At 34.5% G+C, this 144179-nt stretch overlaps 12 protein-coding genes and 8 pseudogenes across 13 annotated transcripts; 14 read left to right on the top strand and 6 right to left on the bottom strand.

Moving 5' to 3' along the window:
- Positions 1–3768: 3768 nt before the first annotated feature.
- LOC143622818 (nuatigenin 3-beta-glucosyltransferase-like) lies at positions 3769–5138 on the bottom strand (annotated as a pseudogene).
- Positions 5139–8513: 3375 nt separating this feature from the next.
- On the top strand, positions 8514–10023 carry LOC143622817 (solanidine UDP-glucose glucosyltransferase 1-like; annotated as a pseudogene).
- Positions 10024–13510: 3487 nt separating this feature from the next.
- Positions 13511–19464, top strand: LOC143622897 (nuatigenin 3-beta-glucosyltransferase-like; annotated as a pseudogene).
- Positions 19465–21148: 1684 nt separating this feature from the next.
- Positions 21149–26578, bottom strand: LOC143622816 (sulfite exporter TauE/SafE family protein 4-like; annotated as a pseudogene). The gene is made up of 12 exons (XR_013151785.1): positions 26294–26578; positions 26046–26205; positions 25527–25729; positions 23954–24015; positions 23802–23850; positions 23545–23597; positions 23363–23449; positions 22626–22676; positions 22304–22543; positions 21752–21845; positions 21438–21576; positions 21149–21355 (listed from the first exon to the last, which is right to left on the bottom strand). The product of XR_013151785.1 is annotated as a sulfite exporter TauE/SafE family protein 4-like (transcript).
- A 26277-nt stretch (positions 26579–52855) lies between these two features.
- LOC143622995 (coatomer subunit delta-2-like) lies at positions 52856–57924 on the top strand. The gene is made up of 12 exons (XM_077094001.1): positions 52856–52971; positions 53075–53134; positions 53243–53282; positions 53868–54091; positions 54192–54434; positions 54901–55078; positions 55753–56057; positions 56516–56708; positions 56798–56951; positions 57065–57127; positions 57498–57594; positions 57689–57924. Exons 2-12 carry the CDS (start codon positions 53132–53134, stop codon positions 57776–57778), a joined length of 1590 nt encoding a protein of 529 aa, XP_076950116.1. The 5' UTR covers positions 52856–52971; positions 53075–53131; the 3' UTR covers positions 57779–57924.
- Positions 57925–61619: 3695 nt separating this feature from the next.
- On the bottom strand, positions 61620–64573 carry LOC143622994 (putative glycosyltransferase At5g03795). Its single transcript, XM_077094000.1, has 4 exons — positions 64169–64573; positions 62995–63242; positions 62550–62901; positions 61620–62466 (listed from the first exon to the last, which is right to left on the bottom strand). Exons 1-4 carry the CDS (start codon positions 64490–64492, stop codon positions 61792–61794), a joined length of 1599 nt encoding a protein of 532 aa, XP_076950115.1. The 5' UTR covers positions 64493–64573; the 3' UTR covers positions 61620–61791.
- Positions 64574–73113: 8540 nt separating this feature from the next.
- LOC143622815 (uncharacterized protein ycf20-like) lies at positions 73114–73809 on the top strand (annotated as a pseudogene).
- Positions 73810–74379: 570 nt separating this feature from the next.
- LOC143622896 (threonine dehydratase 1 biosynthetic, chloroplastic-like) lies at positions 74380–75661 on the bottom strand. The gene is made up of 5 exons (XM_077093914.1): positions 75416–75661; positions 75161–75234; positions 74847–74964; positions 74658–74771; positions 74380–74520 (listed from the first exon to the last, which is right to left on the bottom strand). Exons 1-5 carry the CDS (start codon positions 75659–75661, stop codon positions 74380–74382), a joined length of 693 nt encoding a protein of 230 aa, XP_076950029.1.
- On the bottom strand, positions 75160–76639 carry LOC143622895 (threonine dehydratase 1 biosynthetic, chloroplastic pseudogene; annotated as a pseudogene).
- A 5363-nt stretch (positions 76640–82002) lies between these two features.
- On the top strand, positions 82003–82521 carry LOC143622894 (uncharacterized). Its single transcript, XM_077093913.1, has one exon. The coding sequence runs from the start codon at positions 82003–82005 to the stop codon at positions 82519–82521; it is 519 nt and encodes a 172-aa protein (XP_076950028.1).
- Positions 82522–91976: 9455 nt separating this feature from the next.
- On the top strand, positions 91977–95660 carry LOC143622993 (DEAD-box ATP-dependent RNA helicase 38-like). Its single transcript, XM_077093999.1, has 7 exons — positions 91977–92246; positions 92610–92903; positions 92990–93217; positions 93309–93374; positions 94114–94642; positions 94730–94815; positions 95391–95660. The coding sequence occupies exons 1-7, from the start codon at positions 92040–92042 to the stop codon at positions 95451–95453; spliced, it is 1473 nt and encodes a 490-aa protein (XP_076950114.1). The 5' UTR covers positions 91977–92039; the 3' UTR covers positions 95454–95660.
- Positions 95661–97891: 2231 nt separating this feature from the next.
- On the top strand, positions 97892–99279 carry LOC143622814 (RING-H2 finger protein ATL32-like). The gene has a single exon (XM_077093857.1). The coding sequence runs from the start codon at positions 98130–98132 to the stop codon at positions 98952–98954; it is 825 nt and encodes a 274-aa protein (XP_076949972.1). The 5' UTR covers positions 97892–98129; the 3' UTR covers positions 98955–99279.
- A 4082-nt stretch (positions 99280–103361) lies between these two features.
- LOC143622992 (uncharacterized) lies at positions 103362–106707 on the top strand. The gene is made up of 9 exons (XM_077093998.1): positions 103362–103694; positions 104165–104236; positions 104325–104523; positions 104604–104709; positions 104806–104885; positions 104984–105089; positions 105641–105727; positions 106302–106388; positions 106475–106707. Exons 1-9 carry the CDS (start codon positions 103365–103367, stop codon positions 106563–106565), a joined length of 1158 nt encoding a protein of 385 aa, XP_076950113.1. The 5' UTR covers positions 103362–103364; the 3' UTR covers positions 106566–106707.
- A 21-nt stretch (positions 106708–106728) lies between these two features.
- LOC143622991 (increased DNA methylation 1-like) lies at positions 106729–110543 on the top strand. Its single transcript, XM_077093997.1, has 11 exons — positions 106729–106827; positions 106910–107022; positions 107363–107535; positions 107615–107804; positions 108385–108499; positions 108572–108820; positions 108907–108971; positions 109065–109121; positions 109202–109295; positions 109435–109575; positions 110325–110543. The coding sequence occupies exons 1-11, from the start codon at positions 106741–106743 to the stop codon at positions 110409–110411; spliced, it is 1371 nt and encodes a 456-aa protein (XP_076950112.1). The 5' UTR covers positions 106729–106740; the 3' UTR covers positions 110412–110543.
- Positions 110544–112649: 2106 nt separating this feature from the next.
- LOC143622989 (UDP-glycosyltransferase 73E1 pseudogene) lies at positions 112650–114329 on the top strand (annotated as a pseudogene).
- A 4646-nt stretch (positions 114330–118975) lies between these two features.
- Positions 118976–120880, top strand: LOC143622893 (anthocyanidin 3-O-glucosyltransferase 4-like). Its single transcript, XM_077093912.1, has 3 exons — positions 118976–119065; positions 119631–119665; positions 119906–120880. Exons 1-3 carry the CDS (start codon positions 118979–118981, stop codon positions 120837–120839), a joined length of 1056 nt encoding a protein of 351 aa, XP_076950027.1. The 5' UTR covers positions 118976–118978; the 3' UTR covers positions 120840–120880.
- A 1980-nt stretch (positions 120881–122860) lies between these two features.
- Positions 122861–125306, top strand: LOC143622990 (ras-related protein RABC2a). Its single transcript, XM_077093996.1, has 6 exons — positions 122861–123023; positions 124046–124114; positions 124201–124266; positions 124394–124515; positions 124647–124775; positions 125175–125306. Exons 1-6 carry the CDS (start codon positions 122894–122896, stop codon positions 125283–125285), a joined length of 627 nt encoding a protein of 208 aa, XP_076950111.1. The 5' UTR covers positions 122861–122893; the 3' UTR covers positions 125286–125306.
- Positions 125307–128253: 2947 nt separating this feature from the next.
- Positions 128254–129353, bottom strand: LOC143622813 (zinc finger protein ZAT5-like). Its single transcript, XM_077093856.1, has one exon. The coding sequence runs from the start codon at positions 129265–129267 to the stop codon at positions 128428–128430; it is 840 nt and encodes a 279-aa protein (XP_076949971.1). The 5' UTR covers positions 129268–129353; the 3' UTR covers positions 128254–128427.
- A 7596-nt stretch (positions 129354–136949) lies between these two features.
- LOC143622811 (UDP-glycosyltransferase 73E1 pseudogene) lies at positions 136950–138672 on the top strand (annotated as a pseudogene).
- Positions 138673–140652: 1980 nt separating this feature from the next.
- On the top strand, positions 140653–143098 carry LOC143622987 (ras-related protein RABC2a). The gene is made up of 6 exons (XM_077093994.1): positions 140653–140815; positions 141838–141906; positions 141993–142058; positions 142186–142307; positions 142439–142567; positions 142967–143098. The coding sequence occupies exons 1-6, from the start codon at positions 140686–140688 to the stop codon at positions 143075–143077; spliced, it is 627 nt and encodes a 208-aa protein (XP_076950109.1). The 5' UTR covers positions 140653–140685; the 3' UTR covers positions 143078–143098.
- The last annotated feature ends 1081 nt before the right edge of the window (positions 143099–144179 follow it).

The raw sequence follows: 144179 nt of genomic DNA, 5'->3' as shown, positions 1-144179 counted from the left end.
CATTTTGGCCAATCATTTTATAGGCATATTTAGAATCTTAATCCTCATCATCATCATTTCAAGCGCTAATTATACATATATATATATAAAAGTATAACAACGTCGACTTTATTTCTATTCAATATATCTTTGTAGACATGATACAATATAATTTATTGAGAGCTCTTTGTTTTCAGGTACCTAAGGTTCTTCAAGAACCATCATATCTAATTTCTTTCAAGAGACCTTTTACTGCATCTCGACTTGACCATCTTTATTACTTGCTCCAATTTTCAAGGGAATTTTAACTTTGGAACCGATCAATCTACCAGGCTACAAGCGTGCATTAGAATTATTATCAATATGCATTTGTCCTTCAGGGACATTTATAAATTGGAGCATTAGCAGTTCGTATAGGTGTCTTAGCTAGACACTCTCTCTTGGTCAGTGAATCGTCTGGTAATTCATTCGCTAATCTTTATTTATGAATTATCCTTTGAACTTTTAGTTCATATAATTTTGTTTGAGGATAAATGATAATTCATTCCAATTAAATTTGTTTTCCAACTGCTTTAAATCTCCCCCTAATGTTGGGAATATTGATTCACTAAAGTGAAAACTAATGAGCCATAAGCAAATATCTCATTAGTGCCTCTACGTATATAATTATAAATAATATTTAATACCGACATAAATTCCCAACTTCCTTTGTGACCTCATCTTTGTGTTTTATGGTGGATTAATTTCAGTATATAACACACACGAAATATTAGATGAGAAATTCTTGGTTACTGACCAAAAACCAATTATAATGGGAAGGAAGTATCATAACTTGTTGGCTTGATGTGAATTAGTTTCTAAGACATGTAACATCATATGTACTCAAATTCAAACATGAACCTTTGTTCTTGTGATATTGCCTTTGCAACAATTTATAGACATTGAGTAATCGTCTTTAACAAAACAATTTATGTAAGAACATAATCTGTTATGAAGTTCAACACTTATTCCATATCGTTATTAACTTGGGAATCAAATTCATTATTATAACCGAATGTAAATATACCAATATGGAATAATATGCTTGCTATCTTATTAGCTAAGCCATAGATCATGCAAACATCAAGTTGCAGTCTTGATAACCATTTAGATGATGCATCGATTTTCAAAACACTAAATGGTATCATGTTAGGATATGTGTATCATTTTCTCAATTCCATAACATCTAGGGATTCACACCCTCCTTCAGTTGGTAAATAAATGATTTCACTTGAGAGCAATATTACATTACAATTATTATGAAGAATCTTTTGGTTCCTCAATAAATTTCACATCATTGACTCGGTGTGGTCGAACCGATCACGCCAAGATAATCATGATCCATAAACTTCAGGTTTATGATCATATATGCATTATGCTTCTTTAATGCAAATAGTTAAATATGAGAACATTGTATTACCTTTCTTAAGTGATCATGTGATTTCACTTTTATATTTCCACCTATATGATCAATCCCGTTGTCACTTCTGATGATTGATCGCATTATCAACATGAACATTATAAAAATTTGATGGTCGATCTCTTTATTAATATGACCATCTTCTCAATTTTGTCCATGATCACAATGATTAATATATATTCGCATTCATTTGGGGAATGGAGTAAAACCAAACCATTTTCATGGCTTTTAGTATTTTCTTGGACTAATGAATATGAACACATCTCAAACACTTCATACTTTTTTAATAATATTGATATATCTAGAGCATAAATGAGGCATGACAAACAAAAGTTGTGTCATCCAGTTTTTTCCTCATAAATAATATCCTCTTCACATTGTATCAATAAAGAAGTAATTACATGACACTTTGAGTGTAAGAAGTGTAGGTCTTAAATCTTACAACGTTTAATTAATACGAGACTTCGAGTGTCATATCAATACATACTTACTCTTTTATAAGAGTAGTGATTAATCAATCACAACTTTTGCTTAGTTGTTCTTATCAGTACAATCTATCTAAAAATAATAACGTATATAATAAAAGGTATACTTCAGCATTACACTTCATGACGTTATTACATGCCACCATATAAAACAAGTTATAATAAAACTTTATAAACTATTTTTTTCATCTCTTGCAAGTAAATAAATATATTCTATGCATAAATACTTGGTAGCATCTAAAAAACATACAACTGCAACAATAATAATATAGAACAACGTTAAGTTATTCACACCTTAATAATAAAGACAGTAGATGTGTGCTAAACTCAAAATCCATCTCAAAATAAAATTATGGTAAAGAAATAGACAATCACATATTAGCATGTACCAAATTATTAATCAAAATATATAAATCTGAAAACAATTTCTATATATTTTTTTTCTTTTTCAATCAAAGAATATGGTTACCAATTACAAAAAGAGATTTAGTTTGATATATATCGATCTATTTATTTCAAACATCATTTAATAAATTGGTATGTACCGTTGCTATTTAAAAATCTTACAACTTTTTGCTCAAAACAATCGTGACAACTAACGAATTAAATTTATTGACTACTAAAGTAGTGAAGGAATTACGAAAGCATATTTGCACCTTAATGCATTGAAATATGTTCTGTTCAACTAACACAAATACACAATTTATTATAAATCCTAATACAAGTCATGCATGAATATTAAATATACATGATATCATCAAATAAGCAAATAAATCATGTTGTAGCAAATAATAAATAATTTTACTTTAACAAGACCTTGAATTAAATGCACGTATAGCATGAAAACGAATTATAAGTCTTGTTATAAATCAACTTTGAATTTACTAATAATTTAGTAGAAAATATAAACAAGATGCAATTGCTATTCAATTATAAACAAACTATTATCTCGATTCTACTCATTTATTATAGTAGAAGTATAAACAAGATATTGCGATGAGGAATAACACATTCTGTTAAAAGTAAATGCACTCTCTCTTTTCTTTTAGATTCTAATAATTGATGACCCTAGCCGTCAATCAATATCTGTTGAATAATAATAAATATGTAAATTTCTTTTATAAGAAAACCGCCTGCCGAGTTAATTACAGATTTTGTAAAATTTATTGATTACCAAATAAATTTATCACAATGATTAAAATTTCAGTTTTCATCTACTTCACCTTTTATTGTAGGTGACGAAGGATAATTAAATAAAACTAAAATACAATAAAATAAAAGTGGCAAGGAAAATTGATCCCTTTTCATATGCGGTAAGCACCTACCACATATATATAAACGATCTATTAAATAAAGCTTGTAACAAAAACTTTTATTACCTTGTTTTGCAACTCACGACAGCCTATAAAAAGTATAGCCACTTCACTGGAATCTTGAATACGTCGCTATAAGATACCACGTTGTATTGAAGACTTCGAACAGTATGACCAGAGACCTCCTTCCCATCACGCTTATGCTTATTATATGTGATCAAACTCCAAAAGCTATTCGTGCTAATAACGTGTTGTGAAACAAGCCTAATAGCTATAACAATATGACAATGAGATGTAGGGAGAAGAAGAGAGATTTCATTAATAGGTGTATATTACAAGGAGATGCAATAGAGTATATATATGAGAGGAAAACTTGTAGAAGAAACTAAACTATTTTAGGTGTTGATAACCATAATAATAATATATATTTATAAGACAGATTTGTAAGAAAATACTAAACAACCTGAAGGAAGAAAAGTGGTACAAGTACCACAAAGTTATAAAATAATGTGACGTCATGCTGGTGGTTCACAAAATAAAATGAATCAGGGATTGGTGCCTAATTTAAGAGTTTTAAGTTCATCAATTAGAGTGTTCAAATTGTTTAGAGAAGAACCTCCTTCAACGGCATTCTTGGCTTTTATGGCCAACTCTTTTGAGTTTTTCTTGATGTTCTTAGCTGTGGCCGACCCGCTAGTTAAAATCTCAATGGCCTCTAAAATACCCTGCTTTCCGATAATTGGGCTAGTGATCATGTTAGTTGGATTCCAAACGTCCGCCCCAACTCCCACCCCTATTCCTAAAAGTTCCACCAACTTCTCGTTATAAAACTGCTCTACACACAACGGCCATGTCAATAACGGCACGCCAGCCGTCACAGCCTCAAGCATCGAGTTCCAACCACAGTGAGTCAGAAACCCGCCGATGGATAGGTGTCGCAAAATTTCAACCTGCGGGGCCCACCCTGTTATAATTAAACCTTTGTTTTCAGTCCTGATCCTCTCCGCAAATCCTTCTGGCAGCCCTACGTTATCATCCGTCTTCATCACCCAAAGGAACGGTTGCTTCGACTCTTCAAGCGCCAGCGCAATTTCAGTGATCTGAGCTTCAGGGAATCTAACCATACTTCCAAAACAAACGTACATCACTGATTGCGGTTTTTGATCATCAAGCCAAGTAAAGCAACTGTGTTATCCGACACACCCCGATCGTTAACAAATTGGAAAAGAGGACCTATATGCCAAATTTTCTTCCCAGTAATCTTCTTATAGTGATCTGCATAAGCCGGTTCAATCTCATAGAACGTGTTGTGCACTAATCCATAACTTCGTTTCTCCGATTCTCAAACCTTCTCCATCATATCACCCATGGGGGTTTTAGTCCAGAACTGGTGTGAGAGTTGAGATCTCTTCATGGTGATGTTATCCGGAAGACCGGGTACTATAAAACTCTCTGATTCTGATTTCACATTAGCGTAAGGAGCATAAACTTTCAAGCTATGGGAAATTGAGTGATAAATGAAATTGTTAGAGTAAAACAATAGTCTTGGAATATTAAGTTCCTCAGCAAGATCCACTGTCCATGTTGCCCACATATCTGAGAAGATGCAATCCGGAGCCAGGTCGCGAACTAATTGCTTCAAAGGTGTATGGAGCAGTTGCAGGCCGCGGAATAGTGCGGATATCATTTCTTCAGTAGTGCAAGCGTTATAACTTTCGATTCCAATGGGTAGTCCGACTTCTAATGCTGGGAAGTTTAGGGTGCGGACGGTGATAGGGTAACCAGCGTTGATGTCACGGTCAATGGAGGTTTGAAACGTGAGGGCGTTGTGTACGGTGGTGATGATGGTGGACCGAACGCTGCGAGAGGCGAACAGCCTAGCGGCTTGAACTAGTGGTATCATGTGGCAATTGGGAGGAAAGTGATCACTATATGATTATATATATATATATATATATATATATATATATATATATATATCTTGTTTTTGTAATTCACTATGTATAATTATACAATTAAATATTCTTAATGCCGGCTCACAATGATTATATTACTTCGACTATATACTTTTGTATGTATAGGACGGCTTTAAAGAAAGGTGTTCGATCGATCTCTTATATTAATTAAGTTAGCGGCAAATCTCTATTACATTACCTTTAATATTAAGCAAACTTATAATTAAGTAATTACCTCAAAGTTTAAGACGTCTAATTAGACAAAATTTATTACGTAGGGTACAACGTACAAGTGCATTATTGTCATTTGGTAAACAAAAAATGTAATAATTCAATCTACCTAAAGCTTTATGTTTTTCGAAACATTGCGTATTGAAGCTTAGGTGTCAAATTCATTTATTTAATTAATAAGCACTTTGTAATTTAAAATTATTTAAAGGAAGAGACGAAAGATACTCGCTACACATGAATCATGTTACATATATAATTTATGAGGTAACAAGAAAAGGCAAAAGCTACACGGCCTACACATGAATGATGTCACCCTCTAGAAATCTATATAATCTAGGAAGTAACAACAAAAGGCAAAAGATACCGGACATGAATTTTGTCACCCTCTTATAAACTATGAAATTTAGAAGGTGAGCCGTGTGCCGGCAATTTTGGTTTCTTGTTGTTTGTTTTTGGATACTCTCTTATTTTAATTTATGATTATGATTTTAATAAAATCAAACAAACTATAGCGGGTAGTTTTTTAAATAACAAAGTTAACATTTAATGTTTATAATAATGAACATACAGTGCCGTCTCCGAGGATTTAAATACATCGGCCAAGTCGAAATAATAAGACTGAGTAACAAAATATTGTCATACATACATGATATACATACATACTGTCATAAGTACATGGTATACTAGGGCTGAGCACGGTTCGGTTTTTAGGTGAAACCGAAACCAAAACCGAAAATTCGGTTTTTACATATATAAAAACCATTCGGTTTCAGTTTTTCGGTTTTTCGATTTTTCGGATTTTCGGTTTCGGTTCGGTTATATTCGGTTTTTTATTATTTTTTCTTGTTTTGTTTTTTTCGTTCTATTAATTGTTTTATGCAACTAGTTCCTATGTACAAAAATAAATTTTTACATTTACTATTTCTTTCACGAACTCTAATTTCTCATACAAATCTATTGAACCAACAAACTCCTAATTTGTTTCGGTTGTTGTCGCATATGGCTTAGTATAAATATATTTAATAATAATTTAAATTATTTATTTTAATATACCAAGTTAATCGGTTCGGTTCGGTTTTTTTCGGTATTTTTGAAATGGGTAACCGAACCGAAACCGAAATTTCGGTTTTCCAAAAAAACAAAAAAAAACCGTCGGTTAATGCTTCGGTTCGGTTTTTTCGGTTAATTCGGTTCGGTATTTTCGGTTTTCTGCTCACCCTATGGTATACGTACACACACATACATACGTACCATACATATACGTACATGGTATGCATACACACACAAACATATATATTATCATACATATATACATGTATACATACATACATATTGTCATACGTACATGGTATACATACACATACAACAAACATACATAAATAGATATTACACACGCGCGCACGTACATATTGTCATACATATACATGTGACCCTTATACATGCATGCATACATACATACACACATGTTATCATCTCATTGTGATCTAATTATCTATATATTGCATTTATCATCTCATAATCAGTGATCACGTCATGATCATCTCATTATACACACATAAAAATACATATATACATACCCCTGTCAAAAAAGACCATAGTACCCTTGTTATACCCTTATACATATAGAAAAACATACATATCATCTCATCATCATAATATGTTCATTATCATCAAATTATCATCTAATTAATTATACCCTTATACCCCTATCAAAAACACCATAATATGTTCATTATCATCTAATTATCTATTCATCGCATTTATCATCTCATGATCATACGCTGCATCTATACGTCGCATCTATAATCTCATCATCTCATAGTCATCTCATTATCATCTCAATCCATTATATACAGCCAAAAAACATTCATTACAACCTAAAAACAAACTAGATTGATATTATACAAACCATCTAATAGTTAACTTCATCATCCAACTTATTAAACCAACATAGTTAACTTAAAATGCATAATCCTACATAATCATACTCTAATCGTGGCAGTCCACGACCAAATAACCTGAGCAAGTCTTCAGCAGAAACTTGAAGTCCACAAAGAGGTGGGTTAACGGCTACAATATCAAAATTATGGTTAATCTATCAATCATGTAGTTAAAAACAAATAATCGATCAGTAGATCGTAAAATTCTCCAAACAGGCCGAATACTCAAATTTGACCAACGAAATTGAAATTCTTACCAATGAAGTATGGGCAGTTGATTATAGTTTCAAGATAAGTTTTACATCAGTCGAATCATATCATTCTTCTGATCAAAAGCCCTAAAACATTGGTTTGAAACTCGGAAAAAAACTTAACGACGTTAAGTGCTTTTTAACGAAGTTCCATTGAGACAATTATAGTCAGTGTTGCAAAAATCCCGACTAGGTACCGATTAATCCCCGATTAATCGCTAGTCCCCACTTCACAGATTAATTTTGGGCTAGTCGGCCAATTAATCGGTTAACGGTCAAATCCGGCCAAAATCAACTAATTTCGACGAGATTCCGACCAAAATCAGTGGTTTCCGGCGAGATTCTGACCCAAATCAACTATTTTCGGTGAGATTGTAGCAAAAACTAGCGGTTTCCAACGAGATGCCAGTCAATATCCGGCCAAAATATGTTTGTGTATGTATAAAACTGAAAATTACAAATAAAAATGTGTGTGTGTATGTATAAAAATGAAAAATATACATTAAAGTCCGATTCGATTAATCCCGATTAATCTCGACTAATCCCGTTTAATTGCTAGTCCCCATCCCACCGCCCGACCACTGACTAGCGATTTTTGCTACACTGATTATAGTTGAAAGGTTGTATCATTGATAGTGATTTTTAAATGTGGGATTATTATTGCTCAATACACTAAAGTTTTGATTATTTATTTTCAATTTTCCTTAAAGAAGTTATATAAACTATGAGTAAATGCAGTAATCCAGTCATTAACTGGGTTTGAATACTTTAAATTGGATTAGGTGCTAAATTTAATATAAGAGAACAACTTTAAGCCATCCTCTTCCTTTTACATAATTATATAGTCCAAGAAATATGATCATTGAGAACTGCATTAAGTATATAATAATAAGAGAACAAGTGTTCATCATTCCTATATATAAATCATATAGTCCACTCTCTCCCAAATACCAAACCCGTATTCTTTTTAATTCAAAGATATACATCCGTCGTCATGGTTACCGATCTTCACGTCGTCTTCATCCCTGTGCCGTCTCCAGGCCACATGATACCTCTAGTTCAAGCCGCTAGGCTGTTCCCCTCTCGCGTCGTTCGCTCCACCATCATCACCACCGTACACAACGCCTTCACGGTTCAAACCTCCATTGACCGTGACATCACCGCCGGTAACCCTATCACCGTCCGCACCGTCAACTTCCCAGCATCAGAAGTCGGGCTGCCCATTGGAATTGAAAACTTGAGCGCTTGCACTACTAAAGAAATGGAAACCGCATTTTTCCGTGCCGTGCATCTGCTCCAGACACCAATGAAACAACTGGTTCGTGATTTGGCTCCAGACTGCATCTTCTCCGACATGTTCTTGACATGGACCGTTGATCTGGCTGACGAACTTAATATTCCAAGACTATTGTTTTACTAACTTCATTTATCACTCGATGTCCCATAGCTTGAAAGTTCATGCTCCTTACGCGAGTGTAAAGTCAGAGTCCGAGAGCTTTATACTACCTGGGCTTCCAGATAACATCACCATAAAGAGATCTCAAGTCTCACACCATTTCTGGACCAAAACCCATATGGGTGATATGATGGAAGAGGTTAGAGAATCGGAGAAACGAAGTTACGGATTAGTGCACAACACCTTCTATGAGATTGAACCGGCTTATGCAGATTACTTTAAGAAGATTACAGGTACGAAAATTTGGCATATAGGTCCTCTTTTCCAATTTGTTAACGATGGGGGTGCGTCGGAGAAACATAGTTGCCTGACTTGGCTTGATGATCAAAAACCGAAATCAGTGATATACGTTTGTTTTGGAAGTATGGTGAGAATCCCAGAAGCTCAGATCACCGAAATCGCGTTGGCGCTTGAAGAATCGAAGCAGCCATTCCTTTGGGTGGCAAGGAAGGATGGTAACGTTGGGATCAATTCGCTTCCAGAAGGATTTGAGGAGAGGATCAGGACCGAAAACAAGGGTTTGATTATAAAAGGGCGGGGCCCACCGTGGAGATTCTACAACACCCATCGGTCGGTGGGTTTCTGAGTCACTCTGGTTGGAACTCGATGCTTGAGGTTGTGACGGCCGGTGTGCCGTTATTGACATGACCATTGTGTGCAGAGCAGTTTTATAACGAGAAGTTGGTGGAACTTTTAGGAATAGGGGTGGGAGTTGGGGCAGATGTTTGGAACCCAAGTTTCGATATTACTATCCCAATAATCGGAAAGCAGAGAATTTTAGAGGCTATTGAGCTTTTAAGTGGCAAATCCATTATAGCTGAAAACATCAAGCAAAACTCTGAAGAGTTAGCAATGAAAGCCAAGAAAGCTGTTGAGGAAGGTGGTTCATCTTTTAGCAGTTTGAACGCTTTAATCGATGATCTTAAAGCTGTTAAATTAAATGCTAAACCCTGATTCATTTTAGTTTATTAACTTAAGAAATGGCTTGGTTAATGTACTACTTTTCTTTTGAGAAATAAAATTATAAAAAAAATCGTTGTAGTTGTCCTACCCGCATGCTTCTTTACTTTGACTGATTCTTATGTTTATTTATTGTTTTATACGATCACCAACAGCCGCAATTTAGCATGAACCAAACATGTTCTCGATCATCTCTCGCTGGTTCTTTAATTGATCGCCTAACCCTTCTCCAATAATCTTTCACCGACTAAAGAGTGAGTCTTTTACGCCATCACACCATGCCCATTCTTCACAGGTATCGCACCGTACACCCCAAATCGCTCTGGTAACTCCACACCTCTCGCGGGTGATTGAAATTTCACTCAATGACTCGCTCCAGTTGATTTTTACCTGTGGTAACCTTCACAGCTCTACTAGTAGTATACTGATGATATTGTGTAATATAAAATGTTTGAGGAGGAGTGTTATAAATGCAAACCATTTTATAGCCCCAGTCTAATGTTTATGGGCATTATGGATTTTGTTGTATCTGACTATTTGTATATATATATATGACGTTTGTATTGTTGCTATTATAATCATAATGGATTAACGGTTTTCTCTCCAAGTTTCTCTCTAGTTCATTAGACGTTATTAGCTTGAATTGCTCTTACAGAGATTCATCAACATCCTGATAAATGATCCAACATTTACAAGAGGCATGCGGTTTATACCAAATTACGAAGAACCCAAAGACCATATATGAAGACAGTATAACTTTCATAGTTCCAACTGGATACGCCTACATCAAAATCAAGTCATGCATCAACGGTAGGAGATTAGCTTCTAAATATTTAAAGATTATGTTCAATTGAGGAGGAGAAATACATACGTTGTACTCTTTTTCCTTAAATATTTGTACCACTGGGTTTTCGATCGTAAGGTTTTAACTAACAAGGTGGCGTAACTAATCCAGCATTATTAGTTAATACCGTTTCAAAAGAACTGCGTCAATATTATCCGGCCGGTGGTATAATGTTGACAACGTGTAATATAAAATGTCTAAGGAGGAGTTATTAATGCATATCGTTTTATAGCCCGGCCCAATGTTTATGAGCTTTATGGGTTTAATTATATCTATATGTATATAATGTTTGTATTGTTACTACGATAATCATAATGGGTGAACAGTTTTGGTTAATAATATTAGTTAATCCAACAGTTGTAGTTAATATCTGTCAAAATAACTGAATCAATATTATCCAGTAGTATAATGTTGATAATGTACAATATAATATGTCTAAGGAGGAATGTTATGAATGCAGACTATTTTATAGTCCAACCTAATATTTATGGTCTTTATGGGTTTAGTCGTATGATAATCATAATGGATTAAAGGTTTTCTCTTCAAAGTTCTCTTTAGTTCATTACAATTTTAAATTTTTGTTTTGGGTTTTAATTTTGATTTTACATTTACATTCTTTATAATAACAAGAAAAGGAAAGGATACCTACTACACATGAATCATGTTACCCTCCAACTCTATAAGAAAACTATATAATGTAGGAAGTAACAAGAAAAGGCAAAAGATACATGCTACAAGTGAATCATGCCACCCTCTAAGACAACTATATAATTTAGAAAGGGAGCCGTGTGCCGGCAATTTTGGCATATTGTCGTTGGTTTTTAGATGCTCTCTTTAGTTTAATTTTTGATTAAGTCACAACTAATATTTTAAATCAAAACTACAATAATTATAATAATGGGCCTACATGACCTACGTAGAAAAGATATGGAGGATCGTAAGGGACGCGGCAATTTAGAAAATAACAATTGAAATTAAAAGTTTATAATAGCGACTTAGCACGCGCGGAAAAGAAAGGGGGGACAGTAAGAGACTTGATATCTTATTGCAACCGATGTGGATCGAGGAACGCCGCTCTTAGGACGAATGTATCCATAGGATGATCATATCCATAGACCATAGGAGACTATGAGAAAGAAGATTGGATAATTAAAATAACTAGATCAAAGCATTCCACTCAATTAAACAATTTTAAGTTCATCAATATCTAAATGTTTAATTCATTTTTAGAATGACCATCTTCTACAACTATCCTTTTGAGTTTGTTTTATTTATTAACTTAAACCTCCAGAGCTTTTGAAATACCACGTTTTCTAATTTGGGGACTAGTAATCTCGAAATTTGGGTTCCTAATACCCACCCAACTCCCACCCTAATATTATGTGTAGTGAAGGGTCTACAAAATGGGGCGATTTGCGTCATGTGGCGTCCATTCAGCAAATGATGGGTTTTGTTTTAGGAGTGTAATGTTGTTGTAGTCCATTATATATATATATATATATATATATATATATATATATATATATATATATATTAACGAAATCCAAAAATCATAAATGTCGCGATGTGGTCGCTCCCCACTTTTTTGGAGTTACCAGATTTGCTTGATTTTTAAATGAAGGTTTCTCATGCATTTGACCCGAATTCATGGGTATGGTCTTATCAAACCCATATATTTCTTAAACGGATTATAAAATCTCATTAAATTAAAAACTAATCTCACCAAAAATTAATATATGATTTATTTAAAAAAAGATATATATTATTTATAATTGAAAAACCAATTTGTAGTAAAAAAATAAACAGGTATTTGGTCTCATCAAACACATATAGCTTTTAAACCGGGTTATAAATCTCATTTATTTGTGAAAATAATTTATAATCAAACCATAAGTATATTATTAACTTTCATACAATAAAAAAATAGAAATTCAAAATAAATAAATATCAGAAACAAATAATATAAAACAACCCCCGTGATACGGGGGATAAAACTAGTATACACACACACACACATATATATGTATGTATGTATGTATGTATCTCACATACAACATATTATAATATTAATAAACACACACACTCCGGCGACTAATATTCCTCAACCCCCCCTCCCTCCCTCTCGCCCCAAAAATTGTCTGGGGGCGATGTTTGCGCCCGAAATCGCACATTCTCGTTCAAAAAAGACGTCCACTACACTTGGCCTAATAGCTAAAAGTTCCACAACTTCTCATTATAAAATTGTTCTAAATACAACGGTCATGTCATTCATGACACACCGGTTGCCACAACCTCAAGCATTGAGATCTAACCACAATGAGTCATAAACTCACCATTTAACTTGCGTTGTAAATTCTACATTAATTTATGGGGCAAAGGTTTTAATCATGATTTGGCTCAAATGTGAAATGGGTCTAACAAAGATTGAATGAGTTTGAAGATAAAGAGATTAGCTAGAGTTTGAATTTAAATGTTTAGTTTATTTGTTAGGGTCGTCAATTTGATTTAAACCAACCGTTTTAGCCCGAAACCCATTCTGACAATGGCCGGAACTCACCCAATCTATTCAATAGTCCTTACAAATAAAAATAATGATTCATATATATAATTATATGTAGTCCACTCCCTCCAAATTGCCTCTTCAAATATAAAATATACATCCGTACGTCATGGTTACCGACCTTCACGTAGTCTTTATCCCTTTCCCGTCTCCAGGCCACATGATACCTCTAGTTCAAGCCGCTAGGCTGTTCGCGTCTCGTGGCGTTCGCTCCACCAGCATCACCACCGTACGCAACGCCCTCATGTTTCAAACCTCCATCAACCGTGACATCAACACTGGTTACCCTATCGCCGTCCGCAACCTCAACTTTCCAGCATCAGAAGTCGGACTCTCCATTGGAGTTGAAAACTTAAGTGCTTGCACTACTGAAGAAATGAAATCCAAACTGGTACGTGGCCTGCAGATGCTCCAGACACCAATGGAACAACTATTCGTGATTCAGCTCCGGACTGCATCTTCTCCGACATGTTCTTGACATGGACGGTTGAATTGGCTGACGAACTTAATATTCCAAGACTCTTGTTTTACTCTAACAACTTCATTTATCACTCCATTTCCCATAGCTTAAAACTTCATGCTCCTTACGCGAATGTGAAATCAGATTCCGAGAGCTTTATAGTGACTGGTCTTCCGGATAACATCACCATGAAGAGATCTCAAGTCTCACACATGTAACATCCTAAAATATTCTAATAATAAATAAAGAAAGTTGCGTTAAATTGTCGTGTGTTAGATAATAGTAACTAGCATCTAATAAGGAAAAGATCATGGACTTGGACTAATTAAGATGGATTAAAGGGAATGGGCCTTAGGTCCATGGGCTTTAAGGGATATAAATATCCCCTTAAACCATCCTTAAACCCTAAACCCTCATTTCCTTCCATCTTATTCTCTACACACTCAAACACACACACCTACACCATATATATATACACGGCCGAGAGAGAGGGGTAAGATCCGAGCCAAACAAACGTTGATTCTTGATAGATCCTCGTTATACACAAGATATATACAAGATCTAAAGTCCATAACTAAGCCAAACAAACACGAAAAGGTATGTTTCGATCTTAAAGTTTACGTTTTTATAAACGTTTAGCCTTGAAACTTGAGTCTAGAATAGATCGGGTATAAACGAGACAAAAAGTTGCAAACTTGATAATAAAAATGAATGTAATGAACCCGAAAATGGAAACGGCTCGATGAAATGAACCCTTGAACCTAGTTGGAACGTTTTAGCTTGAAAAGATCAAACTTTACGATTCGTTCGGGTCAAACTTAGGCCGCAATCGAACTAGGGAACGATTGGGGCTAAGGCCGAACCATAATAAGGGAACACAGGTCGCAAAACGCGTGTTTTGGATTGACGAAACGAACTCCCACCAGTACATAGCCTCATCTTCAAATGACTGAGTGGCGTAACCCACTGCTTGGTCAGGACGGCAGTCGCTAATTCGGTTAATTTTGTCCATAGTGGTTATCCATTGGAGAGTCGCGATTGCGTCTCCTAGACCAGTCAGCTTCGGTGGGTCACATCCTTTGAAGGACTTGTAGTTACACCCACCTCGACCTCTCTTTCCATCATCAACTTTCACAGATCCAGCTTCACTCGAGTCACCCTTCACTCATTTGCCATCCTTCTTACCATTCTCTCCTGATCCTTCAGCAGTTCTTCCAGCAGATCTTTCGGGATTCCAATTCTTCATGGCAGTTGCCACAACTTGGTTAATGGCAGCTAGAACAGCAGGGTCGAGTTGATGTCCTTTGTTGTTGCTCGGATTTTCCGCACCAGCACTTTCTTCTCCCCCGGCGCTAGCAGCTGATTCAACAGAAGGTTCTCGGACCACCCGTGGCCTGCCACGACGTCCGGTGCGACCTCCAGTTCCAGCAATTTCTCCAGCTCCAGCCATTAGTATTCTAAAAGGGAAAACACAAACGTCATCACTCAAGGAATTATTTAGCACGTGATTCGTAAGGTAAGTAGTTAATGACGTTGATCAAGTGTAATTAACTATTTGCATTACTCCTCAGGTTCTACACACTTCCCTTCGTGATTTCATTTGTGCTAGTTTCTACTTTAAACAGTTAATCATTCAAACAATCAAGAAATCCTATCCCTAACATGCATAAATCCTTTATTTAACAATTAAGCGAACATCCTTATACATTATTTAACATACTTTACTGTTACTGAGCTCGCTTGAGTGACACATGGCTATCCTGAACTGGCATCTTCTTTCTTTTCTTACTTAAATCTCAATCTCTATTCGAGTCTAAGCATGTAGGATGCTTAAATCTCTCGAATTTTTGCTCTGATACCAACTTGTAAGGCCCCGTTCCCGGTAGCCCTACTTTAGCGTTGGATTTACTCATAAACACAGTTCTACAATTCAGAGTTTATTAAAACTTACGCGGAAACGTTAACTCAAATCATTCGTTACAAACATTAAACCTTTTTCTTTGATACCATAACACAAAACATTTTATTTAAAACATCTTTTCTTCCATCTTCAGATGCCAGCCGCTCAATCCATGCCATGTGCCATACTCATGCTAGCTCTTTCATCTACTCACCTGTGTGCATACTAAAAGTCAGCCACGCTGAGTGAGTTCTAGTTAATCAAGCAACTTTTCATACAACCTCTACATACAATATATACGTATCCGAAGACACATAGTCCATTGTCTAACCTGCTACTGCTTAACCACTTAATTACCCCTACACCTTAGCCTTTTAATTACCCCTACAGCTTAGCCACTTTATGCCACTTTAATAACGAATAACGTTATGCCACTTTAACGAAGTCACGTATAGGCTTACCCTACCACGTACTATCGTCATGCCACTAACACTCTTACTAGACCCTTGCAACTTCTATCACACCCTACTTCTACTTGTCTACAACACACTTTATATCATCACGTCATTTATATAGGAATCAAGTTACATCACAACATTTATATACACACTAATAACCACTTGGGGATCATTCCCGAATGACGGTACGCGCAATATCCGAAGATCGTTCGCACACCGACTAACCTTCCCTGTCTACGCGTGCAATATCCGAAGATCGTTCACGCACCGACTAACCTTCCCTGTCTACGCGTGCAATATCCGAAGATCGTTCACGCACCAACAGACATCCAATCATAACATATGTAAATATATCACATCAAACATTATAGCATACACTTACCACTTAAGGTAAGCGTATTCACACTTCACATCGAGTATGCACACAGCCCCGAAAACATAACACAGAAATGGGGCTAGAAACTCACCTGAACTTTGTTACTTCCTCTGCTATTGGTTATTCCTTCTCGAGCTGTGCGCGTCTAACTGTTTAATAATTGAATATCAAATACCACTCTAGCCATTCTCTTGCTACTTAATCAGTCTTACGCGACTAAGCCGGTTTTACTTAATTGAATCATTACCGGTTAGTTAATCGTTACTCGTTAACCTTTTAAAGGTATATTTCATAAGTTATCAAAGTCCAAGGGCTACTATGTAATTATCTAATTCCTTTCTAAGTACAGGAACCATTCTGTCATTATGCTAAACTTCTAGTTCGTTATTGGGTTCATAACGAATGACCCATTCGTTACTTTTATAATGAATCAAACCGGTCCATGTAGCGAACTGGACCCCATGGCGAACTAGTTCTTTGACGAATTGAACCCTGTAGCGAATGACCCCCCAGTAACGAATTGACCGTCTAGTTCGTTATCTTCCTTTAACGAATGAGTATAACGAATGAGGTTAATTCGCTGTCATTTCTATAACAAATCAGGATACGAACTAGGGCTAGTTCGCTAAGCTTTCATTAGCGAATTCACCTGACGAATCTCCCCTAGTTCGTTAGTCTCCTTTAACGAATTAGGGTTAGGGTTTGTCAGAGAATGTCGGAAACATTCTCTGACATCCTTAAATGCCCAGCCGTCGTGCCGGAAAACCGGGCGGTGGCCGGAAAAACGTGTTTCAGCACCGTTTTCTCTGTTTTTCGTCCCTTTTGATCCAGATCTGATCTAGGGTGATCCCTAGGCTCATATTTTGCTCGGTTAATACCCGATTCCACCCGGATCTCGTGACTTCAACGGTTTAACGGTGTCGGTTCATCGTTTCGCAACTAGATCTAACGGTTTTGGACCTCTACAATACCATACTATCATTACCTCGGGTCGGAAATCGGTTCTCCTTTATCTTTTTCTTGGTTTCGGCTTAGGGAGAGAGAGTAGGATGAGGGAGAGTTAAGTGTGTGTTTTGGTGGTGTATGGAATATGTGTGTAATGAATGGAAATGGGTAATTAAGGCTTATATAATTATGGATCATGGGCTTAAGCCCATGGTCCCATCCTTCTTTCCTTCATGATCCAAATCCATAACCCATATCCACTACCCAAAACTAGCCCGACCCATACCAACCCCTTCTCTATTTAATTATTTCCCGATAACCCGAGTAAACTTTCCCTCCATTATTAAATAATATAATTAATATTATTCTGAAATTTCGGGATGTTACAACGTTAATTCAAGGAAAGTATGTAAGAACATGTATGGTACAATTGCATGAAACAAAGAGACCAGACCCTAATAATATCTATGATGGTAGGGACCAAACCCTAATAATATCTGTGATGGTAGGGACCAGACCCTAATAATATCTGTGATGGTTGGGACCAGACCCTAATAATATCCGTGATGTTAGGGACAAGACCCTTATAATATCTGCGAGGTTATAGGGCGGAAGGCTCTTTAACTAGGATGGATAGTTATGAAAAGTAAGTATGAATGATGTACACCCCTTCGGGTATGTGTGCAAGTATGTGAACGGATTGTATGTTGTATGATTAACTAGAACTCACTCAGCGTAGCTGACTTTTAGTATGCACGCAGGTGAGTAGAATGAGACAGCTGGCTTGAAGGAAGGGACACATGGCAGATGAATAAAGAAGCTGGCATCTGAAGATTTAGTTGTTAATGTTTGAACTAAAGACATGTTTTAAGCTATGTTTTAAAGACAAGTTATGAATGTTTGTAATGACTGTTGATGTTTTATGTTATTCCGCGAAAGTTTTAATTAACTCTGATATTTAGAACTGCGTTTATTGAGTAAATCCAACGTTAAAGTGAGGTACCGGTAACGGGGCCTTACAACACATGTTCTGGAACAAAACCCCTATGGGTGATATGATGGAGAAGATTCGAGAATCAGAAAAATGAAGTTACGGATTAGTGCACAACACGTTCTATGAGATTGAATCGGCTTATGCAGATCACTTTAAGAAGACTACTAGTATGAAAATCTGGCATATAGGTCCTCTTTTCCGATTTGTTAACCACAGGGGTGCGTCGGAGAAAAACAGTTGCCTAACTTGGCTTGATGATCAAAAACCGAAATCAGTGATATACATTTGTTTTGGAAGTATGGTGAGATTCCCGGAAGCCCAGATCATCGAAATCGCATTGGCCCTTGAGGAATCGAAGCAACCGTTCCTTTGGGTGCCGAGAAAGGATGGTAACGTAGGGACCAGTTCGCTGCCGGAAGGATTTGAGGAGAGGATTAGGACCGAAAACAAGGGTATGATTATAAAAGGGTGGGCTCCGCAAGTGGAGATTCTACAACACCCATCGGTTGGTGGGTTTCTGACTCATTGTGGTTGGAACTCGATGCTTGAGGCCGTGATGGCCGGTGTGCCGTTATTGACATGGCCATTGTGTGCAGAGCAATTTTATAGTGACAAGTTGGTGGAACTTTTTGGAATAGGGGTAGGAGTTGGGGCGGATGTTTGGAACCCAAGTACCGAGATTACCAGCCCAATAATCAGAAAACAGAGAATTTTAGAGGCTATTAAGTTGTTAACCGGCGGGTCCAATATAGCCGAAAACATCAGGCGTAACTCTAAAGAGTTAGCATTAAAAGCCAAGATAGTTGTTGAGGAAGGTGGTTCTTCATTTAACAGTTTGAACGCTTTAATTGATGAACTTAAAGCTGTTAAATTAAACACAAACCCTTGTCCGGTTTAGTCTGTTACTCTCTTAACTTAAGGTTTAATAGGTTTTCTTTTAAGAAATAAAATAATTAGAAAATCGTTCCAAAAAGTCTTCTTCTTCTTCTTCTTCTTCTTCTTCTTCTTCTTCTTCTTCTTCTTCTTCTTCTTCTTCTTCTTCTTCTTCTTCTTCTTCTTCTCAGTTATCCTAATTGATTTCCTAACAGTCTTGCCCTTATTTTTTTCTATATAATAGTTATTATCTTTACAGATTATTTTTCATTTTGTTAGTTATGAATTTTAGCAAAAATCAAACTATTCATATATTAAAACTTAGGATGATATTATTACCCTATCTTATTAAACTCTAAAAAAATTAACTTGCATTCAAATTGTTAGTTAACCAGAAGAAGAGAAAAGTGAAACTGGATACCAAAATTAATTAAACACAAACACAATTATATGATCATAAGCTTGAGCATCAAAAATTTCATGAACTCGAAATAACTGGATGAATGACTATCACTCATATGCTCAGGTTTATTTAGAGATACAATATTTGAAAACCTAATATGATTCGTATTAGGAATCCCTAATACAATATTCGAATACCAATCGATATGGAAAAACAAATAACCGAAATAAAGCTTTCAGCCCAAGACATAGGCTCGTCCTCGGCCACCAATCCACCAACTACTCATAGGCTCGAGTAGGTTGGCCCATACCAAAGTTAAACGGGCTAACAAAAAGTAATCACACTACTAGAGAAGAATACAAATTTCATATAAGGCTAATGTTGTGTATATTCTAGCTAAAATGAATATATTCTGGCGGGGTTATTTGCGTGGAGAATCCCAGCTGAATTTGGTTTTCGGCAGCTTTTCATTTGAAGGTGCTGTGTTCTGCAGAGTTTCCTCCTTTCGCGGTGAAAAGAGTTCAACACGGTATAGCCTAAGTTGGTTATTGTAGAAGCAGTACTGAATAAGAAAACAATTTGTTTTTGTAGTTGATTTTAATTTTTGTCGCCATGTCAGAGGGTAAGGGACACCCCATGTCAAGCTTCAAACCCATGTGGTAATACTGCCACCACCTATGTACTCATGCATGGCTTCAAACCCGTGTGATAAACTTTTGCCAAAAACCCACACCATTTTCCTTTTAACCTCTAATAACCAATTAAAATAACAACAAATGTTTTACGGTACTTGTGGATAGGTAATTCTATTGATTTTGTGGTTTGTGGATAATAAGGTGATAGTACAGGATTGACCGATAAATAGATAGTAACCATGAATACCCCTCCCCCCTTATATAGTATGAAACATGTCTGAAAATTCATAGAACTTTGCTAATACTCAAACCAACGCGATTAGGTAAGAACACATATTTTGGTGGCCACTAGGTCTTCGAAGGGGTTAAAAGGCCGAACACTCTTAGAAAACTGAAAGATGGATTTGAACATGAGAATTTTGAGGGACTTAAACTCTCACCGCTTGTATATACTTCACGTGGTGTTTTAAATGAAAAATAACCCCGTCTTCTATAATTTATTTTTAACATTTTAGAAAGAATAAGGATGACATTAAGAAATTTAAACGCACCTACGACAAAACTGTTATTCCAACCTACGATGGTGACGATGATGTTAACGGGTGTAGCTAACATTCTCACTCCATCCTAAAGCCTTGTTCTACATATACCCAACACCATGTAACAATGAATTTAAACTCGAATAATAACGTGCATTAGCCTAAAGCACTTCCTTAGCAAATGGCTTTTGTAACTTTGTACAAAAATAAACGCCAATAACAACTAACATATTTAGTTTTATTCAATAAAACATATTTACTGACTGCTACAAAAATCAAGAAACCCCATGAATTCATGATTGTGGATCATCCTGATGCTTTGCTCAATACCAATAACCCCTGCGAAAGTAAGTACGACTTTGTAAGCGACTTCTGAAGTAAAATGTACAAGTTAATAGGATCTAGAAAGTTAATTAATTACCCATTGTAACAGCACTGGCAAAGATGACAATTGAAAGAATGAAGACAATGAGGGAAGCCCTCTTAAGAAATACAACTAGCTTTCTAATGGAACTGACCCCAGAAACCGGCTAAAACTGATACCGTCATTAGGTATAATGCTGCAAGAATAAAAACATATATATACATTATTTTGTAAGTTACGTGTTTCAAAAGTTAATTAATTTAATATGTGACATTTGGAAGTGACAGTTTTAACCCATTTTAATAAAAAAAACATGTTTTCACATGTTACCTAACCCAATCATTTTGTCACCTCTAGAGACGAGGATATACCATAAGGAATAGGGAATCTATTAAATAAATAAAACTCCACCACGGATAATGACGATGAAAACATCATCATGAATGTAGTTGTCGCGCTTGCCACCTACACAAAATAAACAAAGAAAAAAACATTAAAAAATGTCATTATCTAAGATGTGACAATCATTTGTGTAACCAACATCGGGCTCACATATTGAAGATGTGTTGTCATACTTGTTGTATTTTTACTTTTTTAGTAATAGTACATATACGATTTAACCCCGACCATCCTCATTTAAATTTTACTCCATTCAATGAATTAGTTAACTTGAATTAAATTATTTGATTTATTAATTGATTATTTGCTTGGATATTTTATATTTGAGTGTTATCTTGAAAACCGAAACTAGTTGATAGTTTAATTAGATCCTTAAAACTAGTTTGTAATTTATGACCAGACCCAACCCAAACCGGACCAAGAACTTTATAATATATATGCCCTTCAAAAATTTTCACCGCATAAAGAAATTGTATGGGTCCGTCAATGTGTGTAGCATTTATAAAACGTCACATTTTGTGTACCTGCGGTATAACACCGATCTCAAGTAAGAGGGGGCCGAGGATAAAGCCGCCACCGGAACCCAGAAGACTGCCAACAGTGCCACCTAAGATCCCGCAAAGAGCACAGAATATAAGGTTGGGCACTGTCCAATTAATGGTGGCTTCACAAACAGATTCCGTGTTCCCCAAGCTTTGTCTCTTTTTGCTTTCTTTGTACAACTTAATACATTCGAACCCGAACACTGCTAGTGTTGCTGGGAACTGAAAGAATTATGGTATTTGTGCATTAAGGGTTTGTATGGTACAACAAAGAGATGCAAGATGTTTTGAAAATACGATGTACCTGTGCAACTGTGAGTATCCAGTACCATGAACTGCAAACCACTAAACCGTTCTACAGATGATGCAAAAAGACTAAAGGGTTAGTTTAAGTGTTTATTTAAGGTTTCGAGATTGAGGAATGGATGAATGCTCATATACTGTTAGTGTCACATCGCTCATAATTACATTTGATATATAAATGTAGGTATAAGATCATATATAGGCTATAGCTCTAATATAGGGACGTATAGTTTTTAAATACCTGGTATATGGACACATACTCCTTGGTATATAAAAATCTACATATGTTATTATTATGTATATTAGAGTTATATATTGAGTTTCTATAATGCATGTATATATGAAATTAGAGATAAGCGTGTAAACGTCGGTTACTAGCATAGTTATTACATAGTCACGGGCTCAAGGCTATATATGCGAATATGTGATTCTGTATTAGTGTCAATGTTATGGATTGTTTGATGACGTGAAACAATGTCTCGTAATTTTAGTCCGTTTTAAATAAGTGTCAAAAAAAATTAGGCACATCACTATTTTTACATACTTGGAATGTAATTAATAATCTTGGCAAGAGATAAAAATAAATCTTGGATTTTTAATGTACCAAAATCTTGACAAGAGTTAAGAAAAATACAATCTTGTCCCTTTTATATTCCCAATTGTAAAATAAGGAAAAATATTGTTTTTATAACCTAAATTAATTCTAAAAAAAATATAATTAACACTTTCTCAGCATACCTTGATGACTTGAAGAACTAAAACGGCAGCCCATACTGCAACTAGAAGCATAAGTTTCTTCCACCTTAAATTAAACGTAAATATTTCCTGCAAATTAATTGGGAAAAATACTTATAAATTATAAAAACTTCTAAATAATAAGAAAGTATAAAACTCAAAAGGCTAAAACGGTCAATGCTCACCATTGCAGTTTTCTCTTCTATTGGAATCAAAGGGTCATAAGCGTCTATTAGAACTGTAAAAACGAGATAACAAATTATCAACGTGTATCACTACCACTAGAAAACAAATTTTTGCCGACAAAAAAATCGCCAATGTAGTATCCATCAGAGCTAGAAGCCCTCTATTTGGTATCTTCAGTGATGGATACATGATTAATCTTTCATCATAATAGCTTTCTAATTTATTGTCCGAATCAAGAATTTTTTTTGAAACTTACGTTCTCCCCGGGAATTGACAAACGTTTCTCGTGGTTTAGCCATTTCTTTCTGCATAATGATAATTGTAATAATAAGAAAAAAAAAAGATATAGTGAAAAAGCTTTAAATATTTTCTCAAGAAAATGTATATCATTTCAGCAAACAGTCATACCTTTAATATTGATTCTTCCTTCCACATTTCAATACCCTTAAAGAAAGACCTTGAAGAAGTCCCTGTGGAATTGTTTTGACATGTGTAAATAGCTATGTTTTATTATAAGTAACAAATCTGAGAAAACGTAAACCAGCGTTTTAAGAATAGAATACTTGAACCGCATAACATTTGTATATTTTATTTAAATGTGGCACGTCTAAAAATAACTGCTCATGATATGGTAAAAATCTAGGAATCAAATATTGTGGCATATTTTAAGTATAATACTGACAAAAAGATAACTTTAAAACTTTGTGGTACTACTTTAAAACTTGCAAAAATATATACTTTTCTAAATATTACATTTTTTTTAACGGCCAACTAAGTAACGCCGGGTAGCCCGAGCCAGCCACTAGTCCGGACGGACGGAGCCCCTAGCGGTCCACCTGTTGAGGGATTCACCGGATAAAACCCGACCCCTACGCCCGCCAAACGACACGACAGCGAGGAGCCGGTAAAACCGGGTGAGATCAGGACTCGAACCCTGACAAACCAGGGTCATCCCTCATATCTCCCATATAAGTTGGTGATAGTGAGGTTTGAACCCCCTTCCTCTCATTAGTAAAGTGAGTGCTCTACCATTGAGCCACATCCAACTTATTTTTTGAATATTACATGAATAAAAAGTATTATATGCTGAACATAATTCAGTTTTCGATTAATTGGGATTCAAATATAAAAAAGTGAGCAAACGAAGTATTTAGCATTATATTAATTATTAAAAAAAAACTAAATTACATCTTAATGAAAACTTAACTACACACTAACCTAGAAACTCATGTATTACATTTTTTGAATTAAAAAAAATACTAAATTAAATATTAAATGGTTGACGATAGAGATTTAGAAATTAAGAAAAAGAAGCAAAAACTAGAAACTAGACTTATTATTAGGTGAAGAAAAAGAAAATTGAAAACATAATAATAATAATAATAATAATAATAATAATAAAGATTTAAAAACTAAGAAACTGAAAACGAAAGACAACTGAGAAAATGCACATAGCTCACAAAATTGTGACAATACATTCAAACTAGTGGAGACAAACCGTGGGGTCAATTACTAGTTTACCATATGCTTTTGAATAAAAAAATTAGTATGCTTTTAAAGCCCACAATAGTTTTAAAATCAATTCACATCAAACAACAATATAGAAATCTTGGTTTCGTAATGAGTTCGTTACTTGACAATAAAATACATATAAATTTGTTGTGTTGTCAACTAAAAAATGCACATTACTAATTTACTATCAAATATAACTATTTTAATTATCATTCGGGAAGATAAGATTTAACACCTTTGCACCAAGATTTGTCGTTTTTGTAGGGTTGGCTAGATCATTCCGACCGGAAACATGGTTTCATATGTAATACACGACAATAAATGTTTTACCAACAATTGAGTGTTAAAACGGTTGGTTCTAAGTTTTAAATCATTAAGTTGTCGAATGAGGGACCCATTTGATTTGTTTTAATTTAGACGGTTCAATCAGTTTCAACGATGTTAATGACGAAGAAATTATTTTTGTTACCTATGAAAAGGATGATGATGAGAACAGTGATGAGCCAATAAGGAAAAACAACACTAAAAGAGCAACACCAAGTGTGATTCCAAGCATTAGCATAGGTTGAAACAAGAGTGCTAAATCATAATCCAAAATAGGTACTTCTCTACATGGATGTTGTACTCTCAAATTGTACCAAAATGATGATGCTGATGCTCCCATAATCATACCTACATCACAAATCACACATCAAGTCATCAATCACCAACATTCTAAAAGAATATCAAATCAATTTCACTTCTAATAAATTGTGCTAAAAGTAACTCATCCCACTTTTAACCATTTTTACACTTTCACTATAACTTATCATATCCGTAATATTCCTCTTCTTCAACTAATTATATAAGTAATATTTCTTTTTTAATTTATCACTTTAGTAATATTCCTTTCTTTTAACTTACCATATTAGTAATATTTCTTTATTAACTTATCATATCAGTAATATTCCTCTCTTTTCTTACTAAAAAACAAAGATTCGACGCGTACATTTGGAAAGAGCAGCAGCGGATTTAGTATCGAATCCAACGACTAACGTAAGCATAGGAACAAAAATGCCACCACCGCCAACGCCTCCCACCGTTCCACACGCGGAGCCTAGAAAACCGATTAATGTCGCCAACATGATTCTCCAATTGAACGCCAATTCCTATATTTAACCAACAAAAAAACATAAACCCTTTAAACCCATAATCAAATTGCACGACAAGAATTTAGTATTGAATTCGACAACTTACCGGCCATGTTTTGTCATCGGAATTAAGAATGCTGGAATTCGATGAAGAACGGAGGATTATGTGGTTGTTTTTGTGACTGTTGTGACCAGAGATTATGAACACCGATAACACGGCGGCTGAGGAAGCTGCTAAAAGGTATAATACAAAGCCTTTGGTGGCCATGAATGCTCAGAATGATACAAAGAAGAAGACAAGTTGCAGGCATGTTAGGCCTCACATGCCACCTGAATTTATAGAAGGTAGAAGCGTTAGGGAAGATATTTTTATTAGGAAAGTTTGTTTTATAACTGACTAGTTTTTTAACATAGCTTTTAATATATTTGGTTAGTTTTGTTATTTTCTTTAATAGTTAAATCTAAATCTTGATTTTTAATTTCATTTTTTGTTTACCACTTAAGTCATAGCTGTGTTACAGCTAAGACTTAGGTCAAATATGATCGAATCAAAATTTTAAATTTAGAAAACTCGTCTAAGTGATCATTTAAATTTTATACAAAAGAATTTATTGAAATGGTAATTTGATTTTTTTTATTTATATTTTTTTGACCTTTTAAAACATTACGTGCGGCTCTAAAAGTTGAAAAGAAAAAAGAATTACACTAGAAGGTTGCTTCGTTCCGGGACATGCGGTTTTGAGGGTGAAATCTAGGAGCGTTGCTAAGTATGAGTCAGCGTGTTTGGAGAATCAGCACGTGTTCATTCCATTTGCGGTCGACACATTTGGTTCCCTAGCTCCCGAGGCGGTTCGCTTTTTGGAGCGGGTGCAGAAGTTGGTTCACAATGACTCGCAGAGCCCGAGGAACCAATGATTGATATTTAGTAGAATAGTCTTTGCGATTCAAAAGAATATAGCGGCACACCTTGTTGCTCGCTTACCCATTATCCAGATGTAGCTCGGTTTATGTTTATATGCCAAAATTATATAATAATAAATATTAAGCACTAGAAGAATCAAGTCGATCTAAAAGGGTATTTGACCTATCGATACTAATGGATATTTTGTTATGGTGTTGGATAAAGTTTTGTCTTTTCAAAGTTGACGACTCAAATATCATTTTTTAAAAATGTAATAGTTAATGAGTAGAATTTATCTGTCATCGCTACAACAATCATCTCCAAAAACGAAAGTCCTGACTCTTGTATATGGCTAAAATAGTGAATCTCTCGGTATAAAGACTACTGGCCGGGGTGTGACCGCCACCATCCATCATTTCTTGTAAAGGAGTTACTTTTGTAATGTATATAAAAAAAAATCTTAGAAATGCCATTTATAATTTTGGAATGGACACATATTAATTTGTCTACAAGGTAAGGAGACAGTTTGCATTTAATGTTTTACGAATTCATCCACGTTACTGATTTACGTATGATTATATATTTGAATTTTAGTAAAATAATTAGAAAGCGAAAAAAATTATCATGTTAAGGTAAATTATTTGGGTTTTCTACATCTATCTCTTCTAATAAAAGACTATCTAATTATGTCACTTGTCATTCTCACAGCACTCCTCACATTTTTTTCACTTATTTCAATATATATGGTTCTTATATTTTAAGTCATACTAATATATGAATTCAAGTTTGTCTTTATTATATGTAAATCCTAGTCGATTCATTCATTAACATTAATAGTGAAATAAAAAAATAAGGAAATATTAAAATTGACGTTATATGTTTGTTAGAACATAAGTTTAAAGTCACAGGTAATTGCAAACTAACGCAAATAAAGGTGCATCATTGTCGAAGAATTTGGATTTGTATGGTAAACTACAAATTGTTTTTTAAACTGGGATTCGAGCAATTGTGCATCTTTTTTTTATATAAGATTGGTTTCAAAGTTGAATTTAAAATTTTCTCATATGCATTTGAACTTGGGAAAATGTGCATTTTCTTAATTTTTTTCTAAACGTTTTGTATAAATATTGCAAACATAGAGAATACATATTATATATATCTTGGTGTTTAGCATTAAATTATTGAAGTTGAATATTATAATTATAATCTATATGTATACCAATTTATCTATATGTACACCTATTATAAAAGGCTTTTATTAATAAGAAAATTAATATTTAGTTTTTAATATTTTCTTTTATGATTTATACGAAAATGCTTCAGAACATATATTTACACATTAATTTAAAAAAAAATAGTTAATTCGATTAAAAGTCATTTACCATGCTTCCAACTAATCCGAAATCTTTGTTTTTTTTATTCTATAAGTTTTTAAAATATATATCGATTAATTAAATATTCCAACAACTCCCGTAGTATTAACTAATATTAGGGGATTAATATTCAAAATTTAAACATTTCTTATCTAATACTTTCAACTATTATAAATAAGAATCACTATATTCACTTTATATACAACTTTAAATCTTCTATTATTCTGCTAACTCAGAATAATCACTTTTATATGAACATGGCTTTAAGGTTAGTATGTCTTTGTCATTTTCCATTAATATAATATGAAAAAAAAAATCATTTTGTTATATTTTAATTTCCGGTTTTATATGTTTCTTGATTATACAATTGTTAATTGTAAAATATAAAATCAAGTAAAGTAATATTATATACAACAATCTTTTTTACTAATTACCCGTGTAATATATGGGCCTCAAACTAGTGTATTAATATAATCATATACTTCACTAAAATTAGTTATTTTACCAAAAATAAAATTAGCTCTGAAACGTAATTTAATCCCTTAATATCATTAATATATATATTTCGTTGTGCTTGTAATACGTATCGTTATTCTGCTTTTTGTTGAACCTTTTATTTTACTTTTGCATTTGATATTTTTGGCTTTCTTGTATCTGAGGTTGTGAAGCTACTTAATCGTGTCAAAAGATCAAGAATCGTAATGTTATGACCCAAAAATCTATAAATGTTATTCTTAGTTTTGCTATTCAAAAGGGACTAGCAACGTGACTTGTTACCCGCTTGTATTTCATTTCGATGTAAACACTACTATTTAATGGATGCACATATGTGACAAATAATTAGATGATTTATAACTATTGTTTTTACATATTAATAAGTAAGAAAAGGTTTTACAGATGACATATTATTTTGAGACACGTTGACATAAACAAAATATTGGTAATTTGGTATACTAATGTTAACCATTTGTGAACATGATCTTTTATTATATTTTTAAATAAAGGTATATTGTTATGGTTATACCGATATAAATATAACTAAAATCATGTTTTTTTTCCTAGTCATCTCATGATAAACTCTTTTAAGTATTTTTTATCGTTTTCCATTCTAAAGAATAAATAAATTCATCTCGTGAAATATTATTGATGACGGGGTAGCCCAAGAAAATAATAAAATGGCTGGAACACATTAACGCTAAAAAGGTTAAAAGGTTAAAGGCTTCATTTCTCGCCCAAACTTACGTAAACAAGTACCCACGTGCTACAGTACGATGTCAACTCAAGACTCATATCACTGTTCCCTCTAAGAAAGGGACATGCTCAGATAAAGTATTATTATTTTAATCACGGACCAACGGTCCAAAGCTTCTCGCTCATAACGGTCAACCCTCTAAGCAAACTGGAGGTCAATTAGTTTGTACACTGGATAAAGGGCTTGGTCTCTCCTTCTATAAAAGGAGGACTTAAACCATAAACAAGGGATATATCATCATATCTGGAGTTAATACATACTCCTTGATCTTCTCTTCTTCCTTGAGAAATATGCTCTTAGCTTATTTCTTTCTTACTTCAAAAACATCATAGCTTCACCAAGAACATCATCCAAGAACCGATTCCAAACATCACGGTTCTTGATCCTCAGTGAACTATAACAACTAACAGCAAACTAGTGAACCTCCTTCTACGTTTTGCAAACGTAGAGGGACACCACGACCTGCGTTAGGTCAATCTGAACACTTGAAGCTTGTTAGCCTAACCAGTCCATTCACTATCAATGGTCTTATCTTTGTTGTAGCAACAAGTTGGCGCCCACCGTGGGGCTACGCCGCTTACTTTATCATAAAGAACAGTAGTGTAGCTCCATTCTCATCAGAATCTTCATGACAGAAGGTGAATCTCTCGATGAAGTCGACCAAGTGTCAAGAACACCGACGCCAAGTGCCGGCCAAGAAACTTCGGCAATAACCTCCATTTTTTCCACCCCGGGAAGTACTTCGACGGAACCTTTGTTCCTCGAGTTTTCACCTTTTCGAACTCCAACCCCTTCACGATCCGGAGTTCCCTCTCCTCATGCAGGAGTCATGAACACCCCGGAGCGTGTTGACTTGATGATGGAAGGAGTGTCACGGCATTTCTTGCAACTAAGACATCTCCTTAACCAACACGTGAGCCAAGAAAGAGAGAAGGGGATAAGATTAAGGCTGGAGTATGACGACCCAGAACCCTCACTGTCACTCGGACGTCCACCTTCCCCTCTAACTAGCTCACGGCCTGCCGCTTCTCATTTAGAAGCTGGTCCAAGTGTAACCTGCCAACCTTTTAACCCATCTCTTTATACCTATGCAAGACCAAGCCCAACGGCTTTCCCTTTGTTTACTTCACAACCCATTGGACATGAGACCACTCTCGACCAAATATGGCAGTCACCAGCTTCAAGTGTTCCTCCTACAGCCACTACATGGGAGCAGGCCATGTCGGTCTTGCCCTTGGCTCGAAGTGCAGCAATGAGCACTCCCATGGGGACAAACCCAACATCATCAACAGCCAAGCCTTCGAGGCTTGCCACATGAGATCTGTCGCTACCCCCAGATAAAGTTTCTTCACTATCACCAGAACGGGGGCGTTTCTTTGACAAGGACTCAAGCACCTCTTTAGCAACCTTCTCATCAAGGCCGGCTGGTTTCAAACCCTGCAACACAGAAAGGGGCTTACCAAAGCATGACGACACTTCACCCACATAAGGGTAAGTGAGCCGTTCCATTGAACGAACTGAATCCATGAAAAGCTTGTAAGCTTCATGGTTGAACAGGGGTGACTTCTCTATAGGCTGGCCAGACTCGTGATGACTAAAGCCTGCAACGAAGCCCAAATGCTTACCATGGGCCAACAACTTCGTATACACACCACCTAACACCGAGTTGAACTCATTAGAATGAAGCAAGTAAGTCACAACCTGTTGAAACCCGTCCTCAATCAACCACTTGTTGTCACTAGAGGTCTGGGTAACCGAAGCCTTCAAGCCTTCCTCTCCATCTCGAAGGCTCTCCTCTGCACCTCAAAGGCTTCCCGGTCAGCATCTATTTTAGCCCTGTCAGCTTCCATAGCTTTCTTCAAACCTTCCATCTCAATCTCATGTCCACGAGACAACTCTTCAATCCTCTTCACATACAACTTTTCCTTCTCCGAAAAACCTTCAACCTCCTTCTTCATGGCCGCCATAGAGGCCTTCATCTTTTCCTTCGTCTTCATAAATTCCTCATACTCCTTCATCCCTTTTCAAAACCGAGTGACACCCTCTGCCAAATAGGCAGAAACATTACAAGAGTTCAAGATTAACCTGGATAACAGGGAATCACCCTCCATCCAGGAAATAGCATCACTAACCCCTGGAGGAGCAAAATTGGCTAACGCATCATCACAAACTTCGGGATCTTTGAAGCTATCCCCAACCTTGACACTCCACTCTGGCACATAAACAGCATCCCCATCCAACCCTTGAACCATAGACATCGCAGCCTTCTTCCCAGCCGATTTCCTCTTCTTGGAAACCACCAAACCTTGCTCCTTCTCACTCTCCACAGTTGGACCTTGGTCTTCGGCAACCTGAATGTCATCACTAACCTCAACCGGTTTGTGAAAAGATGAGGGGCCAACCGACTTCAGTAAACGTCGCGTGGAACTACGAGTAGAAGACTTCGGAGCAGCGGTCTTGGTGAACCCTTTAACGTTTGCAACCCCAGCATACTCAGCATCCTCAAACCGACCATCCTTCCCCTGAGCCACCGAGTCATCCCCAACAACAGCCGCAACATCAGTAAAACTAACGTCAGATGTATCATCGCTCTTTAGGAAGTCCAAAGCCGACATGACTGCAAATACAAAAGAAACCTATTAACAAATATATTAACAAGATAAAGCAAATACGGGATAAACAAATGCATACCCTTATTATCCCTCATAAGCACGGGATCCCGATTAGGCTTATCCAAAAGTTTGCTAATTCCTAATAACACAAGAAGGTGTTCGGGAAAAGGACGAAGACGCGACGAATATTTCCTAATCGAGTTCAATAAAGCCTCATTCAACTCCGACTCGGTTGGTGATGGTCGGGTATTTTGTATATATATTAGTGTATTAATTATGTAGTTTTATTGAGTATATTGTTAGAACTTTGATACTTCATACGTGCTTTTGTATTTCAGGTAATTGATCATTAAAGATGCTAAATGCGAGACCTGTACGAGCATGGAATGATATCTCGGGAAGAACGAAGCATGATTTGATGTCTTGGAAAGTGTTAAAAGGATTCGGGAAGATTATGGATGAGAAATCATAAACCAGTGCTAAAACTGAACAAGATGGGTTGACAAAATGCGACCTTGAAGTAAAACGAGCATATTCTGAGCTAGAAAATGAGTTACGAGAGCCATAATATATGAATTTTGGGTTTCTCGACGAGAGGAATCCAAATATGAGGTTTTCTTAGGTCGCGGTACGTGACGGGTAGGGTCTATGGCCATCGCTATACGCGATGGTCTTAAAAAACGTGAAAAAACGGATTTTGACCTATATCTTCTATTTTCCGAACCCTAATCAGGAGGGACGACTTCCAGCATCTATTAGGCGATTTTGGGTGAATTCTAGGGCTACCAATAATCTCTTGATCAATCCTAATGGCCTTCCTCATCATAATTGAAGATCTATCGATTACGATGCTCGGCTAGTCTTCTCCGAATCATACCCGGGATGTATAGTTTGTAATTTTTACAGTTGTTCTCATGTGATTAAGAACACTATGTATAATTGTTTATGGTTGATATATGATTACTGATGTTTAGTATTTCTGTGTGTTCAGTCGGTTTAAGTTTACGTTGGTCTGAACGATTTGTTACCAGTTGCTAGATAATTGATCATATGATTGTTTGATTAGATTGAATACGATAAAACATATAATTACCCTTAACTGAGTCACACTGGCAAGGACCGTTTGATAACCAGTGCCGTGTGTAAAGCGATTATTGATGTCTAAGGTTTTGTCTGATTGATCAGTCTGTAGTTAACCAGTAATAATTAATCTGTTAGGTTGCATGAGATTACTATAGGTTGCTTACTTGAATTCTCGGGTGTGATTTGCTTTGTTAATTGATTGAAACTTGTTTACTCGTTTGCTTGTTTAACTCTAAATTTAAATCATTGCTTGTGTGATCAGCATTAAAATTCAGTTACTTCATAATTAGAAATCTGTTACACGAATACATTGACCACATGTAACACCCCGACCAAAGGCGGATTATACATCGGGGCGCCACATATTGTTTCATTACTCGTGACACTATTGGGTGTCAATATTTAATAAATATATTCATTCACGCATGCGCAACGTATACATAAGATATAAATAAACCAACTTAAATTAATATATTATAAATCAAAATATTCGAACAACAATAACTTGTCTCGATACATTTTAATCTAGGTCCAAAAGTAAAAACGTCCTATGTGTCCACAAGCTCCAAAACAGCTACTGCAAACCTGAACATGTGTTAAAATAAACGTCAAACACTTGCGTGTTGGTGAGAAATCAAGTTTAATACCATACATAGATAGCCATAAATCTGCGCGCAACACGTGTATGTCTGGTGTTTAACAAGGGTGCAATCAGATTGTGATCAAGCCTAGATAGATCATAGCTCATAGTTCATAGTTCAATCCGTGCTCCCAATTGAGCACAAAAACGAGAAAACATCTGTGCAAGTGTAAACAAAGAAAACCGTAAACGATAGGTCTCCCGTGTTCATCTAATGGATCCATGAAAACTTCGGAATAGGCCGAACAAAGCGGTTAATGATACACACATACAAATAAACAGCCAAGTAAACGTCCTCAACACATGGGATACTGCGCGACTAAAGTTCATAAACAAGTTTAAGACTCTAAGTTTGTACGAACACATGAACATCCCAAAACATTAAAAGCAAAAAGGGATTAGGTACGAGATTACTCACTTGATAAAGATGCGATGATAGATATGCAAGAATCAACTCTTAAACAAGCAAAGTTAACCTATAATTAAAGATTATTGTTTTAACGATCTGTTTTAAGTCTTGATTATAAGTTGGCATAATTAATAAGTAAACTATTATATATAATATATATTACCGGAAAAGCAGGAAGAACAAGGAGGAAGACGGAGGCAGAGAGGGAGGCGGCAGGAGGACAACGGCAGAGAGCAAAAAGGGAGGAAGAGATAATAAGTGTAGAGTGTTAAGAAAATACTACTATTATTTATAGGCAAACCCAAGGGGACATAAACCCTAGAAAAGATCTCCAAAAGTAAAGAAAAGATATCAACAGTAAAAGATTCCAAAAGCAAGATATCAAAAGATATGGCAGCAGGAAAAGAGGAAAAGCAAAAGGGAAAGCTGCCAGGGAACAGTAAAAAGCATGGGCAGGTCAGATAAAGGTACTGGATAAAGCATGGAAAAGCAGATCTCAAAAGATAATGTCAGTCACTTTTTCTACCAACCAATGGGGTTGGTACGCATGCTGCGCCGAAAGTAACTATTCAGACATTAGATAGGTTAGGTCAACAGCTCAGAAGATAAGACAACACAAAAGCATACAGGCTGGATAAAACAGAAGACTAGACTAAAGGGTCAAGCACGAGAAGGCTGAGTGCGCGAGCGCGAAGGCTGGCACAACAAACCTTAGCGTGCTGCGGGAAGAATCACAAATCCTTAGCGCACTGCGGGAAGGATCACAAATCCTTAGCGCGCTGCGCGAAGAACCTAGAATTCAAAGCGCATCGCGGGAAGAACATTCTTAGCGCGCTGCGAGAAGAGTTCTCTTCACGCATCGCAGGAACAAGATGTCTTCACGCAGGCTTCCATGTAAGGAGTCTGGCGCGTGGAGCTGCGCAGACAACCTTAGGCGGGAAGGAACAAAGGACAAGCAAAGAGTTAGAGGGAAACAAGGCGTAAGGGCGGGACGGCGACAATAGGGAAAAGAAGGCGGAAAGAGAGGAGAGGGACGGGACGGCGGAAAGAAAAAGAGAGAGAAAGAGGCGGGAAGGAAATATATATTATTATTATTAAAAGTAAGATATAAGTATAAATAAATACTAAATCATAAAAGAAAGAGATCGGGTCAGAGAAACGGGTACCTGGGTCGGGTCGGATCGGGGCAGATGTCACAGTCTCCCCTACTTTAAGAAATTTCGTCCCGAAATTTAACTCGAAGTAGGATGCGCAGAGAAAAGGTACGGGTACTTGATCTTCATTTGATCTTCCCTTTCCCATGTAAACTCGGCTCCGCGCTTGGACTCCCAGCGAACTTTCACGATAGGGATACGACTGCGCTTGGTTTGCTTAACCTCGCGATCCATAATCTCAACAGGCTTCTCAACAAAATGCATAGTTTCATCAACTTGAACTTCATCAAGTGGAATGTGAAGGTTCTCGTCAGCTAAACACTTCTTGAGATTGGATACATGGAACGTTGGATGCACATTACTGAGCGCGGGCGGCAGGTCAAGTCTGTAGGCAACTTTTCCCACACGCGCGAGAATCTTGAATGGACCAACATAACGAGGAGCAAGCTTACCTTTCTTCCCAAAGCGGACAACACCCTTCCAAGGCGACACTTTGAGGAGAACAAGATCACCAACTTGAAATTCGAGAGGCTTTTGTCTGCGATCTGCGTAACTCTTCTGTCGGCTTCTGGCAGTCAGCAGATGATCACGGATCTTGGCGATTTTATCGGTTGTCTCTTGAACAAGTTCGGGTCCTGTGATTTGAGTTTCACCCACTTCGCTCCAACAGATCGGGGAGCGGCACTTACGACCGTAAAGTGCTTCAAATGGGGCCATACCGATACTGGAATGATAGCTGTTGTTATAAGAGAACTCGATCAAAGGCAGGTGTGAATCCCAATTACCTCCAAAATCAAGAACACAAGATCGGAGCATATCCTCAAGAGTTTGGATAGTTCGCTCAGACTGACCGTCAGTCTGGGGATGATATGCCGTACTCATGTCCAAGCGAGTTCCTAGCGCAGATTGGAGAGATTTCCAAAAGCGAGATATAAAACGGCCATCACGATCGGATATGATGCTCAAAGGAGTACCATGGCGGCAGACGATTTCCTTGACATAAAGCTGCGCGAGTTGCTCAACACGGTAGTTTTCACGAATGGGCAGAAAGTGAGCAGACTTAGTCAATCGATCCACTGTTACCCAAATGCTATCATGTTTGCTTGTTGTCAAAGGTAACTTGGTAATAAAGTCCATCGCTACACATTCCCATTTCCACGTAGGAATTTCAGGTTGTTCGAGCAAACCAGATGGGCGTTGGTGTTCAGCTTTTACTTTAGAACAAGTCAGGCATCTAGCTACGAACACAGCAATATCCTTCTTCATACCGGGCCACCAATAAGTAATGCGCAAATCCTTGTACATCTTATCGGCGCCAGGATGAATAGAATATCGAGATTTGTGCGCTTCACTCAGGATATCGGCGCGAAGATTCTCATCAAAGGGAATCCAGATGCGATTAAGATAGCAGAGAATTCCACTCAGATTAGGCACAAAATGCGCTTCCGCGCCACACGCTAACTCGGCGCGAAGGTTACCATTACTGATGGATGCGCGCTGCGCGTCACGAATACGCGATTCAAGGTTGCTTTGAATCGGCGCGAAGTGAAGCTGGGTGCGCGGCAAGATACAGTTAAGCTGGCAGGGTTTTCGGCTGAGCGCATCGGCTACCACATTAGCCTTACCAGGATGATACCGGATCTCACAATCGTAATCGCTGATGAGTTCGTTCCATCGGCGTTGCCTCATGTTAAGTTCCTTCTGATCAAAGATATGCTGAAGGCTTTTATGGTCAGTGTAAAGGATACACTTAGTACCATAAAGGTAGTGTCTCCAGATCTTCAAGGCAAAAACAACTGCACCAAGTTCGAGATCGTGAGTTGTATAATTCTTTTCATGAATCTTGAGTTGCCTTGATGCGTAAGCGATAACCTTGCCTCGTTGCATAAGAACACAACCGAGACCTTGGTTGGAGGCATCGCAGTACACAACAAAATCATCATTACCCTCAGGTAGCGCAAGAACAGGAGCTTCACACAACAGACGCTTGAGCGTCAGAAAGGCTTCTTCTTGCTTCGAGCCCCAAATATACGGTTTACCTTTGTGCGTTAGAGCTGTTAAAGGCAAAGCGATCTTCGAGAAGTTCGAAATGAAGCGCCGGTAATAACCAGCTAAGCCCAGAAAGGAACGGATCTCAGAAGGAGAGGATGGCGTAATCCAGTTCTTGATTGCTTCAATCTTGGATGGGTTGACATGAATACCCATCTTGTTAACAACATGACCAAGAAACTGTACTTCATCAGACCAGAATTCACACTTGGAAAGCTTAGCATAGAGTTGCTCAGCTCTAAGCTTTTGCAATACCAATCGGAGATGTTGCTCATGCTCGGCCTTGGTCTTAGAATACACCAGAACATCATCGATAAACACAATCACGAATTTATCCAAGAAAGGCCTACACACCCGATTCATTAGATCCATGAAAACGGCGGGTGCGTTGGTTAAACCGAAGGACATGACCAAGAATTCAAAATGGCCATAACGAGTTCGAAAAGCAGTCTTCGGAACATCTTCATCGCGGATGCGCAACTGGTGATAGCCAGAGCGGAGATCAATCTTGGAAAAACAAGAGGCACCTTGGAGTTGATCAAAGAGGTCGTCAATACGTGGTAAGGGATACCGGTTTTTAATGGTGAGTTTGTTCAACTCGCGGTAATCAATACACATGCGAAACGAACCATCTTTCTTTCTAACGAACAACACCGGAGCACCCCAGGGCGAAGAGCTAGGGCGGATGAATCCTTTAGCAGTCAACTCTTGAAGTTGGCTTGCCAATTCTTGCATCTCAGCGGGCGCAAGACGGTAAGGAGATTTAGCTACGGGGGAAGCACCAGGGACAAGATCAATACGGAACTCGACTTCACGAGCGGGAGGGATACCAGGAAGATCATCAGGAAAAACTTCAGGGAAATCACGCACAACAGGGATATCGCGAAGCTTCTTTTCTTCAGCAGGTTTAACCACATGGGCTAAGAATGCAATACACTTCTTCCGCATGAGTCTTTGGGCTTCGGCGCAAGACATAAGTTTAAGACCACTGGGGGGTTTTTCGCCGTAGATGTGAAGATCACCATTTTCTCGAGGAATGCGAATCAACTTCTTGGCGCAAATAACTTCGGCGCGATTATTCGAGAGCCAGTCCATACCAATAATAACATCAAAGCTCCCAAGAGGCATGGGGATGAGGTCGATCAGAAAATCGTTTTCGTTAAGGTTAAGCGTGCAATCCTTAATCACCGAGTTAATTAAAACAGTTTCACCATTAGCCAATTCAACTGAAAAATCTTCTTTTAAGTCGCTGCGCGGTCGCGCAAGCTTCTGCTCAAACGCGCGAGAGATAAAACTTCGATCGGCGCCAGTATCAAAAAGTACAGAAGCATAAAATCCGTTAAGCAAAAATGTACAATTAACTACGTCATTATTCGCTTGCGCTTGGTGCGCGGTTATGTTAAAAGCTCGTCCGCGTGTCACTTGGTTCGAAATCTGGTTCACCGGATTCGCTTGCGTAATCTGAACTTGTAGTCTCGGGCACGCGTTCCGGAAATGACTGGGATCACCGCAGTTATAGCACGACCTGGGTCGTGGGTTTTGGTAGGTTGGTTGTGGGTTCTGCGGGTAGACTGGTGGTGTTGGCGCAATTGGGTTGGCGAGAGGGACTCTACAGTATTCGGCAGAGTGACCAACGCGGCCACATCGGTTACATTGTCGACACGGGGTTTGGGTTGGGTGGTGAAGTCTACAGGTTGGGCAAAAGGGTTGATTTCCTGTGTAAGGTTTCTTAGGTGGCGGGGCAGGGAGTGCGGGATTGGTTAAGGCATAGTTGTGGACTATAGGGGGAGTTGGGTAGGCTGATAGTGGGTTAGGCGTGAAAACTGGAGGTTGATAAATGGGTTGTTGGGTAATGGGCGGGTTGGTAAGCGCATAGGCCTTGCGCCTGCGCTTGAGGTTGTTACGGTTTGAGGGTTCTGGTTTGGTTTCTGTTGGTTCAGGGGCAGTCTTGGTGAGTTTGGTCTTTTCTGTTCCCCGCAGGAACAGGGTTCCTGCTCTGACATGGTTGTCGCTGAGCACTGCGGCCAACTCGATGGCGTCAGAGAGGGTTGCTGGGTTTCTGGCCCATACAGAATCTTGAATTTCCATGGGGAGACCCCCAAGGAATTTCTCGATGGCTCGGCGGGAAGGGGTAACAAGGTGAGGGACCAGTAAGCTTAGCTCGTGGAAACGCGTCGCGTATTCGCGCGCTTCACCGCTGTATTGCTTCAAGTTCCAAAATTCCTCCTCCAGGCGCTTAACTTCGTTGGGAGGGCAGAATTCTCGCGTAAGAATTTCCTTGAATTCCTCCCATGTCATGCTAGAAGCAGCCTCTGCGCCACGCGCATGAGCTACTCCATTCCACCATGTAAGCGCTCTGGATTCCAGGACACTGGAAGCATACAGGGTTCGTCTGTCTGAGGGGCATTGGGTGTGGAGGAAAGTGTTTTCTATCTTCTCAAGCCACTGGAGCATCACGGTGGCTCCTTCAAGACCTGTGAACTTTGGAGGGTTACCCGCGTTAAAGGACTTAATGTTATAACTGGAGGTATTGTTTTGGCTCAAGGCTTGGGCTATTGCGGCGGCCATTTCCTGGGAACGTTGCTGTCTACGCATGCGCGAGGCTTCTCTTCTCTGAAATTGGCGAGATAGCGGAGGCATTCTATAAAAATTTTAATTTTAGTTAATATCTTGGTTTTAGCACAAAGTATAACCTCGAAAAGCTTGGTTTCACGGAGTTAGATACTATCAAAAGTTAAAAGTAAAATAAATGACCCTAAATGCAGACTTAATAAGGGTAACAAATTCGAATCAAGAATCGACAATTCATGTATCACCATGACTTTCCGAATTCCCAATTTAAAATATACGAGCAAACGAGTATTGGAGATTGACGATTCATGTATCACCATGACTTTTCAATCTTCAATATAAAATATACAAGAAAACGAGTATTGGAGGTTGACAATTCATGTATCACCATGACTTTTCAAGTCTCCAACCTCAGAACATAATCGTAAATGGAAATTGAAAATCAACTATTCATGTATCACCATGACCTTTCGGATTTTCAAATCCAACAAACGAATATGTAAGTAAAATCAATAAAAATCGAAATTCAACAAAAATCGAAATATCGCGAAATAAAACATAAAATCATATACTGCGCAAGCGCGAGCATATTCATAAATAACGAGTAATTAACAATAAGCGCGCAAACATGAGATTTCTCTCATGCGCGAGAAGGGACTCTTAGGTATTCTAGGCCGTTACGTCTAACCACCTATCCTAAAGTCAACGAGCTCTGATACCAATCTGTAACACCCCGACCAAAGGCGGATTATACATCGGGGCGCCACATATTGTTTCATTACTCGTGACACTATTGGGTGTCAATATTTAATAAATATATTCATTCACGCATGCGCAACGTATACATAAGATATAAATAAACCAACTTAAATTAATATATTATAAATCAAAATATTCGAACAACAATAACTTGTCTCGATACATTTTAATCTAGGTCCAAAAGTAAAAACGTCCTATGTGTCCACAAGCTCCAAAACAGCTACTGCAAACCTGAACATGTGTTAAAATAAACGTCAAACACTTGCGTGTTGGTGAGAAATCAAGTTTAATACCATACATAGATAGCCATAAATCTGCGCGCAACACGTGTATGTCTGGTGTTTAACAAGGGTGCAATCAGATTGTGATCAAGCCTAGATAGATCATAGCTCATAGTTCATAGTTCAATCCGTGCTCCCAATTGAGCACAAAAACGAGAAAACATCTGTGCAAGTGTAAACAAAGAAAACCGTAAACGATAGGTCTCCCGTGTTCATCTAATGGATCCATGAAAACTTCGGAATAGGCCGAACAAAGCGGTTAATGATACACACATACAAATAAACAGCCAAGTAAACGTCCTCAACACATGGGATACTGCGCGACTAAAGTTCATAAACAAGTTTAAGACTCTAAGTTTGTACGAACACATGAACATCCCAAAACATTAAAAGCAAAAAGGGATTAGGTACGAGATTACTCACTTGATAAAGATGCGATGATAGATATGCAAGAATCAACTCTTAAACAAGCAAAGTTAACCTATAATTAAAGATTATTGTTTTAACGATCTGTTTTAAGTCTTGATTATAAGTTGGCATAATTAATAAGTAAACTATTATATATAATATATATTACCGGAAAAGCAGGAAGAACAAGGAGGAAGACGGAGGCAGAGAGGGAGGCGGCAGGAGGACAACGGCAGAGAGCAAAAAGGGAGGAAGAGATAATAAGTGTAGAGTGTTAAGAAAATACTACTATTATTTATAGGCAAACCCAAGGGGACATAAACCCTAGAAAAGATCTCCAAAAGTAAAGAAAAGATATCAACAGTAAAAGATTCCAAAAGCAAGATATCAAAAGATATGGCAGCAGGAAAAGAGGAAAAGCAAAAGGGAAAGCTGCTAGGGAACAGTAAAAAGCATGGGCGGGTCAGATAAAGGTACTGGATAAAGCATGGAAAAGCAGATCTCAAAAGATAATGTCAGTCACTTTTTCTACCAACCAATGGGGTTGGTACGCATGCTGCGCCGAAAGTAACTATTCAGACATTAGATAGGTTAGGTCAACAGCTCAGAAGATAAGACAACACAAAAGCATACAGGCTGGATAAAACAGAAGACTAGACTAAAGGGTCAAGCACGAGAAGGCTGAGTGCGCGAGCGCGAAGGCTGGCACAACAAACCTTAGCGTGCTGCGGGAAGAATCACAAATCCTTAGCGCACTGCGGGAAGGATCACAAATCCTTAGCGCGCTGCGCGAAGAACCTAGAATTCAAAGCGCATCGCGGGAAGAACATTCTTAGCGCGCTGCGAGAAGAGTTCTCTTCACGCATCGCAGGAACAAGATGTCTTCACGCAGGCTTCCATGTAAGGAGTCTGGCGCGTGGAGCTGCGCAGACAACCTTAGGCGGGAAGGAACAAAGGACAAGCAAAGAGTTAGAGGGAAACAAGGCGTAAGGGCGGGACGGCGACAATAGGGAAAAGAAGGCGGAAAGAGAGGAGAGGGACGGGACGGCGGAAAGAAAAAGAGAGAGAAAGAGGCGGGAAGGAAATATATATTATTATTATTAAAAGTAAGATATAAGTATAAATAAATACTAAATCATAAAAGAAAGAGATCGGGTCAGAGAAACGGGTACCTGGGTCGGGTCGGATCGGGGCAGATGTCACACCACATACTCCTTGTGATACGATACCCTACTTGCTCTAACTATTTAGAATAATTAGGTTTTTGATTGACTCAAACGACGGTCATCAGCTGGCTCCGGTTCATTTAAAACAGCCTCGGGTTGTCGCCAAACAGGTTTAAATGGAAGGATAGAGTCGAAAACAAAGAAAAAACGGTCCTTCCAAGTACCAATGGTTGTAACCACCGAGGAAACCAAACAAGTATCGACCTTAGTATGTTCAAAAGTATATCAATCGTTCTTTGCTAAGCGAAAGAAACGGCGAAAACTCAACAAGAAAGGGTCATAACCTAGGGCTCTACACAAAACCTCAAAATGCAAAAACCTAGCAAGCCCTAAAGGATGGATTTGACCGAACGATACACGATAATACTCTAAAACATTCAAAACGAAAACTGAAAAAGGGTGCCGGAGATTAGAAAATTCAAAATGACGGCAATATAGAGCAATGAAGCCTGCCGGACAATGATCAATCGAAGAATCGACCGGCGGAGCAATCGGTTTATACTTTAACCCTATCCCCCACTCAACACAAAACGATTCAACCTCTTCTTGGGTTAATCGAGAAAAACTGACCGAAAGATCCTTTTTGGCAACCATAATTTTGAAGGAAAGATGAAGGATCGAAACTAACCTGATAGAAGACTGAAAGGAACTTGAATATGTTTATGATGGAAACTTTAAAGAAAAATCTGGAAGGAAATGAGTAGTTATCCTATTAATAACTATTAATGAAAAAGCAGTTATTGGGAACTGCAATATGGCAGTCATCAGCTGTCCTTTCAAATTTTCAGAATATAACCAAAATTGAACAAAGCCTCGAAGCTTACAAGCCTTGAAGCCTTTAAGCAATAAACAAAATGTGCGCAAAAGTCAGAAGCCATTGAGCTTACCTCTCAAACACCTCTGACTTGGGGGGCTGATGACGGGGTAGCCCAAGGAAATAATAAAATGGCTGGAACACATTAACGCTAAAAAGGTTAAAAGGTTAAAGGCTTCATTTCCCGCCCAAACTTATGTAAACAAGTACCCACGTGCTACACTACGATGTCAACTCAAGACTCACATCACTGTTCCCTCTGAGAAAGGGACATGCTCAGATAAATTATTATTATTTTAATCACGGACCAACGGTCCAAAGCTTCCCGCCCATAACGGTCAACCCTCTAAGCAAACTGAAAGTCAATTAGTTTGTACGCTGGATAAAGGGCTTGGTATCTCCTTCTATAAAAGGAGGACTTAAACCATAAACAAGGGATATATCATCATATCTAGAGTTAATACATACTCCTTGATCTTCTCTTCTTCCTTGAGAAATATGCTCTTAGCTTATTTCTTTCTTACTTCAAAAACATCATAGCTTCACCAAGAACATCATCCAAGAACCGATTTCAAACATCACGGTTCTTGATCCTCTGTGAACTATAACAACTAACAGCAAACTAGTGAACCTCCTTCTACGTTTTGCAAACGTAGAGGGACACCACGACCTGCGTTAGGTTAATCTGAACCCTTGAAGCTTGTTAGCCTAACCAGTCCAATTACTATCAATGGTCTTATCCTTGTTGTAGCAACAATTATATACAGTACAAAGTAATTTTGATGGTGTACAAAAACTTGTACGGGTGAATAATTGTGATCATAAAAAGGAAAACGATTAACAGTTAACACTCACCATGTGACTTTGACATAGTCTATATCTTATTTGAATCATCACCGTGCTTTAAGGGTCACATGTCCATAAATAGTGTATATGATTGCATTCTATCTTACATAATCAACCACATGAGGCAATATTGTATCTTCATTGTCATTATTGATGAAGGCGGAACTTAAAAATCACTTTAGAGCAGTGTTGCAAAAATCCCGACCAAGAGTCGATAAATTCTCGATTTTGGGCTAATCGGTTAATGGTCAAATACGGCTAAAATTGATGGATTCCAAAGAGATTCCGACCAAAGTCAGCAGTTTTCGGCTAGATTCCGACCAAAATTAGCGGGTTCTAGCGAGATTCGATATAAAACAAGTGGTTTCCGGCGAGATTCAAGCCTATTTCTTGCCAAAATGTGTGTATGTATGTATAAAACTGAAAATTACATATAAAATTGTGTGCATATGTATATGAAATTGAAAATTATATTTTAAAGTCCGATCTGATTAATCGCTAGTCCCCATCCAACCGCCCAACTAGCGATTAGCGATTTTTGCAACATTGCTTTAGAGGGTAATAATAAGAAAATTTATTTAGTTAAAGTGTACCGGCATAAGTTTCCTTTAGACATAATAATAAACTCACGTTTTCCTCCTAATTTACAGATTTTGGAACGTGTCTAGAATTTTATTTCTTCGGCCCTCAAAAGTGTTTCAAAAAACTATATTCAACCCCATTTCCTATGTCTCATGTTACATCATGTTCCTCGACCACGCAAACTTTTTAGTTTTGTGAAAATAAATAAGTAAAGCTTTTGGTTATCAAGTAAAATTAGTTTTCCCCCTTTTTAAATATCTTGAGAATCCGACATAGAAGATTTTAAAGTATACTGCTTTTAAAAAGACGCAAATGTGGTATAGAAAACGAAATTGAGTTATAGACTTATAGTTAAACCAATTGCAACTAGAATTAATTTATTTATTTGTTCTTATCATAAAAAAAATCATCTCTTTATTTTAGATATTAGTTTTGATTGTCAGGTTTAAAAAATAAAGTTGATAAACACATTTGTATACAATACTTTAGACTGGCAGAAACTAATTTCTTTTTGTTGTAATTAATATATATTGAACTTTTAAAAAACATCAGGATAAACCGATAAAGTACAATGAATCATTACACATTTTTGTCACATAAATGTTTGTTAATTGCATGGAATGGAAAGATAACTATCCACCGTATGTCATAGTTCTGTAAGTCTAACTTAGTTTTATAATTTTTTCGCTTCTTTTATTTCTCTTTTGGTTTAATATTATTACTAGTTTTAAAACCTGTGTAATACATGATAAGCTCAAAAAAATACAATTAAATTATAGAAGTTAATGATTAAATTAAAAAAAAAAACTTATATTTTATCAATTAAATTATTTGATAAGTTCAAATTATATTTTCCTAATGAAATATTCAAATGAATACATGATGCATTCTCACGCAATTTATTCACGATCACGAAAAAGATGCATTTAGTGATTTTATAAATTGTAATTATATTTTTTAAAAGAATTACGAATTCTAACAAAAGATAATTAGATGTTTCATTATAAATGACTGAAAAAAACATCATATATAAATTAGTATGACTGAAACACGTTTTTATATTACAAATTTGAAAGAGATGGATAAGAATCAATGGATCCATGGAGGTAATACGTGAAAATAACATTGCTATTTATTCATATTTTTTCTTTTTTTTCTCTTCTTAGACCTATAATATCGTTAACTAATTTTTACCACATTCATCTTTTACACTGAAAAGTGTTCATAAATCTACCTAATCTAATAAAAGAAAATAACTGTGACACATGTCAGTTTATGGTTAAACCTCACAACTTTTTTCCCTTCAAAACCAAGATCTTAGTTGAACCTAAATATGTCATATTCACTTTTCTTTTACATTCTATTCCAAATTAAATATTAACATAAAAATACTTGGTGAAATTTGAAAACTAACAACAAACCATGTTTGTTAAATATTGAAAAGAATATAATTTCAAATGTTATCATTAATATATTGTACTATATATTATTGAAGATTATATAGAAAAACAAAAGTCGAATATGCTTTCATTTTACAAAGCAATTTTTTTAATCATTAAATTATAAATCTACGCGTAAAAGTTTATCCATTTTTTTTAAAAATCAATCCATTTATCTGTTGTTATTATTATTATTATTGTAAATTGTTATATAAATTTATAATTTATAAATATGTGCTTTAAATCTATCAATTTATTTTTTCGGTTAATTTAGCAAGCTATATATTTTTTCGGTTATTTAGTAATATACCAATCACTTTCATATGTAACAAAGTATATCATATTTAATTTGTTGATATTTTTTATCAAGGATTGATTATGGTTTTTTGGATCCTAAATTTGATTTTACAGTCAAAAGTTGGTAAATAGATTGTTTGGTACACGTTAACTACATTTGAGTCAAAAATTGTTACGGGTCAAAATAGGGAAATCGAAGAATTTTTTAAAATTTAAGAATACAAATAGATTTATCGTTTTGTTACGGGTTCAAAGTGTTGACTTGAAAATGCCAAACGAATGAAACTTAGAATTTTAAACATGGTTCGGGTTTCAAATTTACTTTCAATGACATTTTGGAAATAATCAAAAGGTTCGGGATTTGACAAATTGACTATTTTCCCCTCGATTATTAAAATTTAAGAAAAAATAGTGAGCACTTCTGACATGCCACCCTCATGCCTATCAAGGTTCTAACTTTTATCAAATTTGAAACATTTGTGTCAGTATTAACTTTTCATTTAATGATGATCAGAACGTTGTATGAGAAGCATGTCATGCAAAACTATGCTCGAATGAAGCAAAATATTTACAAAATTGAATGAGTTGACATATTAGTTTTTATGTTGTCCATTGTCATTATGGAAAAGTCGAGAAGCCTATGAAAGTTATAAAAAAATTTACATGGTGTAGCTCAGAAAACAGTGTTCATGAAGAACATCCGTCGTTATAATTTAATGTTCTCATTTCCTTCTATGTGTTGTAAATTGATATATATATTTCAACCAAGGTAATGCTCTTTCGGTATTTAGGCTGAGTGGTCAAAACAACTATTATATGAGAAGTCTGCTTCCTGAATTCTTTCAATTATACATATATTATACTGACATAAAAGTTTCAATAAAAGGAGCATTCTCTGGTACGTTTTTGCACGTGGATTTTTTTTATTAAGTTCATTTAAAAAAATCATTTTGTGATATAAATAAAATCAATTTATGTACACATACATAGTATGGATACACGCATAAATGTAATGCATTTTTTATATACGTTATCTATTATTTGCTTTACTTGTAATTTTATAATTTATATAGTCTCGTGTGTTATACGTGCTATAAATCTAGTTGATTTAATATAACAAAATGTAGATATAAATTCATTAAAGATATAATAATTTTTGTTATTTGATTAAATGATATGTATTAATATGTTTTAATTACACTGACATAAATAATTTTTTATTGCAAATAGAAAAATAGTTTAAGCGAAAAAATTTGGCAAAAAATTAATCTTTCCCAGAAATTTAACTTTATTAGAATAGTTTGATAGATTATTATCATTATTTTTGTAAATTTGCAACGTGCAAAACTAAAGAAAGTTTTTCCAATTTACAACACAAGTCTCCTTTATTCAACACATATAATACATTAGTATCTAACCAATTATATAATATATGTTTGTGTAGCATCGTGAACCTAGCAAAGGGTCGAACTCTTTTTTTAAATGAGCTTTAATTTAGGTTAAAGTTCATTTAAATTCGCCTACATTAAAACTATAAACAAGCCAATCTTAAGTTCCTTACAAATAGCTTTCGTTTACTCCCTACTCAAAGTATGACAGTTTTTATATTGTGATATTATAACAATAGATGAACTTTTATTTATTTAGTGTGGTGTGGTTTGTGTAACTTTATAGAAGTTTAGGGGTATTAAATCCAATTTTCACAAATAAATAAATCACTATATTATTTTAATTTATTCTTCAACAATAATAAATTAGGAAAAATTCAGGTTAAAAAGCCACTAATATGTAACAAATTGCACTATTTCTTTCGGAAGTTGCAGAGTTTTTTTTTTAATTATTTTTATTTAAACGGGCAGGTTGCAAAGTTCAAATTTGCATCTAACTTTCAGTAACTGAATAGTAGCGATTATATTTTGCGTTACGTTAAAGAGTTTGATCCTAACTAATATGTAGTTACTAGTGAAGTAAGATGATGAGACAAACAATATGCACTAAGAAATATTGCCTCCGTACAAAACACACCATGTAATCAATATGCGACATGAGTATTTTAGACGAAAGGTATATGTGTACGTATAATTACACAACGGTGTAGTCATCATGTAAATAACTACACAACATATGTATATAATTAATTAGTCTTATATCAGTAGCATCAACGTTTTTTTTTTTTCTATATCATTTTCCTCATTAAAATATAATAATAGTATGCATATACAAACTAAAGATAATATTTTTTTCTGTAACTTGTTAGAAATAAACAAATTACATAAACATTATATGATTACAAAATCATATCGATGCAAGTAAATTTAAAATAAAAACATCTTACAATAGAAAACTCTATGTTTGGCTCTACAACTACTTTAAACTTTTATGAACATTTATTTTAATCTAAAAAAAGAAAAGAAAATGCAATATTTAAAAAGCAATTGAATATATAAATAATTAACAATTTGCATATGTAGTCCATATGGCGTAGGAGATGGACAGGCCATCTTATTCCTTCTTATCACCGCCAACAAAACCAAAGTGTTTGTGACAAGGATGGGTGCAAGTGTACGACAGGGATCAAACATCCAAATTTTGTATAGTATATAGGGTTGGATTGAAAAAAGAAACTCCAATCAAACGTGTGTAATGTGTTCATGTGTTGTGTACTTGTGTTGAGTCATATTTCCACGACCAAAGTAGTTTCATGGTCAACATACTATGATTTGCATGTCTGCCATGACAAGAGACAAAATAAATGTTAAGACGAATATTAACAATGCCATGTGCCCATGTGGGATCGTTCGGGCGTGTCTATATGGACGATTTGTTGGCCGCGCTAGCAAAAGTAGGTGACGGTTAATTCTAGTAACCTTGTTATGGTAACAAAAATAAATCGTCGGAGTAGTTAGGCCACATGTAACTGGAAAAAAAGTTGTTTCTGACAGTCTAATTTGTATATCACAAGTCTAATTTGTACGGATTGAGAATCCAAGATGAAGTGATGAGACTTCCGAGAGAAAGTATTGTGGTGTACGAACTACAAACTATAGATAAGCCTCCGACTTAGGCAAAGTTTCATCAGAAAGAAGTGTAACATATTTTATTTTAATTATAAAAAAGTGTAAAGAGTCGTTAACAATATATTTTAATTTATCATCTATAATAAGAACAACATATATATTATGACTTAATTAGATATTTATCAGCTTTTATTTTATTTTGTTTTATAAAATAATAATATTATTGAATATCATTTGTTAGTCGGCGACTCGGTGTGGAAAGTCCCTGTCCAAGTGCACCAAGTTGATCTACGTGGATCGCAAGTATATGTGGAAATAGGTATTTGCAATATTGCTTGATATTCCAATTTGCAAGTTTTTATGTAAATTAAATATCTTTTTATTATTATTACTTTTATTTTATGTATACGTGTGTGTATACATAAAGTAATAAAGGCCACCTTCATATTTTATTTAGTGATTACAACTAATACACCCTTTGGACATTTGATTAATACATATAACTAACTAGTGGATAATCAATAATGAGAAAGCAAAACTGACATATTATTTTATTTTTTGAAGATAAAACCGTATTTAATAAAAAAATGTTCATGCTTTGAAAATAATATGCACGGAAATCAGTCACGTTTTAAGTTTATAGTGTTTGTTGCCATAAGTAATTTTTAAAATTTTATATTATAAAAATGATGATGTTATTGAAAAACATACCTTGAGACCGAAGTTGTCGAATTTGACAATTTTATTAGAAGTTCTTAAGTGTCCTTCCAGAGTTGCAGGTAGCAATTGCAAACAACACATGGTCTCTACTATGGCCCAAGGGCTTTCATTTCACATTTCCATCATTTATTTATGTTAAATTTAATCTAATATGCCAAAAAAAAAAAAAAAACTATGGCCAGAATGCGTACGAGGTTGACGCATCATTATTCTTGATGCTAAATGTACTTTATACGGAGGTAGAACTGTAGAAGTACCGTATAAATGAATCAGGGCGCACCATTAACCCGTTGTAGGCACCAGTTTATTCGAACACTTTAAAAATTACTTCCAGATATGAAGAAAAAAACATTATGCTCGAGTTATAGAGATTAATGGTTGCTTTTATGATCTCTGACAATCAAATAAAAGTCATTATAAAAGAAAACTTTGTGTGAAGCAAAATGGATGATTGAATGCCTAAAAAGATTTATATATATATTAAAAAAATGCCCAAAATGTAGGTTGACGCACATCGTTATACATGTTAAATGCATCATGTTGATCGGCGACCGATTCATATTCACCTAAATTAAATTAAATAGGGTGTCAAACCAGAAAGAGTGATAGGTAGCATGGGCCGGCCTTTAAATAAAACTAAACCCAAACCAAAAATGGGTCATTTTGGATAAAACCAAACCCAAACAAAGAAACTGCTACGTTTTCTACTTTTCTGGTTTCTTAAAACCAATGAGATTTTGTTTTTACTGGTTTTGGGGGCCTTTAAGCCCAAAAAGCAAAACATTGTCGTGACTCGTGGGCTTGGGAAATTATGAAAAAAAGTCTATATGAACAAAAAAAACTATACAAAATTTGACTGAACAAAAAATAAGTTGCTATGAATATTATATAAACTAGCTTTTAAACCCGTATATTACACGAGATTTGTCAAATAATAAAAACAAAAAGATCCGTTATTTGAAAGAAATGAACAAAAGTGAAGGTAAAAAGAAAATAAAATATGCAGTACAAACAGTAAGAAGTATAGAATCTCAAATTTATAAATTCAAAAAAAAAAATTAAAATTTACCAAAATGGTTTTAATCCATTACCCAAAGATAGATTTGATGAATAATATGAGAAATTAAAGAATAGAAGAGAAATTATAACTCGTTTCTCAAAATTGTTTTGACCATGACCCATGGATAGGTAAAATAAATAAGATGAGAAATTACTCAATTAGAAAATTTGAAATTAGATAATAACCCATTTGTCAAAATTATTTTTACCCTTTGATAGTTAGAATGAATGAGATGAAAGATTAGAAAATTATTAAAGAAGTTATAACCCATTTGCCAATATGGTTTTGCCCCATAACCCATGGATACGTAGAATGAAGGAGAAGATAAATTATGCCAAATGAACGTGAGATTGCCACATCATCATCATTATTTTCTTTTATTAGTATAGTTAGATTAGATTATATGAAAATATAGAAATTTCCGTTATAACGTCATTTAATAAATTTATTGAATATTGAATAACATATAGTTTGGGTCGGGTCTATGGAAACTTGATTACCATTCTATGAAATTGTTCCTATAATAAATTTTGGATAGCTAAAACAGTCCAACTAGATAACCCGTCGTTTGGATGTTGCATCAAATAGGATACAGCTATAGAAAGAAGGCTCCGTGTATTAAGATATTCAAGAATACTGATTTAGTTGTCGTTTGTATGAAGATCTTCACTGTAATAGTTTATAATCGTTTACGTCCGAGTTCGGCCCGTTTTTAACTATATTTATAAAGATCAAGCATAACTTGTTAATTACATTAATAATATATATCCCAATAAATTTCGCGCACGGTCCCGTGGTTTGAATGAATATAGAAATTTACGAATTTGGTTTTTGAAATTTTCACATATGGTTCTTCGATTTAACAAGGGTTAATTTGGTCAATTAATTTAAACTCGATTCGATTCGAGGACCTGACTAGAGCGCATTTATTAAATGAGCTTCAACTTGAGACCGGACTCAATGTCGGTTGACCTTGACTAGAGATGAACAAATGGTAGCAGGTATTTTCAGTATTAATTCGGTACCCACTTCTTAAGGTTTCGGAATCACTGTACCAATTTTTTTTTTGTTTTTTGTACCAATACGGTATCAAGCATTTTTGACTTTTTGGCATCGGTATCACTACCCAACTTTACAATTTTCAGCTTTTTTATCTTTTTAAACTCGCTTATTTCGTAAGTCTTTACACACCGGTCGTCACAAAAGAGTCGTCCTATTAAGGTGCAATCGTCTTCACCTCCATTGCACTCACTCACTCGCACAACCATCCATCAGATCAACCACCTTACAGGTACGCTTTCACTCCGATTGATTTATATATATACACACACACGACATATATCTAATTCCGATAACCGTTAACTCATTCCTTGATCTACAATTTTACGATTCAGGTGTCCTCAAATACCTGCACTCGATCCAGTCGTCATTGAAGCTCGATACGCTCCAAAATGGTAATTAACATCATTAGATTTGAAATTACGTAATACTTCAATTGATCTACGGTTTTGCGATTTAACTTTTAGGGTTTCAGTGGTTAATTGTGTTTATTCGGATTGTAGGTTGTTCTAGCGGCATCGATTGTTAGTAAATCTGGCAAAGGTGAGTTGTTATTTTGATTGTGAGTTTAGATCTTGTAACATATTCTGTGTGATTGTGATTTGTGGTTATTTTCTGGATCTGAATATAAAATGTAGACCTAATGCCTAGAAGTTATGATAACATTTAAGATCTATATGAGAACATTAGAATCGAAAGAAGTAAAAGAACACGGAAGCTAAGATCAACACACAAACACAATTGCTTTATGCTTTCATAGTTTTATAACTCTATTAACAGGTTTTTTAAGGCTTGTTTTTTTCATAGTGATGGTTGTAAAAGTCGGAATAAATTGACGTTTAGTCGATGACTAGCTGCTACTCTACCCTGTCGATTAATTTTTTGGTAACCGTCGACATTAATCCCGCTAGTTGGTGCCCAAATTTCGGCGATTTTAGTTTTGAATGGGCTGAGGATGTGTTACAACCTGTCTACTTTAAAATTTTACATATAAAAAAGTGTGTGTGTGTGTAAAACTGAAAATTTCGTATAAAAATGTGTAATCTGATTGATTGCTAGTTGGTACCCCACTAATGATAGTTTTAGTAGATGATTAGATGTTGACTAATAGTTATATTTTTTTCACAGTCCTTGTTTCAAGGCAGTTTGTTGACATGTCTCGAATCAGAATCGAGGGGCTTCTTGCAGCATTTCCAAAGTTGGTTGGAAGTGGGAAACAGCACACCTATGTTGAGACCGAGAACGTTCGTTATGTGTACCAGCCAATCGATGTTTTGTATCTGCTACTTGTGACCAACAAGCAAAGCAATATTCTTGAAGATCTTGACACACTGAGGCTGCTTTCCAAAGTTGTATCCTTTTTTATGCATAACAAGTTTCTATGAATTGTATTAATGATTTAATTCTCTTGGTAATAAGTTTATATAGCGTTGACTACTTAACCATACATAGGTTCCTGAGTATTCTCCTTCACTGGATGAAGAAGGCATTTGCAAGAATGCTTTTGAGCTCATTTTTGCTTTTGATGAAGTTATTTCACTTGGTCACAAAGAAAATGTAACTGTAGCTCAAGTTAAGCAATACTGTGAGATGGAAAGTCATGAAGAGAGATTACACAAACTGGTGTTACAGAGCAAGATTCAAGAAACCAGGGATGTTATGAAGAAAAAAGTTACTGAGATTGAAAAAAGCAAGGCAAGTTGATTAGGTTTCAATTAGGCTTACCAAACGAACATGGACAGAGTTTTCTTGTTTGTATTCGTTCGTTAGCAGTATAAACGAACGGTTCATGAACGAACATAACTGAGCTAAAACTAGTTGAAAGTAATGTGAAAACGTGTCAGGCTTTAAATTTTATTAAAACTAGACTAAGTTGTCATGAACGAACATAAATGAATGAGCGTTAACAAACGTAAACTAGCGAAGTAGCGAACATAAATGAACGAAGGTGAACAGACAAAAATGAATGAACCAGACATGTATTCATGTTTACTCATTTAACTAAATAAACAAACTTCCCGCTGAACGGTTCTGAACTGTTCGCTGATTGTTCATTTTGTTTATAAGCCTGTTTTAACTGAAACCTAAATATTCTTCAATTGTCATATATGCTTTAACCTTTTATTTCTGCACAAATAAACGTTTTGTGCGATTTCTGCAGATTGAAAGGGGCAAATTGGACAAAGGTGGTTATTCATCTTTACAATCAATGGGTTCAGTTGGGAAAATGGATAGTGGATTTGGTAATGATTCTGGTATATCTAGTGGTGGTAATTTTGGAAGTGGTTCTGGATTTGGATTAACTTCTGATGTTGACTCTTTTTCAACCAAGTCTAAAGGTCAGTGCTTACTTTTAATTACCCTTTGGTAGGGCTGCAAACAAACCTAACCCAAACCTTGCTCATGTTCGTTCGTTCGTTAAGTATTTATCAGACAGTCGGTTCACGAACACGAAACTGAGTGGAACTTTTTGTTTGTGTTTGTTCACTAAGGAATTGATTTTTTTTTTCTGTTCGTATGTGTTTGTTCGTTAAGTTTCTAAATGGACACAAACAAGCCCATGCTAATTGGAAAAATAAAAAGTACCATTCTTAGACTCTAAGCATTACACAAAAATCACTCAAAATAAATATGAGGTTAAGTGCTTGACCTAATTATCTCAAAATTCTTGACATAATAATCTATAAAATAAAAAAAAAAATACCAAACACAAATAAACGAACGTGAACAAACGTAAACGAATAAACATTAGCAAACAGAAACAAACGTAGATAAACGAACACATTACAAAACGTTCACGAACACATTTAAACGAACGCAGCCTCTGTTCATGCTCATTCATTTAATTAAACGAACAAGTGTAAACGAACGGATATTAACAACGTAAACAGTTTGCTGTACGTTGTTTAATGAATTTTAGTAGGAGTATTTTAATATTATAAACAAAAACAATATATAACTATAGAACATACATAATAATAAAACAATAACTTATGTATGTAAATTCTAACAGGTCGACCGAGTGCAGCGGTTGGTGCACCAGCTAAAGGAATGGGAATGAAACTTGGTAAATCACAAAAGGCGAATCAGTTTTTGGAATCACTGAAAGCCGAAGGTGAACTTATTGTGGAAGATGTTAGACCGATTGCTAATTCTAGCCGTCCAGCTGCACCACCGCCCACTGACCCAATCACCTTAACTACTGAAGAAAAACTTAATGTGACACTTAAACGAGATGGTGGTGTCAGTAACTTTGATGTTCAAGGAACTTTGTCTCTCCAAGTACTTAACCAGGATGACGGATTCATTCAAGTTCAGGTTTGTTTCCGAACACCCCCCCCCCCCCCCCGCGGGTCCTCATTTGGACTTTTTTACTTTTTAATAGTTATATTTTCTCTAATAACTTGCGGTTCTGATGAATATTTTTTCTCGCCATTTCAATTTAAGTTTTATTAAAAACGAAGTTGTATACGAAGTAAAGCAGTTGTTTAGTATTATTGTAAACTGTACCTAGTACCGGTACCGTTATGAACCGAACCAATATTGATCAAACAACATCGGTACCAATGTTGGTATATCGGAACTGGTATCGGTATTTGTTTCTATGGTTTTTGGTTGAACACGTGTCGGTGTCCTTTTGGGATATCATGAGTTTATTTCTTTGTTACGCGAGACAAATTCTGTGTAATTAAACTGTTATAAATAAACATTTTTGTTTAATAATACACAATTTGAGTGATTGATGACTATCCTTGGTATCACTTTGATGTGTACAGATTGAGAGTGGGGATAATCCAGAAATCAAATTCAAAACACATCCAAACATCAACAAAGAATTGTTCTCCAATGAAAACATTTTGGGATCAAAAGATCCCAACCGTCCATTTCCTGCTGGCCAAGCTGGGGATGGTCTTGGTCTCTTAAAGTGGAGATTGCAAAGTAAAGACGAGTCAGATGTTCCTCTTACAAGTAAGAATCATCTCAAGTTCTCAAACCATTTATCCAAGACAAATTATACGTATATTATAATATTAATTAATTTATTTTAATTATATTAGTTAACTGCTGGCCTTCTGTTTCTGGAAATGAAACTTACGTTAGCATTGAGTATGAAGCTTCATCATTGTTTGATTTACAAAATGTTGTTATTTCTGTACCTCTTCCTGCTCTCAGAGAGGTGCCAAGTGTAAGGCAGATCGATGGTGAATGGAGGTGATTTTTTTTATTTTTTATGATGCACGTTTTGCTTTTTTAATCCATTTAAATTGATTTTATCCTCTTTTTAGGTGCTAAAAAAATTCATATTTTTCTTTTCCCACCTGCAGATATGATTCCAGAAATTCAGTGTTGGAGTGGTCTATACTTCTTATTGATGATTCAAACCGCAGGTTAGTTAAAAAATTTTTTTTTAAGGTTTTTCTGTGTCTTAACAGGTCAAATAGATCAAATATAAAAAAATTTACTGATATGTATTATCTTGACAAAGATTCTGCACAATAAGTTTTTGGGTGGAACCTACGTGAGCCGACCAACTTGTTTTGACCCTTTATCAAACCTTTGGTTATGTTGTGTTTGTTTACGTTCATTTCTGCTGTTAATAAATGAACACGAACACGCTCATTTTCTTTGACAAACTAACAAAAAAAACTCCTATGTTTAGTTGTTCGTGTTTGATCGTTTGTTCGATTAAAGTTAAACGAACGAGCACGTGCATTCCCTTTTATGTATTCATTTGGTTCGCTTTGACATGATATGTAGCGGGTCGATGGAGTTTGTTGTTCCACCAGCCGACACATCAGCCTTCTTCCCCATCTCTGTTCGGTTCTCTGCAACAAGTACTTTTAGCAACATGAAGGTATTTTATTATATATATATATTTATTTTGTATTTTATTTTTTGTTAAATAAAAGAAAAAAAGTAAAAAACAATATGATGAACATTAATTGCAGGTTGTGAGCATCATCCCACTTAGAAATGGGTCTGCTCCAAAGTTTTCTCAGAGGACACAATTGGTTACCGACAACTACCAAATTGTTTGATTAAAGTTTTTTATTTCTGTTATCGTGTTATTGTGTGCTATATAGTTTTCTCGACATCAACGGATTTAAATAGACATTTGTCTTATTTACCGAGATTTTAAATCAAATAAACATGTTTTAGTGTTTGGACTATGAAAATTGTTTTATCTATATGTTAATGTATGTGTTAGACGAGATCTTGAAACCAACTATTTTGATTTTAGGTTTTGGGATTTACATAATTTGTGTTGATTCTAGTTTTGACTTTTATAAGTTGGAGCTAGATTTATAGTTGTGTTTTCTTGTGATCCTGACTTGGGTTTTGAATTTGCATTTTTATTTGCAATTGCAACGGTTGTTAGACCACCTGCAATTAGAGGTTTAAAAAATAACCAGTTCTGGAACTTTAACCGGTATTGAAACCGCATATGAACCTAAACGAGTTGTTGGTTTTGTAATCGGGGCTGGGAATTCCATTGAAAACCGGTTTAAATCAATACTGGTTAGAAATTAATTTTGACTTTTGTTGACCCAAACTACAATGTAACGTGAGGGATGAGTCTGGATGACCATGGACCGGTGAACGGTCCATGGTCATACAAGGCTGGGCGTTTCATTGCGACGATGACTAGTTTTGGATGGTGTTGGAGGTGATGCTAGTTGATCATAATTTTCTATTTTTCCATATTATATGATGCTTCAACATAATTGTCATTTTAAGCGTCAAGTTGGCTGATAATTGCAACACACATAAATTCTCATTTAATCTTCAAAATTTTGACCATTTCATCCATTAAAAGAAAGGGCTCATCCACTTTGTAGTGGAACAATGAGAATAATCCATGATCGATAAAATGGAACAAAGTTGAATTGTCTCTTCTCTGTAGTTACATGAAATATGTGATTAAATTTTATGTATCTATTTTACTTTGCATGTCATCATAATTTCTTTTTTCTTTTTTGAAGTTTACACATTTGACTCGTTTTTTAAGAAAAATACAGTTGACATAAAACACATAGTTAAATTATCTTACACGATCTCAAAAATCTATTAAGGGTACAGAGACAATGAATGGCACAATATAACACAATGTCAAACTAAATATAACACAATGTTGATTAATATAACTCATTGTCAACAGTGGCGGATCCAGGAATTTTTTTTGGGTGGTTCACTACTTTTATATGTTTCAATTTCACCGAGTCGGGTATATAAAATTTCGGGTCGGTTTGAGGTTCGGGTCGGTTCGATGGTTCGGGAAAAGTTCATTACATAATCTTGTTTTCACCATCATTTTAGCAAGATCGCCTAAGCCACTCAAGTTGGCAAACCGCTTATCTTCTTTCACGTTAGTAATGTAGTGGCCAAGTTCATATACAAGCTTCTCCTTTTCATCAAAATCAAAATCACATGGATACATCTCGGCCAAGTTTATCAAGTTTACTTTACTAAAGGCACTAAAATTACAAGACGGGCTCAAAGAACTCATATTAGTAAGCAATTTAGTGGTTACCTCATTAAAGCGGCTTCCAAGCTCTTGAATTTGCATGTCGAGAACCGTGTTGAAATTATTAACCACATAATGATGACGATTGGTGATACCGGTCTTCTTTCTTTTAAATCTCGGGTCAACATTCTCTTCATATTCAAAATACCTACAAATCAACAATTTCAAACTAACAAATTTAAAACTAAGAAACTAACAAAAACTAACAAACTAACAAATTAAAACCAATAATCATTAAGGCTTTATTTGAAATAAATAAAAAAAATAAAGGTATTCACATAAGTTTATTTAGTGAAATAAATAAAAAATAAAGTTACAATTACAAATATCAAAACAAATTTTCACTCAGACAAATCGTCGAACAGGTGGAGGGCATCCCTGGATTCGGGAATCGTCATAACTCATAAGAATTAAGAAGGACTGGGTTGGATCAATATGAATCGGATAACTAGAATACAACACTCTCTTTCAAAAAGATTTTCACAAAGCAAACTACTTTCAATAATCATTTCGAATGGATTAAATAAAATGAATCATACAAGAAGCAAAAAAATACCTAACAGGAGGCGGACGGCGGTGTGCCACTGCCGGACTAGTGAGCAGAGCAAGCAAAAAAAGGTTTTTGTTGGAATTGATTTTTATGGGGGCAAGGATTGGTTCAGGGGTTTGAAACCAGTGACTGATTCAATCAGAGGCGGAGGCGGACGGCGGTGTGCCACTGCCGGAGTGGCTGAGCTGAGCCTGAGGGTGGAGCGGTGGACAGAGGACAGAGGCGGCTGCAGCTGCTGAGGACCATGAGGACACGGATTGGTTCAGGGGTTTGCCTGCTTTGCTTATCAGCTTATGTTATAAAAAACCCTAACAGGACTTAGGGTAACTTAGTAAAAAAAAAAAAACTGTTAAAAACGGGAATAGAACCTGCGACCTCCGGGTTACAAAACCCACAAACTACCATCCGGGCAAGCACTTTATATGTTTTTAAGATGGTTCCTGTATAATTTATAGGGTGGTTCCTTTATTATTTTCTATATATAAATACACTATAATTTCGAAACTCGGGTGGTTCCGCGGAACCACCCGTTACTACCGTAGATCCGCCCATGATTGTCAAGGAAAAAAAACACAGTAAACAAAAGAAACACAATGATAAATAAGACACAATGATCTGAATAAAAAATCTAAAATCTACAAGTTAGAAATCGAAAAACGAAAACCTAAAATTTAATATAGAGAGTTCAATGAAACGGTTTCAGTCTAGTTAATTTGGGTTCATATGTAGTCTAATTAATACTCTACCTACGATTTCTTAGTTTTAAAAATCTATGTATTGTGGTATTTCCTCAAACTTTTTTTAACTACTAACCAGTCAAGTTTTAATATGTTCATTACATTGAAATTTTTATGAACTTTAAAATTAAGTGACTTAAATGAAGTTTATCTCAAAATTAATTGCTAGTAATATTTCGCTTCAAGTAGAAGGTAAATTTTTAGAGGAAGTCAAGTTTATAAATGCCATTTAAATCATTTAGTTTTGAACAATTATGAAAAATATTGTTGTAATTAAACGATTTTAAAACTTAATTAATATTTTAAGATGTTTTCTCCTAAATAATAAATACGAATGCTTTTAAAAAGATAATATCAAAACTTGATTATTATTTATGATTTTTCCCAAACAAAACATACAAAAATAAAAGTGTTCCCAGGAAAATTTCCGTAAGTATAAGTAATATGTTTATAACCAAACTTTCAGCGTAAGTATAAGTAATATGTTTATAACCTATTATCGAATCGAGATCAACCACTTATCGGTAGGGGAGGCATTGGGTCAAACTCAGACCGGTCTGGACCAAATCAAACTGGGACCAAATCCAAGTTGGCTTGGATAATGGATATGAAACCATCAAGTAAACAATTTAATATTTCAAACTTTGTATAAAGTTTTGATTCACTAATTTGGTTGTTTCATGTGTGGGGGTTAAAATAGTGTTTGTCAAGAAGTTGAAGATTTGGACCAAAGTTGTAGATGTTGTGGTAGCTCATGGACCGGAACGTACTAAAGTTGTTTATTTACTAGTAAATATTTTTGTGTAACCTTTTTTAAAACGGCGACTCTCTTATATTTAAACTACCTATTTTCAAAATTCTACGTATTTTCTAAATTTAGAGAGCACGAGGCAATTAAGTATTTAATCTTAGTTTTATGTATTATAAATAATATTTGTGAATATATATTTAATATATTATCTAAATTAAATAAATAATAATCTCAGTTTTAACTCATGATGTACTCAAGCTCGGGCTCATTATTAAACGAGCCTATACGGCTTCTAAAATCTGTTCAATTCAAGCTTGTTATAAGTGAATCTAGGACTATTTATTTAACAACCCAAAAATAAATAAATAAAACCCAACCTAATTTGAACGACAGAAAGTTACAAACAACCTCTATTTTCCTACTATGCACCCCTTTGGCCCATAAAGAAACGAGAGCTAACTCTCACATAATGATTTCTGTCTAGGCCGTTAAGAATCCGCAACACCTTGAATTCGAATGTTTAACCGCCGAAGCCAAACCGAATGCAGTATCATATGAAAAACATCATACCTCTTTGGCGGATAATTAACCTCGAAATGTCGTCGAACTTGTTTACCACGTCTTTGCATCCTTAGATATTGTCTTGTAGATATTCCGGTTAATATGTTTTTAAGATTTGGGATATCTTCAACCGCGAGTATAACCGCAAAAGATTTCCAGTTTAGGACATCGCTAAAAGGGGCCACGTAGTGGTCCTTAATGAGCACGGGCACACAACCCGTGTAGAGTGCTTCAACCATTCGTGGGCTCGCCACTTCATACCCACTAGGGGAAATGCAATATTTACTTTGTCTCAACATACCCATGTATGAAACACCCTTTGGTAGGTACTTGTGAACTTGCACGTCGGGGTCCTTGTCTTGCCAGTGCTCCAAAAGTATTGGCCTGATAGGACCATGGACCCCACCAGCAAAGAAAGCTAGCACAGGTCGATTCCTTGGAGATGGCCCGTCTAGTATCCCATGGGTCGTCCCATCTGGGAGTAAGATTTCAGGGATTGACACGTCTTTTGAGGGATTAAACCCTTCAGAGGTATTTGCGTTGCATAAAGCTCGGATGGAGTTCTTGAAGAGGTACGGGACAGCTTTTGATAACTCGGGACCCTACATAACACCATTTGTTACCATTTAACGATGAATGTCAAATACAAATTAAGTAAATTAAGCACATAAAAGACTTTACTCACCCAATCATGGCACGCTACGGTGAAATGGTCAGCTCCAAGGCTTCGGTTCCAAAATGGGTACTTGGAGCCAACAAGATCAACATAATCTTTAATTGTTTGCTTCATGGGAAGCCAATGGTCGACATGAGGATCACGCTCGAATATAAAGTGTACCATCATCGTTGCACTCATCGGTAGGAAAAATACGTCAGCTTTTTCAGGGTCTCTTGTGCGAAACTTAGTAGTTTCCATATGGTATATAAAATTACCTTCCATTGAATATATGCTTTTACAAGGACCATCATGAAATATGGGGGGTTCTCCTTCTTCGTATACAAACACCTTGAATTGCTTCTCCATCTCTAAATAACTCCTTTAAAAGTCAAAACTAGAGTCAACTTTCGAGTTATGAAACATCACATAGTACAATCTTTTTATGCATAACGATCTATCAAAAGGTTTGTACCTATGAAACGAGGCAGCGTTCCAATACATTGGACCTTCCGGGACATAATCCGGATCGTGAGTTCTGTTACTAGATTCAGCTTCTTTGATTGCAGCTCGAACCCGTCCAAGACGGGCTTCAAGTTTATCCAAACTAGTGTACTTCTTGTTGATTCCTCCATCTATAGGAAATACATTCGCTTGATTCGCGGAAACATATATGTCCGGCCCACTTAAAGTCACATTCAAGTCGTCTTCCTTAGCAACAACCTGTCAAAACACTATAATAAGTTAACCATACTATGGTACAATAAGTCTTTCAATTTTCAACACTTGAATAATCAAGCCAAACGATCTTTCAAAGCATATTTTGTATTTATTAATTTTTAGGATGATAATAGCTTATTAGACATTATCAGAAATAGGAAGTCATATATCGTTTTGGCAAAACTTTACAATATTAATAGTGAAATTAAATTTGAAAAATTGAAGCAAGAGATTCCAATTTCCGATTAATAGAAAAAAGTTGACAACAAACTAACGCTGGCGTAGAAAGAATATTTTCGAGGCTGGTCCTAAAACATCCTTATCTCCAATTACTTCATCAAATTCAAAATAAAATAATAAAGCTCAACAATATAATTCTTCTTATATATAATATCCATGAATCTAAATTAATATTACCTACAATATAATGTAGTTTCACACAATATTATTATTGTATATATTATATTACAAATAAGGTTATCATTTAATCTGTTCGTGAAGATACAACCATGTTAATCGATTCGTGAACTCCGTGAGACGTCGGTCAAATGTAAAGACTTATCGACGGACCATCGAATGACACTCGACTAACCGACCACGGAAATAATATTCACCGTCCACCGATCAACATACATAAAGTTTCCTAATGGTGTAGTTGTGACAAAAGGCTAAATTAAATAAGTTATACCATAATAAACCATAATGAACAATATAAATACAAAATATACACTAGTTATATATGTCAAAATAATTAATTAAATATTAAAGAAACAGATTGAGTTTACACCATATAATTAACATATTATGATTAATTTTAATCAGTGAAAACTTAACCACAAAACTTTCATTATTGTCCGTTTCTCTTGTTAACCAAATCTAAAAAATAATAATAATTAAATCAAAATATTTCAAAAAAAAAAAAAACTTACAGGCAATTCAACATCCATTTCATCTTCCATAGCCAACGGCGGATAAGAAGAATTCAACACATAACCACCAGCTGACGGCACCTCCGCCACCTCACCACCACCGTCCACCGCCGTCGGCCGCCGCCCAGCCACCACTGCCACGTCATCTTTAACCACAGAAGATGAATAACTACTAACTGAGCTCCACACCCATGGATTATAATACTTTGACCGGTCAACCCAGTTTGACTTTTTGACTCCGATGATCACCGCCACCGCCATCAACGGCAGAATTAGCCATAGAAGCCTTGTTGATGTAGATCTTGAATTCCTCCATGAACCCATTAATAACAATAATAATATTATTATTACTCTCTCTATAGAAACTAAGCCAAGCTTAATATTACTATCATTTCATTTGATGTGTTATGTTATTAATAATATCATGAGACTTATGGAATATGATACCTTGCCAAAAAGTTATAACAGGCTTGGTTCTCTCTCTAGAATTGCATGGTTTCTCTCTCTAGAAGAAGTTTAACAATTGGTGAAAGATGGTTGCGCCACCACGCCAAGCGTCTTGTTATTTTGATCTCTGTTTTCGTGTTCATGCAGAATATAACAAATTAATATTTTACTAATACTTTAATGTTTGTAACATGTATTTACGATTTTGCCACTTTATGCTTTAACCGATGATCTCATAAATTTCTTGGTCTTTAGTATCAGCTGTTGGTCCACGCTCTTGGATAAAGGGTGTAAATCACGCGCTTTGTATAACGTTGGGTTGTGGACATGTGTAGAGTGTTTCGTATATAATGTGCAGTTGTACTTACATAATAATAATATCATATTTTTAAACAACTAGTTTATTCGGGTTTTTTTGGTTGACCCGAAACCTAGAAATCAGGCTAAAATTTCTTGGTCTTTAGTAACTGGAATTACTTCGGTTCAGGTTAGCCTTTTTATCGGGTTCCGAGTTTTTTGTGTCGGATAGTTTAGGTTTGGGTTTTCTCAAGTCGGATTTTGGATTCCGGTTAAACGTAACAACTCTACTTATGTTGATTTATGTTTTACTTAGAAATATTTGGTAAAAGATAGTAGATGTGCCATAAAAACTATAAAATATATAGAAAGTTAACTCAAACTTGGACTAAAGTTTTAATTAAGTTGGCTTTTATAACCGACCGTTACATGTGTTACATATTTGATGCTTGTTCACGTGTGTTTGAATATCATGTGTTGTGTATGGTTCACGAATGTATTTATTTTCTAGTGGATATGTTTTTAGTTATTGATAGTTTATATTAATGAAGCATTATTTTAATTTAAGGTTTTAAAAACAATTTGTTATTTTTGTTTTCATATGAATATCGAACATGAGGAAGAAGTCTCTCTCACACATGTGAAGTATGTGTCACGAACTAGTAGTCGTTCGTCATTACTCATTAGACTTGTATTAAAACGCAAAATCACAACCATAAGCAATTTTATTTTCTAATTTCTTATTGTTTAGTTATATGTTTAAATAGACAAGTATTAATTTTGTTGTTTGCATTTTATAAAAATAAGATTAATTTGAATCCAATTATACATAAATAAAAAACACAATATATTTTTTCTTTTCCTTATCCCTCCAATTCAAATTTTGTGTCATATAAACTGTTCATGTAATTAAGTACATAACAACAGGGTATCTACATTCTACCTTCTGCATGGACGATACCTACTTTCTACTGGACGACCTAATAAAAATGTAATCGACAATTATTTAGTCTATAGTTTAACATAAGGTTTCAAAACAGTGATCGTTGTATTATTACATTCATGTCAAAAATATATATTGATAAACTAGTTATTTCCAAATTTCATGTTACCTTGAGGCATATATAGGTGGAATAATTTTTTAATACATGAGTTATGTACTTATGTTATTGAAATTCAATTTACCCATGTTGACCCGTATAAGATCACACTAAAAATCAAACTTATGCTCGATGTAATGTTATGGTGTATTAACCTTTTTTTGTCTTTATAAAAAACAAACAAATGTTCAACTTTTAATATGGACTAGCCATTCATTTTCGTTCATGTGGTTAGGTCTTTCATCACTTTTATCGATTTTTTTTTTCAATTTACGTGTTACTCTTTAACTTGTTTAAAAACTAAAACTTAAAACTTTTATTTAGTTTTATCAAAATGTAATAAAATAAAAATTTATAAGATTAGTTTTATCAAAATGTAATAAAATAAAAATTTATAAGATTAAGTTGGATATTTCGATAGAGGATTTTACAGTTAATATATATAATAATACACTCAAATTTAAATTTAAGTGATTTAGTTATTGTTAAAGATAAAATAATTTATAACAGGAAATCATTACCGTGTCTTCACTCTTCAAATAATGGGTACGTTTATTTAATATTTTGCTAGTCACTGTCATATAATTGATAACCCGTTATCTTGTAATTAACCCTGAGTCTTGCCTATTTTATCTATTTAACTTTTGAAGCTTTAAAAAAACCCAAAAGGGTAGTTTAGACAATTTCGATGGAGAGTCCATGAGTTGCCACCGCTGACCGCAGCGTCACGGTCACACCTCTGTTCCTTATTTATATTTACTATAAATAAATGGTAAATGGTAGCCTTAGAAAATATAGGAAGGTGTAAATATGGGAATTCATGAAGTGCATTAACCTCAGCAGTCAAATGAGAGCTTTTATTACACATGGACGTATAACGGCTTCATCTGCTTTTTATTAAATTAAAGATTTTCGGGATATTGACTTATAATGCTTTCTAGTTTCTAACTTTAATCGATAGTCGGTTTACAAGTTACTTTAGTTTTGCTTGTGTAAAAACTTGGAAAACTAGCGATATCAATGTGTTTGATAAATCTTACCTCTTCAAATGGCGAGACATGAGAGTTAAGTTCTCATAATTGTATAATTCACACTCAAATAACTTTCATAAACTTTATTATCCTATAAAGAAAATATACTTTAAACTCCAAATGGAGATGTATAACAGTAAAACATCACAGTTTCTTAAAGAGTTGTAATAGAGTTTGTGACATGCAAATGATACGTTCAAACACGTTCACACGGTGAATATATATGTCCAAGTACGTATTTGACACAACTACACATTTACGTGAGTAAAATACTAAAATACATGTATTAATTCTATTACTCTATAGATGGAGTGAAATTGTAACATGAAGACATGACTCGATTATTAAATAGGTCAATCGGACATGACTTGTATAATAAATGGGTCAATCATATATGTGCCGCTTAATAAGTTGATTTTTATCTATTAACTTGTTTGCAAGTTCTTAGAAAAGTTAATTTCTAGAATTTAGAGATAAAAAAGTGATAAAAGTTAAAGTTAAGTATACATGTCCGCTAAGGGTTGAAAAACTCAACAAGTTAACCCTAAACAATAAACTCCCTACCTCTTTCACGTTGTTATTCTCATTTTATTTATTTATTTATTTATTTATTTATTTCTATCAACACCCCCATCTTTTTTAATCATGTCCATGTCCGTAAACGTATATTATAACAATAATAAAATAGTAATAAGAATGATAATATGTTTAATAATCATAAATATTAATAAACATGTTATTTATTAACTAGTATTTAAACCCGCCGCGTTGCGGCGGCGGGCCCGTAAAACCGATAACACAATCTTATCACTTATTTGCTTTGAGCACGCATCTCATATGATGTCAATGAATTCAACCCTGAACCATAAAAATTATGTAATCCTTAATACTTAAGATTATATATAGTCATTTCTTTGCTTTGAGCACTCACAAAACATCAACTAATTCAGGCAAGAGTAGCATGCTTCACCTTGCAAAGTATTCTGCAAAACTCAAAAGGAACATATATAGTCATTTCTTTTTCAATAAATAATTAATAAATTACTATATATATTGAAAATTCATACGCAACCAATTGTTCTATTAATAACCTATGTTATGATTATAAGAATTGGTCAATCTAAAGGCAATAATCCATCTCTCTAAACAATTATTTGTAACTAATGAAGGCCAGGTTTTAATCTAATAATAAATTTTGTAATAACATACATAGTCAGATGCATACCAGAATCGTCTTCTTATTGATCTTTATAATTCGCTTCATCAGTAGCCATTATGTACTTCTTGATTCAAGCTTTCATATAGATCATATCCATGTTTCATCGCCTATAGTTGCCTATAGTTAAAGAGCGATATATTCTATTGAACCCAACAGATTAGCACGTTTAAGCCAATTGGTTCACACGTTTAACCCAATTACGCATTGAAGACATCAACATATGAACCCACAAAAGCTCAACCAACATCATCGCCTATAAAGATCGGGAAACAATCACACCTTTGACATTTACCCCATTTAGCTGGTGGTTATACCAACCTGTTTTATGATCCAACAATTAGTCAATTACCATGTAAAATTAGCTAATAACAAAATAATATGATTAATTGGCACGCAGCATTGGAAATGAAAACATCCAATAACAACATAACTATTAAATTTCCCAATAGAAAAAACATAAAAGCACTTAAAACGAACCTGCCAACTTAACGCTTTCGTAACAATACAATCAGTATGAGTATGTGCGCTGCACGTTTCAGCACCATGTATACGTTATCATGAAATCGGTCATTGATTAGCATAGCAAATAAGACTGTCCAAAAAATTATTAAAGCAAATAAATAGGATTTGAATTCATTAGCAATGCAAAAAAACATCGAGTGAAGATCCAAACACCTCTCAGATGAATCTACGTTCACCATCATTGAGATAAAAGCTAAAACATCGTGAAAAGCCAAAACATAGCAAATAAAACTGGGGCTCGGATGAGCCAAGGCCCGTAATCATAGACTTAGCATCCAAAAAAGATATGATTTATATTCATTTGTAACGAAAACCATCGAGTCTAGATCCGAGCACCTCTCAGATAACCAACCATATGTTCACCATCACCTCTTAGATAGCCATATGCCAACCATCAGCACACACAATCGGCCAACACCACTTCATGGGCGCCTATATTTCCAAATCGGAACCGACAATGATAACAATTTCCCACCACAACAGATAACGGCCACCATCGCCGTCATTTGACAACAAATTTGAAAGCAACAACCCATTAAACCGAAAGCCTAATTAGGGAAATACATCAATCCATAAGCTGTTGTACCATAATCAGCAACACATGTACATGCAGAAAGTATAACCCAAAGCCAATTGCAGAGGCTCAGATATGCAACTGGGTAATCAAAATGGCTGCAAAATCACAGTTGCATAGTCCATGACCATGCCATCCAGATCTTGCCTCGCCACGACGGAGCAAGCAGCCATCGGCCAAACAAATGGCAACACCACATCACCGCCACCAACAGTCCAGAAACTGAACCCGGCAACAGTGGTGACGACAATGAAAGAAGAAGATGTACAACGTTTCCTAAAAGGCAGAGAATGAAATCAGGATCATCAAATTGATGAAGAAAGGGCACGTGTCTCCTGATGTGAAGGCGGCAGTGAAGCAGGGCTTTGCCACGTTTAGTCAGCAAGGTCAAATTCTGAATTAAAACGTGGATTGTAAACTTTGGAAGCTATGTATGTAAGAAACTTAATGCAACCAAATTCTTGTACGTATTCATTCAATAAAGAGAGGTACATTTGATTTGTAAGGCACAACAAATGATGCATGATGTACAAACCCTGATGCACTAAATCCTTTGAAATTGTAATATTATAAATTAACAATATTATATAAAACCAATTATTTTTTTATACTAATAATTTAATTAGTTGAAAACTATTTTAAAATGACCTTTAACGTATAATAGTTTTTTTTTCTTAGATGTTGATGTGGATATTCTGGTAACTTCAAAATTGGAATCGAAATAGATCCACCATATGAGTCATGGTGATATGTTCCTGATTGCATGCCACCTCTCAAGTTATGTCATAACGATTTGGGTTTCCCAAAGATTTTATTAAAAGGCCAGAAAGTTTGGCACTTTGCTAAAAATATACATCTATGGATTTTTTATTTTAGTTTAGTTTTTTTAATAAACTCCATAAAAAGAATTAAACATTTAGGTTGATACACCTTTAAAGTCCACATGAAAACCATTTGGGTGCAAGTCGAAATTGTTATCGACTATTAAATGTATATTATGTCCTTTCTTTAAACTAAAAACAATGGCTGATGATAGTTAATTAATGGCTAATTTAAGATCATTAATTTGCTCATCTATTACTATTATTTTTTCTTTAAGCAAAGTTTTTTGAGTCTATCTATAACGGATTTGAACCATCTCTAATTATCTGACACTTCATATTCGACTTGCAAAATCCCCGTAGACGGAAACCCCAACAGCTGAGGCTTGTATTAACGAACTCTTCAATTCTAGGAGAAGCAATCACGCTAACACTAAGCCAGAAGATTCGTATATCTATTGCTATTATATAAAAATAAATCATCTTATGTCTCTATAAATTATATTTAAAAGACTTAACTATTTAATTTTTATAGGCTAACATTACTTATAAGGTAAACTGAATTTTAATGTTTCAAACTATAATCTATCGATCGATGATAAATCATACTGTTAATACAACTAACGACTCTCATAGCTTTCACATTCATTACCAACGGCAGTCAAAATGAAAAAGTAATTATGTTAGCCTATAATGAACAACTGAGTGATTTTCATCGTAAGTTGTTTTGAAATTACATGAAAGTTAATGGCAGTCAGAATTACTTTTTCGTCAATGCGACGAAATTGCTAAACACAAACAAAGTGAAGGTTAATACTATCATTGTTCATTGTTCATTGTTCACATGGGCCGTTTGAAATGTTAGTTAAACTAGTTATAGTTTGAATTACTAAAAGTTGAGATCAATTTAATTTAAACTATTTCATTATTAAGATGCAATGCCCACTACAAAAAAATTGGTTTAAGGCAACTTTTATTTCACAAAAAAAGCTACATTAGGTGAAGTTGCATTAGACCTAATGTAACTTTTTTGTTAAATAACGCAACCATTTCTTTCAACTGCAACTCTTTAAAAGTGTTGCATTTAAAAGAAACAGTTGCGTTATCTAACAAAAAGGTTGCACTAGACCTAATGCAACTTCAACTAATGCAGCTTTTTTTATGAAATAAAGGTTGCCTTAGGTCAAATTTTTTTTAGTGGCTAGACCAAACCGTGGTGAAAAGCAAAGCCCCAAACTGCGTGTTCCACACTACGTCATAGTGTTTTTTTTTGTTATCAACGTTAATTTCAACAACATAATACTTTCTTTTCGAGAATATTAATGTTGAGTTAAAGGTTGCTGACTATTTTCTTAGTTGACTTGTAATCTTTTATTACTCCTCGGCTCTTCACCACTCGGTTTACCTCCCAAAGTCCCAATAACTAATCAAAACTTATTTGATTATTGATTATTAAGTAAGTTGAAAAAGATGTAACTTAAAAGTAGAATATAGAGTTCGAGTTGTCATTCAAATAAAAGTTCTTGATTATAGATTCAACCATGTTTAGTATAAAATCTGGTAAATTAATATCGGTCCAATCTATATTTTATATCAAAACTTAGAACTATAAATACATTACAACGTTTAATCACACCACGTTTTTTCGCTACTTCACATATATGTACCAATTATGCACAATTATAAACATTATTTCATACAAACCCGAAGAGACCTATTTTTAATCCATAAACCACAAACCTATCGACTCAATCAAACTTAGAAAACAAGTATTTTCAAGAAATCTAAATAGAAAAAACTTAAGATGTTTAACTTCTTCCATATGTGTTGGGCTAACCAAATTTTGAGAATAACCTGACCACATAAATCCACAAAGTATAAAGTTCAACAAGTATTTGGTTTTCAAAACCAAATCACAAAACTAGAGCGACTGATGAGTGTTGTACTGGTTGATTATAATCAAAAGAAATAAAAGCGATCCACAGACACCCAACACGTCTTAGACTTAGAGTATAAACGAGCTAAGTTGCTCGTGAGCTACTCGATATTAGGTCATTGAAAGCTTGAATCGAGCCAAACTCAAGCCTAAAAGTAAGCTTATTTAATAAACGAGCACATGCCCGCGAGCTTCACATATCAAACTCGACGTTTATATAATCTTTTTGTTTAATACAGTAAATATATATTTGTTCAATAACTATTTCTATAAATGAAATTATAATAAAAAAATAACTAAATAGTATTTATTATGTTGATTGTTGAATACAAAACTTATAATTTAGATACTCATATAAAATAGTTAAAAATATCAAAAAGATTAATTAATAAACAATAAGCAAGTCAAACCCAATCCAAACCGAAGTTTAAAAAGTGCTTACGAGCCAAGCTCTACACGTTTACAAACACTTCGGAAAACAAGAAATATTGAAACAAAATAAGTTGAAAGTCTTTTAGCCTATCCAATTTTGGGGCAAACTAATAACGGGCCGGATGGGCCCAAAAGATCCGATCCAAACTAAACGGGTAATACTTTCGGGTCACCCAAATCCTCATAACAGAAAGCTTTTACAGTTACACTTCACACTGCTTGAGTTCTGTCGTCAATATTCATCATCTTTTGATAATTATTAAGGTACCATCACATCTGCTACTAGTAATTGTGTATTCTATATTTTATAAATGTAAACATAATATTGCATAATGTAATTGTTTGAATATCTTATTTAATTCTTCAATTTGTAATTTAGGGTTTCGTTTGTAAAAAAATCCCCAAATTGAGTTTCCTAATAGTTGTTAGGGTTGCATTCTCAACATATACTTTTTAAACAGCTGTTGGGTTGGGTATCGGACACGATTTTACAACCGAGTATGGAACTGGGATTACCAATGCCCGACTCGAACCCGGCCCATTGTCATCCCTACTCCATTTTGATTTTAATAACAAAACCTAACTTTTTCTTGAATCGATTTCTCAGGAAAATAAATTTGTTCTTCAATGACAGTCTGTGCAAGTGTTACCTCCATAGATCTTATCAAATTCAACTCGAATCACATAACAAAATTTTCAAGTATATCTTCAAGATCATCATCGTCATCGTTACCATTTAAGTTTTCAAGAATTAAAGCTGTACAAGACACTGACGGAGGACGTAGGCGATTAATAGACATCATCCGGCTTGTTCCCGAAATTTCTAGAAACTACTTCAAAAGCCCGTCTAGAAGGACGCTATTTGGAGGCATATCGCTTCTTGGCGGGTGGGTTTTATGTCGCGCAGACAATATCATTGTCGTTTGGGGCTTTAGGTGTGAACGATGTTATTGCTGCGGTTGTTTGTGTTCTTCTGACTGAGTACGTGACACGGTTTTATTATAGCAGGCCTAAGGTTACATTCCCCATTGCTCTGCTTAATAATTTCAAGATGGGGTTCACTTATGGGCTTTTTATTGATGCATTTAAGCTTGCAAGTTGATTGTTCAGATGATTTGTATGTATACATATATTATTTGAACAAATTTATTTTTGTACACTTTACAGGTGGATTATAATTTTGATGTCCTGTAATTAGTAAACGAGCTCGGGCCAACCCGTGTCATCTAACTTAAAACTTTAATTTTTTTGTTGTAATTTTTTTTCTTGCATTAATGTTATGTGAATATGCCAAAATTTGTATTAGATGTATTTATCTGGAGTGGGATGTAAGTAGAACACAATAGAGGTGCATATACTGGTTAATCGGTTTTTGAAATATCGTTTACTAATCGTAACTGGTTATTGCCAATAACGGGTTATGGTTCCTCACTGGTTTTTGAGTGGAATAACACTAACTTTTGTAACTGGTTTGGTTTGGTTAATAACCGATTAACCTTATTAACACTTCGGTTTCTACTATACTGGTTAATAACCAGTTTCGGTTTTGGGTCAGGTTCAATTAGATGTTTAGGATTTGCACCTCTTCCGTACATTTTTATCAACAAATATCCACCTTTGCAAATCACATCCTGGGTTTAATTATAAAATTAGAACAAAAATTACATTATATAACATTTCCAACAAATAGTTTCTTCTGTTAAATTCAAATAAAATAATTACATTGGATACATTTTGGGTATTATTCATTCAGTTAGTACAAGATGAACTCTTTTAACTGAAATAGTTGTTGTAAAACATGACAGTTTAGTGCTTATTATCACCAAGCTTCATCAACGCATTAAAAGCTGGAATCCTTCGTTATCACTTTCGATCTCATAATCGTATCCAAGATTGTTGGCAAGACCGCGAAACTCAATCAGATCGTTCGATGGAACTTGAATCCCGACCAGTACATTAGCACCCGATTCTCCCTTTAAAGATAAAAACCATACATGAAATTAAATCTTGAATAACAAACTGTTTTCAAAAACATTGTTTAAAACTACTAACATGTGAACGATAATGAAACATGCTAATATTCCATCGAGGGCTAATAACATCTAAGAACTTCGACAATGCCATGAGGGCTAATAACATCTAAGAACTTCGACAATGCCATGGGTTTCTCGGGAAAGATAAATCGACAAAGAAGTTCGTTTTCAACGTGTGATTGACCACCCATCTGGTCACTCAAAATGATTCAGTAAGGAGTACAAAAAAAAGTCTGTATAGACATGAATGGAAAAACGTTAATTACCAGATGGCGTAAATGATCTTTGACCATGTCGTTATTTGTAAATTCGATAGTGTCTAGTTGAAATGAATTCATCCTCTCCTTCATGGCTTCTAGTTCAGTCTTGATATGAACACCAACACTGTAAGACAAAAATTCAATAATACTACTAATAATAAAATTAGCTACTACTAAACCTTTAGTCGAAAATGACCGCTTTGTTGGTTACTTAAACCGTTGTTGCAACCCACTATTGCGACCGAAATACTTTGTGATCATATTTGGTGACACATTTAACGAGTGGGTGATAAGAGGACCAAGTTTGTGACATGTCTTACCTGTACAAAACTAGAGCTCTGTTTTTGTTAGAATCGAATCTATACTTGAACTCGGTGATACTTATTGGTCCAACCTATAAAAGAAAGTTATTGTTGTTGGTCATCTTATTAAAATAGGATCTTGCATACAACAATATAGTTGGATCATGCTTGGTTAATATAACGGTCCAACCATATTTTTGTATGCAACATCATATCGGTATAGTTACTAGCAACATGGAACTTGTGTATAATAATACGGTTATGCAAACTTACAAGATTGCAGAACTGTTTGATGCTTCCAGGCTCCTCAGGCATGAAAGTAGCTAGCACGGCCTCTTGCCGCCTACCAACGTTTGCAAGCTCACTTACCACTCTTAATCTATCAAAGTTCATGTTAGCTCCACTGGTTATGACTACGACGTTCTCGTCCTTAAGGTTATAGAACCTGCAGTATGCTTCGGCGCCAGCAAGAGCAAGAGCACCTGCTGGTTCTAAAATGCTCCTTTTCTCCTCAAACATGTCCTTAAGAGACAAAAAAAAAGATATTATTAACAGTTAGTCACTTACTAAAATTAAGAATATGACATTCCAAGAAAAATAAGGAGATTGAGTTAGTTACTTTAATGGACGCGCAAATGGCATCGCGATTGACAAGAACTACACCATCGATTAGTTCCCTGCATAAGCGATAAGTTTCGACACCAACCTCCTTCACAGCAACACCATCTGCAAAGCCTCCTACTTGATCAAGCATAACTCGTTGGCCAAGATGCAACGACAAAGCCATTGCATTCGCATCAGCAGGTTCTACTCCGATGATTCTTACCTGTGAACGCACATTTTGGTAAGGTAACTAGCACTCAAAGAGGTTTATAACATAACACATAAACATAAAACATACCTCTGGAGAAATCCTCTTGACATAGGCTGCAATACCAGCTATTAAGCCGCCACCACCAACAGGCACAAATATGGCATGAATTGGACCTTGCGATTGGCGCAAAATCTCCATCCCGATAGTTCCTTGACCCGATATTACATCTGGATGATCGAAAGGGGGAATGAAAGTACGATTCTCCTTTACACCCCTTTTCTTGGCATATACTTGTGCTTCATCGTACGAATCTCCCTCAAGAACAACGGTTGCACCCAATCTCTTAACCGACTCCCACTAAACACATCATTATGAAAAAAAAATGATCACGCAAGGGCGGATAACAAGTGCAAAAAATAAAATAAGGTTAAGGATTCAATCCTGTAAAGTGTAACATTTAGCCGTTAAAAAAAGAGGACGGATAACAAGTGCAAATGACATTTCAGTGGCATATAGAATGCTAAACAAAATTAATCTACCTTGATACGAGGCGTAGTAACCGGCATAACAATCACTGCATCACATCCTAATGTCTTAGCTGCTAATGCTACCCCTTGAGCATGATTTCCAGCAGAAGAGCATATGACACCTTGTGCAAGTTGTTCCTCTGTGAGCTTTGCCATCATGTTATATGCACCGCGAAGTTTGAAAGAGAAAACCTATAGCGTCCTCGAGTAAGATATTTATATTGTATATTTCCGATCAATATATAAACATTGTACATTATGAATCAGGACTGCGGTTTGAATTCCTTCTTTCACATATAGTCAAAAGATAAAATCTTGATCAAGCATTTGCAAGTAAGATATGAATTTAGAACTAGGTACCAACAATAAACCTAATAAATAAATTATTAAAAATGCCCATAATAAACACTCGTATAACTTTTGATAAAAATATTTAAAAAGACGTATAACTACAAATAAAAAATAGCATCTCCAATGTTAAAAACATCATTAACGTACCATAAATGTGTCACTGACTCACCGTTGCAAACAAATCAAATTTCATAATTTCACATAATCGATCACTACCTTTAATTACTGCCTTTCATACTATTGTTTACCATCAAAAATTTTTTGTAATAAAGTATTTTTTTATTTTGTATTAGTTAAAATAATAGAATATATTTAAAATGTATATTTTAAACTTAGAAAATATTCTGAAATCACAAATTAAAAACTACATAACCTTAAAATAAAAATAAAAATGTACATAATTAATAATATAAAGAAAAGTTACAAATAACAAATATCTTTATCTTAAATATATATAAATAATACATTTAAAAGCTCTCTGGTTAATTACCACAATCTCTCAAGTAATTAGGTTGTTTTATTTGTAAATGAATGTTTCTTATGCATTTAACACGAATTCACGGGTATGAATCTTACCAAACTCGGATTGCCCTTAAACAGATTATAACATCTCATTAAATTAAAAATTAATCTCTCAAAATATTTGATATGAACATCAAATAAAATAGAAATATACTATAGACTAATTTCCTATTTTTTTAAAGATATTATTTATAATTAAGAAATAATTTTATAGTAAAACAAATAAGCTAATTATGGGTCTCACCAAATCCATATAGTTTTTTAAACCGGGTTATAACATCATATTTATTTGTAAACCGTTTTTATCATCAAAGTCTAAGTTATTAACTTCCTTACAATAAATAGAATTAAAACACAAAAAATATACAAATATTATAAGTGAATAATGTAAAATAAATTCATAATACGAGGGATAAAAGTTAGTAGAGTGATAAAATTAACATAATAATATAAACAATATTAATAATTATAAAATAATAGTAATCAACAACACCGCCTCTCTACTTCAACAACTGTTAATCTCATGTTTCTCTAATAAAATTTGTGTTCCGATTGAGAATCGTCGGTGCTCAACCAAGTAACCGTGACTTTCTTTGTCGTCGTTTCCAGCAGCCTTTCTGTTGGACTTAATTCCCGTCATCGAGTCAATGAGGTGGGTTGGGCTGAACCATCGAGCCTATGATGGATTGCTGTCTTGTTTATCTAAAGAATCATTGCCTTCATCTTGTTTGTTTCTAGAATTTAAAAGGAATTTATGTCTAACTCATTAATCAGTTTGGTTAAATTCTAAGGTTTTTAGACCATCTGTAAGAGAGGACGGGGCACCCATATAAGTAGCGTGTATGGCTGTCAAACCACATGGCAACACCACCTCATCTCATGTGGGTAAGGTGCATGACTTTATTTCATGGCAAAGGTTTGCTACACAACATTGATTCATTATTGATCATTGAAGAATTAAAATGAATTAATAAAGTTCTAGGGTATTTGTGGGTAGATGTTGCCTATAAATTTGTGGTTTGTAGGTAATAAAGGGTGAAAATGATGTGACAGTTCATGATTGACCAACCCATGGGTAATACCCATGAGTGCCCCTTCCACTCTAATGATGTGAAAGAGTTTGGAATAAAAACTCTTCTTCTCTCTCCTACTCACCCACTAACCCCATTTAAACTCTCGTTCTCTCTCTTTTCTCCTTTCTTTTTTCTTATACACTACTTCTCATCTCTCTTTCATATGACCACTCTCTTTCTCCTCCAACTAAGATAGTGGACAATCTCTCATTAGAGATGCCCTAAGGGGGGAGGGGGTGGTTCAATTCTCCTCACACATCACACCCAATGGTAGTGTGTCACATCACCAACCCCAAATCCATCACATTTGATGGAATTTGGTATGGGTGGTGGTGTGGTGTGGTGTTGTGCGATAGGAATCCACCAAGTCCAAACCCTCAACGTTCATATTTTCTTGGAAACCACCCCCTCACAGCGTGATAGCCATCACACAAACACCCCCCATCAAGCTTGATGAGGCACCGGCGACAGTGTGCGTGAGGCCATCACGCGTGATGGAGGCCAGTCACGCTCCAACCCGGGTCCCCTAATAGCATATGAAAAGTATCAAGCATAAACAATTAAGTTGTTAAAACTTGAGTGAAAGAGAATGCCTAAAATAATAAAACAAAAAAAATAAGTAAAGTTTTCACGTGGGTCATGATAGTTACACTAAAAATAGAGAGTTCAGCTACTAAGGCTAAGGTGTATACAATGATGGGGGTTGCCCACTGGTCCTAGGTGGCAACCATGTGGCAGCCACCCCTCACTGGTCTCACTTGGAAACCCCCCTCCCCCTACCGGTCACGCGTTGCGCTTATAGTTAATCTAACTGATAATATACATATATATTGTTTAAACATAATATATCGTTATATACAATAAATTAAGTTAATTATGATTTTGTCTCTCTGGTTTACCTCAAGTTCTTGGAATAATTCAGTTTTTGTTTTCCTGTTACATTCATTCATACGATCTTGTTTTATTATTTTGTCATTTCAGTCCAAAATAATAAAAACATGTCATGGTGTTAACGAGTTAGTATAGAATGAAATAATAATAATAATAATAATAGTAACTTGTATATATAAAATACATAGTACTGTATAATTTAGTAGTTAATTGATTGATTTAGTTAAGTGGTTATATATTTGAATACTTCAACCAGTAAAATGATTCTACTAATTTTGCTTACCGGTTGAACATCTTCCCTCTTCAACCATACATCTACGCCCAACCTCTCCAATAGCTTCTTCGCGCGTTGTAGCGGGGACTCTATCGCCACGTCATAAACCTTCGACGTCAATATGCCTGTCAAGTACTCCATTGCACCAACCGATGACTCTGATACCAAACCGTCTGGCACCGCTCCTACCTTGCCTTGTTCATATTGCAACGAATCCGGAGAAAACTTTAGCAATGTCTGAGGCGGAGCAGTGACAACACTGCCATTGGTTTTAGTAGAGACCGCTTGTGCAGCCAGTCTGGACATGGCGGCCACCGAGAATGAAACCGCCATCATTGTGTTACCAGTGATGTTTTTGTGGTGGAGAGGTGGTGGAATTAGGTTGCTGGGACATGAGGCTACTGCCATTGGACTTGGTTGATTATGTTTAAGGTGATGAACTTGAAGCATTCAAGGCTATCTTGTTTCTTTTATACGTAGTAAGAGTGTGTTTGGATTATTTTCTAATAATCCATGAATCATGTGTCATTAAAAAAGGAGATGATGACGATTATCACTTACTTTGTTCTAAGTTATAACACTAAACTTTACGACTCATTTCACATGGCTTTTGAAAATAAAATAAAACTATCACATTAGAAAAAACAAACGAGTCTCACCTACTGACACACATGTTAGAAATCCCTAAGTGAAATTTACTATTAATAAAGAAGACCATCGTTTGTACTTGCAAGACTCGAAGCCAGCATAAACCAACGTAAGACATAGTCACAATCCCATAACAACCACCTAGTCAGAAGTTAATTTATGTTGAATGTGAAAAATGTCTTTTATATACTAAACATAAAACTTTATCAAAAAGCAAGTTTGTGACACTAACTTTCTACTTTACTCTATATAGATAATGATTCGTCGGTAATATATTCTCCAAAGACCCAAGACAAGCTAGTGGTTTTAAAAACTAATTAAAGACACATAAAATTATTTGTATGAATTTAAAATCGTTCAAAAAGTTATAAACAAGTAAATTTTATCCCTATTATAATGGTAATTTGTCAATTAATGTTTTCATAATTTCATTCGATCAATTATATACGTGTGTGTGTGTGTTATACATGTTAAAGACCAGAGCTTGTATGATCGATAAAAATAAAAACTATGTGGTTTTTATGTGTAAAATGTTATTAATGTACTTTTACAAGAAAAAAGTTAATAACATTCATTTTTATGCATAAAAGAGATTTTTACGAGAAAAACATAAATTATGTTGGTTTTTTATGTGGCTATGAGAATTAATAAGAATACATAAGTTTTACAATTTATGTTTTCCCCCAGTTAATATTTGTAACAACTCTTTTTCTGTCTAAGTTTTTGGAAGTAATTAAACTGTTTGACATCAAATTTCAATATAATATACTTAATTAGATCATTATGTTTACCAATAATATGGTTACATACATGTGGGAGCTTAATTATTTATTACCGTTATTTTTTTGAACGGTGACTTTCATAGTGGTTGAATATTCAGCCACAGCTTTCGGAGAGAGCCCCAACCGCCTCACTCGGGCATGGGCGGATCTACAGTAGTAACGGGTGGTTCCGCGGAACCACCCGAGTTTCGAAATTATAGTGTATTTATATATAGAAAATAATAAAGGAACCACCCTATAAATTATACAGGAACCATCTTAAAAACATATAAAGTGCATGCCCGGCTGGTAGTTTATGGGTTTTGTAACCCGGAGGTCGCAAGTTCTATTCCCGTTTTTAATAGTTTTTTTTTTTACTAAGTTACCCTAACTGATGTTAGGGTTTTTTATAACATAAGCAAAGCAGCTGCTGCGCCTCTGGCCTCTCTTGAGAGTTGAGTCTCTTCGCAAATCGCAAACAAACAACACTACAGCACGCAGCCAGCCACTGCCCAGCCGGCAGCCCACTGACCACCGTCCACCGCCGTCCGCTGCCCACTGCCCACTGACCACCGTCCACCCTCAGCCACTCCCGCTGCCCACTGCCCACTGACCACCGTCCTGTCGTCCACTGCCCACTGACCACCGTCCACCGCCGTCCCTATCAGTCTCGAATCCTCCCGGCTGCCGGCTCCCACTTTGAAGGTAATAACTTATTTTTAAATGTTAATTGTTCATAAATCATAATTGTTAAGTGTTATTAACACTTAACTGTTAGATTATTGTTCATAATTGTTAGGTGTTATTAACTACTTAAATGTTAAGCTATTTGTTAAATTTAGTTTTAGTTTGTTAGATTATTGGTTTTAATTTGTTAGTTTGTTAGTTTTTGTTAGTTTCTTAGTTTTAAATTTGTTAGTTTGAAATTGTTGATTTGTAGGTATTTTAAATTTGTTAGTTTGAAATTGTTGATTTGTAGGTAATTGTTAGGTTCTCGATATGCAAATTCAAGAGCTTGGAAGCCGCTTTAATGAGGTAACCACTAAATTGCTTACTAATATGAGTTCTTTGAGCCCGTCTTGTAATTTTAGTGCCTTTAGTAAAGTAAACTTGATAAACTTGGCCGAGATGTATCCATGTGATTTTGATGAAAAGGATAAGCTTGTATATGAACTTGGCCACTACATTACTAACGTGAAAGAAGATAAGAGGTTTGCCAACTTGAGTGGCTTAGGCGATCTTGCTAAAATGATGGTGAAAACAAGATTACACATTGATTATCCGTTAGTGTATCGTTTAATAAAGTTATCATTGGTTTTGCCGGTTGCAACGGCAAGTGTTGAAAGATGTTTTTCTTCAATGAAGAATGTGAAAACGGATTTGCGTAATAGGATGGGTGATGAATACATGAACGATTTTTGCATTTATTACATTGAAAGGAAATTCCTCCAACAAGTTTCGGTTGAAGAAGTAATGCAACGATTTCAAAAGATGAAGACTCGTAGGGAACAACTATAAGAATTTTTTTTAATTCATAAAGACTATTGTATTGATATTATGTGTTTTTTAATTTCTAATGACGGTGTCTCTTTTATTATTTTATCGTATTTTTATTAAGTAATGAACTTTTCCCGAACCATCGAACCGACCCGAACCTCAAACCGACCCGGAATTTTATATACCCGACTCGGTGAAATTGAAACATATAAAAGTAGTGCACCACCCAAAAAAAATTCCTGGATCCGCCACTGCACTCGGGCCAAAACTATGTTGTTTTAACCGGGCCAACGCTTGGCATCCGAGTTTGGCTAGGCGTCCCACGAGAAAATTTCGAGGCCCCTGCCACTTGACAGGAGTCAGGCCCGGCTCATGGGCAAGTATAATCAGGCGGCTGCTTTGGGCCACAAATTGTGAAGGGCCTCCAATATATTTAATTTATTTTATATACACATATTAATTAGTCCAGGACTTAAGACGGCCCTGACAGGAGTTGTCCGCCCACAAGAGCAAACTCTTTGGGAATTGACACTCTAATAGAAAACTCGTGTCACCATAAAGATTCGAATTTGAGAGGCCAACCGACATCAAACTCTTACCCATCATTTGGCTGGCCACTTGAGCTAGCCCAAGTGGTATATTTATTAGTGTTATTAGTTTTATAAATATAATTACTTTTTATTGATTTAGGGGCTGTTTGGCAAACCTCTGAATTATTAAGTGCTGAATACGTAAGAGGTCTGAATGAGTAAGATGATCTGAACCAGTAAAAGCTGAATGAAATGTATCTGTTTGGTTAGACATCCGAATAACTGTGCAAAATTACTATTTTACCCCTTTGCGTAGATTTGGTATTAATCTCATTCAAAAGATCTAAATAATTTTAAACAAACTAGATTTATATTCATTAATGAAAAAAAAATATCAATGTATTTTTTAGTTCTTTAAACAAAAAACGGGAAATTAGAAGGAATATTGGGTTTTAATAATCCCTATTGAATGGTATTGGCCGATAATAATCCCTATTCATTTTCACTGACGGTCCCAAATTCAAAAAAGTTGGCTCTCAATGGTCCCCCGTTAAATATGACTTAACGCCATTATAGTTTTTTCTGAATTTCAAACCAATGTTTTAAGACTTTTAATCGTTAGAAGGATACGAGTCGATTGGTGTAAAACTTAGTTCGAAACAATGCTTCAAAATGACGAAGCAATGCTTCAATTCGGGTGTTTGAACTTACAATTAACCAAAATCAAGTCGTTTAGATCATTGTTTGGAGCTATGTTTTATATCATTCAACTCGTATCTTCCTTTCGATTAATAGCTCTAAAAAGTTAGTTTGAAATTCGGAAAAAAAGTATAACGTCGTTAAGTCCTTTTTAACGGGGGACCATTGAGGGCCAACTTTTTTGAATTTGAGACCGCCACTGGCGATAAAATGAATAGGGATTATTATCGGCCAATACCATTCAATGGGGATTATTAAAATCCAATATTCCAAATTAGAATCTATAAGTATTATAATGTTAAGAGCTTTTAAACTATTTATAGAAATAATATAATACTAAACAAAATTGTAACAAAATTATTATATTAATAATACAATACTAAACAGATGAAGATAGTAACAAAATATACTGTCCCCAGTTTGTTCAGTTTCCAACTCCAAAACCAGAAACCGGTAACGGATCTCCACCGGAGAACCTCAAGAAAGGCGGTGCATGGCGGCTAGTGATGGTGGTGTGTTGGCAGACTCTTGTTGAACAAAATAACCTTTCCCCTTCGTCTCTTACCCTTTTTCTCTGGTCAAATAAAGCCCTATTGATTTTCCGGTGACCTTGTTAATGACGGAATTGGAAGGGTGGATGCAACAATAAATGGTGAAAGGTGGCTGTGTTCGGTTGTGGCTGGGGTCGGTTTTACGGCGAGAATGGGTGACGGCTAGGCTAGGGTTCCCACCAAGAGCCACATCTCCGGCGAGCTCTTGTTGGTTCTCCGGCGAAGACCCATCACGCATGGTGTCTAGACGATAATGGAGGGTAATTTGGTCTTAATTCCTTTTAGCAGCCATCTGATTCATTCAGCATCAATTTCACACTGAACCATTCAGAGGTAAAGTATCTGACCGAATCAGACCTAAGGGTTGAACCAAACGCTCTGAATCTGACCGATTCAGACGTTTGCCTCTTAATGGTTCATATTCAGACTCTATCAAACAGCCCATTAGTTATTATTATTATTATTATTATTAATGTTATTATCTTACTTTTTTTTTCTTATAAAGTATTTTCATAACTAGAAAATGATTTTATTTTGCTTTGGTTTAATGAATTTAAAGTACAGCTAAATTTTATTGTGTGTTTGTATTTAAATAAATCCCAGTTTTGGTTGTTGCTGTTTTAGTTTTTAGTAGTTGGATAAACGAACTAGTTAACAAATTTTAACCACGTGAATTATGCATATACCATCGGCTATCGTCTGAATCAACTAGAGTAATTATAACTATCAATATCATCTCAATTATTCAAAGTGTTCGTAAGTTAAGACATGTGTATGACCGTATGTATATGTTATTTAAAATGTGTTGGAATCATTAACTTACGTCATCAAAAGAACCACAAAATCAAAGAGAAATAAAAACTTTGTGCTCAATTGAGAGGTTACAAGACCACTCATGGTCACTGGTAAAGAGGTTTTCCTAAAAGCACCTTCTTGTCAAGGGTTTGAGTTTTGAGAGGTGAAAATTTGTCAAAAATACCTTTATAAGACAAAGATGTATTTATTGTTAAAAAAAGATTACAAGGAAAATTCATCACTATTCATTAAAGTTACTTAATTTTTTATACAACTATATATATGCTTCAATGTTATAATATGTGTTTTAAATGTACGCTGTATATTTTCTTAAAAGTAAATGATCTAAATAGAACATACATGAATGAGTTATGGTTACTAGTTAGTAATCAATTTTACAAATTAAACTCAAGGGTTTTACTATATTGTCACGGTTTTTACTATGATTTCTAGTGTATTTTTTTATAGTTATATATGCCTTTTAAAACTTGATTTTACTATGTGTTTTGTATGTGTTTTGTATGTGTAAATATCATATATGTGTCTTGTATTGTATAAAATTCAATACTAAATTGAATTCAGAGCTAATAGTATTATTTAGCAATTTTATTTTTTCATTTATGTATTAGCTACACTGAATAAAATTTTTTAACTCACGCTATCCTCAATTTTCTTCTAGATCCGCCTCAAAAATATTCGTTAGGTTTAAACTTTAAATGTTTATCACAATTCAACCGATAAAAGGATCAATGTAATATACTAGCTAGCTAGGGCTTACCGGTTGAACATCCTCCCTCTTCAACCACACATCAACTCCCAACCTCTCCGAGAGCTTCACCGCATGTTGCAACGGGGACTCCACCGCCACGTCGTAAACCTTCACGTCAATATGCTTGTCAAGTACTCCATTGCACCAACCGATGACTCTGATACCACCCCGTCTGGCACTGCTCCTAACTTGCCTTGTTCATACTGCAAGGAGTCAGGTGAAAACCGTAGCAATGTCTCCGGTGGAGCCGTAACAACACCGGTGACTTTAGTAGTGACCGCATTTGTACCCGACCTTGACATGGAGACGGTGGATAATATTATCCTTGTGTTACTAGTGAATATTATTTTACGGTGGAGAGGTGGTGAGGGTAGGTTGCATGGACATGAGGCTGCTGCCATTTGATCTACTACTACTACTAGTAGCTTGGTTGTGAAGAAGGTGAAATTGAAGAAGCTATATGGCGGGCTTTTATAAACGTGGTGAATTTGATCTACTTGAGTACTTGGTCTGGCTTATATATATATAAACCTGAATATTCATGTGTGATTAAAAAAACATGAGTTACACACTTACACCAACTTTATTCTATTTTATAATATTATAATACTAGACACTAGTTATGAATAAAATGACAAGCTTGCATAGTTGCATGTGATTTAAAAAATTAATGTTTTTGAAAACAATGGTAGTAAAAAATAACAAAAATAATCAAAATAAAAAAATGTTTGAAGCGTATTAATGTAAAATTATTTGAGAGAGAGGTGCGTTTACTAGCTAAAAATAAAAGAGAAGGTACGTTTAAGAACACTTTAAAAACGAACGTAAACATATGAAAGACTTGGTAAAATTTAAGAATGTAAATATTCATAAAAAGTTTTAAAAAATGTATGTTAAAGTAGGTACAGAAAATTAATTAACATTATTTTAATATTTTGTAAAATATAAAAACGAACATATTTTCTATTTGTCCCCTAAAGTCGATCTATTAACATTATTTTAATATTGGTTTACAAGTTAAGTGAGTGTCAAAAACTCCTTGGCTTTAATAGAGATGAATTATTTATTAGATAACCACACCTTATTGTAATGTTTTAAAAACCGGTATTTTACTTGTACCGGATTGAACTACAAAATGGTATAACCGGTTGAACCGGATTACACCGGAAGATTCAACCGGTTGAATAATTTACCTTATAATTTTCTATAAATGTGACTTCAATCCAAAAATATCCAAAAGTAAATGATTCCATAGCAACAAATAATCCAAAAGTTAATCCATATTAAAAAAATAATGCAAAACACTCAATTATTAAAAAATTAGTCCTAAAGTTTACACGTTTAAATGTTAATTGTTGGGTAAAAAGTAATTTTGATAAAATATGGGCCGCAAATATCAACAATTTCTCGGAAATAAACTGGTTTGTCGGTAAAACCATTATTTTAGACCAAAACCGCCGGTACGATTATATAGCAAACCGGCCAAAAATACCAGACTTAAAATACCAGCCTGCTATCCAAAACCTGCCTTAGTGTAACTTATATATGAAATTAAGGTTTAATTTTGTATAAAACAACAAACATATATGAGAAACCTTATCTACTACGAAACATCATCAATATTACAAGTTTTGTATTAATGGAAATGATTGAAGACAACTATCTATACCAGCAACATCACATGCCAAAAAATTATCCACTCAAGAGAGAAAGTTGATGGGTATGCTAATTAGGCTTCAATTATTACAATATTCATCTATACCTCATCTCACCATTGGTACTACATGAGTTTAACATCGATGTCACTGCAAGGATTTGACAGTATGGTGATGTGGTATGTAGTGATGATATGGCGGTGTTGGCATAGCTTGAATTGCAACGGCGAGATGTCATCACCATAGCCTAGGCGGGGATTGTGAAAAAAAATACGCGCCATTTACGAAATAGGTATCGTGACGACATGTCGTCCCCATAAGATAAATTATACTGTTTTTTTTTTTTTTTACTTTTCATTTATTTTTTATTAAATGATAAGGTGTCACATATAACATAACTTGTGCAATGAATTTTTATTTAATCAAGAATAAATGAAAAGTAAAAAAAAAACAGTATAATTTATCTTATGGGGACGACATGTCGTCAGGATAAGGTGTCACATGTAACATAACTTGTGCAATGAATTTTTGTATTCTGAATATTATATGCTTTCTTTAAAAGAAAAACATGATGGATTAGTTCCATAACTCTTGTAAACCTGTCAACTAACATTCAGATTGGTTAGCTGATGACGATGCCAATATGGCCACGATAGAATGCACTATTGACTTCATACTTACTCTACTCCTAAAATCACCACATCTGCACTTTGCATGATGCGAACCCACGACCAATTGACTGGGGTGCAAACCACATACCACTGAATGTCTCGTTCGAAGCAGATCCATCTACTTTTTAAGTGTAGATTTTATTGTTGGTTTGATATGTTTTTTCATACACATATATGAAACTTTGGAACGTTACTGGTTACATGTCATGTATGTATAACGTATATGCAAACTATGTATCAAATCACTTTCTGATTTACTACCGTTTTGTTTCGTTATGTCATAACTGTATGCTCTGGATTGAAATTTGGTATATTACGCATGTGTAGGAATTAGTTACTTATCTTCATAACCAGTAATGGATTTAGGAATTTACGTGAGTGAAGACTAAGATGGGATGAAAGGCCTGCCGGATCGACATTAATAATATAATTAGCTAAGGGTAACAAATAAATTTAATTTACTAACTGGCTTCCATATGGTATCTAGATATTTAATTAACGTTATATCACTCAATTAAGTACATTTGGACGCTTTTGTGAGATAACTTATAGTTTTGTAGAATGAGGTTTTAAAAGAGAGAACCCAAGTGGATTATCCACTTTTTAACATATTAATAAATCCAAATATAAAAGTTACATGGGCAAGCCCAACTCGTCCTGACCCATTTTACTCGTGACATTAGTTCATCACTTGATCCAACAAATTAGCACAAACAATTAAACAAATGCAACTTTGTGTAGAATATACATTAATCAAAAATTCTAAAAAGATATAGCCTACCATTAGGCTATGTATTATGAAGCCTTTCAAGAAAAGAAAAAGTCATGTGCTATGAAAGATGTGAGGGGTGAAAACATAGATAAAACGTAAGCGCTACATACTTTAAGGGGCTTTCACATTTCACACTCATTAAAATCTGTTATACGTGGTGTGAGTTGTGAGATGGTTTTAATCATTTGACAATAGTCGGTTATTATAATATTTATTTAATAACATTAATTGTAATTAAAGACTTAAAAATGTGAAAAATTTCATAATAAAAACTAAAAAGTATTTTAAAAAAAACATTAAAATTTCATTTTTTTTGGTGTGGGTGTGGTTTGTGTCTCTGGAACCCATTTGAGTGTTGGGTTGGTATGTACCGTACCAATTGCCTAAACCATTATTGTATGAAGTAGGATGTGTAAAATTTTTAGCGAATAGACAATCTTTTCAAATGCCGTTAAAAAAACACAATCTTTGTAATCGCGCAACCAGTCAACGATCTTTATATTGAAATATTTCAAGCTAATTATTTATTACTCCAAACAAAATAATTAACACTTAGGAATACTCGATTATTTCAAGAAATCAATCATTGAGGCTGACTGCAAATCTCGAGCCTTGTCACTTCCAATCTAACCACTAAAGTACTAACAGGTTCGGGACCCTTAGTTTAACATAACTTATCTAGGCTATGTGTAAGTGACGCCTAGTCAGTATAGGAAGAATTTTTGTTTTATAGGTGTAATATATGTATATTGGTATATATATGCTACACATAAAATAATTAAAATAATATATATATTTTCAAACATGGAACGACAACAAATATTCGCCCCCCCCAACCCCTTGTCGCCCATCTTATCGTGGGGGGCGGTGTTCCTCTAAAAAGTCGTCCCTTATGCCCCTTTTGTATCCCCATCACACACAACCTTATAACTTCAAAATACACCAAAAGCGTGTTATTATTAAACAACAAATCATCACACTTCTTTGTCCATGCCTTTTCTTTTGTTAATCGGCAACAACTCTTTCAAATGAGTTACTGGCTAAATTCAACACATCAGGATAAACTCATCTTTTGATTCGGGGGGGGGGGGGGGGGGGCTCTCTCCAAAAGCCAACGCCCGTGAACACTCGTCCGGAGACACGACAATACGATAAGAGTTCACTAGTTGGATCCTTGAATTAAACGACGTCTCATGTTATCACTTTGATGCGACTGAAACTAAATGCTGAAAGCATGAATCAAACCAGGACTACATATAACACAAAGTCCTCATATAACACAAAGTTTATTCTTTATCTATCCACCGCACTGTGTTCCCGAGTCTCATTTAATGAGGGGAGGGGGAGGAAAAGAGAAGAAAATATAAAAAAATCATGTTCCAGAGATTTTTTAAGAAAGTGAAGGGGGTGGAAAAGAGGAAAAATGCTAGAAAATTTAAGCATATTATCATCCTCCCAAATTGGAGAGATTATGAGAGAAAATATTTGTGTCTAATTAAAACTTCTATCAATTCCTAAATTACCCTTATATCTAACTCCATTTAATAATTTACTTAAAGGGTATAATAGGAAAATGTATCTTTATTTTCTTTTCCTCTTAACTCGGGAACACCTAAAATGTTTTATTTTCCTTCCTTCTCTTTCCTTTTCATTAAACTCGAGAACACGAAATAAAATCATAAATTTTCTTTCCCTACCTTTCTTTCCTATCACAATTCCCCTTCCTTCCCCTCCCCTCGTTAAATGAGACTCGGAACACAGCGTACGTGATGAGTTATGGAGAGAAAGGAAAAGAATCATTTCCGTTCCTTTCTTTTCATTTTCACATTCTTTCCTTTTTCCCTTTCCTTTCCTTTCATTTCCATTCAATTCTTTCCAATTTGGAAAGAAAACAAACTCATCCAATTTACACTTCATTTACCTTCTTTTTCCTTTCCTTTCTTTTCTTTTCTTTTCTCTCCTTAAATGAAACTCGGTAACACACATTTCCTTGTTTCTTTTCCTTTCCTTCCTTTAGGCAGTGTTCTCAAGTCTCATTTAAGAGAAGAAAGGAAAGGAAAGTGATGGAAAGAACAAAAGAGGTGTGTTCCTGAGTTTTTTTTGTGGAAGAAAATGGAAGGAATTAATAAAAAGGGTGTTCCAGAGATTCATTTAAGGAAAGGAAAGGAGGGGTGTTTGAAGAGTAAAATGGAAGGAAAGTGTTTCTTTCCAAATTGGAAGGAAAGTGAAAGGGAAAGTAAAGGAAAAGAATAGAACGGAAAGGAAAAACTTTCCTTTCCTTTCATTTCCATTATTTCTGTTAATGAAACTCGGGAACACAACATCCCACTTCTTTCTCTCCATTTCCTTTCCTTTCTTTCGTTTAATGAGACTCGGGAAGTTCACTTACGTTACAATAATAATACTTTTACTCTTGTGTTCCCGAGTCTTGTTTAAAGAGGGGAGGGGAAAGAAATGAGAAGAAAATGTGAATGAATCATGTTCCAGAGATTTTTTAAGGGTGGGAGGGGAGGGGAAGGGAAAGAAAATACTAGAAAATTTAAGTGTATAATCATATTTCCAAATTGGAGAAATTATGAGAGAAAATATGTTTATATCATTAATTGCCTATTAACTCCTACATTTTCTTTTCCTTTCCTTCCATTTTCATTAAACTCGGGAACACGAAATAAAGTGACATATTTTCCTCCCCCTCTTTATTTTCTCTTTTAAGCTGTGTTCCCGAGTTCATTTATGAAAAGAAAAGGAAGGAAAAGAAAATTTTCTCTTCATATATTTTCTTTTGGTATCTCCTCTTTCTCTTCAACATATTTTCCTTTCAAATCTTTCCAATTTAAAAAGACATAAATTCTTTTATTTTACTTATCATTTTCTCTCCACTTCCCTCGTTTTCTTTCGTTTAATGAAACTTAAGAACACATCTTTTAAATTTTTCTTTTTTAAACGAAACACTTGATAATTTTCCTTCTTTTCTTTTGTCACATGTCAATATAGCAAATCATCACCTGCGCACAGTACACATACATTTCATTCGATAAATCTCAGTCCTTGTTAATTATCAGCCGCCTCATCATCTTACTCGATCAACAAACTCGCCATGGCAGACGACAAGACTGAATCCAGCAGCAACACAAAGCCTCTAGTAGCCGCACGATGGGCTGACGAACCAGACGATGAACCAGAAGACTCTAACTCCAACTCTAACTCTAACGCTGCTGCCGATGACATAGCTTCACTCGCCATCGATGGATCCAAAAAAGTTAACGACTTTCTTGACGATCCTGAAGATTCTAACATCCAAGCTGTAATTTCCATCATTTTACCCATACTTTTCTTATTAATTGAATACCCTTTATGAATCTAGGGTTTTTGAATTGATATTTTGGGGTTTTGAATTGTTTTATAGGTTATGAAATTCGGGTTTTTGAATTGATTTTTAGATGGTTTTTGAACTGATTTTTAAATTATGAATTTTGGGTTTTTGAATTGGTTTTTAGATTATGGATTTTGGGTTTTTGAATTGGTTTTCAGGTTATAAATTTTGGGTTTTTGAATTGGTTTTTAGGTTATAAATTTTGGGTTTTTGAATTGGTTTTTAGGTTATGAATTTGGTGTTTTTGAATTGGTTTATAGGGTATGAAATTAGGGTTTTTGAATTGATTTTTAGGTTACATCTGGAGAGACACCGTATACTTCTGCTCTAAGATTCGAAGATTTGAATCTTTCTGAAGATTTATTGAAAGGATTGTACGTGGAGATGAAGTTTGAGAGGCCGAGTAAGATCCAATCGATAAGTTTGCCGATGATACTAACTCCGCCTCACAAGAACTTGATCGCTCAGGCTCACAACGGATCTGGGAAGACGACTTGTTTTGTGCTCGGTATGTTGAGTCGCGTTGATCCGAAGCTAGCTGCTCCTCAAGCTCTTTGTATTTGTCCAACAAGAGAATTGGCTATTCAGGTAATTCAAAGTTTCAAACTTAAATTTGTTATGTGTGTTTATCATAAAGTTTGTAATAATTTCGTAATGTTATCTTGATGGTGCAGAATATGGAAGTGTTATTGAAGATGGGAAAGTTTACTGGTATAACATCAGAACTTGGTCTCCCAACTGACAAAGCTAATTACATTCCAGTTTCAAAGAGGGCACCAGTGACTGCACAAGTTATTATTGGGACACCTGGTACGATTAATAAATGGATAGCAGCTAGGAAGCTTGGTACATCTAATTTGAAGATTCTTGTGTTTGACGAGGCTGATCATATGCTGGCAGAGGTGATCTTTTGGATATATGTTTGTTGAAACTTGCTGTTATTTATTGAGTTAAGTCATTTTGTTTAATGTGTCTTGGTTTATGTTGGTTCAGAGTGGATTTAAAGAAGATTCTGTGAGGATAATGAAGGAGATTGTGAAGTTCAGTCCCAGATGCCAGGTTTGTTGTTGCAATGATTGATAATTATGTTTATTGAGTTATACTCTTTGTTTGTGTCCGTTCGGTTAACTTTATTTGAACATAACAAATAGTTAAGTGAACAGATCTTATTGTTTGTGTTCGTTTATTTAGAAAATGAACGTGTTTGTGTTTGTTTAATTTAGTAAATGAACTTGTTTGTGTTCGTTTGATAAACAAACACCAGCTAAAGTAAACGTTAAAATCTGTATTAAAGTTTATGATACCATTATCATTGCATCTAATATTTAATAAGCAAGCAAAGAATCAATGAAAAAGATCTTAAGATATGAAAATTAAATTGATTTTAAAATTAGTATCAAGATATTCACTCGTTTAATGAAATTAATAAAAGATTGTGCCTGTGTTCATTTGTTTATCAAACTAATGTTCATGAACCCAAATGAGCGAACAAGACACGTCTTCATGTTTGTTTGTTTAATTAAGCGACCAAAGGTTGGTGTTTACGTAACAAATGGACGTTGATCAACTCAAATGAATGAACAAGAAACATCTTCATGTTCGTTCATTTCATTAAATGAACAAAAGTTTGCATTCACACTCGTTTTTTAGTAAATGAATGAACTTTCAACCGAACACCTCACGAACAGTTCAATGAAACTGTGAAGGCTTTTGATGAAATGAACGGTTCGCTGATCATTAGTCTGTTTGCAGACCTAAATAGCATTGTTCTTTATTTAAAACCATATTATTTTTTTAGGTGCTCTTGTTTTCTGCTACATTCAATGAAACTGTGAAGGCTTTCGTATCAAAAATCGTGAAAGATCTTTTTGTTCAAGATTACAACCAACTGTTCGTTAAGAAAGAAGAACTATCTTTAGATTCAGTTAAACAGTATAAAGTCAACTTACCCGATGAGCTTTCAAAGATTATGGTCATCAAGGATAAAATAATGGATTTAGGCGAGAAAGTCGGACAAACAATCATATTTGTCAAAACGAGAAGAAGTGCGGGTATGTTACACGAGGCACTTGTTAAGTACGGTTACGAGGTGACAACAATTCAAGGTGCACTTACACAAGAAGATAGAGATAAGATAGTCAAAGAGTTTAAAGACGGTCTGACTCATGTTTTGATATCAACCGATGTTCTTGCTCGAGGGTTTGACCAATCTCAGGTTAATTTGGTGGTCAACTATGATCTCCCGGTTGTTTATGATAATCCTACCGAACCCGACAATGAAGTTTACTTGCATCGTATTGGTAGAGCGGGACGCTTTGGTCGCAAGGGTATATTATTTTTCCTCCTTTTGTTTTTATGTTCTTTGGTTATCAAGGGGCAAACGAGTAAATTTGAATTATCATGTAATGTAACAGGAGCTGTATTTAACTTACTGTGTGGGGATAGGGACAAGATGATTATGGAAAAGATCGAGAGGCACTTTAATCATTATGTTGCCGAGGTAAATATTTTTACAGTCGAAAATACAACCGTTTAATAAATGGAAGTGCTAAGGTTTTGTGTTGTTAAATACACAACCCGTTTAATAAAAGGGTTGTGATCAAGTTGACCTGTCAATCCATTTAGTTAAACAGGTTGACTCGTCAGCCCATTTAGTTTAACATGTCGACTCGTCAGCCCATTTAGTTTAACAGGTCGAGTTGTCAACCCATTTAGGTTAATTCGTCAACTTATTTTATTAAACAGATCGACCCGTCAATCCGTTTAGTTAAACAGCAGGTCAATCTGTCAACCGGTTTAAGCAGATTGACCTGTCAACTTGGTTAATTTAAAATAGGTTGACCCGTCAACTCTTTTTTCAAGCAGGTCGACCTGTCAAGCCATTTACGAGTCCTTTTGACTTATTTAACACAACCCTCTACCCTGTTTTATAAGTTTACAACCCTCTACCCTATTTCAAGTAAATTAGTAAATTACAAACCATAGTTAGGAATTTTGCAACTGAAACAACCAACTGTTACAGTTTAGGGTTAAAGTAATAACATATAGTCTGCATTAAATGAACACATCTTGTAGGTTCCTTCATGGACAAGTGATGAAGACTTTAAGGATGCCTTGAAGAAAGCTGGATTGATGTAGAAGTTCCATCTCATTATCTTAAACACAAGTGCAGCAGATAAGTTTGTTTGGATGAACTTATTAATGAAAAAAAGACAAAAAAAAAAAAGATGTGTCGAGTGGCAACATGAAATCAGTTTTTTTGTCTTTTCACATGTTCATTTTTCGTTTGTAAGCTTATTAAATTAACTTGTACAATGTGAACTAGTAAATTGAATCTTAAGCCCTGTTCTCCTCGTCGGGTTCTCCCTCGCCACAACCGTCAACTACTATGTTCCTCGTTGGGACAGCCACCACAATAATGACAAGAAAGTCAAACTCGGTTATTGGTGAAACCGGTGGGGTTCCAACCCAGTTTGTAAGGGGAATGGATCGGGTTTCAATCGTTTTCCCTGGTTCCAAATGCCTGAAGAAAGCTGGTTTGATGTGGAGTTTCATCTCTTTCATCTTAAAACATTAGTGCAGAAGCTACTTTGTTGAGTTGATCTTCAATTGTTGTGTGATTGTTCTTTTTTTTATTGGATATTTGAATATATTTGAATATTGGTTTGGAAGTCAGTTTTGTTTTTGGAACAGTTGGTCAGAGTTAACTTGGAACTTGCAGTTATATAAAAGACACATGTGTTGATTTAACTGAATGTTGTTAAAAACCCAACTCAAGTAGTGTTTTGGGTTAGTTTTTTGCGAATGTGTTGGGTGGCAAAATGAAATCAGAAATTTTTCTTAAAATATCTTTTTTAAACATGCTAATTTTTTTTTTTGAATCACTTCCATAAAAAAATGTGTTGGCTTCAAATTGCAACTTTCTTCATCGTTACGTCAACAATATTCTTCGTTGCGCCTTGCTGACGACTGTAACCTCTCGTTGGGCTTCCGTCCCCATTCAACCTCAGTGTTGAGTTTTTTTTGGGGGGGGGGGGGGGGGTGGCTCGGGGTTCCTTACTTCCTTATGAAAACTCATTATAACTTTTCATTAAGTTAACAAGTTACAAAAGTGTAACTTATTAACATTTTCTTCTAACATCAAAAGCTACTGTCAAACATCTTATCTCATTTCAAAAAGTTAATAAGTTATGAGTTGGTGAAAACAAGCAATCCCAAACACCTCCTTAAAATATATTATTATTGCATTCAAAGTACATCCCTGAATTTTATGAATCAAACGCCCACTATTCTTTACATTTTTAATTAGCAGATATATCGAAACCAACTGTGCACCATCTTAACCTAGGCACGTAAGATCATGCATTAATGAAGCCCAACTGATCAGTGAGCAGGCAACCACCTAGCCTTGCCAGCTTTGGTCAAGCACCACCCTTGCCTAGCCGCCTTATTCGTAGCTGGCTTGGAAAGTTGACTTGATTTTTGGCTTGCTTGGGCTTGGCCGGTGCCCAACAAAGGCTCATGGACACCTTTGGAGCCATGACAGACAATGTTGCACGTCTATTGATCACAAGACCCGAAGGTCTCACTTGATGCTTAGTTGAGCCCAAAAATGTTTTGTGGTTTAATATAAGTGGAGTTTTTTTACCAAACAAGGGTGTGGGGAAAATTTATTTACCAAAATAGGGTTTTTTAAAAGTATTTACCAAAGTAGGGACTCATTTAATATTAATTAATTAAAATAAAACAGTCTTCTCTTACCTCATCGTTATCCAGTTCATCATCATGCACATCTCACAAGCTATTTTAATTTGTTTGAATATTTATGAAGAAAGTAATAATAATTGTATGTCCTTGGTCTCACTTCGGCTGAATTATTTGAAGCAAGATGCAAAATTTGGGTTGATTTTAAAACTCCATCGGTGCCGCGGTAGTGGGGTTAAACGGAAAGTCAGCAAGTGTGTGCTTGGCGGCGATGATGATTCAGACCACCGGAAAATCAATGATGGCGAGACGGTGAAGGTAGTTTTAATTCCGATCACATTGGAAAAGTCGATGGCGGAGATGAGGTTTAAGATCGATGGTGGCAAACAGGTTTCATAGTTCCGTTTCAGAGGCTGACCTGAACTGCCAGAGATCGGTGAGTGGCCGGCGACCGGCGAGAATAGACAACGACCATGGCTTATAAAAACAATGAGAAGGATGAGGATTGATAAAACGACGAACATGGCCGGCGACCTATGAAATAGATAAAGTCTGACCGGAAATGGTGAGCTTTTGAGGAAGGTGATTAGTGTGATCGTGGGACCCACAAAAGTTACTTGATAAAATAATAAAAACAATTAAAAAATAAAAAACCTAATTTGATAAATACTTTTCATTTCACCTAGTTTGGTTAATAGTTTTTCCATACTTCTCATTTTTTTTAAAAAGTCAATATAAGTGTGTGCCTATTTTATGAATTTGAAAGTCAATTTTACCATTTTTATATCAATGCAAATATCAAACATCAAATCATTCTATGTATATTTATATATTATATAGTAGGTTCTAGATATAACTATCAATTATTTTAATCCAACACACAAGTAAACGTGGATACATATACATGTCAAACTACAAACCAGCAGTCTCTATCCATTTTTAATCACCCACAATCCACCTGGCCAATTTGTCACCACATTCCACCAACCTTACTGGCTCTTCCTACACGTGTTCACCTACTTTGATATTCTCCCAACCACCTACACCTTCTAACCTTAAATATAGCACCAATACAATACACATGACCTTAAACATACCTAACAAAACTGTATGCAACAATTTGTACGTTCAAAACTTCAAATGAATATGCCAATGGAAGACCCTATTGAATCATCATCCAATTCACAAACACTATCAACTAATTCATTCCTCACTCCTTTACTTGTATCCATTATGGGCATTGGTGTCACTGCTCTAGCCATTCTTTTTTACCATATGTTACTTGTTAGATATTGCATTAGAAGGCATGCCGAAAGAATGGCGGCCTTACGAACGTTCGCAGGAGAAGATATCGCGACGGGTGTCGATGAGAAAACCCTAAACACCATCCCCATAATCACGTACAAGAAACTTGATTCCGAACAAACGGATCAATCCGAATGCACGGTTTGTTTAGTGGAAATGGAGGACGGAGACACGGTTCGGTTGTTGCCAAATTGTAAGCATTTGTTTCATGTGAAATGTATTGATGAGTGGTTTGTTGGTCACACAAGTTGTCCCGTGTGTCGGGTTCCCGTGGGGGCTGTAGGGAATGATGTTGGCTCGTGTTCGGGTGAACGAGATGATGGTTTGGTGGAGGTGGACGACGGGCGGCGAGCGGTGCTTAGGCATTGTCATTCGTTGGTTTTGCCGGGAGAGAAAAAGAAAAGGTTTACGGGTATGGAGTTGAAGAGGTCTTTGTCAATGGGACAAAGTAATTGTGTTGTGGTGGATATTAATATTACGGACAATGTTGTGGATAAAGATTGTAGTTATTATTTGTCGTTTAAGGATGAGTCTGTTAGGCAGATTCAACGTGTGTCGTCAAAGGTTAAGCAGTCGTTTTCTCGGATGTGTGTAGGACAAGGACAAGAAAGTGGGATTCTTCCATATTGAGATGATGTTTTTGGATCTAGATCTAATCTACGTAGTTATTAATTAGGGTTAAAGAAATCTTTCAAGGGAGATTGATCTTTTAATTGACCTATAAGACCTTTGGTTAATTTGCATCCATACGTGGCGATATAGACTTGGATTATACATTATCAAGACTGTGAGGGCTAAACAAATGAGTATCATTGACTATGTTTTCATCAAAGATATGATTGAAGGTAATTTGGTACTCTTATTAGAAATCTGCTTATTCCAGATGGTGGTCTTATAAGGAATCTTATACTCAATTGCCGACGTATATTATGTTGACGGTAAGTTCCCATCAAAACCGACACTTTGAACTGCGGCCAAACATTTTTAAAGAATTTAACAGCTTTGGTTGGGAGTTGTCGATAGCTCAAACACTTACTATTTAGTAGTGTCCAATTGTTTTGATCTACAAGAGGTCAAACTTGGATCATGATATATTGATGATTTAATGATTTGACCTAGCTCTTGACGTAATAAAGTGGATCATGATCGGCTTAAACAAGTTAAGAGTTAGATTGAATCAGCAAATTATATGATCGGCAGGACCAATGATCCATTTATGCGTCATGATGGATCCACTCAAACCCCATCTTCACCTATTTGCCATGACAAATCACAAACCACCCCTCCCCCTCAATTCTCTTTTCTTTTGTATAATACGGTATCTATTAAGGTGTTTACTCATGTCAAATAGTTGTTATTCAATGTTGCATTGTGATTCCTTTTTAGATACTTAAAAGTTGAAATGCATTGATGTTAAATAAACAAAGGTTATGAATCCGATATATAGATTTAAACTTGTAGTTATTGATGTGCAAGAATCCGGTGGAGTAGCCTAGTGAGGAGAATAAGGGTTAAACTAAACGTACCCCCTCCTTTCTTGTCATACTCCCTCCTAAACTTTTGTTTCCGTTAACTTTATTTTATTGACATACCATCGCAAACTCCTAGACGGCAATTCATTTATTTATCACTATTTACATTCAATTCCATTAACATATTCCATTTAACACCCAATTTCAAATATATGTATTTACATACACACGGCGATCTTAATAATCTAACAATAGAAAGAACTAGATAATTTCCACAAAACATTTTGATAAAGAACATCTTAGTTTACATGGTAAGATAATCTAAAATCACGCACCAAACACAGTAAGATTTGCTACACGAATACAATATATTTCACACACGCCAATAATCCTCATTATAAAAGTTTATCAACAACATTTAAACCACTAAAACCTAAAACTTTAGACCATCATTGTATCTTCAAACTTAAAATTGCATATAAATGACATTCCCGGTCAACAAATCCTTTGAGAATCAGTCATTCACACGAGTATATGGCTTTCAATTCCACTAGAAATAACACATATATGGTGAGCAACCTCACAAAGTCATATCATGTTATTCAAATAAGTTCCAGAAACTAACAAGTCACGTGAATGTTTTAGTACACTCACACAATCATTTCCTGTATATTAAACACATATCCTCAATTTGCCAGCCTATAAGCCATAAATGCTTTATCATATTTTTAGCCTAAGATGATTCTCCGAGTAAAAATATTGATCTTAAAATTCCAAATTGCATATACATAATAAAATTAACAAATAGACTTTTTTTATATGAACATAAAAATACCTTAAACTGAACATAAAAAAACAATTTTGGTCAAGCTTTTTTCCACCAAACCAAACATACGATTTCCAACCAAAATGCAAATCTACTTCGACATCATTCTCCATTTCGTTACACAATTATCAATAAAATGTTTAACGTGTGTGTATACATATTTGTCTTTCTTCTTTTTCACAATTTAAATTATAGCTAGAGTGAGTTTTGATGTAACTTACAATATTACTGTAGAATGTATTTATTTAATTATTTGTATATAGAGTATGTAGGACAGTACAACCATATATAGTCAATCTTGAAACTAAAATTCAAAAAACTATTGAAATTCAAATCATAAACTCAAGTACAAATTATAGTCTTCAATTCAAATAACTATTGAAATTCAAATCATAAACTCAACTTCTAAAGCCCATAGTAGACATGTTAGGTGGATTTATATATAGAATTTTAGCCTATGTGAGATGAAGGGGCTATAAAATAAAGCATTTTGCGCCATGTGACGTCTAGTCAGCAAATGGTAGGTTTTTGTTTTTGGGGTATAATGGTGTTGTAGCTTAATATATATGTATACCACACACAAACATATATAATAATAATAATATATACACACACAACACACACCCATCGCAGGCGATACCCTCCCTATCGTCCCTAAAATCGTTGGGGGGGGGGGCTTCTCGCTCGTCTTCGCTCAATAACCCTTGCGCCCATTACACATACCTGCATAGGCGATCAAGTTATTCTACAAAGAGGAACATAAATGAGAAGAATTTGTAGCTATACAAAAATTTCTTAAAAAAATAAAAAATCATAATTCAAAATTTAATAAAGAAAACGAAAAAAGTAAAAACACAAAATTATTTCCATCGTTTTTCGTTCTCATAAAAAAAATAAACACAATGGTAAGTGAAATAAGTTACCGTGTCTTTTTGTTTATCATTGTGTTTTGTGTTTATTTTCGTCATTGATTGTGTATTTTTTCCTTAACGTTGTGTCTTTTTTATTTATATTATGTTATATTACTCAAAATCGTGCTATACTTTGTTTGGCATTTTGTTATATTTTGCGATTTATTGTGTCTTTTTTTAATTATAATTTTGTTTATTGTTCATTTTCGTCATTGTGTCTTTGATCTCGGCATTGTGTCTTTTCATCAATTTTTTTTTATATTTTTTGTATTTTTTTGAACGGGAATGATGGAAGAAACATTTTGTTTTTTTATTATTTTTTTTTAAAAAAACAATAAAAAAATAACATAAGTATAAACTTATATCAAAATTGTTAATTATTATAGATAATAGTAACTAAATATATTATTAATACTAATAAATGCTCATAATAAAACTTTTATTATTTTCAAATTGATTATTATAATGTAGTATAATTAGTTGATATAACATTGTGTAACTGATTTAATATGATATAATAAAATGATGTTATGTGATATGATATTATATATTTACATTAACTAATACTTTAATATTAATAATAACAGCAGTTATGATTATTATAAGTTTAACCCTTTTATATTATTGAAAAGATGCAGTTTTATTATTGATATTTAATTATTAGTTTATAACACAAATTCTAATTTTGATCACAACTGTGTATAAACCATAGGGGTGTGTGTATATATATATATTATTTATTATTATTTTTTTGAAACTATTTAACATAAAAGCTCTTAATTTGTTTTAACCCTCAAGACGTTCTCAAAATTTTACCATATTTATAAGTATTTATTTATTATTTATTTTTACATAATCATAGGACTTGAGCCCATACTTTTTAAAAAGACAATTTTAACCAACCACTTGATTCCGTTAGACCAAAGATTTATAAGCTCTTAATTGATGAACATTTAACCCATACCACACTTATTGAATAAATTGCTATTAATTTTTATTTAAATAAAAAAAAGCTATTTGTATTGTAAATTTTGTAATAAGAAAAATTTTATGAGTTCACACTAAATGGTTACCTTTTCTACTGGATGTATTTTAGGAATTATTCTAAACAAAGTAAGTTTATAAACAATTTAATTTTGTTGCTTAAAAGCTAGTTATAGTTAAACACTTCAAAAATCTAAACAATTTAATTTTGTTTATTTCGATCTAAACAATTTAATTTTCTACTAGTTCCCGTATATAAAAATCTACAATTTCACCATATTTCTCGTTTCTATTTTATACGTTCAGTTAAAAAACATACTCAGTTAGATATACAGTAGCTTACGAGACATGTATATATCTTATTATAGTCTTACAGGTACAATGCAACTAATATATGTGTTTATTCATTTAATAAATAAATAAAAAGTAATTACTAAAGAAACTAACCCAAAGAATTTCGCCTAATATTATAATAATTTATTATAATTTCGAGATTAAAAGGACATTAAGACATAGATTTTGGTAGGTCTGTAGTAGAGGGGTCTTTTTAGAAGAAAAACATTTCCAGATAAGTCAACGGCTTAAGAATAATAATAATAATAAAAAAACAAATTATTAATAAATATAAAACTGAAAGTGTTTAGTTTGGGTTGAGGTCACATTATGCATATGCTCAGAGTCAGTCAGTGCCTGTATCTCTGTGTTCACACTCTCACATTCCATTTGCAATCTGCAAATTCATGCAGATATGCATCCACTTATTATTCTTCTATAAATAGCACCCAAACCCACCGAACACAATACGTTTCTTTAGGGCTTTCAACTTCCCCCAAATTCACCATCAAACATGAAAACGAGAAGCTCGTCGCATAATTCACCGGCCGGTGATCGGAAGAACACAATTGAAGTGCGTGTCAATCGCCGGAGCAAACGGATTAAGAATGAGACTCCGATTGCCGATTCAATTCAGCCGGAGAAGAAGAATAAGAAGAGGTTTAATCGATCAGCATTGGTGGTGGAGAAGGAGGATCCGGATCAATTCGGGGCTCCGACCCGGAAGACTCCGAAACTGAAAGTTGGGTCGGGTAGGCACGGTAGAAGTCTGATTAATTTGAGGAGTGTTTTGGAAACCGGGGTGCTCGAGGGTGTTCGTGTTTCGTATAATTTCGACGTGGAGGTGGTATTCTTTAATTAATTTGTAACTGATTGATCATGCTTTGTTTTAATGTTTTAAGATGTTTAGATTGTTTTAATGTAGTTGTTACTTGTTTGATATGTTACTTTGTAGTTGTTTTAATTAATTTTAAGGTATTTAGGGACATGTTTTGTGCTTTTGAATCAATTTTTGATCAGATTAAGGTTTAATGAGAATGTGTTTACTTATTTGATATGTTACTTTTAGTTGTTTTAGTTACTTTAAGGTATTTAGGGACATGTTTTGTGCTTTTGCATCTGTTTTTGATCAGATTAAGGTTTAAAGGAAATATGTTACTTGTTTGATATGTTACTTTATGTTGTTTTAGTTATTTTAATGTAGTGGTTATTAATTTTGACGGGATGAAATCTATGTTTGAGTCGGATACTCATTTACAAACAGTTTAATTAAGGTTTCGATGCGTGGCGATTGAGATTTGTTTTTATTTATAGGGAAAGAATCTGCAAGGAATAATCAAGGGTGTCGGGATACTGTGTTCTTGCAGTTTGTGTGTGGGTACCAAAGTAAGTTATGTTATTATACATTATATGTAAACAGCGCTTTGAAGCTTGAAATCAGGGGTTTGACTTTTGTTGACTTGTTGAATGGTAGGTTATTCCGCCGTCTCAGTTTGAGTTACATGCATGCAAACAATACCGGCACGCCATAAAACATATTCGTCTTGAAAATGGTAAAAGTCTCCTTGAAGTGATTGAGATATGTAAAGCTTCGGATTCTGTTGAAGCCGCTCTTCAAAATGTAATTAGTTCATTGCCAGTGAAGGGATCGCCCGTGTGTACAAAATGCAATGGTGAACAATAATACTCTAACTGGAATATTTTTAAATGTATTATTTTGGCTAATATATTTTCTGAATTTCATGAATTTCAGGTTCAATCGAAGCGTCATCTACTGAAAATTTGTTAGTTTGTGATTCGTGTGTGAATAAGAAGCAAGTGGAAGTTAAAGCGAGTGTTTCAACTCGCGCCCAAGTTAGGTATGGATTCTTATTGATGCGTTTTAAAAACTGTAGTAGTCAATCTTTACTTGTAATCATTATAAATTTATAATGTTGGTGTCAATGCATCTACAGATCTTCTGTTGAAGTCTCCCTTCAAACTGTAATTAGTTCATTGCCTGTGAAGGGACCTTCCTTTTGTACAAAATGCAACGGTGAAAAATAATACTCTAACCAACATAATATGATACATATATATATTTTTTGGCTAATATGTTTTCTGAACCATGGTGTAATTTTTCATGAATTTCAGGGTTAGTAGAAGCGTCGTCTAATGAAAAGTTGTTGGTTTGTGATTCATGTGTGCATAAGAAAAAAGTGGAAGCTAAACCGAGCGTTGTGACTCGTGGTCAAGTTAGGTATGAATTGTTTATTGATGCATTTTAACAACTTTAGTTAACATCATTGTTCATATAATGTTGGTATAAACTCATCTACAGATGTTCAAGAAAACATTTGGGTGTGGGGTTTAGTTGGTTTCTTGATAACCTTAACCGTTTCTATCTTTAAAACATTCGACAATGTTTTAAAAATATCATATATTATATTGAAAACAAAAAAAAAAGTTTTAATCCTTAAAACATTAAACAGTATTTTGGAAATATTATATATTATACTGAAAAAAAAACACGGTTCTAACATGGTGAAAAAAGAGTATATATGGCAAGGGTGGGGTCCAAATTTTCGTATGAAAATTAGGGTATTACATGAAACGTCATGACATAATGTCACGACATCATACGTCACGACTTTATGAAAATTCGTTTGCTGTATAATTGAAGAAGATACAAAACTGAGTTAAGAGTGTTTGAAAATTAATATATGGTAAATTATATTAATGTCTTTGATACATGTAATGGATATTTCATGCTATTTAGTTTTTAAGTAAGTATTATTATCTTATTCATAGGGCATCAAGTCCTGACCCGAAGTCATCTAAAAGTAAGGCCTCGTCAAATTCTGTTGATAACAAGAAAAAGAGAGGCAGGCCAAGAAAGTAAGAATCTATTTCCTCTGTATAGTTCCCATAAATAACATGACACGTCACAACTTCATACTTCACGACTTCATACGTCACAACTTTATGAAAATTTTAGTATTGTCAAATATGATATGATTCACTATAAATAAGACACCGAACTGAGTTAAAGAGTCTTTAAAAACTAACACGTAGTAATCTATAGGGATGTCTTAGACACATGTAATGAATTTTACTTGCTTTTTAGTTTTGAAATAAATTCAATGACTGTTTAATATCATTCTTTATTCATCGTGCATCATGTCTGGACCTGAAGGCGTCTGAAAGTAACACCTAGAAATCAGAATCAATTTCCTCTTTATAATTTCCATAAATAACATGATACGTCACGACTTCACACGTCACGAATTCATACTTCTTGACTTTGTGAGAGTTTTACTATTGTGAAATATGATATGATTCACTATAAATAAGACACCAAACTGAGTTAAAGAGTATTTAAAAACTGATATGTGGTAATCTATAGGGATGTCTTGGACACATGCAACAAACTTTACTTGCTTTTGTGTTTTATATCATACTTTATTCATAGGGCATCAAGTCCAGACCCAACGGCATTTGAAAGTAACACCCCGCTAGTTTCCGTTGATAACAAGAAAAGACGAGGCAGACCAAAAAAGTCAGAATCTATTTCTTCTCTATAATTTCCATAACTAACATTTAACGCCCCTTCGTTTAATAGGCAGTTTGTCACGTGATTTTCAGGTCATCAATGTCTGCTCTAAAGCCCGTCACAAGCCCTGGAAAATTCAAAGTTTCAGGAAAAAGAAGAAATTCAAAAGAACTTGAAAGGTAGAATACAAAATAATAATCAAGACTGCTATTTTTTTTGATATAAAAATACTAATATTTTAATGGCGGTTTAGGTCACCAACATCTGCGTCTGCATCGCGATCCATCAAGTTAGTCTCTAACTTTATTAAAACGTGTTTCCTAAGGTTAAGGAAACTAACTAATTTCTTGTGTGTCGTATGATGATCTTCAGGAATCATGGGTTGGTTTTCCAGGAAGGAGGATTACCTGAAAAAGCTAAGCTAACTTACATTGTCCGTGGAAAGGTAACAAATCCGATAAGATATATGCGAATACATCTTCTTTTTTTAGAAAAAAATCTTATATATATATTTTTTTTGTTAGCAGAAAATGCTAGTTGGTTACAAGTCAGGAAGTGGCATATCTTGCTCTTGTTGCAAAACTGTGCTCAGCCCGTCGCAGTTTGAAGCTCATGCTGGTTGGGCCTCACGCAGAAAACCGTGAGTTTTTGCTATACACACACATATATTAATCTAGTGCATGTGTATGTTTACTAATATTGCTTAATAACATATACATCCTCAAAAGTTCAAAATTTCGTACACAGCCTTCTAGTTTTTTTAATATCATATTTACCCTTTCGTTGTCAATGAAATAAAACAGTTTAAAAAAAGTTGTTTCAACGAATAATTAATTTTATTTTGATTACAACAAAATGGATAAATATGTAAAAGGATAGATACGAAATTGTCTGAACTTCTCTCTCTCTCTCTCTCTATATATATATATATATATGTATGTATAGTTTTATAGTAATTACAATATTTAAAATGTTGACAGATACGAACACATTTACACCTCAAATGGAATGTCACTCCACGAATATGCGGTTTCTCTGAAGAAAAAGGAAAACAGAACACGTCCAGTGAAAAATAATAATGACGTGTGTAGAGTTTGTAAGAAAGGTGGAGATCTGTTGCTTTGTGACACATGCCCGAGGTCATTCCATCGAGGTCAGTTTTGTATATTTGAATATTTTTTGTGATGTCAGCGAGATTATTAATATGCACTTAATTATGTTGGTCAACATAGAATGTGCACGTGAGCCAAGCATCCGTCGTGGCAAATGGCAATGCAAATATTGTCAACGGTCGTTGAAGGTCAAAGGTAAAAGTGCTGATTCTTTGGCTGCTGGAGGGGCCACGGGCAATGAGCCAGTGGCCAGGAGAAGTGGTATGAAGCCCGTGGAAAACATTGTTCTTGGCGCTTGTGTTTTATGCAGGTAACACTTTTTATTATAAAAACTTAACCGGTTAACGGGTCAAAACAATTCTGGTTCAAAGTTCGGCCCCAATGGTTTTGTCACATTCTATGAATATATAACATGCTACACTAGATATAATTATAAAAACTGTATTTTTACAATGGTTGTTTGAATTTGTAAAACATGGTGATTTATGTAAACGTTGAAAACACACTTTGGGAGACTTACAGCCGCTTTGACCTGTTTATTGCCAAATTTTGCGATAATGTGTATGTCAAAAGTTCTCTATAATTACCAGTTTGGATAGTTGTAAAATAACTAAAAGCCCCTATATATTTAATGCTTTGGCATACGAGCATTCATAGATCCATGGGCATTTATGCCATTTTACAACTTTTTGGAAAGTCTTTTTTTTTCCTAAACTGAATTGGCATGATAGAAATAAATTGATACTCGGGTGGCCTCTAAAGTTGTTTTTTCATTATGCATTATCGCTTAATTTCTAAATTATGGTCTATATGACCGTTAGACAACCTAAAATGTCAACTTTGTTTATAATGTATGATGAATGTTGACTAAACAGTTTTGATGAATGCAGTTGTCATGAATTCAGCAAAAATGGTTTCAATAACCAGACTGTTATAGTTTGCGATCAGTGTGAAAAAGAATACCATATCGGCTGTCTGAGAAAACACAACATGGCTGATTTAAAGGTACACACACATACAATATATACTTTTTATTGCATTTATTTTAATTTTAATGTTGTAATCCACAACTTACAGAAACTGCCGAAAGGGGACTGGTTCTGCCGCAATGATTGTAAGAGAATTAATTCTCTTTTAAAAAATCTGTTAAGTCTTGAACCCGAAACACTCTCGGATGACATGTTGACTTTTTGGAGGGAGAGGCTAAGGAAGAATAATAAATCAGAAAGTGATTCTAATCTTGACATGAAATTTGTTCTTCTAAGGGGCAAAAGTGCCGCCCGCAAAAGTAAAAAACTGCTGGCACAAACCGTCAAAATTTTTCATGTGAGTATTGTTTTGACTTTTGATGGTAGAGTAGTTTGATCATTTTTAGTGTTGACTTTCTTTGACTTTATTTTTTATTGTTATAGGAAGGGTTTGACCCTATTATTGATTCAACAAGTGGGCGTGATTTTATTCCTTCGATGGTGTACGGGTGAGCGTAAATCATAAATGGGTTATATTATTGAATAGTTAATTAATAATATATTACTCTTTTTTAATCTAAAATATTTTGTTTTCTTAACAGAAGGAAAATTTGGAGCCAAGACTTTGCAGGAATGCTTTGTGCAATGCTGACAATAGAGTAAGGATATTATTGTCATTTCGTGTTTGTTTTTGCGTGAATATATTTATTTACTAATGACATTTTATTTGATTGTGCAGCTCGAAAGTAGTGACAGCTGGAACTCTTCGTGTTTTTGACGAGGATATAGCTGAACTCCCGATCGTTGCTACTAGAAAATCTAACCAGGGGAAGGTGTGTATCATAACTACAAAGAAGCTTGCAGCAAATTTTTATTTTTATTAATTTTTATTAATTTTTTAATTATTATTATTGTTATTACTATTATTTAGTAATTATTTTTGGTACTTATTGGATATTGGTACTTTGGTAGGGATACTTTCAGCTGCTTTTTACCTGCATCGAGAAAGTACTTTCTTCTTTGAAAATAAAGAATATTGTGCTACCGGCTGCAGATGATGCGAGATCTATGTGGACCCAAAGGTTCGGGTTTGAAATGATAGCCCCGGATCAGGTAAAGTTTATTTTTTTTCTTTTACTCTCTGGTAACCATGAGAAACCGTTATCAGAAAACTCACGGGATCTCGTCAATACCCAGCACGGAAAGAACCTAACACGAAATTCGTGGGTTTGGGTTTAGTATAAGCGGGTTCGGGTCAGTTTTGGGTCGAACTCGTGAACCTGTTTAGCTAAACGAGTTATGTTTTTGTAAAATTGTAATTTTAAAATAAGTGGGTTCGTGGGCTAATTTGTTTAACCCCGTTTTTTAAATGTATTTTTGTGTTTTATGTCATAACTTAAAAGATAAATTAATTGAGGTTTTATTACTAAAATGTAATTGTTTCATACACACTTTTATTTTATGTTGTAAAGTTGAAATTTTGAAGTAGTAATATGAGATCAAACTAAAAAATAAAATAAAATCGGGTTAGATGGGTGGTGTTCGCGTCAACCAGTGAAGTTCATGCCATGTCCGGGTTCATATGTCTGGTAGACTGGCACGATTTCCGGGTTCATGTCGGGTTGGAGTGTTGGACCAGACTTTATTTTAGTTTTCATAGGTAAATGGATTTAACATATAAAATAAACCATAGGTTTGAATATTTTGTGATATACAGCTTTTGTAGCTCATATTTAACAAATTAATTATTTATCAAGTCCAAAAGAAGGCGTTTGCGGTTCAGCCCAACGAGACCTGACAGACTCGTTACCTGTTTTATGTACATAAAGTCTAATTCTTCTAATTATTTGTTTGAATTCCAGCTTAATGAGCTGAGGCAATCATGCCCGGCCATAATGACATTCCAAGGGACTTCATTACTACAGAAGGAACTTGTAAAAGCTGCTTAAGATTGTGACTCTATTAGTTTTCATTTTGTATTTATTATATTTAGTGATTAGTTAGTTACTTCTTTAGTTAGGCAGGTTAGTCTTTTAGTTGCTTTGTATATAAAAACTTTCATTTGAGTAATAACAGAAAACATAAAAAATCCCAAATGTTGTTTTGATCAAGAAAGATGGTGTCGGAGAACGGAGATGCATGTGATCATGCCTTTGAACCGTTTGGTGAAATAGCGAGATGATCATGTGATGCAGTTTCTGAAGCGTTCAATGGTTCAAGACACTTATTGATTAATCAAAGTTGAAAAATTGAACTATAGGTTCCAAGAACTCTATTCTTATAATTCAAACTTTATAAAAAACTACAAAATTAAACAATTATGTAACCCTATTTATACTAGCCCAAGAAAAACAGATAAACATAGAAATTAGATAAACATAAAATAATAATAGATTTCAATAAAATGTTTAGCTCCTGCACCATACACCTCCGCGAAAAAACTCGTTCTCAAGTTTTGTCTTCAAACCAAAGCCACCAGGATCGAGAGGAACATCAACCCACCCATTATTTATTAACATTTTATTAACACCATGACCCTCCTAAAGAGCTCGTCTTCATGTCTCGCTCGGATTTGGACTTGTAACACCTGGGTTGAGTGTAGCATTAGAACGGTTCCTATTTGTTATCGGTTTTACATGCCCAACTAGTTGAACTTCACGAGTCGCCTCACACGACTCTAAACTTGTACCACCTGGGTCTGTTGGGTCTCTCCACCTCATTATTCTCGTCTTTGAAAAAGACTCATCCTCGAGTGTTGAGAACGTTGAACCAAAGATTATTCTGCCCAATTTCATGCTTACTATGTTCTGTTGTGATCTTGTTTGGATCAGGCTTAATAATCAGCCTGTGAGTGTTGCTTACAACCCGAGTTCAATGACTTGTTCGGTGGAAGCATATGTCTAACTTGCAAACCAAACATAGATCACGGATCCTCGCTCTTTTGAATCCAACCACTTCAAACAATCATGCCCGTTGATTGCGGCCTTGTGTCCTCTCTTGGCTCTATCTTGGACACTTTTGTTGCATAGCGAAACCGGCCTACACACCACACCCTTTTACCATTTTGCCTTTGCAAATTCCTTAACATACTTGGCCACTTGGGCTCCAACTCCTCAAAGCTATTAACCACAATCCTTATTGCATCTTTTTCGGTTTCTTGCATTCGTTCAAAAATCTCTATGGACTCTTTTAATTCTCCTTTTCCCCACGTGAAAGCCAGGCATTACGATCTTCCAATATATTTGTATTTGTTAGTATATGTATGCACAGGAATGCGATAAAATAGACATTAATTGCAGGGTAACAGAGTCCAATAATGAGAGCGATCGCATTTACCTAAAGACAATATGTCCTTCCAAAAAGAACCACCGGTAATATAGTACACGTAGATGCGACTTGTACAAGTATAGATATACTCAACACTTGTAAGAAAACATTGTGTTGATAACAATGTGGAGATTGTGGAAGGCTCGAAACGAGGTGATTCACGAAGGGTTCAAATTAATCAGGGTTTTTATTTATACTTATATTATCATGTTATATATGACTTTTCAATTTGGGACACTTTCATATTCACCTTCATATGTTAATATAATGTATGGTTAATATGTAAGAGATGGTTAGCACAACTTACTAAGTTAATGTATACAACATTTAGGCTGGTACAAGAATTACAAAGATATTATATTGTAGCAAGTTACATTGGAAGCATATATATATATATATATATATATATATATATATATATATATATATATATATATGTAGCATCCAAATTCCAAACTAGTAGATGCTGCTGCCGAACGTAAAGTGATCTTTGTTCTTTGGTTATTGGTACGTATTAAAGAATACAAACATATATGCATACACACACAAACATAAATGCTTACACCTTGAGCATGCATACCAAAATGATTGAAACGAAAAATAAAACAATGTTGGTGATAATATTTATGTGTGTTAGCCTGTTAATTAGGGATTTAGGTCACCCAAAACCATATATCTTTAAGTAGAGAAATTACAATGAAAAATAATAATGATAAATAGTTAATAACTATAAAAATAATAGTTTAAAAATATAAATAAAATAATCATAACTTTTCTTTTATAACCGGCAATATTATTATTATTATTATTATTATTATTATTATTATTATTATTATTATTATTATTATTATTATTATTATTATCGACTAACACGTGTAGATGTACTCGAAGATAAGATGTAGTAGCGATTCCTTCAATGAGTATTCAATTTGTTTTTTGCTACATAAAATTTGTTCCCATGCACTGTAATCATTTACGAAAATTACAAACAAAAAAAGACACATGATAAGTATTTATATACAACGTTTTCATGCTAGCTAGCTAATTAAGTGACTAGCCTCTTCACATCAATGGCCAACCTTCACTTTGTCTTGTTTCCTTTGATGGCTCAAGGTCACATGATACCCATGGTAGACATGGCTCGTATACTAGCCCAACGTGGTTCTATGGTTACAATAATCACAAGTCCTCTTAACGCTAACCGCTTTAAATCGGTTATTGATTTTGCGATTAAAGACGAGCTAAAGATCCAAATTCTTGAACTCCAACTCCCATGCGCTGAAGTTGGTTTGCCCGAAGGATGTGAGAATTTTGACTCGTTGCCATCACCCGGACACGCGGTTAATTTGATCTTAGCCATGAATTTGTTAGAACAACCCGCGGAAAATATGCTCCGGGCGTTATGCCCAGCTCCAAGTTGCATCATTTCAGATGGTGGTTTTCCTTGGACTAATGATGTGGCAAAGAGGTTGAGTATTCCTAGGATTGTTTTCTATGGACCAGGATGTTTCACGTTCCTATGCATACACATAGTGACGAATACAAAAGTACTAGACGAAATTGAATCTGATTCTGAGTACTTTGTAATGCCAGGTTTGCCTGACCGGATTGAAGTTACCAAACCGCAAGCTTCAACTTGGGGAAGAGAGGATTCGAAAGAATCCACTGCAGTTTTTGAACGAATGCAAGAAGCCGAGAAAGAAGCCATAGGGATTGTGGTTAATAGCTTTGAGGAGTTGGAGCCCAAGTATGTTGAGGAATTTGCAAAGGCAAAAGGTAAAAGGGTGTGGTGTGTCGGTCCGGTTTCACTATGCAACCAAAGTTTCCAAGATAGAGCCGAACGAGGTAACAAGGCCGGGATCAATGGGCATGATTGCTTGAAATGGCTGGATTCAAAAGAGTCAGGGTCCGTTATCTATGTTTGCTTAGGAAGTCTAACATATGCTTCAACCGAACAATCCATTGAGCTCGGGTTGGGACTTGAGTCATCGAACATACCCTTTGTTTGGTTTATTAGGCAACCAAGTGAAGAATTTGAGGAATGGCTTTCCAAAGAAGGATATGAAGAAAGGATTAAAGGTAGAGGGCTAATGGTCCGTGGTTGGGCACCACAAATATTAATATTGTCACACCAAGCCATTGGTGGTTTCGTGACACATTGTGGATGGAACTCGACTCTTGAAGGTATTTCTGCTGGGGTCCCAATGGTTACATGGCCACATTTCGCAGACCAATTTCTAAATGAACGATTTATCATAAACGTATTGAAAATTGGTGTTAGAATTGGGATGGAGATTCCTATTTCATTCACGAAGCTAGATGAGTCAAAAGAAATAGTGAAAAGGGAAAATCTCAAGGAAGCTGTAGTAGAACTGATGAAAAGTGGCGAAGAAGGTGAGGCAAGAAGAAAGAGATCCAGAGCGTTTGCACTAATGGCAAAAAGCGCAATGGAAGAAGGGGGTTCGTCTCACCGTAATATAACGTTGATGAGTCAAGCTATCACTGAAGAACTAGCCAAGAACAATACACATATTTAAGACATTGTGCAACCATTTTAACATTAAGTACCAAATTGTATTTGCGATAATATTAGATAATTATTCTACTTGTATATATAATTACTCTACTTGATTCTCACATTTAGCACGTTAACTTAATTAATTTGTATTTGATCCAAACCCTTTATCTCAAATGGGTCAGTATAATATTTCGTTGTTTCGATGTGAGCTATATATATATGTTATACCCGCATTTAGCCTGAACCTGGGGGATGTTATAGATACTATTAGGTTTATTTTTAGTCAATACATACATGTTATATTGTTATATATGATTTTTTTTATCTGAAATACACTATAATATTCACCTTCAAATGCCAATATATTGGATATTTAATAAGTTATAAGAGGTAGCTAGCGCGACTTATTATGTGAATGCATACGATTGATTCCTCTTTTCCCTCTAGAGGAATCATGTCCTACTTGTAAAAAAAAGCCTGTTTGGATAGATTTGGCGAGCATGCCATCGACTGTTAGTGATGTCTTATGAAATGTGCTTAGGCGTGCCGGGATCTCAGCAAAAAAAGAGGCACCTATTAACTTTCTGACTGATCCGCGAGAGGAAAGATCTACTCTGTGTCATTCTGACGTTCTTGTGTTTGGGCAGGGGGGAAGCATGTGTGTGTCGACCTCACTGGGGTGTCCCTATTGGTGGTCCACAGTAACTCGCATAGTCCGAGGAACCAAGGATTGATATTTAGTAGAATATGCTTTGCGATTCAAAAGGGGATAGCGGCACAACTTGTTGCTCACTGACCCATTATTCAGATGTAGCTTGGTTTGTGTTAATATCTTTTAATGGATGATGTTAAATAAAATAAAATAATAAGAAAAAAATAAAAAATAAATAAATATTGGAGTTAGTTAGAATGAGCAACTTTAGATGTAAGAAACAAGTTAAGATAAATTGTGGATATGGTTTTTCAATATTGTACCGAATAGAAACGTATGCCTTTGGGTGACTGGGGAAATAGTCATCAAAACCCTTGCCTCTTTTTTTATTTACTTAGGCACCAAGTGTTGATAAAAAACGTACAGGAATATACTTTCTTGTTGGTACAATAAATTACGAATAAAATATGTTGTAAGTTACATTGGATGCATATGTAGCATCCAAAATTGTTCTAGATGCTGTCGAACGTAAAGTGATTTTTGTTCTTTACTTATCGGTAACATATTAAAAAAAATAGAAGTATATATTTATACACACAAACATAGATATTTACACCTTGAGCATACTGATCCCGAAATAATTGAAACGAAATATAAAACAATATTGAGTTTTTTTCCCAAAATAGTGTTGATGGGATAAATATTTACCAAAATGGTGTTGTTGACAATTTTTTTGTTTCTCACTCTTAATCTTATTGGTTAAACTAAAAAAGACAAATGTTCTCTCTCCTTTAAAACAAATAATAAATTAAGTTTAATCTTTAATGAAATAATATTTGTACACAATTTTAAGTTTTCTACTTTTTTTTTCTTTTTCACAATATTATTGTTGTTTTTTTAATTAAAACCTAAAAAATGTATATGATTGAATTGTTTCTATAAAAACTTAATTTATTTACCAAAAATACATAGCTTTTTGTTTATTTGTTTTAAAAACTTGGTTTTTAAATAGACTTATGAACTGAAACAAATGTTTTAGATAACATGTGCACTTTTATTTCTTTTTTGAAAGGCAAAAAATGTGTACTCTTACTACTAATATACAACCAATTTGTAAAATAAATACATGTAGAAATGACATTATCTGATGTTTCTAATATTTTGGAGCAAATGTTTTTCAATCTTTTTATTAAATAAACATGTATTATTAATATTTTTTGTTTTATATTCTTCAAAAGAAGTTTTTTTCAAATTAGATTTATTCTTCAAAAAATTTCTAACAATACATTTCATTTGAGACTAAATAAACGTATACTTTTGATAGAAAAAAAACATATTTTGAAAATAAATAAAAAAGAAACATCTTAATATTTTCTAAGATTGATAAAAAAACTAAAAGCTATATTGGAAAGAAGAAAACAAAAGTGTAATTCTAAACCATATCATGAGTTTTTTTTGTTGTAATATTTAATATTTTTACAACAGATTTTCTTTTAGTTCATCATTGTCACTAAACAAAAATACATATTTTAAAAAGTTATTATTCATGAAAAAACTGTTTTTTTAGTAAGCTACTATTTATAAAAAAAAAGTTTAAGAGTTGAGAAGAATATTGTGAATTAAATATCGATTTTATTTTAAATTTTACATAAAAAGATTAACAATGAACTAAATAAATAAAGAAACGTATAACTAGATTATAAAATATTTATTTTGTAATTAAATTAAAATTACTAGTTTTAAATAATTAAAAAAGAACATGAAATGGGGTCCATTTTGGTTTAACAAATAAGATTAAGATTGAGAAAAAAAAAGTTGTTAACACCACCATTTTGTTAAATATATTTCAAGGGACACAATTTTTGTAAATATTTATCCCACCAACACTCTTTTGGGGAAAATTCAAACAATATTGGTGATAATATTTAGGGAAAATTACAGAAATAGACAAGTTTGACCAATAATTTATCAAAATAGACATGTCTATTTAGCCTACATCTCTTCAATCATTGGTTTTTTAACTAATAAACAACTGACACGTTATCGAAGCCGGTTAAGGCGGCTAAGCCTTAGCCTCCACTTTATGGGCACAGAATTTTATAAAAAGTAAACGGGTCCCACCTTTAACCAATAAAAATTCGACACGTGTCAAAGACGGCTAAACTTAGCTTACATCTATGGTTATTTAGCCGACATCTCCGACTCTTAGCCGTCTTCGGGATACGTGTCTATTTAGTTAGCCGGCTCCAAATATTCCTTCTTAGCCGGCTCCAACTCGGCTTGTAGGCTAAGGCTTCACTTAGCCGCATTCAATTTTTTCATTTAGCTGTCTAATTTTAGCCACCAAAATTGAATATTTTACCAACCTTATTAAATATTTAGCCGGCTTCACTTAGCCGTCTTCTTGGCCGGTGTAATTTTAGCCGCCAAAATTGAATATTTTACCAACTTACCAACTCTATTAAATATTTAGCCGGCTTCACTTAGCCGTCTTCTTAGCCGGTGTAATTTTAGCCCCCAAAATTGAATATTTTATCAACATGTTTTAGCCGCTGATGGCTAAAACATGCCTGCTAGGAGAAAAAAATTTGACGGCTAAGCGAAGCCGGCTAAATAATTGATTAGGTAAAATATTTAATTTTGGGAGTTAAATTACACCGGCTAATAAGACGGCTAAGTGAAGCCGGCTAAATATTTAATAGAGTTGGTAAGTTGGTAAAATATTCAATTTTGGCAGCTAAATTTACACCGGCTAAGAAGACGACTAAGTAAAGCCGACTAAATATTTAATAAGGTTGGTAAAATATTCAATTTTGGCGGCTAAAATTAGACGGCTAAATGAAAAAATTGAAGGCGGCTAAGTGAAGCCTTAGCCTATAAGCCGAGTTGAAGCTGGCTAAGAAGAAATATTTGGAGCCAGCTAACTAAATAGACACGTATCCCGAAGGAGACTAAGAGTCAGAGATACCGGCTAAATAACCATAGATGTAGGCTAAGTTTAGCCGCCTTTGACACGTTTCGAATTTTTATTGGTTAAAGGTGGGACTCGTTTACTTTTTATAAAATTCTGTGCCCATAAAGTGGAGGCTAAGGCTTAGCCGGTTTCGATGACGTGTCAGTTGTTTATTGGTTAAAAAACCAATGATTGGAGAGATGTAGGCTTAATAGACATGTCTATTTTGATAAATTATTGGTCAAACTTGTCTATTTCGGTAATTTTCCCTAATATTTATGTGTGAGGCAACTGGAAACCATATATCTTTACATAGATAAATTACATTAAAAATAATAATGATAAAGCTAACTAAACTCGAAATAAAATAATAACTAGCAAAACAAAAACAGTTAAAAAATAAAGATAAATAAAAGAATCATAACTTTTCTTTTACCAACAATATTGGTAACTAATTAACTATATATGTAATTACTAGTTTGAGACTCGTATTCTATTTGGGTAATAAATGAAAATACAATATTTAGTAAATACTCAATATACAATAAACAATAAACACTTATTAAAACACTGTTAAATAAAGAATATAAACTTATTAAAACACTGTTAATAGACCGTCATTTTATAATAGTTTTTATAACAGTTTTAAAAATAAACAATACACTTTTATTCTCTAACTGTTTTCAGTTTTTAACCCAAATTAAATCAACCGAAAAACAAAAAATACCCTTATAACTTTTATCAATGCAATTTCCTAGAATAACAAATGTTTTAGTTCGTAGAAATATACTAAATTTTTTGAATCCATCATAAAAAAAACTTAAATCGTAAATCATACTTGTTTGCCCAATAAACGAATATACCAACACGTGTAGATATTCCCGAAGATAAGATATATATGGTGGCGATGCCTTCTATAACAATTCCATTTTTGTTTTTTGCTACACAAAATGAGTCCTATGCACTGTAATCATTTACGTCAATTACAAAGGGAAAAGATGCATGATAAGTATTTATATACAACGTTTTCATGCTAACTAACTAAGTGACTAGCCTCTTCACATCAATGGCTAACCTTCACTTTGTCTTGTTTCCTTTGATGGCTCAAGGTCACATGATACCCATGGTAGACATGGCTCGTATACTAGCCCAAGTATGTTGAGAAAAAAGTTTAAAAACCAAAAAGGAATATTTGAAAAACAATAATGATAGTATGATTTTAAACGCAAGTAGTTTACTGCATGTTTTAGCACCGCTGATGAGAACTTGGTTGTGAACGCAAGTAGAAGATCGGAGAGTTATTAGGTGGCATTTAATGAGTAAGATACGCAAACGGAATTAGGGTTAGAAGAGTTATTGGGATTTGAGTATTTTTGTATGAAGCGGGATTAGGTCCATGCGAGTTGACATTTGAGTCATATAGATTTCGAGGGAGGAGACTGTGGGAGCGACACGTGTCATTGTTCATAAACAATCATTAGTTAGTATAAATATAGATATAAATATCTAAAGTAAATGTTTGAAAGCAAACCTCGTTTACCAACCCTAAATTATTTCCCCAATTCAATATAAAAAACAATTCGAAGTATTATCAATTTATGATAGATTATAAGTTTACCCCACAACGAGCGGTTTGAGTTCACTAGTTAATTGTTAAAAGCTTGATTGAATAATATAAATACTAGATTGTTTTAAACTATTTAATTTGAATGAAATAGCTAATTGATAAGTTAAAAACTTATATCAGAAAAAGGTGAAGGGTTATGATGCTTTTGAGTTTAACCTAGATTATATATGTATATAGGGATATGAAATGTATTGTTTGTAATGAAATTTTAGAATATCATAGTATGTATACACTAGAGTTAAAAAGAAGATTGTAGAACAACATAATATGTTGTCTATTTATGTTACATTTAAAGTTTTAACAATCATATAAACACGTTAGGTTACTTATATTTTTCTTATAATATGTCGACCTCACTTGGGGAAGAGAGGATTCGAAAGAATCCACTGCAGTTTTTGAACGAATGCAAGAAGCCGAGAAAGAAGCCATAGGGATTGTGGTTAATAGCTTTGAGGAGTTGGAGCCCAAGTATGTTGAGGAATTTGCAAAGGCAAAAGGTAAAAGGGTGTGGTGTGTCGGTCCGGTTTCACTATGCAACCAAAGTTTCCAAGATAGAGCCGAACGAGGTAACAAGGCCGGGATCAATGGGCATGATTGCTTGAAATGGCTGGATTCAAAAGAGTCAGGGTCCGTTATCTATGTTTGCTTAGGAAGTCTAACATATGCTTCAACCGAACAATCCATTGAGCTCGGGTTGGGACTTGAGTCATCGAACATACCCTTTGTTTGGTTTATTAGGCAACCAAGTGAAGAATTTGAGGAATGGCTGTCCAAAGAAGGATATGAAGAAAGGATTAAAGGTAGAGGGCTAATGGTCCGTGGTTGGGCACCACAAATATTAATATTGTCACACCAAGCCATTGGTGGTTTCGTGACACACTGCGGATGGAACTCGACTCTTGAAGGGATTTCTGCTGGGGTCCCAATGGTTACATGGCCACATTTCGCGGAACAATTTCTAAATGAACGATTTATTATAAACGTGTTGAAAATTGGTGTCAGAATTGGGACAGAGGTTCCCGTTTCGTTCATGAAACTAGATAAGCCTAAAGAGATAGTGAAGAGGGAAGATGTCAAGAAAGCTTTAGTAGACCTGATGAAAAGTGACGAGGAAGGGGAGGCACGAAGAACGAGATCTAGGGCGTTCGCAGCAATGGCGAAGAGAGCAATGGAGGACGGGGGCTCGTCTCATCGTAATATGACGTTGATGATTCAAGCTATTACTGAAGATTTAGCCAAGAATAATACACCTATTCAAGATATTGTGTTGCCATGTAACTTGAATTATCAGATTGGATGATTATAAAGAATTTACTATCGATTTCTTTGGTTAACATTCCTACTTGATTAATAAAAGAAACATTGTTGTTTTAATGAAAAACCTTTTTTTTAGCTAGTGTTAGTATTTTTTTGTTCCTAGTTTTATTAATTTATTTGTTTTGACCATTAGTAAAATATAATACTGATTCATAACAAAAATGAAAAAAATAGTTGAAATTGGCCAGTAATAGTCGAAGTTGAAGCTTATTTTGCAAGTTAAACCTCATGCTCGAGCTTATTAAAGTCCATCTTGATTAGAACTTTTAGTAATGTTATTTTAAGTAGTTTATGAGTGGCTTGATTCGTTTATACCCGTAATAATAAGTCTATAACTATTTATCAAGTTCCCCGAAGATTCATTATCCAAAGATTTTTAAAATCGTTTTATGGTAAATGTCTAAATGGTCCCAAACAAACTTGAATTCAAATACAAGAAGGTAAGCTCACTATGATGCCGACTCACTACCACATAAAGTGAGATTGGATCAGTTAATGCCATCATATCTTAATTATTCAACTTAACTATATATGACTATCCTCCCTTTTCATCATGTGTGAAAAAAAGTATATAATAATTATATACACATAAATACATAAGATAATATGTAAAAATAGATAGGAATAGATCTAGACATAAATAACATAATATGTGCTACTAATATAGATTATGTGATAAACTTAACTGACTCAAAAGTTAAATGCAAACTACAAATCAGTTTTGTTGACAAAAGTACGTGGGAGTAATGTGGAACTGTGCTTGACCTAAGCACGGTCATGTCTCTTAGCTAAAATATTATCAAAATTTTATTTGAGTTGTTACAACTCAACTATGCATACCTTTTATTATCGTAAAAGTTGATTATATTACAATTATGAGCGTCTAATGGTAATCTTATATGAATTCAATCACTGCACGAACCCAAAATCATGAGAGACACACTAACCCGAACACAACATGGACTGACATATGAGCACGACCCTTTTAACCTAATATTTAAGTATGCTCTATTTTTTTGCATAAATATTTACAACAAAAAAAAAACGTACATAATTAAATTAATTATGTTTAAAATATAAACATGATGTGAACATGACAAGCGAAACCAAATAGGAGTTGTTAGGTAAACATAATAGCGAGTTCAGTCTAAAACTAATTGGAACCCTCTTTTGCTAAACCTATCCGTAGTCAAAGTAAAGCTCCCCCGGGCATTTTACGACATGCGGTGCTCAATCAACATTTCAATATTTTGCAAAAAAAGGTGCAGTCAAAACTCTCCAGCAATTATCACACAATTATTACTTTTTAACTTTTTTTTAATGTAAATAAAATTATAAATTAAAAGGGAAAAAATATGATTGGATGGAAGATAATAAAGAAGAGGTTCTCTACATAACTTTCACTCTCAAAATACCAAAAAAATACCAGTATTCCTTGACAATCTGGCATTATGGACCCATAACTGGTCAGTACAAATGATCTAAAGTATAAACAAGTGTTTTATTTGGATGTCTTAACTTTTATATGCCCAATGCAATGCGCCACTCGAAAGTCGAAACTACTTATTACATATATAATTCATTGTCGCCTTTTTTTCCCCAAATACATATAATTTTTCTTATAGTTAAATACTTAAATATAATCTTGTGAAGTCATTTCTGTCTGTCTTTCTTTCTTCCAAAACTTCTAGTTAAACACAAAATATAATTATATTAAAAGAATAAAGCATGAAAATATTGCTTTTGTAAAGTTTAAAGTTGATGGAAGCCAACGGAAATATGCAAAACACAAAGTGAGGCAATGAGTATGTTGGAGGAATGAATACGTTTGGCGCAAAAACGGGATTCATATTATTCATTCTGTTTTCTCTCTCATCCAAAAGACAGTTTCATACTAATTAATCTTTCTTCAAGTAAAGAAAACGAATAATATATAAGATGCCAATGCTTGCACCGTTTTAAGTTTTCCTATTAACCCTTTTTAAATCTCATTTGTTGGTTGTTGCTTCATCTTCAACAATCAAAAAAACATCAATCATGGGGTCATCTTCTGGTCAGTATGATCTCTCCTTCAAGATCTTGTTGATTGGAGATTCGGGTGTCGGCAAAAGTAGTCTTCTCGTCAGTTTCATCTCAGATTCGGTTGAGGATCTCCCACCCACCATCGGTAATTAGTTTCATTTTTTGTTTGGATGTTTGATCAATGGTCTAATGTTATGTTCTTGTTAAAATATGTGTCAAATCAAGAATTCGTTTGTTTTATTTGGGATTTAAATAGCATAGGTTGGTATGTAGAGTTGTTCGATTCGAGCATGACCCTTATTTTAGTTTGCGTCAAAAACATCAACCTTAGATTGCACACTAAAAATTGTGTAACCCGATCATGATACATTTAACCCATTTATCTAAGCGTGTCAAACGGGCTGGTGGGTAGTAATCAAGTTGTAAACATGTTAATCAGATTTGTGGGTTGTACAAATGGGTTAAATGGGTCCTAAACATGTTATTGGGTCGGCTTGTTTAAATAAATAGGTTGGTGGGTCGACCTATTAACAAAATGGGTTATCCAGGTCAATCTGAGAACGACACGTTTAACTCGTCTATCTAAACGTGTCAAACGGGCTGGCGGCTAGTAATAAAGTTGTAAACATGTTAATAATGTTGCTGGGTTGTTTAAAAAATGGGTTCAATGGGTCATAAACGGGTTAGTGGGTCGACCTGTTTAAATAAAAACAGGTTGAGGAGTCAACTTGCCTAACAAAACGGGATAAACCGGTCAACCTAAAAACGACCCGTTTAATCAGACAGGTCAACCCAGGCATGGCTAGTTTTTTATACGGGTTAGATATGTCAACCCAAGACCTTATTATTTTCGTATTGTGTGAAAAATTGCCACCCTAATTTAAGGTATGTATGCTGCATTCATGTAGAAAAAGTCTCAATGTTTACTCTCAATATTTACGTTCACTAGTATTTGCTATAAAGTTGCACCAATGTTGTTATACTCGCAGTATATGTTATAAGTTCCAATTTTGGGTTGCAATTTCTTTAGGAAGGTCAAAATTCATATACATATCGTTGAAGTTGAGTCATTGGTTTGACCTCCAAAGTCAAAGTCAAACTTACTCCATATCTTGTTTATAAGCAGCTTTAGCTGGTTGTTATTGTGTATCTGTTTGCAATGGGCAGGTGTAGACTTCAAAATCAAGCAGCTTACAGTAGGTGGAAAAAGATTAAAACTTACAATTTGGGACACTGGTACTTATTGCCAATATTATATAACTAACTTAACCGCTTACAAATATACTTGTTACTGATTATGATCTTATAAAATTTTCTTGTAGCGGGACAAGAACGATTCAGGACATTGACAAGTTCTTACTATCGTGGCGCCCAAGGGATTATTCTAGGTATGAGATAACCCCAACTGATGGTTTTTGCATGAGGTCAAATTGACCCGATTTGGTCAACATCATCTCTTCAAGATTATTTCCATCTTTGGGTTAATGATATGTAAATTAACCTTTTTTTTGGTAGTGTATGATGTTACAAGAAGAGAAACCTTCACAAACTTGTCAGAAATATGGACTAAAGAAGTTGATTTATATTCCACTAATCAAGATTGTGTTAAGATGCTAGTTGGAAACAAAGTGGACAAAGTAAGTTCCATCCTCTATTTTAATAATATATATTATCCTTGCAACTTGTAAATCTAGCTCAGTTTTCAACTTCTTACCCCTTATACCAACCAATATTGTCTGTTTTATAACATTCGACCCCTTGATTGTAGGACACTGAAAGATATGTGAGCCGTGAAGAAGGCATTGCTCTTGCAAAAGAGCTCAAATGCTTATTTCTTGAATGTAGTGCGAGAACTCGGCAAAATGTACATCAATGTTTTGAAGAGCTTGCTTTAAAGGTAACAAGAGATGATCTCTTTGGTTATATAGTGACAAAAATGCGTCAGTTGCATACAATATAATAAATTTTGTATTAATTTCTAATATTTGGGTTCAATCTAGTTCAATATATGAACATTGGGCTTGATTTCATTAATAGAGCTCGAAATTAGGATCAAGCTCTCTTTGTATTCATTTACACCCGGCTCAAATCAAGCCTTTAATGAGTGTTGCTCAAGTAACTCACAAGTAGCTCAGTTCACTAACAATCTTACACCGCTACCTAATAATAATTATTATTATTTTATGCCAAAATATATATAAAATAACAAACTGTGGTAGAAATGGCTAAAACTCATAATCACCAAAACATAATTTATGAAATAAATAATTGTGACATGCATCGTTTTATCACACAGATAATGGAGGCTCCTAGTCTTCTAGAAGAAGGATCAACCATAGTGAAAAGAAACATATTGAAGCAGAAACCGGAGAACCAGAGTGCACCAACCGATGGCTGTTGCTCATAGATCGATCATCTACTAGTTTGAGAAAAGAAGTTTGCATTTCTTTTAAACGTGTCTTTATGTAAATCCTTGTGTTTATTTGTGGTTTGATATATAAGAAAAAGGTGTGTTATTTGGAACTTTGAAATGTTTATAGGGTGTCGCAACTTACAAGTAATCATGAGAAGGTTTTTATTTTATATATCACTTTTTATTTTTCTACTTTTTATATAATTATATTCGAAATGTTCAACAGGAATACATGATACCCAAACCCAACATCATCCCACCTCATCTCTCCTCTTTGTCCTCCTTTCTCTCTCCTTTACACCTCACAATTTTATTTGTTCCAATCCAAAATTCCGATGGAAGTATCTCTCTCCACCCGCTCTCATTTGTTTGAGCATCGCGTCACCCATAAACATTAATATTGGAGATGTGCTACACTTTCTTTGATTTGCGTACCATTTTCATTCACTTGGGCATCACCTAACCCATAAACATTATATTGTTGATCGAACTGGAATTTTTTATATAAAAAATGATAAAAGTACGCTTCTTAATTCACTTCTTTTAAGTCCAAACTCTAATCTCGTAACTTGTCTTCCAGACAATCTCCATCCGTTCATCAATTAACTTGGATTCCAATATTTCAATAGGAAGTTTTTCGAATCCTAAAATTTTAAACGATTATCAAAGACAGCGCTAGATGAAAGATGAGAACAAGATGGAGGAGTTTTTGTTCATTTTCAACATTCCAATTGAAATTTAAGAATCCCTTCTTATATGTGATAGGGATTTACGGAATTAAATTTAATTGTAATTTCATCTATGCCCTTCAAAAAATCTCTGTTAACCAAACACAATTTTTATGAGATTAATCATAATTCCAGATCAAAGTCCTATGAATTTTGCAAATCCAACGGCTCCTAAGACAATCAAAGTCCTATATAAACTACAACATATACGTAGCTCCGATTTTAACTTGGCTAGTTATATGACAATCAACAGAAGAACACTAACAAAACATATCAAATAGACAAATACCCTCTTAAATATCTTTTAAATAATATCTTAAGATTATTTCTTTATAACCCACACAAAATATTTTGTCAAACCGGCCACGTCTTCTCCCCTGATGAAGTCATTTAATTGGAGAAACCAAACACGCTTCTATATACGTGTTAATTAGGTATTTGTTTACTATTTTAATAGATATCACCATTAAAGTTGTAATTCACGATATATTGTTAAATTGGGTCATTGGATGATAATGAAGCTGGTTAATGACATTAAGACAATCTCTTTGTCATCGATGAAACTACCTTACCTAGGATAAGAAGGCCACTAAACTTATGATCGGTCATTCGGTCTTCTTGTTTCAAGTAACCGATTAAGATACAGTTGTTGTAAAATCATTGTTACAACAAATTCTGTCTTTTTACAAGCATGTATTATATCACGAGAAAGTACTCGAACACCTGCACGTTGATGCTCGATGAAAATGTGACATGATCACATTATATGTTGCAACGATCATCACCAATTGATCTTTAGGTTTCACGTGATCGGTCAGCACGAACATAAGATATGACCTCCCATACACGCTTTTTTGTTTCAAGTGTATGAGATGATAAACTCGAACTTTTCAATTAATTATTTTGCAAATTAAATTAATAAGAATTTATTCTTTAGCCATAGTTGTAGGACTTTAGCATTTAGTTCACATGAATCACTAACCCACAAGGAAAAAGAGCATAAAGGTTACTAACTTTTATGTGAAGTAATTGCTACCATGAATCATGGCATTCAGCCTCCTTCCTTTCTTACAATTCAACGGTATGGTATTTAATTTCTATGAAAGTGATTAGTCAAAAATTTAGTAAGAGTGTGCTATTATTAATTTCTTTTGTATTGAGGTTATGTTTTATGGAAGATTTGAGTTGCAAAATGTGAAAAGGGCAAACCGTGACACGTAAGCGTCACGTTAGCTACATGGTTTTACACGTTTCACGCTAAGTTAGATGTGTTATGGTGATGTGAAATGTGAGCGTGCGATGAAATAGAGATGTGTTATTAGCTTAATACTTATTTAATAGCTACAAAAGAATATTTATGTAAGTACTCTTGCACCCGTAAAACCAATAGCGCCACAAAGTTAACGCGCTTTCACTTTTGATATGTTATAGTAATTGGAGTCGACGTCAGTTATTTTCACGATGAAAACTTACATCCATAACACATGATGTTATTTTTATAAGAAATTAACAAATGTTTAAAAATATGACAATATGTGAGCTTTTGGTGTAAGGTTCCACCCAATTTCGTGTTTTCATGTCTTCACAAATATCCATCCACAAAAATGACTTAACTTCGAAGATGATTCACTAGGTAATCGTGTTGCCATATTGGGTAATATGGAAAACAAGGAAAGACCTAGTTTTTTTCAAATATAAAAGTATTCGCTTCAACGATGAATTAGGAAATATAGGCCATTTTAGATTATTATGAGTATAAGATAGAGCCAAGTTACAAGCTTTTAAGTGGAAAAAATTCAACTATACACATACGTCTGACTTCTAATTTTATATCGTTTTAGAGGTTTAATTAGCACTCGGATGACCATTTTGACAGAAAAAAAAAAGTTCAAATTTTGATCGTCTATGGCAAGAAGGGCCCTTTAGATATTAGTTAAACGGCTTAACCAATAATTTCAAAGCTAGCCCCCTATTATTAGAATTGTCATCATGAGTATTGTTCAATGACTTTATTAGATCAATAATTTTCAAATTTTGACTTTTTATTTTCTTTTATAATTTTTTGTCCACGATCATTTGATGGTGTAATTAGAGTGGTGTGTAAATGACTATAAAAAATAGTAAGCAATGATATTCAAAGAATTCAACCATGTCGATCATCATTTAATTCTAGTAACAAATTAACTAGAAGAATTTTCAAAGAACCAACAATTTGAAAAGAAACATGGAAAAATAAAATAAAATAAATGAGTTGTAATTAACTAAACACATTGATATTCAAAGAATTTAACCATGCCGATCATCAATTCTATTAGCAACCCAAAAGAATTATAAAGAATCACCTTTACATAAGAACAACCAATGGATTATCAATAAAAAAAAGAATCATAAGTAAGAACTTTCAAATTTTAGATATGGCAATGAACAAGAGAAGAATTTGCAAACACGATCATTTGATCTTCGGATCGAAACCTGAACTTCGTTTCCCGGATATCATCTTCAACCGGAGCCGGAAGATTCAAGTCCAACGACAATAGGGTTTTCATTTTCTTGGATTCTTGACACCCGCCCGAACCACCACAAACGGTTGTGGCCACGGGCGTTGACCTATGCCTCCTCATATGACCACCTAATGCCTGTCCAGAACCAAACTCAGCACCACATATCGAACATTCATGAACCTTAGCCACCTTGATCGAACCACTAGGGTTGTTACAATGATCCATCTGGTTAGAACCAATTTGAAGTGATAGCTCTATAGAACCGTGATTAATATGCAAATCTTGTTTCAACATATTAGGTTTAGAAGGTTTTTTGTGGCTGGCTCTATGGCCACCAAGGGCTTGAAACGAAGGAAACTCGCGGTTACATGTTTTACATTCATAAATATGCAACTCCGAGATCCTTGCCACGTCCACTGCCCCAGCCTGGGGCGGTGGAGGTGGTGAAGACTGGCTATGAGCTAGAAGAATCAGGCAGTTGGCCATGTCTTCTTCGTCGTTTTCTTGATGGATTTTTGTGAATTCGATGGAACCGTTCATCGTATGGAAAGTGTTATTATTAGGGTTTTGTGTATGATCACCATCTTCGGTGGTAGTGGTGGTGGTGGTGGAAGAGGTGGAGGCCATGGTTAGGGATATAGGGGAAGAGGGTCTTGGACGCTTGGTTCTTTTGCCCTTGATGATCATCATGTTTCTTGAATCTGTCATGAATGAGCTATAATAATCTTGATCATAATTAGCTTCCATTTTAGAGAGAGAAACAAGAGAGATGATAGAGATTGAAGATGAGTAAGAGAAGTAATGGAATAGAAGTTGAGTTTTATAGAGAGAGAGAGAGAGAGAGAGAGAGAGAGAGAGAGAGAGAAGGAGATCGAAGAGTACTTCCACCGATCTAATCTATCAAACTTCTGCCTTTCCACCCTTGGAAGTTACTATAAAAAGGCAACTCACACTTGCTGTCTTTCTTTCTTTCTTTCTTTTCAACTTTTTATAAGTTAAAGATCAACAAATAGACTCACCAGAATTTCATTTGTTCTTTAAAAACTCTTATTTAGTTTAAACCCTACAAATCTTTTTTTTTCTTTACCATCACCTTTTAAATTTATTTATTCATTTGAAAAACTTCTATTAAAACAACTCATTAAGGGAATACTATAGCTAAGTAGCTATGAATTAAGAATTGAATTGTACAACAAAATGAGCAGTTTAACATTATTGATAATAAAAATCAGTCAATCTTTGAGAACTTTTTTATTCAATGGGAGGCAGTTTAGTTAGTTGGATATTCAAGATAATTAAAAAACGAAAATAAAGACATGTTTTTAACTTTTTCCTAGATACATGAAATGAATATTCTTGACGTGACAATACATCACAAATAAGTGAAACACTAATAAGACTAATGGTAATGGACTCTTGTGGGATGGGAAAACATCCCAAAACACCGGGCGTTTTGGACAATATTTTCCGTTGCCAAACGTTATGTACATAACGTTGTGGAGGGGCAAACATAGTTGGTGTATTCATAATTAATGATCTAACTATGTAGATTCTAAACATAGTTTATAGGATTCACGGATGAATACACGTGTGTAGTACTTCTGATTTCTCGTTTAGGTGTATTTATAACAAATGCCATATGTAAATTACAACATAATTTGATGTAGGTGAAACACTATAACTGCATATTTCACAAAATTAATGCATTCTCCATGTAATACACTACTTCTGGATTTTGAGAACTTTATAAATGTATTCGTCAATGACTATACGCAATGTAATGAATTCTTATTTCAACGTATTATCCAATCCATTAATCCTTGTTACATTTGTGTTCCTCTTCAATTCGTTATCATTTAACTTGTTATCTTTCAATATATTTGTGCTCCTTTGAATTATTTTCTTTGAATTTTATCTTCACATTGCTGATTTTTTTTGCTCTATGTTATATATATATACAGATTTAGGTACGTAATTGTTTTAGCTCCTCAAGTTTAGAAGACCCTAAAAGCATTTCTTGGTTAACTCTTTGTATTAACATAGTTTATTAATAATATATTTTCAATCCATTATATATGCATGTAGGTATTTGTGGATAACAAGTTATATATCTGTAATAAAGATGAGAATCGGTTGGCTTTGAAGTAAACCAGATAAGAAGGGCTTGCTTGCTTATTGTTTAATATTATATGCCATAACGGATACCTTGTGGTGCATTGGAGTGCAAGCCTGGCACCCTTTCCTCCCAATTATACCTTATGTCTTTTAAATTACATAAATTTCTATTTTATTTCAAAAATTAATTGTATAATGCCAAATGTATATGATTAAATGTCTTAAAACCATTTTATACGTAAATACATTAATTTATATATCAATTTATTCGAATGTTTGTAGTACTACTATAGAATATATCACTTTAATACAAATGTGTTGAAAAATAGTAATTATAACAGTTCATTTAATGGTTGTATTTGAAATTATAATTTGTAAAATGAGACAATGACCCAAAAATCATGCGGGTTTAGTCTCCTTCAATTATTTTAGTTAATCATTATATGAGTAATTTAGAAATAGTTTAAATTTTAAATACGTACATAATCATTAGTTGAGTAATTTGGGAATAATTTTAAATTAATCTCGTATGTAAACGCAGGCAGTATATATTAAAAAAATATAAATTCCCATACATCTTATGGATATCTGTTTATGAATACCCTATGCATGATCATTGATGAATTATATTAATTAAACAGTCGCATATATTATATATATGTAACTACATGTCTACGTACATAGGTTGGATAATTAGATAAATCCAACATGTACACGAAGATTTATACGTTGCCATCAACCAATATTGTAAAATAAGAAATAATGGAGAGTTAAGAATTATAATATTTTTTTATTAAACTATAATTAAGATCTTAGACTGAACAGTCCATAGTAAAAATCTTGTTTTTCGGTACGTATAAACTACCTAACTCATTTACAATCATATACAATCTATATAAATATAATTAATGATCAGGTGTTATGTAGATTTATAATTACCTAAATTTCATTGACTTGTCTTATATAAGTCAAAAAGATAATGAGGTCTCAATGATCAACCCACATGGTTGTATTAGATAATGCATTTCCAACTACATCACCAATTAATAACATTTTTTTTCTATGAGCGGCCACTAATAAGTAACTATCTCCATTGATTTTAAAACCTGCTCGAAACTAAATCTCACGACTATAGTTTTTCTTTTTATTATTTATTATTTCTTTTAACAGCCAATTTTATTCATAACTCTTAAATAAATAGACTAGCAAGAAGCTAGCGTAGTCGAATTAAGTTATAATTAACCCGTCCGGCCTAATTTTCAGCACCGTATACTGTTTTATAATGAAATGAAGCAAAATTAATAAGAATATTGACAATCCGGAGTCATTTATCGATCATCTTATACAATAATATTTCGGTTAATTTGATATTGTTGTTAGTAATTTTGGGTTTTCTATTTTTCCATTAATTTGAAATAAAATAATATTTCGGTTAATATTGGATTTAATAATCTTAACTCTCTGTAATTATATGATTAAATACAACCATGGAGTGGAAACCTGGAAATGATTAATAATAATATGATGAGGTTTATAACTAACGTGTAGTTTATTGTTTCCTTTGTAAGTTATTCTTCAACCGATATTAAAAACACGCTTCCAACTAATTGGATCTTGAAAAAGAATTTACTTATATGTATATATAGAAGAAAGTTCGTTTGCTTGTCAATTTTTAGAATTGTACATAAAATAATAATAATAATAATAATAATAATAATAATATTAGTTTTTCTTTTTTTTTTTATGTAGACTGTAGAGTAATAAATAAATTGGCGGTGGCTTCAACGAGATTTCGTCCTCGTAGTATGAGGTGTATTGCTGTTGTATGCAAATAGTGTGTGAACTTAAAAAAAACAATGGCTTTTAAGATGTGAAGATTCTTGGCGTAAGGAACTTTCTAAGCAAGGGATAATATGGGTTGTTGTAATATATACACACGTACACAGATACATTTTTATTTAACTTGTTTAATTATGACATTAACCCGTTTAAACTAACATGAAAATCGATTAGCGTACGTCAATGTTTAGACCAACGCGCTTACACCATGCGTACTGGAGGCGTTATGGGGTCATAAAGCCTGAGAACACCCCTCCTCGGCTTTATACATGGAGACGTTTTGGTTAAGGCTTTTTGGGTGGCGTTTTGTAAAAAACGTTGGTGGAAGGCACACAAATTTAAAAATAATTAAATAAACAAAGTTATGGAGACTTTATGACTACACCCTATTTTTATAAAAAGTCATAACTCTGACTAGGCGCCACGTGACGTATAACGCCCAGGGGTGAGACTTTATGACTACACATGGTCTTAGAATGTCGTTTTATCATACTGGCAGTTGAAAAAAAAAAAGAAGATAAAACCATTTATCAAAAACTTATATGAGGCTTTTCTTGGTTTCTATTATCATTTTTTATATGATAATCTCACTAGTACTTTAAGCATTAATGAATATAAGGCATTATTTTGTGTAATGTATAATTAAAGAAAATTTTTCGCTAACTTTATGTATCGTGTTAAGCTTGTCGTGTTATATAACTCATATGCTTAAAATGTGGGGTGGCGTTTTAGAAATGAGGTATAGCTAATTAATCTGTCTTGTTCGGCTGATTATAACATGTCTTACACAACCTTTTTAACAAAACCTGTTTTGTCATCCCTGGCAAAGTTTTCTCCTTGTTTATCAAGGAAACAGTTTAATGGGTCACAAATATTTATAGAGGCCCAAAAGCATAGAACCCTATAGGAAATGAATTTAATAAATGAACTGACGTTTCTTGTTTACTTATAGATAGTTAGTGTGACACGAACACACTGAATCTGATTGTATTAAACACAAACCATAATTGTTTAATTCAGAAACAATACAAGAATGAATATGAACAAGAACAAACAGAAAACCAAAATATCAGATCATTAACAAAACGATATTTGATGGACGAAGGAATATATACACTCGGAATCACAAAAGAAACTAATCGAGAATGGCCGGCTAGAGAAATCTTCACCAGATGATGATGACAACTCCAAGTGAATACTTTGAGTTTGGTCGTTAATCTTGACATTTTAAACACTAGCAAAATAACTTGGATGAAATCGAAACATGTCTGGAACACATGAGGCCCAATAGACAACTTTAAGCCCATTTTGATCAACTGCAGCTACAGGCCCATCTAACCTTCATGTTTATAGCACATCTACTTAGAAACCTATACTAATAAAGCCCAGTTCAGAATAATTTATATATGAACTTAAAATAAAATCCAAGTCTTTAATTCAGCCCAACTTTAGTGATGGACTGGGCTGGTGGAAGTACGGAATAACGCATATTAGAAAGCCTGATCTACTCACTTTAGTTTAATATTAACTGTTATTTTCAAACAAAAAAACCAATGAGAACCCTGAGTCCCTGACCCAAATCACCAAAACAAAAATCCAATTAAAAAACCACCCATTATTAAACCACAGTCCCTCTCACGCACACACTAAATTAGGGAGTGTAATATTCCTGGTTTATGGGATATGGTGTTACCGGTTTTCCTTGGATCCAAATTCTCTATTTCTTCTCGGTTCTTCCCGATTTTCATGATTCTCTTCTTGCGATTTGGTGGAATCTAGTGAATGCTCTCCGGCTTTCCCCATTTTTCACCCTCCACCTCATCACCTTCTACCTAAACCTCAACTCCCATTTTCCCCCATTTTGCCTTTCCCCGGACCACTCCGATCCCTACTCTCTATAAGCAAATATAGATTGTCCAAAACAATTTTTGCAGGACCTTTGGGCTTGGGCATATGCAAGGTGTGTAGCTGCATATGGCGCGCTAGACCCATGGGACAATAGTATTGTTTTGTTTAATGTTATCACACCTACCATTTTATTACTGGTTTGTGTTTGAGTTTATTAAGGGTCCATTTTTTTACTCACGCAGGGCCTTTAAGGATCCGCATGCTCTCACCTCTCAGGGATATCCCTGCAATTTTGAGTGACCTAATTTTTTTTCAGGTAAACTGGTATACCTAGAAATTCAACTTCCATCATAGGACACTCATAGGAGAATCATACATTGTTGTCGAAAGTTATTGTGAATTAAATATCGATTTTATTTTAAATTTTACATAAAAAGATTAACAATGAACTAAATAAATAAAGAAACGTATAACTAGATTATAAAATATTTATTTTGTAATTAAATTAAAATTACTAGTTTTAAATAATTAAAAAAGGACATGAAATGGGGTCCATTTTGGTTTAACAAATAAGATTAAGATTGAGAAAAAAAAGTTGTTAACACCACCATTTTGTTAAATATATTTAAGGGACACAATTTTTGTAAATATTTATCCCACCAACACTCTTTTGGGGAAAAATTCAAACAATATTGGTGATAATATTTAGGGAAAATTACAGAAATAAACAAGTTTGACCAATAATTTATCAAAATAGACATGTCTATTTAGCCTACATCTCTTCAATCATTGGTTTTTTAACTAATAAACAACTGACACGCTATCGAAGCCGGTTAAGGCGGCTAAGCCTTAGCCTCCACTTTATGGGCACAGAATTTTATAAAAAGTAAACGGGTCCCACCTTTAACCAATAAAAATTCGACACGTGTCAAAGACGGCTAAACTTAGCTTACATCTATGGTTATTTAGCCGACATCTCCGACTCTTAGCCGTCTTCGGGATACGTGTCTATTTAGTTAGCCGGCTCCAAATATTCCTTCTTAGCCGGCTCCAACTCGGCTTGTAGGCTAAGGCTTCACTTAGCCGCATTCAATTTTTTCATTTAGCTGTCTAATTTTAGCCACCAAAATTGAATATTTTACCAACCTTATTAAATATTTAGCCGGCTTCACTTAGTCGTCTTCTTAGCCGGTGTAATTTTAGCCGCCAAAATTGAATATTTTACCAACTTACCAACTCTATTAAATATTTAGCCGGCTTCACTTAGCCGTCTTCTTAGCCAGTGTAATTTTAGCCCCCAAAATTGAATATTTTATCAACATGTTTTAGCCGTTGATGGCTAAAACATGCCGGCTAGGAGAAAAAAATTTGACGGCTAAGCGAAGCCGGCTAAATAATTGATTAGGTAAAATATTTAATTTTGGGAGTTAAATTACACCGGCTAATAAGACGGCTAAGTGAAGCCGGCTAAATATTTAATAGAGTTGGTAAGTTGGTAAAATATTCAATTTTGGCAGCTAAATTTACACCGGCTAAGAAGACGACTAAGTGAAGCCGACTAAATATTTAATAAGGTTGGCAAAATATTCAATTTTGGCGGCTAAAATTAGACGGCTAAATGAAAAAATTGAAGGCGGCTAAGTGAAGCCTTAGCCTATAAGCCGAGTTGAAGCTGGCTAAGAAGGAATATTTGAAGCCAGCTAACTAAATAGACACGTATCCCGAAGGAGGCTAAGAGTCAGAGATACCGGCTAAATAACCATAGATGTAGGCTAAGTTTAGCCGCCTTTGACACGTTTCGAATTTTTATTGGTTAAAGGTGGGACTCGTTTACTTTTTATAAAATTCTGTGCCCATAAAGTGGAGGCTAAGGCTTAGCCGGTTTCGATGACGTGTCAGTTGTTTATTGGTTAAAAAATCAATGATTGGAGAGATGTAGGCTAAATAGACATGTCTATTTTGATAAATTATTGGTCAAACTTGTCTATTTCGGTAATTTTCCCTAATATTTATGTGTGAGGCAACTGGAAACCATATATCTTTACATAGATAAATTACATTAAAAATAATAATGATAAAGCTAACTAAACTCGAAATAAAATAATAACTAGCAAAACAAAAACAGTTAAAAAAATAAAGATAAATAAAAGAATCATAACTTTTCTTTTACCAACAATATTGGTAACTAATTAACTATATATGTAATTACTAGTTTGAGACTCGCATTCTATTCGGGTAATAAATGAAAATACAATATTTAGTAAATAATCAATATACAATAAACAATAAACACTTATTAAAACACTGTTAAATAAAGAATATAAACTTATTAAAACACTGTTAATAGACCGTCATTTTATAATAGTTTTTATAACAGTTTTAAAAATAAACAATACACTTTTATTCTCCAACTGTTTTCAGTTTTTAACCCAAATTAAATCAACCGAAAAACAAAAAATACCCTTATAACTTTTATCAATGCAATTTCCTAGAATAACAAATGTTTTAGTTCGTAGAAATATACTAAATTTTTTGAATCCATCATAAAAAAAACTTAAATCGTAAATCATACTTGTTTGCCCAATAAACGAATATACCAACACGTGTAGATATTCCCGAAGATAAGATATATATGGTGGCGATGCCTTCTATAACAATTCCATTTTTGTTTTTTGCTACACAAAATGAGCCCTATGCACTGTAATCATTTACGTCAATTACAAAGGGAAAAGATGCATGATAAGTATTTATATACAACGTTTTCATGCTGGCTAACTAAGTGACTAGCCTCTTCACATCAATGGCTAACCTTCACTTTGTCTTGTTTCCTTTGATGGCTCAAGGTCACATGATACCCATGGTAGACATGGCTCGTATACTAGCCCAACGTGGTTATATGGTTACAATAATCACAACTCCTCTTAACGCTAACCGCTTTAAGTCGGTTATTGATCGTGCCATTCAAGACGAGCTAAAGATCCAAATTCTTGAACTCCAATTCCCATGCGCTGAAGCTGGTTTGCCGGAAGGATGCGAGAATTTTGACTCGCTTCCATCAAGTGGTCATGTAACTAATATGATCTTAGCCATAAATATGTTAGAACAACCCGCGGAAAATATGCTCCGGGCCTTATGTCCACCTCCAAGTTGCATCATTTCTGATGGTGGTTTTCCTTGGACTAGTGATGTGGCAAAGAGAATGAGTATTCCTAGGGTCTTATTCTATGGACCTGGATGTTTCGCGTTCGTGTGCGTACACATAGTGACTAGTACTAAGGTACTAGATGAAATTGATTCAGACTCTGAGTACTTTGTATTGCCCGGTCTGCCAGACCGGATTGAGGTTACCAAACCACAAGTTTCAACTTGGGGAAAAGGGGACTCGAAGGAATCCAATGCTGCTTTTGAACGAATGCTAGAAGCGGAGAAATATGCGATAGGGATTGTAGTCAATAGCTTTGAGGAGTTGGAGCCCAAGTATGTTGAGGAATTTGCAAAGGCAAAAGGTAAAAAGGTGTGGTGTGTCGGGCCGGTTTCACTATGCAATGAAAGTTTTCAAGATAGAGCCGAAAGAGGGAACAAGGCTGCGATCAATGGGCATGATTGTTTGAAGTGGTTGGATTCGAAAGAGTTAGGGTCCGTGATCTATGTTTGCTTAGGAAGTTTGTCTTATGCTTCCACCGAACAATGCAGTGAGCTCGGGTTGGGACTCGAGTCATCGAACGTTCCCTTTGTTTGGTTCATTAGGCAAACAAGTGAAGAATTTGAGGAATGGCTGTCCAAAGAAGGATATGAAGAAAGGATTAAAGGTAGAGGGCTAATGGTCCGTGGTTGGGCACCACAAATATTAATATTGTCACACCAAGCCATTGGTGGTTTCGTGACACACTGCGGATGGAACTCGACTCTTGAAGGGATTTCTGCTGGGGTCCCAATGGTTACATGGCCACATTTCGCGGAACAATTTCTAAATGAACGATTTATTATAAACGTGTTGAAAATTGGTGTCAGAATTGGGACAGAGGTTCCCGTTTCGTTCATGAAACTAGATAAGCCTAAAGAGATAGTGAAGAGGGAAGATGTCAAGAAAGCTTTAGTAGACCTGATGAAAAGTGACGAGGAAGGGGAGGCACGAAGAACGAGATCTAGGGCGTTCGCAGCAATGGCGAAGAGAGCAATGGAGGACGGGGGCTCGTCTCATCGTAATATGACGTTGATGATTCAAGCTATTACTGAAGATTTAGCCAAGAATAATACACCTATTCAAGATATTGTGTTGCCATGTAACTTGAATTATCAGATTGGATGATTATAAAGAATTTACTATCGATTTCTTTGGTTAACATTCCTACTTGATTAATAAAAGAAACATTGTTGTTTTAATGAAAAACCTTTTTTTTAGCTAGTGTTAGTATTTTTTTGTTCCTAGTTTTATTAATTTATTTGTTTTGACCATTAGTAAAATATAATACTGATTCATAACAAAAATGAAAAAAATAGTTGAAATTGGCCAGTAATAGTCGAAGTTGAAGCTTATTTTGCAAGTTAAACCTCATGCTCGAGCTTATTAAAGTCCATCTTGATTAGAACTTTTAGTAATGTTATTTTAAGTAGTTTATGAGTGGCTTGATTCGTTTATACCCGTAATAATAAGTCTATAACTATTTATCAAGTTCCCCGAAGATTCATTATCCAAAGATTTTTAAAATCGTTTTATGGTAAATGTCTAAATGGTCCCAAACAAACTTGAATTCAAATACAAGAAGGTAAGCTCACTATGATGCCGACTCACTACCACATAAAGTGAGATTGGATCAGTTAATGCCATCATATCTTAATTATTCAACTTAACTATATATGACTATCCTCCCTTTTCATCATGTGTGAAAAAAAGTATATAATAATTATATACACATAAATACATAAGATAATATGTAAAAATAGATAGGAATAGATCTAGACATAAATAACATAATATGTGCTACTAATATAGATTATGTGATAAACTTAACTGACTCAAAAGTTAAATGCAAACTACAAATCAGTTTTGTTGACAAAAGTACGTGGGAGTAATGTGGAACTGTGCTTGACCTAAGCACGGTCATGTCTCTTAGCTAAAATATTATCAAAATTTTATTTGAGTTGTTACAACTCAACTATGCATACCTTTTATTATCGTAAAAGTTGATTATATTACAATTATGAGCGTCTAATGGTAATCTTATATGAATTCAATCACTGCACGAACCCAAAATCATGAGAGACACACTAACCCGAACACAACATGGACTGACATATGAGCACGACCCTTTTAACCTAATATTTAAGTATGCTCTATTTTTTTGCATAAATATTTACAACAAAAAAAAAACGTACATAATTAAATTAATTATGTTTAAAATATAAACATGATGTGAACATGACAAGCGAAACCAAATAGGAGTTGTTAGGTAAACATAATAGCGAGTTCAGTCTAAAACTAATTGGAACCCTCTTTTGCTAAACCTATCCGTAGTCAAAGTAAAGCTCCCCCGGGCATTTTACGACATGCGGTGCTCAATCAACATTTCAATATTTTGCAAAAAAAGGTGCAGTCAAAACTCTCCAGCAATTATCACACAATTATTACTTTTTAACTTTTTTTTAATGTAAATAAAATTATAAATTAAAAGGGAAAAAATATGATTGGATGGAAGATAATAAAGAAGAGGTTCTCTACATAACTTTCACTCTCAAAATACCAAAAAAATACCAGTATTCCTTGACAATCTGGCATTATGGACCCATAACTGGTCAGTACAAATGATCTAAAGTATAAACAAGTGTTTTATTTGGATGTCTTAACTTTTATATGCCCAATGCAATGCGCCACTCGAAAGTCGAAACTACTTATTACATATATAATTCATTGTCGCCTTTTTTTCCCCAAATACATATAATTTTTCTTATAGTTAAATACTTAAATATAATCTTGTGAAGTCATTTCTGTCTGTCTTTCTTTCTTCCAAAACTTCTAGTTAAACACAAAATATAATTATATTAAAAGAATAAAGCATGAAAATATTGCTTTTGTAAAGTTTAAAGTTGATGGAAGCCAACGGAAATATGCAAAACACAAAGTGAGGCAATGAGTATGTTGGAGGAATGAATACGTTTGGCGCAAAAACGGGATTCATATTATTCATTCTGTTTTCTCTCTCATCCAAAAGACAGTTTCATACTAATTAATCTTTCTTCAAGTAAAGAAAACGAATAATATATAAGATGCCAATGCTTGCACCGTTTTAAGTTTTCCTATTAACCCTTTTTAAATCTCATTTGTTGGTTGTTGCTTCATCTTCAACAATCAAAAAAACATCAATCATGGGGTCATCTTCTGGTCAGTATGATCTCTCCTTCAAGATCTTGTTGATTGGAGATTCGGGTGTCGGCAAAAGTAGTCTTCTCGTCAGTTTCATCTCAGATTCGGTTGAGGATCTCCCACCCACCATCGGTAATTAGTTTCATTTTTTGTTTGGATGTTTGATCAATGGTCTAATGTTATGTTCTTGTTAAAATATGTGTCAAATCAAGAATTCGTTTGTTTTATTTGGGATTTAAATAGCATAGGTTGGTATGTAGAGTTGTTCGATTCGAGCATGACCCTTATTTTAGTTTGCGTCAAAAACATCAACCTTAGATTGCACACTAAAAATTGTGTAACCCGATCATGATACATTTAACCCATTTATCTAAGCGTGTCAAACGGGCTGGTGGGTAGTAATCAAGTTGTAAACATGTTAATCAGATTTGTGGGTTGTACAAATGGGTTAAATGGGTCCTAAACATGTTATTGGGTCGGCTTGTTTAAATAAATAGGTTGGTGGGTCGACCTATTAACAAAATGGGTTATCCAGGTCAATCTGAGAACGACACGTTTAACTCGTCTATCTAAACGTGTCAAACGGGCTGGCGGCTAGTAATAAAGTTGTAAACATGTTAATAATGTTGCTGGGTTGTTTAAAAAATGGGTTCAATGGGTCATAAACGGGTTAGTGGGTCGACCTGTTTAAATAAAAACAGGTTGAGGAGTCAACTTGCCTAACAAAACGGGATAAACCGGTCAACCTAAAAACGACCCGTTTAATCAGACAGGTCAACCCAGGCATGGCTAGTTTTTTATACGGGTTAGATATGTCAACCCAAGACCTTATTATTTTCGTATTGTGTGAAAAATTGCCACCCTAATTTAAGGTATGTATGCTGCATTCATGTAGAAAAAGTCTCAATGTTTACTCTCAATATTTACGTTCACTAGTATTTGCTATAAAGTTGCACCAATGTTGTTATACTCGCAGTATATGTTATAAGTTCCAATTTTGGGTTGCAATTTCTTTAGGAAGGTCAAAATTCATATACATATCGTTGAAGTTGAGTCATTGGTTTGACCTCCAAAGTCAAAGTCAAACTTACTCCATATCTTGTTTATAAGCAGCTTTAGCTGGTTGTTATTGTGTATCTGTTTGCAATGGGCAGGTGTAGACTTCAAAATCAAGCAGCTTACAGTAGGTGGAAAAAGATTAAAACTTACAATTTGGGACACTGGTACTTATTGCCAATATTATATAACTAACTTAACCGCTTACAAATATACTTGTTACTGATTATGATCTTATAAAATTTTCTTGTAGCGGGACAAGAACGATTCAGGACATTGACAAGTTCTTACTATCGTGGCGCCCAAGGGATTATTCTAGGTATGAGATAACCCCAACTGATGGTTTTTGCATGAGGTCAAATTGACCCGATTTGGTCAACATCATCTCTTCAAGATTATTTCCATCTTTGGGTTAATGATATGTAAATTAACCTTTTTTTTGGTAGTGTATGATGTTACAAGAAGAGAAACCTTCACAAACTTGTCAGAAATATGGACTAAAGAAGTTGATTTATATTCCACTAATCAAGATTGTGTTAAGATGCTAGTTGGAAACAAAGTGGACAAAGTAAGTTCCATCCTCTATTTTAATAATATATATTATCCTTGCAACTTGTAAATCTAGCTCAGTTTTCAACTTCTTACCCCTTATACCAACCAATATTGTCTGTTTTATAACATTCGACCCCTTGATTGTAGGACACTGAAAGATATGTGAGCCGTGAAGAAGGCATTGCTCTTGCAAAAGAGCTCAAATGCTTATTTCTTGAATGTAGTGCGAGAACTCGGCAAAATGTACATCAATGTTTTGAAGAGCTTGCTTTAAAGGTAACAAGAGATGATCTCTTTGGTTATATAGTGACAAAAATGCGTCAGTTGCATACAATATAATAAATTTTGTATTAATTTCTAATATTTGGGTTCAATCTAGTTCAATATATGAACATTGGGCTTGATTTCATTAATAGAGCTCGAAATTAGGATCAAGCTCTCTTTGTATTCATTTACACCCGGCTCAAATCAAGCCTTTAATGAGTGTTGCTCAAGTAACTCACAAGTAGCTCAGTTCACTAACAATCTTACACCGCTACCTAATAATAATTATTATTATTTTATGCCAAAATATATATAAAATAACAAACTGTGGTAGAAATGGCTAAAACTCATAATCACCAAAACATAATTTATGAAATAAATAATTGTGACATGCATCGTTTTATCACACAGATAATGGAGGCTCCTAGTCTTCTAGAAGAAGGATCAACCATAGTGAAAAGAAACATATTGAAGCAGAAACCGGAGAACCAGAGTGCACCAACCGATGGCTGTTGCTCATAGATCGATCATCTACTAGTTTGAGAAAAGAAGTTTGCATTTCTTTTAAACGTGTCTTTATGTAAATCCTTGTGTTTATTTGTGGTTTGATATATAAGAAAAAGGTGTGTTATTTGGAACTTTGAAATGTTTATAGGGTGTCGCAACTTACAAGTAATCATGAGAAGGTTTTTATTTTATATATCACTTTTTATTTTTCTACTTTTTATATAATTATATTCGAAATGTTCAACAGGAATACATGATACCCAAACCCAACATCATCCCACCTCATCTCTCCTCTTTGTCCTCCTTTCTCTCTCCTTTACACCTCACAATTTTATTTGTTCCAATCCAAAATTCCGATGGAAGTATCTCTCTCCACCCGCTCTCATTTGTTTGAGCATCGCGTCACCCATAAACATTAATATTGGAGATGTGCTACACTTTCTTTGATTTGCGTACCATTTTCATTCACTTGGGCATCACCTAACCCATAAACATTATATTGTTGATCGAACTGGAATTTTTTATATAAAAAATGATAAAAGTACGCTTCTTAATTCACTTCTTTTAAGTCCAAACTCTAATCTCGTAACTTGTCTTCCAGACAATCTCCATCCGTTCATCAATTAACTTGGATTCCAATATTTCAATAGGAAGTTTTTCGAATCCTAAAATTTTAAACGATTATCAAAGACAGCGCTAGATGAAAGATGAGAACAAGATGGAGGAGTTTTTGTTCATTTTCAACATTCCAATTGAAATTTAAGAATCCCTTCTTATATGTGATAGGGATTTACGGAATTAAATTTAATTGTAATTTCATCTATGCCCTTCAAAAAATCTCTGTTAACCAAACACAATTTTTATGAGATTAATCATAATTCCAGATCAAAGTCCTATGAATTTTGCAAATCCAACGGCTCCTAAGACAATCAAAGTCCTATATAAACTACAACATATACGTAGCTCCGATTTTAACTTGGCTAGTTATATGACAATCAACAGAAGAACACTAACAAAACATATCTAATAGACAAATACCCTCTTAAATATCTTTTAAATAATATCTTAAGATTATTTCTTTATAACCCACACAAAATATTTTGTCAAACCGGCCACG

This window comes from Bidens hawaiensis, unplaced genomic scaffold (assembly GCF_021521415.1).
Source record: "Bidens hawaiensis isolate Kalapana, Puna unplaced genomic scaffold, B.hawaiensis_p1.1 tig00003244_1, whole genome shotgun sequence".
NCBI classification, from domain to species: Eukaryota; Viridiplantae; Streptophyta; class Magnoliopsida; order Asterales; family Asteraceae; genus Bidens; species Bidens hawaiensis.
Note: the sequence above shows the minus strand (reverse complement) of the source record. Positions and strands in the feature narration are given on the sequence as shown.

Coding starts and splice junctions, on each gene's coding strand:
- LOC143622893 (XM_077093912.1), top strand. CDS start 118,979: ATGGCTAACCTTCACTTTGTCTTGTTTCCTTTGATGGCTCAAGGTCAC. Junction 119,066..119,630: donor TGGCTCGTATACTAGCCCAA/GTATGTTGAGAA, acceptor TGAATGAAATAG/CTAATTGATAAGTTAAAAAC. Junction 119,666..119,905: donor AAAACTTATATCAGAAAAAG/GTGAAGGGTTAT, acceptor CACTTGGGGAAG/AGAGGATTCGAAAGAATCCA.
- LOC143622995 (XM_077094001.1), top strand. Junction 53,283..53,867: donor TGTTAGTAAATCTGGCAAAG/GTGAGTTGTTAT, acceptor TTTTTTTCACAG/TCCTTGTTTCAAGGCAGTTT. Junction 57,128..57,497: donor ATTGATGATTCAAACCGCAG/GTTAGTTAAAAA, acceptor CATGATATGTAG/CGGGTCGATGGAGTTTGTTG.
- LOC143622991 (XM_077093997.1), top strand. CDS start 106,741: ATGATGATCTTCAGGAATCATGGGTTGGTTTTCCAGGAAGGAGGATTA. Junction 109,296..109,434: donor GAAAATCTAACCAGGGGAAG/GTGTGTATCATA, acceptor GTACTTTGGTAG/GGATACTTTCAGCTGCTTTT. Junction 109,576..110,324: donor AAATGATAGCCCCGGATCAG/GTAAAGTTTATT, acceptor TTTGAATTCCAG/CTTAATGAGCTGAGGCAATC.
- LOC143622987 (XM_077093994.1), top strand. CDS start 140,686: ATGGGGTCATCTTCTGGTCAGTATGATCTCTCCTTCAAGATCTTGTTG. Junction 140,816..141,837: donor GGATCTCCCACCCACCATCG/GTAATTAGTTTC, acceptor TGCAATGGGCAG/GTGTAGACTTCAAAATCAAG. Junction 142,308..142,438: donor TTGGAAACAAAGTGGACAAA/GTAAGTTCCATC, acceptor CCTTGATTGTAG/GACACTGAAAGATATGTGAG.
- LOC143622894 (XM_077093913.1), top strand. CDS start 82,003: ATGCAAATTCAAGAGCTTGGAAGCCGCTTTAATGAGGTAACCACTAAA.
- LOC143622813 (XM_077093856.1), bottom strand. CDS start 129,267: ATGGAAGCTAATTATGATCAAGATTATTATAGCTCATTCATGACAGAT.
- LOC143622814 (XM_077093857.1), top strand. CDS start 98,130: ATGCAACAATTTGTACGTTCAAAACTTCAAATGAATATGCCAATGGAA.
- LOC143622896 (XM_077093914.1), bottom strand. CDS start 75,661: ATGTTTGAGGAGAAAAGGAGCATTTTAGAACCAGCAGGTGCTCTTGCT. Junction 75,235..75,415: donor TCAAACAGTTCTGCAATCTT/GTAAGTTTGCAT, acceptor TTTCTTTTATAG/GTTGGACCAATAAGTATCAC. Junction 74,772..74,846: donor AAGATCATTTACGCCATCTG/GTAATTAACGTT, acceptor TTGAGTGACCAG/ATGGGTGGTCAATCACACGT.
- LOC143622990 (XM_077093996.1), top strand. CDS start 122,894: ATGGGGTCATCTTCTGGTCAGTATGATCTCTCCTTCAAGATCTTGTTG. Junction 124,267..124,393: donor CGCCCAAGGGATTATTCTAG/GTATGAGATAAC, acceptor TTTTTTTGGTAG/TGTATGATGTTACAAGAAGA. Junction 124,776..125,174: donor TTGAAGAGCTTGCTTTAAAG/GTAACAAGAGAT, acceptor TTTATCACACAG/ATAATGGAGGCTCCTAGTCT.
- LOC143622994 (XM_077094000.1), bottom strand. CDS start 64,492: ATGGGTTCATGGAGGAATTCAAGATCTACATCAACAAGGCTTCTATGG. Junction 62,902..62,994: donor AACGCTGCCTCGTTTCATAG/GTACAAACCTTT, acceptor TGACTTTTAAAG/GAGTTATTTAGAGATGGAGA. Junction 62,467..62,549: donor CCGTAGCGTGCCATGATTGG/GTGAGTAAAGTC, acceptor GGTGTTATGTAG/GGTCCCGAGTTATCAAAAGC.
- LOC143622992 (XM_077093998.1), top strand. CDS start 103,365: ATGAAAACGAGAAGCTCGTCGCATAATTCACCGGCCGGTGATCGGAAG. Junction 104,710..104,805: donor TCAACTCGCGCCCAAGTTAG/GTATGGATTCTT, acceptor ATGCATCTACAG/ATCTTCTGTTGAAGTCTCCC. Junction 106,389..106,474: donor AGACGAGGCAGACCAAAAAA/GTCAGAATCTAT, acceptor CGTGATTTTCAG/GTCATCAATGTCTGCTCTAA.
- LOC143622993 (XM_077093999.1), top strand. CDS start 92,040: ATGGCAGACGACAAGACTGAATCCAGCAGCAACACAAAGCCTCTAGTA. Junction 92,904..92,989: donor CAAGAGAATTGGCTATTCAG/GTAATTCAAAGT, acceptor TTGATGGTGCAG/AATATGGAAGTGTTATTGAA. Junction 93,218..93,308: donor CTGATCATATGCTGGCAGAG/GTGATCTTTTGG, acceptor ATGTTGGTTCAG/AGTGGATTTAAAGAAGATTC.